Genomic DNA, 140,623 nt, shown 5'->3' on the forward strand with positions numbered 1-140,623 from the left:
ACTGCTATTATTATTATTAGTAGTAGTACTAGTAGTAGTAGCAGCAGCCGCAGCAGCAGTAAGTAGAAGTAGTAGTATTAGTAGTAGTAGAATGTGTATTGTAAAGTTTGAGAGTAATTTTCTTTTGTTTTTTGATTACTTCTCACGTACTATCGATGACACAAACCGCAAATACTTTTGCTACGTTTTTGTGACATTTTCTAAAATTGAGAAGAGCTAAGAATTGGAATGACTTGTTTAAATACAAGTCATTCCAATTTTCAGCTCTTCTCAATTTTATTCATTTCTGTAAATTGCATTTTGCTTCCTTTCCGAACGACTTTATTAGAATTGTTAATTGTAAATATTCAGTTGTGCTGGAAACATTTATCTTGTAAAGTTCTAGTAAAGAATTTTAATGAGCTTAATAAAATAATTATTATTATTATAAAAAAAATATTGTTATTAGTGTTATTGTTATTATTGTTATTATTAACTACATCCCAGAATATGTAGCATCGGCTAAGCTGCTAATTACTTAGGCTGTTTGCAGTGAGATTTGTCCAGCTTCTGTTTTGTGATTCCTTTGCCATACCTAAAATTAAAGTAGCAGTGTTAGTTTATGTAAGGAACAACATATTTATTCAGCTCTTTGCGAGAATGAAATGTTGGAATATTATTGTCCTTTCTCGAATTATTTATTTATTCATTTATTTATTTAATTTATTTATTTATTTATTCGGTCTATTTGCACATGCCTACATTGATAACAGTTGTAAGTTATGACTGAAGGTAGCTGTGCTCTTTATAAATATTGTCCAGCCGGGACTCGGGACCTGACCGGGGACTCGGGACCTGACTCGGGACCGGGACTCGGGACCTGAATCGGGGCCTAAACCGCTCAATACTAGCGTATTAACTATGAAGCCACCGCGCTTCCCACATGTTCTATCATATCTTGCAGTAACTAAGCAGTTATAGCTTGAAATACCTGAATTTCTCTCAAGGGCTGGTAGCCTTTGCCTGATGCACCTGCATCACCAATCAAAGCGCTTGCAAAAGCCAGGATAATCTCAAAGATGGAAAATATAAGAACCAAGGACGATATGCCTAACATGGTCTTCTCTCGTTCTGTGTACTTGATTTTGGTCAGTTTTGCAGTACTACTCATGTATTTGCTCCTCACGAGACTGGTCACAGCAGAAGAATAGATGCACACTGTTATTACTGATATTACGGCACACGCCATGCTGACAGACCTCAAAGCCATTATCTATAACCAATGGGAAAGAGAGGGTAGTTTTAGAGTGCTAAAAGTTTTGTTGTAACTGTTGCATGTAAGTTTTTTTACCACCATCACTGATAGTCAAATAGCGATGGTTGTTTCTGTTAACCACTACCACTGCCACCACCACCGCCACCGCCACCGCCACCGCCACCGCCACTGCCACTTCAACTTCCACTGCCACTTCCAGTGCCACTGCCATTGCCACTGCCACCACCACCGCAACTGCCACTGCCACTGTCACTGCCACTGCCACTGCCACTGCCACTGCCACTGCCACTGCCACTGCCACTGCCACTGCCACTGCCACTGCCACTGCCACTGCCACTGCCACTGCCACTGCCACTGCCACTGCCACTGCCACTGCCCCTGCCCCTGCCCCTGCCCCTGCCCCTGCCCCTGCCACTGCCACTGCCACTGCCACTGCCACTGCCACTGCCACTGCCACTGCCACTGCCACTGCCACTGCCACTGCCACTGCCACTGCCACTGCCACTGCCTCTGCCACTCCACTGCCACTGCCACTGCCACTGCCACTGCCACTGCCACTGCCACTGCCACTGCCACTGCCACTGCCACTCCACTGCCACTGCCACTGCCACTACAGCCACCACCATTACCTACCGCCACCACCATTACCACTGCAATGTTAGATGCACTGCCACTGCTGCTTCCTCAGCTACTACTGCAACTTAGCCGATGTCTTTCTTTACTCAGAATAAAGCTCACATAGCTTTGACTAAATTCATCAGTTTTGGAACTGCCTTATTATAGGAAATTAACGATCCACATTATTCACGCGATTTAAAAACAATCGCGTAGGTTTAATGCATCGATCTTAATTTACATCGATGTTAATTTTAAAAAGCACCTTTATTACACAGACACGAGTGTTTTACCACTTGTAAAATTCATACGAAACCACATTCGGGAATCGGGTGGGGTATTTTCCGTATCCTCACTGGTGAAGATATCGGTTACTCCTCTCTGATATCATGTTTGACCCTTAAACTGTACTTAAATTTGTTGCTGAATGATCGAAAGTCTTCAGCAATCTTTGGCAATCTTCGATAACCTTCGAAAATTCTCGGAAATTGTCCAGAAACGTTCGCGTGCACTTGAGACAATTTTAGGAAAATTCGTCGGAAATCTTCGGCAAATGGTCAAAAACGTCGTTATCAGTATGTCTATTAATAAACAAAATAATACATGGTTGCTTGTAAATATGGAATATATCTTCGAGTGTTCAGTTTAATATCTCACGAGTTCGCTGCGCTCACTCGTGAGATATAAAGTTCCATATCTACGCTCGCCCATGTATTAAAAAAAAACATCTATTGAACAAACATCTATTGATTCTATTATCATTTAATTCTATTATCATCTATTGAACAAAACATCTATTGATTCTATTATCATTGGCGACACTGTCATTAAACCGTTAGAAAGCGTCCGGAACCTTGGGGCCTGGTTCGATGCTCATATGCGAATGGATGTTCACATTGGCAAGATTTGTAGCAAGGCTTTTCGCGGACTATACAACATAAGACAGATCAGAAAATTCCTTACCGCGCAATCCACAAAGACACTGATCAACGCCTTTGTATCTTCGCACCTTGATTACTGCAATGCACTTCTATTTGGTCTACCTAAATACCAGATTGATCGTTTACAGAAAGTTCAGAATGCCGCGGCTAGAGTGATTTTTCGGATTGCGAAATTTGATCATATCACACCCGCTCTTATCGACTTACATTGGCTCCCAGTATCGTTTAGAGTTCAGTTTAAATTGCTTCTTCTTGTTTACAAGGCACTACACAACCAAAGTCCTTCCTACATTAATGATCTTTTATCCCTGAAACCAGCTACTAATTACGCTCTTCGTTCGTCTGCAAAATCTCTTCTGGTTGTTCCAAAAGTCAACTGCTCTACACTTGGGGATCGGGCCTTTGCTCATGCTGCACCTGTTTTATGGAACTCGCTGCCATAAACTATAAGAACAAGTAGCAGCCTCGCCATTTTCAAAAAGCAACTGAAAACATTTCTTTTTAAGAAAGCTTTTGACTTGTGGAAATAGTTTTAAAGTTTAGCATAGTTGTTGTAATAGTTTTAAAGTTTAGTGATTTCCATTTATTCATTTATTTTAACTTAATGTAAAGCGCTTTTGAGTATGTTTGTATAGTTCTAGCGCTATACAAGTCTATTATTATTATTATTATTATTATTATTATTATTATTTGTTCCACCTTTGGTTCAGTAACAAAACATCTGCTCAAAGCTCCACTTTCATTGCCTCGGAGTCAACATCTAGTAGTTCGTCTTCAAGATTGAACTCAAAATGTCTTTCGACTGGTTTTCGTATTGATCCGTTTCCCCGAGGGGATAGCTAACTTCCTCAGTCCTTCTTCTTAAATTTTCCAAGGTCATTTCGTCTTCCCATTTCATGGTCACCTTAATGGGGATTTCCAATGAGCTGACAATGACTGGAAATACTTTTTGCCCTTTAGATATGTATGTTGAGACGTTTGTGTTACAGCAAATTTGCGTAAAATAAACTTAGGCGCGTTAATTTTGTGTAACGTAAATTTTCTTCCGCGTTGTCAAAGTGCATCATTAATTTCCTATAATAAGGTATAATAAGCACTTAATGACTGGCCTCGAGGGGAACAGTGAGTTTTGTTTCCCGAGACCCTCAATGTTCCCCGAGGTGGAGCCGAAACGAACAGTGAGGTCGAGGGGACCCAAAACTCACTGTTTCCCGCAGGACCAGTCATTGAGTGTTTTGTTATACCTTCCAACTCAAAAATAGGAAAAAAGTGCGAAGAAATCGTTTGCTTGACGCCGGCTGGCTCACAAATTTGCCGCGGTTTCAAGGAGCGCGTCCTGATCACGTGCGAGTCAAAAGTTCAAGTTGTTGTTTCCCTAGGGAGTTAGTAAATTTTGTTCGCCCAAGGGAGTTAGTGAGTTTTGACCCACGACACGTGACATGTTCTCCTCCAATCGGAAAACGTGTCTCAGTTCGGAGGTAGAACAACGTAATTTATGACAATCATAGAGGAATCTCAAAGTCTAAACAAGTCTAAAAACAATGAAACAGCCTTCCATTACTGTGTAGGTCTTACCAAAGTTAGGGAGTGTCTAGCCGAGGTGGACAATGCCAGCCCCATGATACCAATAGACAACACCTTGGTAAAAACAGAAAGCAGTTCGCCGTCAATATAAAATGGAAACTTAAAGATAAATCGTGCTTTTTAATATTTCCGTAGAACAGATGGATGTTCGAACTTACTTCTATAGCATTCTCAACTGGTAAGTTATTTTTTTTTTCCTCTCTACTAAAATAGCTGACCTCACAGGCCTTGGTTGATTCTAAATCATTAGCTATTTAACCGTTAGATTACGAGCCCGAGTTTCCTATGAGTCGTTAGTCAAAGAAGCGTAGCAGAATGTCGAAGAGTGAAAAGCAGGCAGAGTGAGATCACTTGCATTGTGAGCACTCTTAATTTTATAAAAAATCCGATCCTATCACTACCTGTGCGATCATTTCAAGCGCTAGACAAATTCTTGTTCTTCCCCGCACTTTTGAGAGTATTTTGTCTCCTCTTCTCTACATTTCTTTCTTTCGCTTTTTCGATCCTCTTGTTGTCCTCGCCCGGAATCGCTCGCGAGATCCCTAGTCTGATTTTCTTTGACCCGAGCCAGCCAACCGGCATTGCTCTTGTCAGCAAACTTTAGTAATTTTTTGGCGATGGCGCGAACATATTTCAGCTCATAGTCGACCTTTTCCCTGGCTTTCTCTTCCTCCCTTACAGCCAGGAGACTGCCAAGCTCGTTCAGAGTCCCTTTACCCTTGTTATGCGTGATTACAAAGATACGCGTATTTATATTGTAACCTTCGAGCTTCAGCTTTCCGGCTTCAGCCGCTTTTTCCAATTTCTGAGTTTCTGGTTGTTTGAAAGACCAAGCCTGGTGTAAAGCTTTCTATCGTCTGATCAAGATGGAATTTGAGCGCTTCGAAAACGTCCCCTAGCACTGCATAGTCTGGCTCGTGGAAGGTTCTGGGCTCGATGACATGGCTATACGACAACGAAACCCGGAAATGAAATCTGAAGCACAGCCGTAGTGGTCTTACACTTGATAGAAAAAATCGAGCAATTCACTTCTTTATATACTCTACTGAAGTCGCAGTGAGGAATATCACTGATAGTAATCGTAGTGCTGACGAAAATGTGTAAGCATGAAAACTTGCATGCTGTCGCGAACGCTTCCAAAGGAAAATATTATCGAAAAATCGAAAATTTATCGAACGTTGTAAAAACAATTCACTGTCACCTACATATAAACCCAAGCTGCAACTGGTTCTTCATCGGTTGTTTTCAAGTTTTAATCTACTTTAAAACCATTGTAAAGGAGAAGAAGAGACAATATTCTACCATGGATCATGTTACATCTTCGCAGTGTACTTACAAGAACAGCTATCCAACATGGTATGAAGAGGAAGCTTGATAGAACACATCGTACTTGAAATCCGTCGACCAACCCGAGCGTTAAAAAGATAAATGACATCAAAATCTGAACTATCCAGATCTCCATTTCAAGACGTCTATTTTGCGCAATTTTAAGCTAGCTTTGGGAAAAGGTATAAGCACTTGAATTTTCAAAAGCTAGTGAACTGTCCACTGATGAATGCAGAATTCAGCATAATAGGTGAACGGCCCTTCGGGTAGAGTGTCAAGAATACGTAATTTTATGTCCATATTTAAGACCGCTACGTTTGTTCATGTAAATGCACGGGCGAAACTGAAAGATAATTAACTTTGCGGTCAGCTCTTCAGATGTGGATTCGCCTTGCTTTAGGACGCTTTTCAGTTTCCTTTCTCTATGACCTCGTCTGTTAAGGCTACTCTGTCAATAGGGAGCTTGAGCAAACCACGACGGCGACGCGAACAAGAACGTCAGCGAAAGGAAAAAGTTTCATGAGTAAAGCTATGGCTTTGCACGTGCATTATAAATCTTGTATATTTCTTTACTGTCCTTTACAAAACGGCAATAACCAACTTCTGCGTGTTTCGGAGAATCTGAATCGCGACGACTGATGTTGCGTATTTTCTATTGGAATTGAACGCTGTCACCAGATATTCAGCCTGAACAAGTTTTTAGACCGATTGGCGTGCTGAACAGATCAAGAAAATTGCAACATTCGCAAGTAATTACAAATCCTTTATTTACTACGGGTTTTCCCCGGCGATAAACGCCGTCGTCATTGCGCAAGCACCCCTAGCCGACTAGCTATCAATACGCCTGTTTTGTTTGTTCCAAGTGATACCACAATCCGCGGTTTACCCAGCTTAATGAGACATTGAGGAGCCCCGCTCCTTTGACTTAGGATTCCCCAATGAATACAGTGGTCTACAATTAGAAACTTCAACACTAATTGTGGAGTACCACCAACGCGCTATGCGCTATCGTTCCTAATTGTATTCATCATCTTGAACTGAATGGATGATGTCTTTTGATGAACCATGATTCCCTGCAAGCTCATCTTGTAGAGGGTCGGAATTGGCCAATAAACTGTTGTCACTCTTCTACCACATTTATATTTCCACCGTTTTACAGAAATCGGTCAGATTTTTCAGAATGACTCAGAAACCCAGGAGAGCGGTCTGTAGGGAGTTAATGTCCAACACAATTCCTGCGGAGCATGGCCCCTGACCCATCTAGAAGTTTGCACCTTCGGCGCTCATTGTTTCGGAAATCGGTCAACGTTTATCCTAGATCCGCGCCTGAAACGTGTTTCCTTTCAGCACAACATTTCGTAATCTACTTAAAGAGGTCTCATTTTACGTAGAGGGGGTCCCATCCTCTAATAATTGGTAAACACGGAAGCCCCAACAGTACCGGAAAAGGCCCTTCAGGTGAGTTTCTACATGATCACGCCTTAAGTGTAAGACGGACGACACTTGGGGCCACGCCAGTTAGGCATTTTTCCGCCATTCATTTTCTTCAATTTTCTCGCGTTTATCAAAGGACAAAGCCACGTGATTGAATGTTTCATGGGTATAATACTCATGGAGCGTGCACAACAAAGAAAATTTAAACGACAAGTGGGATATTTCATGGTATAAAACGAGAAAGTGCTGCAGAAATATTTTCATCGTGCCATGGAAAAAGACAGTGGCGAAGGCAATCAAAGCTTTGCACGATCGGAAGACCGTGAATGTTGAGTCTTATAGCAGTTTGGCAAAGGATGATTGTATTAACCTTCAACTTCCTGGTTGCTATTTAGTACAAGATAAACAGGGAAACAGATTTTACGGAACTTCTTGCAAGGTTTTTTTTTTTTGTTTTTTTTTTTTCGAGGCGATGGGGATAGGGAGGGGGGAGGGAGGGGGAAGAGTTGCAAGTCACACACTCCTTATCAAAGTGCATGATGTGAAGAGGCAAAAGAATGCCTGCACAAGTAACAATTACCCCGCGGGGGGGATTCCCGTGTATATTAAACTGATATGGGGATGAGCCGCTGTGAAGGGTATGTTTAACAGGCAGTTTAGTCTGGGATTGATAGGGTATAGAATTCAGACAGCTTTGATACAGAATAAGGTATAATTTACCTGAAAAGTGGCCGGTGTAGAAGTAATTTAGTCTAGAGCAGGGTTGCTGACCCTGGGTTCTATAGTAGAAATTGAAATTTGAAAGTGACTTTTTGAGTTTAGTTGGCGTATGTTAGACTACGATAGTGATAAAGTTTGGACAAAAGCATATCACCAATAGTCGAGGCGATCTGCTTCTGGTTTGGAAAATAGTTAGTCTGTGATAGGTAGGCGTTTTTGGTGCCTAGTCCAGAATAGGGTTGCAAAATCAAGCTGCTACGGTCTATAAGAATGTGGTATCAGGGTTTCAGTGTCTTAGCGGTATACTCCTTCCCATCTCCTCCATAATTTACAGTGTACTGCCCCCTTAACAATTACAAACCAAAGGAACACAAAACAATAACAATAACAGTATTTCGGATTCGAGTCTTTGTTTCTCAAATTTTAATAACTTTAATTTATCTAATCCTACCTATATTAACAAAGTAAAACTCCGAACAAACGGAAATCGTTTTGTAAAACAGCAACAACAACAAAAATTGAGTACCAAATGAGACCAGTTTGAAATAGGCTATTCCACTGAACTGCGAAAGTAACAGCCCCTCCCCCCCCCCCCCCCCCCCACAGAATCAAAAGTAACTGCACGCTTCCTATTTAAGGCGGGGGTACACATGAATTTAAGTGAAATTTTAGGAACTTTAAAGAAGGATTAAAAGGATAAAAAGGGATTTTAAACACCACCAGACAGTTGATTGCCCCCAACAGGGCACCCCGGGTTGGTGGGCAACTGTTTGGTGTACGTTTACCAATTTCTAACTTCAAATTCTAATTTTAAAACGACATCAAATCTTCAAAATTTCCTATTTCCATAAATTTTACTAATCCTTTGAGAAAAACTATTTATCCCCAAATATACCCAAAAATCACCAAAAAATTTACAAAACAGCCCAAAACGTAGCTATGTGAAATGAGCAGAGAGATTTTTCGCTGCTTGAAACGGGAACGAGATATTTGCATTCAACCCATAATACCCAGCCAAAATATGGCCTTCATGTTTACCCCCGCCTTAACCCGGTCATTAACACTTCCCACTCACCCCGAAAGTAACGACTAACCTGAAAGTAGCGACCCTTCGAAAATGAAATTGTCTCTGTTTTCGATCTACTTACAATGCGATTAAAGTATTTCAGAAACGTAACTGGAATGCTGTCTCCTCTTTCCTATTTACAGAGAAAATCAACCATTGGCTAGTGCATGCCATCAATCGAACCTTTCAATTTGTGTCAACATTACCTTTAGATGACCAGACTGTGTCAAAATCTTCGGATTCTGGTATCCTGGCAACGCCGTGAAGAAATCAGATAAAAAGTCTTTTAACATGACGTCATTAGAATTCGAAAATGTTACAGCTTCCGGCTTAGCAAAATCTAGCAAAATCTTCGGGCTAACCGCCAAGTCTTTATTAATCACCGTTACATGTGAATTTGGTCATCGTCATAAAACTATAAGTGCTCCGCTCGCTTGAACGGCCAATTCTACAGTTCTCCAGGCCGCTAACAGCATTATTTTTTCATCGCACCATGCGTTCTCCTGAAATTTTGCGACAACGCGTGGGCGATGTTATTTCGCATTTCTTTGTCAAGGTTTCACTTTCCTGACCCCTTGAAGATCAGAAGGGGCTTTATTCGTGGTTCTACATGTGCGAATACTGTCACCTGCTCTATAGATCCTAAAAGATATTATTCTAAAACAGGCGCATATAAAAGAAGGCTTAAATGATGACAAAGACATTTTGAGTCATGAAATGATCTCATCTATAGGGAAAATTGGAGGATTTCACAGATACACCTAACAGGCCCCGGGCGTTAGAAAATAAAAGTTGAAAGAATGTTGGATGAGGTCAATTGCTTAATGGATGGACTCAACGGGATGGACTAGAGAGATAAAAATTTTCACATGCCTTATCAGTCAGTTCTGTTAATTCTTCTGTCGAGACACAGTTACGATATGTATAAATAGACTCAAAACCTGTCAGAAAGAAAACCGCAATTTTACACCCTGAAAATTTTTGACTGTGTATGAATCGTTGGGATTATTTAATGCACATTTTAGATATCGTTCTACCATTTCCTACGCAAAATCTGGTGTGAAATTATCCTTGGAGCTGCTTACAACTTTGTCGCATGTTCCAGGCCTACGACTCAATTGTTGCGGTTTGTTTCTCTTTGCGGGCAACTTCCACTTTCCTTGTTCGGAAAAAAAAATGCCATGGACGACGAAAGTCTTAATTTGGATCTCCCAGAGGTAAAAAAAGCAGTTTACTTTAAGCACACAATTAATGATAGATTCTGCTATGTTTTAAAAGCAAGTAATTACAAGATCTTCGAGAAGTATTTTCGCCCGACCCCCAAACCATCCCCTGCCACCTCCCCTCCCACGACTAAAATAATTGCGTGTTTCACAGGCATAGCGAGACACAATTTGATACCGTTTCCGGCCACTTAAGACCGACCTTCCCTGTTATAGGAAAATAGTTTTACGAAGACTAGATGCGCCCAAAAACATCCCGGACAAAACGTGCGCTACAGGTTGACACTAACTTCGCAATTGTAATAAGATGTTTCAGCAATCACGAACAAGATTGGAGAATGATTATTACATAGGACAAAGTTCTGGACTTTACGATGAGCTTCGTTTCTATGAAAACCCGGCAGTCGAATTGGATTTCAGCAGCCTTGATATAGCTGCCTTTACGAAAAGCAGCAGCGTTTACAAAAATCAATCCCCTAAAACGCAGGCAAAGGACGATAGAAAAAGTGGTCCTGAACCCACGTTCTACATAAAAGAGACAGACCCATGCGGGAAGTTGTACCGCTCGACATCGCGACGAATGAAACGTCTCGTGGCACTGAATTCAATGCTATTCGTTCTGACCCTAAGTTGTCTTGGGTTGACAAGTTTTCTTTATTACAAAAAGCTTATTAAGAACGACGGAGGGACCTGCAAAGGATGCCACAAGGATTCACCCGTTTCAGGTAAGTGTTTTTGTATAAGTACTTGAGCAATTTATGCTGTTTATGCGAAGCTAGAGACTTCGTGGTGTTTAGTGCCATCGGACAATGGATTGGGAAGTCCTGACTTTCTGAGCCTCGCGGTGTGATCTTCCCCTTTGACAAATTTCTGGATCAGTTGTTAATCTGCGATGACTAGTACCCCCGGCGAGGTTGAGTCAATTTATGCACACAACATCCTGAACGTGGCTTACACAGAAACCTGAGTTTTCTCGTAAAAAGGGAGAACCAAAACATAGATTCGGTATTTTAGCTGATACAATATTCAATTAGGACTTTGTTTATTAACATTTCGACTAGTACTTAGGTGCTAAACCTTCACTCTTCAAAATACAGTGTAATCTCGATTTTTTCTAGTCACTTTAGGAAACAGAAAACTGGTTCGAAAAAATGGTGGGTAAATTTCTCCTAACTTTTTTTTACTAAGAGAGGCAAAGATTGCTTCGAATAATCTCGAGTTTCAAGAATTCTAGGGTTCCAAAATTCGGGATTTCTCTGTAACACAGCGTGCTAAGGTAAGAGACTGATGGAATTTCAATCAAAACCCGAGAAATCCTACTCACGCATTTTTTGTTATTGTTTACATACGGGGAATCTTGAGTCAGTACTTCACAAGCTGCGTGCATTTTTTGGCATAAATTCAGATGTAGTTAGAGTTTAGTTATCGGCGATCTTTGGATCTATGCCATGTTTAATAGTTTCTTGTCTGACCATGGAGTTGTGAGATTTTTCACGTTAAGAATCTCCGGAAAATAGCCGTTGAATATCAAAAAATAATTTCTCAGATTTCGTTCAGATCTTGGTTGTGTCTCGGACCACCAAAAGATTGGCAGACCATTTCTGAAACGTTAAAACTAGATTAAAATCTAAAAATAATGTGATCATCCGAATACCACAGATGGTAGTTGTGTAATGTGATTACAAAAAGAAATCATCAAAAGTAGCCAAATCCCGTAATCAGGCGAAAAGATTTCCGTTCCACACCGAAGTTTCTGCATTTACTAGTGTTTAGAAGGTGAAGGCGGAAGTTGACTTAAACACTGACTTGTGTGTATCATACGTCTAATCAAGATAAGTGATTTGTGTAGGTAAATAAACTGACATGATGACGGCTGTTGATCCGTGCGGCATTTGCCTAGCCTGGCATAAGTTCAGGTTTCTCGTGTTTCTTTTCCTCCGTGCGAAAGAAGTTTGCCGTGACTCTCGTTGGTTAAGCGCGATATGGCAGCTGACAATTCACACTAGCTTACATACAAACTATTCTCCAATTAAGCTAATTGGACCTCTCGATCATGAACACTACTTCATTACTCACAACTGAATTGTCCAGGTCTCTTTAAGAGTAATAAGGCAAGAAGAAAATAAAACCGTTGGTTCGGTAACTGCTTTGAATGATTTTGGCCCCATACATAAGGGATTACGACACATTTCCTGTCCCAGGTCTTCAGTTGAAAGTCTACGATGATGTACATGAGAGTCTTAATTGAGGCGATTTCCTCATTTGTAGGGCTTGTTCGTTTGTATGCAAGTTTACTTGATGTATCCTGTTGTAGCCACTAATGGTTATCAAAAATTTTATAATGATGAATGCAAGTGATAAAGGGCCTGTATATGAGATTACTTGTATCGATAGCTTGTCTCAACTTTACAGAGTTTTGAAAGTTCAACACAATAATGGTAGGAAGGTTATACAGTATACCAACGTAATTAGCCATCTTTCATCGAGCTTTTTGTCTTCAAAAAGGGATAGAGAGAGGGAAAGAGAAGTGGCCGCGATCGTCTGTCGACAAGATTAAGTGCGATTTTCCGCTTCAGTCACGGAGGTAGAATAGCGTGCTTTGGTCCTAGAAAGCTAAGGGTATGAATTTGAAGTTAAAGAACATGGTTACCAAAATTTAGAGTAAATACAAGTGTCCCCGTCAGCCTTTGGGAACCATTCATTCAAATGCCCAGGATGCTACTAGTAATAGAGACTCTCTGTTTCTGAGCCATTCCTGAAAGAAGTTCTTTCCTTGAAGCACAGAGGAAATTGAAATATGAGACGCAAGGGATTATAATCTGAAGTTTTTAAAGACATACGCCACTACGCCAATGTGTTCTTTTTAAGTTGTTTTTATTATCCCGCTTAGGATTTCCAACAGTGATGCCCAGAGTCCAGAAAACAAATCTCTCAGAAAATGTGCAAAACCTCAAGAACAACGTTTCATCCCTGGAGGAGATCAGTGTTATTTTAAGCACGGTATGTAAATAGCGCGAGTAAGAAACGCTTACCGGAAACGCAAACGCTTAGTGGAAACTTCAATTGTGTTTTGTTGTGTTTTTTCGCTACGAACTACCGGTTCTATACAACGGATAAAGTGTTTCAATCTATGGGGGAAGGGGGAGAGGGCGGGGAAGGAGAAGGGGGAGGGGAAGGGGCAGGAGAGGGAGAGGGGAAAGGGGAGGGGAAGGGGAGGGGAAGGGAGGGAAGGGGAGTATTTTAGCTCCTAGTGCTCGCGGTAAATAACTGACGCTGTTGACCTGCCAAGAGAGTTCGACGTCTTGTGGCCTTGCTCGCATTTATTAAATATCTGGTGCTGTCAACGCCACAGTTTCTTGCGTATTCGAAATTTTTTCAGCGTCATCTGGTCTTGATTCAAATTATTTGCGTTTTTTATGTATCTTATTTTCAGGAAGGAAAATCTCTGCAAGAGTCTATCAAGAAAATTTCGGAAAATCTGACAAAACTGAGGGAGGAAATCAACAGGACGCAACAACACTTGCTTAAAAGTGTGAGTTTCGTGGGACCTATAAAGCAATTTTTTTTAGTTCTTAATATAAATTACGATTCGATGAGTGGTATTTGGAATGTGCTCTAAGGAGAAAACAGTTGACTGATTGCTTGTGGTTCAAAATTAATATAAACCCTTGGCCACACTTAATTTTTCAAGTTCGTCGTTTGTAATCCGTGTTAATTTTCTCCATCCTTAACCATCCTTATTCCTTTATGGTTTATTATTATCTCTTTGGTGTTTTTCTATCTTAGTAAACTACTGTTTTCAGGTTTCTTTTAATATAAAGGCAATTTTTACGTGGCCAAAATAACTCAAATACCGTGAATGAGCTCCTTTAAGCTGACTTTTTATGGCTTTTCCGCAGTATGTAAGTGACGGCTTTAGTAACCCACTGACTGCTAATCCCAGCCAAAACTGGGGGTTGGGGGGGGGGGGGGGAATTCTTGTTCCATCTGTGACGTCATTACTTATAACTTCTAAAGATGTTTCCGTGACCATTTGATCAAGCAGGAAAAGTTTTAGGGCACAATACCTAGACGAACGAGTTCCGGGGGAGACTCCCATATAAAAAGAGCGGGGGTGCTCGTCGGAAATTTTGAAAAGAACCCCTAAGAGGAACCGAGATCCTGTTTTCTGGGCGTGGCTTGAATTTTTTCCCCCTATTGTAAAGAGGTACCACTTCTAAACAACACATTATCTCCTGTCATATCTTTTCGTCTCAATACCCTAAAAGGCACCAAAAAACCTCCCGCTGTGGACCTTTTGAGGCTAAACACTCTAATAGATACCAAAACCGCTTTTTTAACTCCTACAAGGTATGACGAACACCCCTGTTCTTTTTATAAAGAAGTTCCTCCCTAGGGGAACGACTATTAGGGGATGAATTGCGCTTGAGAAGCGGGTGAAAAATTAATTAATTTTCACTCTTGTAAATGATCTTTTCCACCACTGACTCAACAGACTAAAATTGTTCACTTCCCAAAGCGAATAAAAGGCCAGCTAATAACAGAAAATGTAAATATGAAAGATAGAATGAAGTAACCAAGCGTTTGGCAACAATCTCTCGATCAGATAATGAACAGAAATTTACATCTCTAGAACACAGAAAGTCTTTTTTTGTTGTTGTCAAAATCCAGAACTTGAAAGGTGAACATGTTTATGACCAGATATTTTAATGGAAACTTGAAATGATTTTTGTTTATTATAGTTTTGTTCCCTTTTCTCATTTTTTTTTTTTTTTTTTTTTCTGCAGAAGCAAGCTATAGCTAACCTAAACTCAACGTCTGTGAGGGAGGAGGTTTTCTTAGATTTGTGGCGCAAATTGATATCCACCGATAAAGACCTCCGGGACGTAAAAGATCAGGTACATAATCTTACAAGGCCCTATGAAAGGGGCTCAGAAGAGAGAGAGAGAGAGAGAGAGAGAGAGAGAGAGAGAGAGAGAGAGAGAGAGAGAGAGAGAGAGAGAGAGAGAGAGAGAGAGAACAGGGTGTAAATCAATCAAAATCGAAGCCTAATTAAAAATTTGGTTTCTATATTATGTTCTCCAATATTTGGAGAGACACCGCCATTTTTTGTTGTGTGAAAGACCCTGAAGCTGAAAGGGTCAATAAAAGCCAAGCGTTTCGAAGTCTTGTTTCCGTATCGTTTAATCACACCTTGTGTCTTTGCAACCCATCGTTTAATAAAAAAAATCCAAATAAACAAACAAACATGTGTATTTTTTTTCCCTCACAGGTGATAAATATGAGTAAAATCGTTCCTCCAAGAGGACCTCCTGGCTATAATGGCACCCAGGGCCCTGTCGGTAGTCCTGGACCTTCGGGACCTCGAGGATCACCAGGGCCTGGAGCCAATCTTTCTCTTTGTCGTTACCAGAAGATTGAAAGCGCTCCAGTAACACCTGATTTTTACGCGAGAACTGAAGTATCTGTGACAGAGCAAAAGGTAGGTTAAGCCCTGCCTCCGTATTTAGAATAGGGGGAAACGATTTAACAAGGAACAAAACTTAGAATTTCATAGTTCTAGGACAACTCTTCTAGACTTGGCCAGCACCCATGCAAATTTATTAGAACAGAAGCAAGTATTTGCATAAGAAAAGAGTTCAACTCCCACAGGATTTTTTTGGTACACCAACATGGCCACCTTTTCATTGTTTTTGGGACACTATTATCAGGGGCGGATCCAGGATTTTTCAAGGGAGGTGGCTAGTACTTTGGGGTTCCAGAATAGGGCATGTTCGCAAAATGTTGCAATCTGAGAATTGAAACCTAATTTAAAACTGTTTTACCAGAAATCGCTAACAATGACAGCAACTAGAAATTATAGTGAGGTACCTGCCCAGAGTTCTTGCTTTTATTTCTGCCCAAACTGATTCACAATCCTTCACTTTTTTATTTTTTTGCATCACCGAGCGGGGGTTGGCTAGCCACCCAATCTACCTTCCCGCAAAAAAATGAAAATCCTCCCCTGATGATGGCTGCCGTACGTCGTCATGTGAACACACTCTTTAAGCGTATTAAATATTGATGTATTTAAGAGTCCCTGTCCATAAAAATGGGAGATAATTGGGCAAGGGTCGAAAATTCGATTTCGCTCATATTTTCATGGTAGATAGGCTAGGGCATAACAAAAACTACTGGATAGTTTTTTTTGGCAAAATATCCTTTTATTTCAAAGAAATATGCAAATTACCAACTTCCGTTAAAATCGTTATTTGACGCACCATTTTCTTAAACAAGTTTGAGAGCCTCGCATGCAAAACCACATCATTCTTCCATCTTTAAAACACTCAAATATTTTTGTGCAATGTTTAAATGTGTACTGGGTTGGTTTTAGGGAATGTTGCGTTGTCTTTTTGGGTGCAAAATAATTAAATTTCGAAGACATGTATTTCATTCACTTAAAAGTACTTCGTGAATATAATTGATTTTCGCCATCTGCGAAACCTTCAAATGGATTAAGCTTCTGGTGGCTGAATCGCATCTAAGGATGATCCACAGATTCCTGTAAAAATTTCTTTGGGCAAATGATTGTGAGCGACGCGAGAGCTTTTCAAAGTACGTCAAAAATGCAAATATTTGACCATCCGTCGTCAAATTTCAATTTACGGGTTAGACGTATATTTTAGCATGCGCCACATGATAAGTTGAAATAGACACAGAGCTGATAATTTCGAAATGTTCTAACCTCATTTGCTGTAAAAGGCAGGTCCAAAGCCGATTTGACGTGTTTCTCTCACCATTCGTCGCACATAAAGCAGAAGTTTGCTTTTGTTTACACATGCCTACATAACGTCCGATGTACATCGCCAACTGTCAACTTATTTAATGGTCGAATACCATGAATCCGTGACCCTCTTTCGACACATATGATCACCACTGCATCTAAGTCAAAAACGGCTAAGTCATGTGTAGATAGTTGCTTGCTTTGCACTACACCAAACTATTACGTTTGATCATCATGGTTTGATGGCTTGAATCCTTGCTTGCAGCGGTTCCTTGTTCGTCACGCAATACTGTCATCCCATTTTAGGGGGTAGGGGCAGGACAGTTTCTATCCAAATACATAAGGCTCCGTAAGGCTGGGAACTACTGGGAGCACACAATCATGTTGAGTAGGAAAAGATTAAATTAAGAAATGAGAAGAATGAATAGTTTACCATTGCCCCTGTTGTTATCTTTTACTCGACCACCGCTACCTACATGCCCTGCGTAATACTGTAACGCTAAAATCATACCTAGGTCTTTTCGCGCTGTGCAATTATTTTTGGTTTACATGTAATACAGTGGGCTACCCCCGGGAAAATGGGTGGTGACTGCTTACTATGGGGCTAGCCGCTTAAATAGAGGTGTACCTTGAATATTTAATTTTTCACTATCGGGTTAGAAATTTCTTGGTGAACGTGGAGTCATTTGACGTGTTTTGAACGCTAAGAAATAAAGTTCTGTCATCTTGAATGGTTTTCAAAAGTTTATCATTTCGAAAGTGAAATGCCCGGCGATAACTCTTCGGTTTTTGGCTGTGGTACGTGCCGGAGGACGAAAGGAATCGGCATCTGGAAACTGCCCTCTGCATGAAATGCCGAATACAAGAAGTGGCGCAAAGAGTGGCTGAGTGCGATCACGAAAACAAGAGTTATTGACAAAGATTTCCAAAAACAGATCGACAGTGACAAGGTGTTTACCCGTGAGAAACATTTCAAACCTGAGGATGTAGAATTATGTAAGTACTGCTGTTGTTATGTCCGTTTTTTTTTACGTCAACATAAGTTAACTATCCGTCAGCTGTCTCTCGTTTGTTTGAACTTTATAACCTTACTCTGATTATGATTTTAAAATATCTTTTTTTTACTTTTATTTCAGTTCATTCGGAAAGGATGGTGAAAAAGAAACCGTACCAAAGATTAGAGTCTTGCCAAAGAGAAAGAAACAATGATTAACTTATACATAGGTCAAACTTATGTTATTTTACGGACAGCTTCATTTATCCTGAGAGTGCCCTATACAAAATGGATCAAAATGTACAGGATATGCCGTGACAGCATTGCGTGACGAACAAATAACGGCTGTAAGATTGTGCTGCGCCGACATGCTAATATCAGCAATGGTCAGTAATCGATCAAACGTATTATTTTGGCGCAGTGCAAAGCAAGCAACTATCTACAAATGACTCAGCCATTTTTGACTTAGATGCAGTGATGTTCATATGCGCAGAAAGATGGTCACAGATTCATGGTATTCGACGAATAATAGGTTGACAGTTGGCGATGTACATCGGACGTTAACCTTGTGTAAACAAAAGCAAACTTCTGCTTTATGTGCGACGAGTGGTGAGAGATCGACTAGTAACACGTCAAATCGGCTTTGGACCTGCCTTTTGCAACAAATAAGGTTAGAACATTTCGAAATTATCAGCTCTGTGTTTATTTCAACTTATCATGTGGCGCATGCTAAAATATACGTCTAACCCGTAAATTGAAATTTGACGACGGATGGTCAAATATTTGCATTTTTGACGTACTTTGAAAAGCTCTCGCGTCGCTCACAATCATTTGCCCAAAGAGATTTTTACAGGAATCTGTAGATCATCCTTCTGCGATTCAACCACCAGAAGCTTAATCCATTTGAAGGTTTCGCAGATGGCGAAAATCAATTATATTCACGAAGTACTTTTAAGTGAATGAAATACATGTCTTCGAAATTTAATTATTTTGCACCCAAAAAGACAACGCAACATTCCCTAAAACCAACCCAGTACACATTTAAACATTGCACAAAAATATTTGAGTGTTTTAAAGACGGAAGAATGATGTGGTTTTGCATGCGAGGCTCTCAAACTTGCTTAATAAAATGGTGCGTCAAATGACGATTTTAACGGAAGTTGGTAATTTGCATATTTCTTTGAAATAAAAGGATATTTTGCCAAAAAAAAACTATCCAGTAGTTTTTGTTATGCCCTAGCCTACCTACCACAAGAAAATGAGCGAAATCGAATTTTCGACCCTTGCAGGCAGGCACTCTTAAGAGAAACAATATTTTGATGACTGTTTTTTTTTTTTGTTTTTTTTTTCTGTCAGGGCAAGCAAATCATGGCTGTTCACTGCGATACCAATGACGCCAAAGTAACTCGACTGTTACACTCCGACTCAAATCAAAGACATACATACACGTGCAAGTGTGAACGTACCCTGCACACTAAGGCCAGCAAAATGTATTGTTATCTTCATTACTGGGAATGCCCTCTAAGCACTTAAAAGAATCAACAACATCCACAAAGCATAAAAACGTTAGCGTCACTGGCGCCAGTGGAAATTGAGGTTATGGGTGTGCTTTGTTGTGGAGGGAGGGGAGAGTGAGCGGAGATGGAAATGTATTTCAATGCAAATTCTCCATTGAATGATATTAACAAAGATCATAATCTCTTGAACTAACTAATAAGCGTAGGAGAACAGGATAACTCTCCCCTGAAAACTGGAAAATTGAAATTGCTTCTTTTATGGCCAGTGGAGCGCATAAGCATAATGTAGGTCTAAAACAATACTGTGACGAACCTGTTCAACATGGTTGGACGCAATGATTTACGAATGCATATCATGTTGTTTTCTGTTAAATTAAAAGTCAAATATCTCAAATTGTTTGATCGTTGGCAGTTTATCCTTCTCTATTGCCGTTTTCCGGACAATAATATAAATTAATCTTACTAATGTTGAGTCTTAATTATCATTAAGTAACATTATCCATCAAATATTTTCTCCCCACCCGATTGATCTAAACGCGTCACGTTTGAATATGCCCCAGCGAAAACTTGGGAATCCCCAATTTTCAAAAGCTCCCGCGCGTTACGAAAAATATTTGAAGGATCATAAACACAGTAGCATTCATTTGACTTTAAAACAATGTTCCCCGAGCCTCGCTCTCAGACATCTGTTCGCCTTTTCAGAACAGATTGGTGTCCGTGGAATTATCCGAGCATATTAATTTCTACACCAAATGGTGGCTATTGTATATTTAAATTAATTTATCTAATAAGTGTAAGGAAATCGTTAATAAGCTGTCGTGAAACAGCCCCAGAATCATAGACTTCAGTTTGACGACAATTTCGACAAGTTTAAAGCTTGTAGGATATGCAAGAATTTTAGATTACTTTAACAACATGCCGGCATGCCGTTAGAAAGAATCTAAAGAGAGTTTTGACGACACTCAAGATTTTAGAGTGTGAGACTGAATCACAACGTATCTCCAAACCATCTGCATTTTTTTTTTATTGTTAAAAATACCGAATTATCGTGTTTTGGACCAAGCAATTGACATTCCACAGCTACTAAGTTACTTTAGGGGTGGCGAATGGTCCTACAAAAACCACGAGTCTCGCACATAAAAAAAAAATAAATAGAATTGTTAAATTGTTGCCAACCAGCACTGATTTTGTTGGTTCAAGAAGTACGACTAGATAATATGTGCATTGCATTCATATTTATAAGAGTGACAGCTGTACAAAGCAAAGATGCGACGAAGGTTTGAAATAACCTGCAACATAAATTACAAATTATTACATAGCTAGCTCCCTGCGCAGGCAAAATGGTGCAGCCTTTGCCTGCAGCCTTTGCCTGCTAGTTTATAGAAGAGAATAAATATTCCACTGGCCAAGCTTGTTTGGTCAAGATGGCAGGATATGTCGTTCTTTTTTGCGTGTTTGTGGAAGGACCTCCACTACGTCTTGATCTATAGCCATGCAAATAAAACTTGACCATTATCCTGCCATATTCAACTCACGCTTGGTTTACTTAGTAATAACCCATATTTATTATTCCTTTATAATACATGTAAAAAGTTTTTAATGCCTAGTTATAATGTAGGTCAATATGGGGGAATATATAGAGTAACCTTTTTGACGATATTAAGGCAACATTTCCTCATGATCGGGTGTTTGGTATATGCGCGTCAGTATATAAACGTGGGCATTAGACAGATTATTCGTCAAGACCAAGAGATTATTGATAATCTCTTGTCAAGAGTAATTTTCTGTTCAGTGACAGTGGCCCGGGTGGGGGTGGTGGAGAGGGGGGTTCCCATATGAAAAGGACTGGGTTGCCCGTCGGAAATTTTGAAGAGAACCCCTAAGAAGTACCAAGATTCTGTTTTGTGGGCGTGGCTTGAAATTCTTTTCACCACTAAGAGGTGCGAATTCTAAATGAACATAGTATTCTCTAACATATTCTTTTGGCTAAATATCGTAAAAGGAAGCTCAAAAGCTTCTGCTGTGGATCTTTTGAGGCTGAGCACACAAAAAGGTACCGAAACCGCTTTTTTAACCTCTAAAATGTACGACGTGTACCCCCGTCGTTTTTCTATGGGAGTTCCCCAACCCCCGGGTTCTCAGGGTACCAGAACAGATTTTACATTAAACGTATAAAACAGCAGACCTAGAATTCCTCTGGATAGATTAAACATCCCTATACTACCTAAATCTACAAACTGTAAAATATGCAAAAGGTATTGTTATAAAAATATAGTTATGGAATTCCTATAAGCATAGTGTTTGCTGTGATATGAGTGAATATTATTATTATTATTATTAATTATTATTATTATTATTATTAATTATTATTATTATTATTATTAATTATTATTATTATTATTATTAATAAATTTTACAAATACTTTGTTTTTTATTTTTGTTTGCACGTGTATTCGTTCCTCTTTGCTCCCTCTATCCATCCCGAGGTTATTCAGCATCATCCAATCCCGGGGTGAGGGGGGGGGGGGTGAGTACTCCCTTATATGGGCTATATAGGTATGTGCGCCCATAGGGTATGGTTTTTCAGCCGTTTTGGTCAAAAATTGAGTATCAAACTTTAGGTCAGGTCACAAATAGGTAAGCAAAATTGCAGATTTTGGTCATAAACAGAGAAGACCTCGGGAGAGTTTTAGTTTTCCCCAAACTTCGTGAAAAATCCTAGAGCTTTTGTTTTGTGTTGATCAGTTATGATCCTGCCCACCGGTCATTTTGGACTTGTGTTTAAGGAAAACTCAGTCAGGGAAATCACGTGATTATCGTGACTCCATCGTTTTCGAAAAGCTCCGTTTTCAAAATGTTTTCGTGCACACTAAAACGCAAAGCCGGCCTTTTCAAATTTCTCCCGTTTTAAGAACGGTTCGAGAAGTTCCGGTTTCGTGACGGATTAGTGTGGACGGTAGGCCTAACCGTAGAAATAAAGCTGCGTTTTCAAATTTCTCCGCCGTAGTGCGGACAGGGCCTAAAAAACAGAAAAACAAAACAAAAAAAACAACAAAAACAAAAACACTAAAAAAGGGCAAGAGCAATGGAGGATTTCTTGATATGCATGTATATATCGAGTCCCGAACATATCTACCACTGTGATAAATTTGTCAACAACGTAATTGGCCTATATATCCTACTGTGCAACTAAAGTTCACGGCCCATCTGGTCCGGGTTCACGAGCCAGTTTAACCATCAGTTTTACCCTGAGTTTACAGGCTTTCTCTCCACACCAGCCTTCATTAAGTAGAATGAAAATTTCTGGAGCCAGAGATTTTTTTTCTTGAAATGTTTTAGCGAAATAATTAAGGTGTACCATTTAGTACTCCCCCCCCCCCCCCCAACCTCTGTCTCCATCTTGGCGGCACCCTCGTTAGAGATTTATGCAAATTTGGCAACATTCCATTCAGGGTGGTAGTTGTGACCATGCAGTTGTCACATTCATCTTGAACACGGGAAATTCGTAACACTGCAAACATATCCACCGATGAGAATGCGAACCCTGGTTCTGGAAAACAGTTATCTGGGGAAGAGAAAGTAGAGCCAGTGCAAGTTGAAGAGCGCGAAAAAAGGGGTCGAAAAGGAGATTTCATTCTCTCTTCTCTCGGCTACTGCGTCGGATTTGGAAACATCTGGAGGTTCCCTTACCTGGCTTACAAAAACGGCGGAGGTAAGTTAAAGTCAGAGAAATGGTGTTCAATGTTTACACATTATAGCGAGATTTGAGCTTCAGAATTTGTTCTTCAGTTTGCACTAGTTCGCTACAGTGTGTCGATATGGGATAGACGGCAAAATTTCACGACTGCGTGACGCTCCGTTTGATTGAATGTTTTGATTTGGAAATGGGCCTGGGAAAAGTGTTAATGGCAAATAACGGGGATTTACTGTGTTTAAAACCAATACATATATTATGATTAATATCAGAAATAATTTCTGGCAGATTAAAAACCATATATGTGAAGCTGCACTGAAGCTGGAATTGTGCAAGCTCCAGGTGCGCGCATGTTATTATTGGGACCAGGCGTAATCAGTCGAATAGACCCTTTTACAGTTGTCTGCTCAGTTACCTGGCCTTTGGATGGCAGCGAGGCTGGAGTTGACCTTGTTTTGATACAGACCTCATTGCTTTTGTTGTGTAAAACAAGTTGTTCTGATGCTAACTAAGTGTATTTACATGACAAAAGTAGTGGGGTCTGTATCAAAACAAGGTCAACTCCGGCCTCGCTGCCATCCAAAGGCCAGATCACTGAGCAGACAACTGTAAAATGGTTTATACTAAGGTACAAAGATCGGGATTTGTTTAAGACGTTTAACTGTCTTGTTCGCTCGTTCATTCGCTCCATTGAAACACACTTAATTGTGCAACGTTTATTTTAGTTAACAGAGTTACTGAAAAAAGAAAAAGAAAAATATTAGTACCAAAAATTTCGGCTTATCCCCCACGTAACGCTTTTGGGAGAAGCGTTGCGTGACGACCCTTGGAGACTAGAGCTTATCCTCCCTCAGGACCCGGGCGGGGGGGGGGGGAAGGTCACTGCCATATATGAGCTATATAGGTATGTGCCGCTGTGAAGGGTATGGTTTTCAAGCAGTTTACTCTAGCATAGGGTATATAAATCAGAGCGTTTGGGTCTAGAATAGAGTATCATTTTCCCCAAAACTGACTAGTTGGTTGAAGATTTTATCTAGACAAAGGAAACCAGGAATTGCCACTCAGAAATATACAAAAATCAAATCGGCAAGTTTAAATTTACGCCAATCAGCCGTAATAGATGGGAGGATTTGGGGAGTTGGTTCTAGTATAGGGTAGCAAAATTCAGCTGAACTAGCTCTGGTGTAGGCTAAGGGTTCCAGGGTCCCAGCAGCACATCCCCAGCCCAGAAATTCCCAAAGTACCCCCCCCCCCCGGGCCTCAGGACTGCTGTTCATAGCTTCGCTCCTAGGGGAGAAAATCCCTTCTGGCAGAGTCGAAAGTATTATCGCGACTACATTTATACCAATAAATAAGGGGAGAGGTAAGGAGAGACGGAAGAAGAAGAATCAAACTTCATACCCAAAAAAGCGAGGAAATATTTTCGTATAAGCGAAACTAGACAAGGAAAAAAAAAACAAATCTGGAGGCTTGTCACGCAACGCCCCTTTTGGCTTTGCAGGGAACATTGCGTGACGATTTTAAAAGATAGCTTGTTCAAAAGGAAAAATGGAAAAGCGAACGGAATTAAGTAATTTTTTTACGTCTTGTTGTTTTTCCTCAACAGCTTTGTTTCTTATCCCATATCTTTTGATGTTGTTCTTGAATGGTGTGCCACTTTTCTTCCTGGAGCTGGCGATTGGTCAGTGGTTTAGCTCTGGAGTGACTGGCGTGTGGAAATCAATTTGCCCACTAATGAAATGTATCTATGCTCCTACGGTAAGAGTACAGGATCCCCACTTGTTCGCACGGCAGTAGCCCAGAGCGCGGGCAAATTACAAGCCCGGGGGATTAGAGAAGTGGGTAGGGGGGGGGAACGGTCATTGTTTGGGGTTGATGCCCGGAGTGCGGAAAAACAGAAGCCGAGGGAGATGAAGCGATGGGGCGGAGGAAGGGACTAGCCATTTGTAGGTGATAGTCGGAACAAAGATAAGGAATTGAAAGCATTTGTAACCAGGTCCTTTTTTTCTCCTAATCTATGCTTTCTCTCCCTCGCGCTCATAACTGTAAAAAAGAAAGACAATAAAATTAACAAAAACAATGTAAAACACAAACAACAATGGGCAAGCATCTCTCGGTCGTCGATTAGGCTGAGGGCGGGAGAGGACTGACACTCCAAATTATAATGCCTTCTGCGTAAAAAAAAAAAAAAAAAAAAAAAGTAAGAGGAAATATTACCATCAATGCTATTCTCGCATATTTCCAGGTGTCGGTTACGCCATATGTGTGATGTCTTATACCTCTGCTGTATTTACATTTTACTACTTGTTTGAATCATTTCGATCTGAAGTACCTTGGAAAACCTGCGACCACCCGTGGAACTCGATGTTTTGCCAGTAAGTGTGAAGTGTTTTGGGGAATTTTTCAGTTTCTTTTCACTGAACAAAACAAATAATAATTATAAAACTACAATAACAGGGTATCAGGCTTGAGTTTAGAAGGTCTTTCGCCGACTGGATGTGACTGTCAGAAAAAGAAAATATCGAAAGGCCTTACTTCGATTCTTTCGTTCGTTCTATTTATGTATTAGAGGTTTCAATATTGGATGTTTGCAACAATTACTTCTTTCTTATTTATTTTAGCACTTAAATTGAAAGCCTCCTACGCGGGCTTTATATTTGGATTCGTCACGCATTCCTTCATCACGTAGAGGTCACAGATGGAATGCGTGACGAGTTCGATGAGTGCGTTTGGGAATCGTGTATTTCACTTGCTTGCTTCTCGCGTTGGTTGTCTGCTCAGCTGAGCGAGTTCCAAACAAGGAGTGAGCCTGCTAGCAGACTAAGAATGCTAAACGGAAGGCTCTTGACAATATGTTATCATTATTTTTGTTTTTTCTACAGGGCAGAACGGAAAGGAAACGATGTATTTAACTGCTCGTCTTTCAGTTTGCCTGAAAATTGCGCAGCAAAATACACCTCCCATAGCGCTGAGGTTTTGGACGTGAGTAAATATCCTAATCAGTGACTCCAGTCGTTACTGTTACATGCGTATAAAAGGACAGTTCTGATGCCTGTTTAGTGCGGTTTAATTTATATTCTGAATACGCTTTTTTTCCCTTAGAAACAGTGCAACGTCAACGTGAAAATTAATGCAGCGCCGTGTGTTTTATAGGACCCAACGAAATATAACCCGTAGATTTCCGTGTGCGTTTTACAATGCTTTTGCTTTGGAATGGTGAATAATAGAAACTGCTTTTTCTTAACGTGAGAGAGTGCGCTCCCTTGCACATTTTTCCAATTAATTTTAGAAACAACGACGGCCACGACAACGAAAACTTCAACAAAAGAAAGTTTCATGAGCAAAAAAATGGCTTAGCACGTGCATTATAAATCGTACGTGTTTATTTCTTTACCGTCCTCTACAAAACTGCGGCAATAACCAACTTCTGCGTGTTTCGGAGAACCTGAATCGCGACGACCAATGTTACGCATTTTCTTTTGGAATTGAACGCTGTCACTAGATATTCAGCCTGAACAAGTTTTTAGACCGATTGGCGTACTGAACAGATCCAGAATATTGCAACATTCGAAAGTAATTATAAATCCTTTTTCAAGTCACTATGGGTTCTCCCCGCGCCGTCGTCGTCATTGCATAAGCACCTCTAGCCGACTAGCCATCAATACGCCTGTACTGTTTCCTAATAAGTGATACCAAAATCCGCAGTTTACCCTGCTAAACCTGCCTGCTAAATGAGACATCGAGGAGACCCGCTCCTTTGACTTAGGACTCCCCGAATACAGTGGTCTACAATTAGAAACTTCGACTTCGAAACTTTTTTTTTTTTTTTCCGAGGGCCAATTTTCTCTAAGAGATGCGCTACCGTATCTAGTTGTATTTATCATCTCGAACTGTATGGATAATTCTTTTTGATCAACCATGATTCCCTGCAAGCTTGTCTTATAGAAGGAATTAACCATTAAACTGTTGTCGCTCTTCGACCACACTTACTAAAACGTGTTTCCTTTCAACACAACATTTCATAATCTACTTAAAGAGGTCTAATTTTACACAGAGGGGGTCCCATCCTCTAAAAATTGGTTAACACGGAAGCCCCAACAGTACCGGAAAAGGCCCTTCAGGTGAATTTCTATGATCACGCTTTTAGTGTAAGACGGACGACACTTGGAGCCACGCCAGTTAGTCATTTTTTCCACCATTCATTTTCGACGACGACGGTAACGAGAACGTCACTAAACAAAAGGTTTAATGACCCATACAATAGCTGTGCACGTGCATTATAAATCTTTGTACATTTCTTTGCCGTCCTCTGCAAAACAACAACGTGAAATGACCAAGTTCTGCGTCGTCTACTGAACGTGGGCGACGACGGCTAAGTTTTCGTATTTCCATTTGAAATTGAGCGATGTCATTGCATATTTAGCCTGAGCACGTTTTTAGAGTCATTGGCGCACCGAACAGATTTACAAAATCGCGAATTTTGCTGGTGAAATATTAATTCGTTTTTTACTAGGCATCGTCCTCGACGTCGTCGTTGCTTAAGCTCCCTTTTGTTACGTGATCGACTGTTGCATGGGTATAATGCTCATGCAGCGTGCAAACCAAGAAAATACAAATGACAAGTGGGATATTTCATGGTATATAATTAACAGTTAGACCCGTAGTCCTTGAGGGAAAAGGGTCTAATTGTTTCAGTATCACCTAAGTAATCGGACAGAAAAGGCAATAATAAAGTTAGGAAATGCAAGTTGAAGAAATATTTATTTGGGAATAAAACGAAAGAAAGCGTCACGCTCGATTAATTTTGCGCCAATTTCGCTACTCGAGGACTATTACTAATAGTCCTCTAGTAGCGTAGCCAATCAAAATGCAGGATTTGCATTAGTCCACTAGTTGAGTGATACTAATGTATAATATTTTATACCATAGCATGGAAAATGCAATAATGGCCAACCCAATCATTGCTTTGCACGATGGGAAGACAGTGTTGGGTGTTACAGTAGTTTTACAAAAGATGATTGTATTAGCCTTCAACTTCCTGGTTGCTATTTAGAACAAGATAAACAGGGAAACAGATTTCACGGAGCTGTCTGCAAGGTTTTTTTCTTCTTTTCAAGATGAAGGGGGTGGAGGGAGGAGTTTCACGTCACGTACTCCTTATCAAAGTGCATGATGTGAAGAGCTAAAAGAATGCCTGCACGAGAGGCTATTTCATTTTTCTCTGTTACCGGAAACAATTACCCCTGGGGGCGAGATTCCCATGTATAACTGATGTGGGTATGAGCCGCTGTGAAGAGTATGTTTAACGGGCAGTTTAGTCTGGTATTGATAGAGTATAGGTGAAAAGTATGTTTAACGGGCAGCTTAGTCTGGTATTGATAGAGTATAGAATTCAGACAGTTTTCATACAGAATAGGGTATAAATTACCTGAAAAGTGGCCAGTGTAGAAACAATTTCGTCTAGGGCAAGGTTCCTGACCCCGGGTTCTAGAGTAGAAATTCGAAATCGAAAGTGACTTTTTGAGATATTGATTTAGTTCGCGTATGCTGGACTAAGAGAGTGATATCTATCTATCTATAAGATTTTGAAATTAAAATAGCTAGTCTGGGATAGGGGAGGGGCTTTTGGTGCCTAGTCCAGACTAGGGTTGCAAAATCAAGCTGCTCATGTCTATAAGAATATGGTATTAGGGTTTCAGTGTCTTCAGCATACTCCTTCCTGCCTACCCCATGATTTAGAGTGTACTGCCCCTAACACAATAACAGACCAAACAAATTAACACAAAACAATAACAATACAATTCGAGTCTTTGTTTCTTGAAATATTTTTAATTTATCTAAATAATTTATCTAATCCTACTTGAAACTGGCCTAACAGCGCCAGCTATACGCTTTTACTCCGAACAAACGGAAATGCGCTTTGTAAGAAAAAATAGAGCACCAAACGAGACCAGTCAGAACTTGGAATTGCGAAAGTAACGCCCCCCCCCCCCCCCCCCCCAGAATCGAAAGCAACGGTTCGCTTCCTATTTAACCCCTTCAGTAACACTCCCCGCTCATCCCGAAAGAAACGACTCACCTGAAAGTAGCGACCCTTCGAAAATAAAATTGTCTCTGTTTTCGATCGACTAAAAACTTACAACTTTCCTTTTTACAGAGAAAATCAACCATTGGCTAGTGCATGCCATCGATCGAACCTTTCAATTTGTGTCAACATTGGCTGAGATCCCACTAGCACATTTGACAACGCTGTTACAACGGTGTCACACTGTTTCAAGTGTGACCGACTATTTTTTTAGTGTCAGTGTCAGTGTCTGTTGCTCAGGTTACGCGGCTTAATCAAAGGATTTTAACAACGCTGTTTACAACTCTAAAAGTACGATCTATCTGGTGTCTATCTAAATCCACTTGAGATAGACCAACCACGGTTTTTTAAACGGGAAGTCCATTTCGCGATAAGAATTTACGCGCTAAAGTAACGTCATTGGAACGCGAAAATGTTGCGGCTTCCGGCCTCTTTATAGCAAAATCTTCGGGCTAACTGCCCAGTCTCTATTAATCACCGTTACACGTGAATTTGGTCATCGTCATGAAACGTTTTGTGCTCCGCTAACTTGAACAGCCAATTGTACAGTTCTCCAGGCCGTTAACAGCATCATTTTTTCATCGCACCATACGTTTCCCCGAAATTGTTGCGACACGCGTGGGCGATACTGTTTCACAATTCTTTGTTAAGGTTCCGCTTTCCTGACCCCTTGAAGATCAGAAGATGCTTTATTCGTGGTTCTACATCTGCGAATACTGTCAGTTACTCTATAGATCCTAAAAGATATTATTCTAAAACAGGCGCATATAAAAGAAGGCTTCAATGATGACAAAGACATTTTGAGTCATGAAATGATCTCATCTATAGGGAAAATTGGAGGATTTTACAGATACACATAAGAGGCCCCGGGCGTTGTAAAATAAAACTTGAAAGAATGTTGGATGAGGTCAATGGACGGACTCAACGAGATGGACTAGAGAGATATTAATTTCCACATGCCTTATCAGTCAGTTCTGTTAATTCTTCTGTCGAGACACAGTTACTGATCATTGTTACTGATATGTATAAATAGACTCAAAACCTGTCAGAAAGAAAACCGCAATTTTACACCCTGAAAGTTTGGGATTATTTAATGCACATTTGAGATATCGGTCTATTATTTCTTACGCCAAAATCTGAAATGAAATTATTCTTGGAGCAGCTTACAAATTCGTCCCATGTTCTAGGCTTACGACTCAATTGCTGCGGTTTGTTTCTCTTTGCCGGGCAACTTTCACTTTCCTTGTTCGGAAAAACATACCATGGACGACGAAAGTCTTGTTTGGATCTCCCAGGGGTAAAAAAGCAGTTTACTTTAAGCACACAATTAATGATAGATTCTGCCATGTTTTAAAAGCAAGTAATTTCAAGATCTTCGAGAAGTATTTCCGCCCAACCCTCAAACCATCCCCTGCCACCTCCCCTCCCACGACTAAAATAATTGCGTGTTTCACCGGCATAGCGAGACACAATTTGATATCGTTTCCGGTCACTTAAAGCCGACCTTACGCTGTTACAGGGAAATAGTTTTACGAAGACTAGACGCGCCCAAAAACATCCTCGACCAAACGTGCGCTACCGGTCGACACTGACTTCGCAATTGCAATAAGATGTTGCAGCAACCAAGATCAAGAGTAGAGAATGATTATTTCATAGGACAAAGTTCTGGAATTTACGATGAGCTTCGTTTCTACGAAAACCCGTCAGTCGAATTGGATTTCAGCAGTCTTGATGTGGCTGCGTTTACGAAAAACAGCAGTGTGTACAGAAATCAATCCCCTAAAACGCAAGCAAAGGAAACAAGGAAAAGTCGTCCTGAACCCATGTCGTACATGGAGGAGACAGACCCATGCGGGAAGTTGTACCACTCGACATCGCGACGAATGAAACGTCTCGTGGCACTGAATTCAATTCTGTCTGTTCTGACCCTAATTTGTCTTGGGTTCACAAGTTTTCTTTGTTACAAACTGCTTATTGAGAACGACGGAGGGACCTGCGAAGGATGCCACAATGATACACCAGTGTCAGGTAAGTGTTTTTTGTACAAAGTACTTATGCTATTTATGCTGTTTATGCGAAGCTAGAGACTTCGTGATGTTTAGCGCCAAAGGACAAATTTCTGGATCAGTTGTTAATCTGCGATGACTAGCACCCCCGGTCAGGATGAGTCAATTTATGTTGGGAAAACTAACCTGCTTTAGGGTTCGAAAAAGAACACAACATCCTCACCGCGGCTTACACGGAAACCTGCGTTTTGTAGTAAAAATGGGGAACCAAATCATAGATTTAGTATTTTAACTGATTTGATATTCAGTCATGCTTCTGTTTATTAATATTTCGACTATTACTTAAGGTACTAAGCATTTACTCTTTAAAATACAGTGTAATCTCGATTTTTCTAGTCACTTTAAGAAACAGAAAACTGGCGCGAAAGATGGCGGGTAAATTTTTCCTAACTTTTTTACTAAGAGAGGCAAAGATTGCTTCGAATAATCGCGAGTTTCAAGAACTTTAGGGCTCCAGAAATCGGGATATCTCTGTAACACAGCATGTGAAGGTAAGAAGCTACTGGAATTTCAATCAAAACCCCGCGAAATCCTAATCACGCATTTTTGTTATTGTTTACATAGGGGGAATCTTAGTGTCAGTACTTCACAAGTTGTGTGCATTTTTTTGGCATAAATTCAGATGTAGTTAGAGTTTAGTTATCGACGATATTCGGATCTCTTGCACGTTTAATAGTTCCCTATGTGACATGGAGTTCTGAATTAAATTTTTTATGTCCGGAAAACAGCCGTTGAATATCAAAAAATAATTTCTCAGATTTCGCTTGATCAGATCTTCGTTGCGTCTCGGACCACCAAAAGACTGGCAGACCATTTCTGAAACGTTAAACTAGATTTAAAATCTAAAAATAATGTGATCATCCGAATACCACGGCTGGTAGTTGCGTTTTATGATTACAAAAAGAAATCACCAAAAGTAGCCAAATCCCGTAATCATGCGAAAAGATTTCCGTTCCATACCAAAGATTCTTCATTTACCCATGTTTAGAAGGTGAAGGCGGAAGTCGACTGTGATTCGTGCAAGTAAATAAACTGATATGTTGACGGCTGTTGATCCGTGCGGGCATTTGTCTAGCCTGGCATAAGTCCAGGTAGCTCGTGTTTCTTTTGCTTCGTGTGAAAGACGTTTGCTTTGGACTCTCATGGGCAAACCGCGAGATGGCAGCTGACACTTCGCACTAACTTACACGCAAACCAGTCTTAACTGGAGTTCTTGATGATGAACACTGCTTCGATACTCACAGCTGAATTGTCCAGGTCTCTTTTATACTAATGAAGCAAAAAGAAAAGAAAACCGTTGATTCTGTAAATGCTTCGAAGGATTGTGGCCTCATACGTAAGGGTTTACGACACATTTCCTGTCTCAGGTCTTCAGTTGAAAGTCTGCGATGATGTACACGAGAGTTACTCATTTGTAGGGCTTATTCGCTTGTATGCAAGTTTACTTAATGTATCCTGTTTTAACCACTAATATTTATCAAAAATTTTACAGTGATAAATGCAAGCGACAAAGGGGCATGCATATGAGATTACTGGTATCGATAGCTTGTCTCAAATTTTTGAAGAGTTTTGAACGTTCAACACAATAATGGTAGGAAGATTATACAGTATTCCACAGAAAATAGACTTCTAGAGCCTTTTGGTCTGACTTGTCAAAGATCTTTAAAGAGAACTAGCTGAAACAACATAATTTACTCTATCTCCTTTCATTGGGCTTTTTGTCTTCAAAACGGGAAAGAGAGAGGGAAACAGAAGTGGCCACAATCGTCTGTCGACAAGATTAAGTGCGATTTTCCGCTTCAGTCACGGAGGTAGAATAGCGTGCTTTGGTCCTAGAAAGCTAAGGGTACGAATTTGAAGTTGAAGAACATGGTTACCAAAATTTAGAATAAGTACAAGTGTTCCCGGCTGCCTTTGGGAATCATTCATTCGAATGACCAAGATTCAACCAATAATAGAGGTTCTCTGTTTCTGAGCCATTCCTGAAAGAGGCTCTTTCCCTGGAATAGAGGAAATGGAAATATGAGACGCAAGGGATTAAAATCTTAAGTTTTTAAAGACACACGCCACTACGTCACTGCGTTTGATGCGTTCTTTTTAAGTTGTGTTTATTATCCTACTTAGGATTTCCAACAGTGATGCCCAGAGTCGCGTGGAAAAATCTCTCAGAAAATGTACAAACCCTCAAGGACAACGTTTCATCCCTGGAGGAGATCAGTGTTATTTTAAGCACGGTATGTAAATAGCGTGAGTAAGATCGTGCAAAGGCTTAGCGGAAACTTCAATTGTGTTTTGTTTAGTTTTTTCGTTACGTACTACCGGTTCTAGATAAGGGGAAAAGTGTTCCAGTCTATGGGGGGAGGGGGAGTGGGAGCGGGAGGAGGAGGGGAAGGGGAGGAGAAGGGGGAGGGGGAGGGGAGTGGGAGGGGAAGGCGGAGGGAAGGGAAAGGGGAGGGGAAGGGGGAGTTATTTAGCTCCTAGTAGTAGTCTTATGAAACGCCTTTATAAAGCCTTTTCTCGCGGTAAATAACTGACTTATGTCGACCTGGCAAGATAGCTCGACGTCTTGCGGCCTTGCTCGCATTTATTAAATTTCTGGGGCTGTCAGGGTCACAGTCTCTTACGTATTCGAAATTGTTTCCGTGCCATCTGGTTTTGATCCAAATTATTTACCTTTTTTATGCATCTTATTTTCAGAAAGGAAAATCGCTGCAAGAATCTATCAAGAAAATTTCGGAAGATCTGACAAAACTGAGCGACGAAATCAACAGGACGCAACAACACTTGCTTAAAAATGTGAGTTTTGTGGGACCTATAAAGCAATTTTTTTTTTTTTTTTCAGTTCTTGATGTAAAATACGATTCGACGACTGGTATTTGGAATGTGCTCTAAGGAGAAAACAGTTGACTTACCGCTTGGGGTTCAAAATCAATAAAACCCTTGGCCACACTTAAAGGAGCTACGTCACGTTTTGCGCATCTTGAAAAGTTTAGCCTAAATTTTTCAAATTGGTCGTTTTTAATCCGTGTTCATCAATTTTCAATCTTGTGAATAATCTTTTCCATCATTGACTCGTCAGGCTAAAAATGTTCGCTTCCCAAAGCGACTAAAAGGCCAGCTAATGACGGAAAATGTAATTGTGAAAGATAGACTACAGTAGCCGAGCGTTTGGCAACAATCTCTCGATCAGATAATGAAAAGAAATTTACATCTCTAGAACACAAAAAGTGCATGTTTTTTTTTTTTTATCAAAATGCAGAACTTGAAAGTTTAACATGTTTATGACCACATATTTGAATGGAAAATTGAAATGATTTTTGTTAATTATAGTTTTGTTTCTTACTCACTTACTTACTTACTTACTTTCTTTCTTTCTTTCTTTCTTTCTTTCTTTCTTTCTTTCTTTCTTTTCTTTTCTTTTTTTTTTTTTTTTTGCAGAAGCAAGCCATAACTACCCTAAATTCAACGTCTTTGAAGAAGGACGTTTTCTTAGAGTTATGGCGCAAATTAAATTCCACTGAAAATGACCTACGGGACGTAAAAGATCAGGTACATAATCTTACGAAGCCTTATGGAACGGGCTCAGAAAGAGAGCTGAGCACTGGGTGTAAAATTTCATTGTTCCCCGAATGTTGTGTGATGGCCCTTTTCTCCCATCAACGTCACCTTCTTGAAAACATATTTAATGATTGATTTCTTTACAAAATCGAGAAAAGTCGAATAGATCACTGTATGTTTTGTCTAAACGACTAATATAGCGCACCTGGTCCAAAAAACATAAATAAAACAACAATTACAACAGCAACAAAAAATATATAATTTCCGATACGCTCTATTAGATTTCTAAAATAGAAAACGCACGCAGATTTGCAAAGACTGTCCTGAACTCGGTAGAGAATCGAATCAGCCATGACTGATTATGAATCAATAAAAATCGAAGACTAATTAAAATATATGTATGTATTTTGAAAGGTACCGCCATATTATGGTTCTTTGAACGACTCTTACGAGGCAAGGGTCAATAAAAGCCATGTATTTCGAAAATATTGTTTCCGTCTCGTTTAATCCAAAAAAAAAAAACTTCAAATAAACAAACAAACAAACGTGTGTATGTTTTTCCTCACAGGTGATAAATATGAGTAAAACGGTCCCTCCGAGGGGACCTCCTGGCTATAATGGCACCCAGGGCCCTGTCGGTAGTCCTGGACCTTCGGGACCTCGAGGATCACCGGGGCCTGGAGCCAATCTTTCTCTTTGTCACTACAAGATAGAAGAAAACGCTACTAAAGTAGATCCAGCATACGCTAAAATATCTGTGACCGAGCAAAAGGTAGGCGAAGCTCTGCCTGAAATGATTTCACAAGGAACAAAACTTAGAATTTCATGATTCTAGGACAACCCTCCTAGACTTGGCCAGTAGCCATGCAAAGTTATTGGAATTAATAAGAGAAAATGTTTACCTAAGAAAAGAGTTCAACTCCCAAAGGATTGGTTTGGTACACCAACACGGCCGCCGTTTCATTGTCTTAGGACATTATTATCAGGGGCAGATCCAGGATTTGTCAAGGGGGTGGCTAGTACTTTGGGGTTCCAGAATAGGGCATGTTCACAAAATGTTGCAATTCGAGAATTGAAACCTAATTTAAAACTGTTGTTCCAGATATCACTAGCAATGACAGCAACTAGAAATTATAGCGAGGTACCTGCCCATAGTTTTTGCCTTTTTTTCGGCCACAATATTCACACTCCTTTCCTTTTTTAATTTTTGGCTTAACCAAAAGGGGTGGCGGGGGACTAGCCATCCAATCCACCCTCCCCCCCCCACCCCCCAAATCCGCCCTTGATTATGGCTGCAGTGCGTCGTCATGTGAAAACACTCTTTAAGCGTGATAAAAATATTGATATATTTAAGAGAAGCAGTATTTTGATTAGTGCATTTTTTTTTCTTTCAGGGCAAGCAAATCATGGCTGTTCATTGCGATACCAATGACGCTAAAGTAAGTCAACTGTCACGCTCCAAGGACTCAGATCAAAGACAGAAGTACACGTGCGAGTGTAAAGGCACCGTGAGCACTGGGGCAGGCCAAATGTATTGTTATCTTCATTACTGGGAATGCCCTCTAAGCACATAAAAAAAACAAAACAACAAAAAACCAAAACAACGAAGGGTAAAAAGGTGAGCGGTGATAGTGGTGGTAGAGGACGTGTGGTTCGCGGGGGAGGAAAGGGTCAGCGGAGATAGAAATGTTTTTCAATGCAAATGTTCCATTAAATGATATTAACCAAGATGATAATCTATTGTACTAACTAATAATTGAAATTTATTATGATGAATTTCATAACTAAGAACAGAAGCACATGGCTCTGGCTAAGAATGATCAAATGCGCTTTGAAAACTGCTTTTCTATTATAGTAAAAATACTAAAGTAATTAAGTCAGATATAGGAACTGACAAGACAACATTCCTTCTGCCTATATCTTAAATCAACGTTATTAATTTTGGGAGAACAAGATAACTCTCCCCTGAAAACTGGAAATCTGAAAGTGCTTGTTTTATGGCCAGTGCAGCGTATAAGCGTTATGTAGAACTTCGTCTAAAACAATACTGTGACAAACCTGCTTAACATGGTTGGACGCAATGATTTACGAATGCATATCATGTTGTTCAGTTTCTCCTAAATTAAAAGGCAAATATCTCAAATTTGTTTATCGTTGGCGATTTATCTTCCCCTATGCTGTTTTTCAGACAATAATAAAATCTTACTATTGTTGAGTCTTTCTGACAAGAAGACGTGCATAATTATCATTAAGTAACATTATCCATCAAATATATTTTCTCCTCTATCTGATTGGTCTAAACACGTCACGTTTAAATATGCCCCAGCGAAAACTTGGGAATCCCCAATTTTCAAAAGCTCCCACGCGCGTTACGAAAAATATTTGAAGGATCATAAACACAATAGCAGTCATTTGACTTTTAGCAAAGTTCCTCGAGCCTCGCTCTCGGAAATCTGTTCGCCTTTTTAAAAACAGATTTGTGTCCGCGGAATATCCGAGCATATTACTTTCTACGCCAAATGGTGGCTATTGTTTATTTAAATTAATTTATCTAATAAGTGTAAGGAAATCGTTAATAAGCTTTCGTGAAACAGCCCGAGAGTCATAGACTTCAGTTTGACGACAATTTCGACAAGTTTAAAGCTTGTAGGATATGCAAGAATTTAGATTACTTAAACAACATGCCGGCATGTAGTTAGAAAGAGTCTAAAGAGAGGTTTGACGACACTCAAGATTTTAGAGTGTGAGACTGAATCAAAACGCAACTCCAAACCGTCTGCATTTTTTCATTCTTAAAAATGCAGAATTATCGTGCTTTCGGCCAAGCAATGGACATTCCACAACTAGGTTACTCTAGGGGTGGCGAATAGTCATACAAAAACCATGGGTCTCGGACATAAAAAAAAATACAAATTGTTTAATTGTTGCCAACCAGCACTGATTTTATCAGTTCGAGAAGTACGACTAGAAAATGCATGCATTGTATTCATATTTATAAAAGTGACAGCTGTACAAAGCAAAGATGCGACGAAGGTTTGAAATAACCTGCAACATAACTTACAAATTATTACATGGCTAGTTCCTGCGTGCAGGCAAAATGGGGTTATCTCAGCAACCATTGCCTGCTAGTGTACAGAAAAGGATAAGTATTCTACTGGCCAAGCTTGTTTGGTCAAGATGGCAGGACATATAGTTCTTTTTTGCGTGTTTATGGAAGGACCTCCACTACGTCTTGATCTATAACGATGCAAATAAAACTTGACCATTATCCTGCCATATTCACCTCACACTTGGTTTACTTATTAATAACCCATATTTATTATTCCTTTATAATATATGTAAAAAGTTGTTAATGGCTGATTATGGCATAGGTCGACATAGGGGAGTGTATAAAAGCCTGATGTAACCCACATAACGTCTTGCAAAAATTATATTAGCATCGAACACATGGAACTGTTGTTTTTGTTGTTCTCGGCTAGTTTTGCCGTTTGGAGAAAGGAAGAATTTTATACGATTTAGTTAAAAACATAAAATTGTATTGTATTTACAAATTTTCAACACTCAAAATGATATTCTTTTCAATTTCTTGAAATATTCTTAAAATTTTGCAAATAAAACAGGAGACCTACACTGCCATAAATCTACAAACTGTAAATATGTGTGAATAAATTTCTCGTTTGCAATTTTACAAATACTTAGTTTCATCTTTGTCTATACTCGGATTCCACCCTGCCTTCCTTGCTCCCTCCATGTATTCCGAGGTTATTCAGCATCATTCAACCCCTGGGGGCGGGGTACCCCCTTATGTGGGCTATATAGGTATGTGCAGCCCCAAAGGGCATGGCTTTTCAAGCGTTTTGGTCAGAAATAGGGTATAGAATTTTTGGTCAGGTCAAAAATACGGTGGTCAAAATCGCAGATTTCGGTCATAAATAGGGTAAGGGTTTTCGCAAGCGGGTCGCACACCCCGACCCAATTTTTTTACCCCTCGGGCATCCAATCATCCTTCCCCAGTTCTCTTCTTCCTCTCTTAGTCCCGACGAGAAGACCTCGGGAGAGTTTTAGTTTTCACCAAACTTCGTGAAAAATCTTCAGCGGCGTTGAAAACAAAAGAGGTCAGGGAAATCGTATGATTATTGTAACGTCATCTCGAAAAGCTCCGTTTTCCAAATGTTTTCCGTCCACACCACGACCACACAAAAACGCAAAGCCGGCGTTTTGAAATTCTTCCGGTCTTGAGAGCGTTTTCTAAAAGCTCCGTTTTCATGACGGATTAGTGTGGATGGTAGGCCTAACCGTAGAAACGAAGCTGCGTTTTCCCATTTTTCTGGCGTAGTGTGGACTGCCCCCCCCCCCCCACCCCCCTCAATAAAAAAAAGAAAAAAAGAGAGAAAGAAAGAAAGAAAGAAAACTAAAAAACGGCAAGAATAATGGACGTTTTCTTGATATGCATGTATATATCGAATCCCGAACCTATCTACAGCTGTTACAACATTTGTCAACAACGTAATGGGCCTATATATCCTACGGTGCAACTAACGTTCATTGCCTGGGCTAGTCCGGCTTCACGGGCCAGTTTAACCATTATTTTTACTCTGAGTTTACAGGTTTTCTTTCCACTCCAACTTTCATTAAGTAGGATGAAAATTTCTGGAGCCAGAGATTTTCTTCTTGAAATTTTTTAGTGAAATAAATAAGGCGCACCATTCAGTACTTTCCCCCACCCCTCCCACCCTCTGCCTCCATCTTGGCGGCACCCTGCGAAGAGATTTTGCTTGAAATGTTTATGCAAATTTGGCAACATTCTACGCACGGCGGTAGTTGTTACATTCATCGTGAACACGGGAAATTCGCAACACTGCAAACATGTCCACCGATGAGAATGGGAACCCTGGTTCTGGAAAACAGTCAACGTTATCTGGGGAAGAGAAAGCAGAGCCTGCGCAAGTTGAAGAGCGTGAAAAATGGGGTCGAAAAGCAGATTTCATTCTCTCTTCTCTCGGCTACTGCGTCGGATTTGGAAACATTTGGAGGTTCCCTTACCTGGCTTACAAAAACGGCGGAGGTAATATTTAATTAAGCCAGAGAAATGGTGTTCAATGGTTACACATTATAACGAGATTTGAGCTTCAGAATTTGTTCTTCAGTTTGCGCTAGTTCGCTACAGTGTGTCGATATGGGATTAACGGGAAAATTCGCCCCGTTTGATTGAATGTTTTGATTTGGAATTAAAGGACGCTGGAAAAGTGCTAATGGCGAATAACGGGGATTTACTGTGCTTACAACCAATACAGCAATTATGATTAATATCAGAAATAATTTCTGGCAGATTTAAACCATACATTTGTGTAAGCTCCACATGCGCGCATGTTATTTTTGGAACCACGCGCAATCGGTCGAATACTAAGGTACAAAGATCGGGATTTGTTTAAGACGTTTAACTGTCTTGTTCGCTCGTTTATTCGCTCCACTGAAACAAATTTAATTCTGCAATGTTTATTCTAGTTAACAGAGTTTCTGAAAAAAGAAAAAGAAAAACATTAATAGCAAAAACGTCGGCTTATCCCCCACACAACGCTTTTGGAAGAAACGTTGCGTGACGACCCTAGGGCTCTGCTCCCTCAGGACTGCTGCTCATAGCTTCGCTCCCAGGGGAGGGAATCCCTGCTGACAGAGTCGAAAGTACTATCGCGATTACATTTATACTAATGAATAAGGGGAGAGGGAAGGAGAGACGGGAGAAGAAGAATCAAAATTAATACTCGAAAAAGCGGGGAAATATTATCAAACAAGCGAACCTCGAAGAGGAAAAACAAATTTGGAGCAACGTCGAGGCTCGTCACGCAACGCCCATTTTGGCGTTGCTGGGAACGTTGCGTGACGATTTCAAAAGAAAGCTTCAAAGGAGATTACAGCTTGTTCAAAAGGAAAAATGCCCAAAGCAAATGCACTTAAGTAATGATTTTATGTCTTGTTATTTTTCCTCAACAGCGTCCTTCCTTATCCCATATTTTTTGATGTTGTTCTTGAATGGTGTGCCACTCTTCTTCCTGGAGCTTGCGATCGGTCAGTGGTATAGCTCCGGCGTGATTGGCGTGTGGAAATCAATTTGTCCGTTAATGAAAGGTACTATGCTCCTTAACGTCAAAGGTCAGAATACGGGACCCCCACTTGTTCTCAGACCAGTGCTAGTGGCCCAGAGCGCGGGCAAATTACATGCCCCGGGGGATCAGACAAGTTGGTGCAGAGAGGGGGGCTCGGGGGTGGGGACAGTCATTGTTTGGGGCTTATGCCCGGAGTGCGGAAAAACACAAGCCCAAGGGAGATTAAGCGATGGGGCGGAGGAAGGGAATGGCCGTTTGGAGGTGATAGTCGGAACAAAGATAAGGAATTGAAGGCATTTCTAACCAGATCCTTTTCTTCTCCCAGTCTATGCCTCCTCTCCCTCGCAATCATAACTGTAAAGAAATGCAATAAAATTAACAAAAACAGTGTAAAACACAAACAACAATGGGCAAGCGTCTCTCGCTCGTGGATTAGGCGAAGGGCGGAAGAGGACTGACTTTCTAGGTTATAATGCCTTCTACGTGAAAAAAGTAAGAAGAAATATTAATATTACCATCAATGCTATTGTAACATATTTCTAGGTGTCGGTTACGCCATATGTGTAATGTCCTATCTCTGCTGTATTTACGTCATCATGATCTTGTCCTGGACATTTTACTACTTGTTTGAATCATTTCGATCTGAAGTACCTTGGAAAACCTGTGACCACCCGTGGAATACGATGTTTTGCCAGTAAGTGTGCAGTGTTTTTGAGTATTTTTTTTCCGGTATGCGAAGAGGGAAGAAGGGAAGAGGGGGAGGGGGAGCACTCCCTCGTCCAATCTAAATGGGGGGAGAGGTGAGGGTGTTGTTGGACCAGGTGTATGATTTTTTTTTTTCAGTTTCTTTTTAATAAACAAACAAAAAAAAAATAGTTATAAAACTACAATAACAGGGTATCAGGCTTGAGTTTAGAATGTCCTTCGCCGACTGGAGTGACTGTCAGAAAAAGAAAATATCAAAAGGTCTTACTTCAATTCTTTTGTTAGTTCTACTTGTGTATTAGATGTTTCAATATTGAATGATTGCAACGATTATTTCTTTCCTAATTTACTTAAATACTTAAATTTACAGGTACGTACTGAAAGCTTCCTACGCGGGCTTTATATTTGGACTCGTCACGCATTCCTTCATCACGTAGAGGTCACAGATGGAATGCATGACCAGTACGATGAGTGCGTTTGGGAATCGTGTATTTCACTTGCTTGCTTCTCGCGTTGGTTGTCTGCTGAGCTGAGCGAGTTGCAAACAAGAAGTAAACCTGCTAGCAGGCTAAGAATGCTAAACGGAAGCTCTTGACGATATGATATATATTTTTTTCTACCGGGCAGAACGAAAAGGAAACGATGTGTTTAATCGCACATCTTTCGATTTATCCGAAAACTGCACAGCAAAGTACACCTCTCCTAGTGCTGAGTTTTGGACGTGAGTAAACATCATAATTAGTGGCTCCAGTCTTTATATTTCGTTACTGTTACATGCGTATAAAAGGTTAGTTCTGTAAGGTGGCCTGTAAGGGACATTTCGATATTTTTCATCGCCACATAAAAATTTTGCTTTGGCAACTTAATTAAATGAACATAGCTTTCTTTTTTTTTGTCTTTGATTTATTGTCGCTCGCAGCTCATAACTCTCCATCGCAACACATAACTCGCTATCGCGACTTACAACTGTCGATCGCGACTTACAACTGTCGATCTCGACTTATAACTCTCGATCACAACTTATAACTCTCGATCGCAACTTATAACTCTCGATCGTCACTTAAAACTTTCGATCGCGACTTATAACTCTCGATCGCGACTTATAACTCTCGATCACGAATTATAACTCTCGCTTTCGCGCCTGCACTAGGGGCTCTGGTGAGAGGTAATACAGAACGTGCTGCAAGTTTCAATATGGCGGACGAAGTGGAGGAGGTGTGCATTTACCCTATGATTTTAGTTTGTATTTGCTATATGATTGACTTCAAAAAGGAGTAAACGTGTGTTAAGTGCCTTTGTAGCATTTCAAAGACATTAGGTTTCATTGTAATTCTTGCTCTACTGCAACCACGACTCTCTTGATACTTGAACGGATATTTCTCCTGCGTAGTCCACGACTACTGAGGATCCTTTTGAGATGCCTTAAACTTAATCGAATGCCATGATATACCAGCAGAAATGAGAGCACTTCCCAGTAGCTAAAAAAAAATCCAAGACAGAAATAATCCTCTATCGAGGCCTCTCGATTTCCATTGCGCTATGTAAATTAGGAATGTAACTTGGAAGAGCTCCATTGGCATGAAATCGGAAAAGGGCGACAAGAAAAGTCATCGCGAAGTACAGTAGAATCCCGGTAACTCGAACTCGGATAACTCGAATTCCCCGCTAACTCGAACTAAATTTTGTTTCCCTTGGTAAAAATTTAACCCGATAACCCGAATTCTGGTTCATGTAACTCACCAGGGATGTCATCCCATTAGCTTTTCTTGTCCTGCAATCGTTAAAAACGCTCAAAACTAACACCACAGCAATTTGATTTTCATCAATGCAACCGACCGTTCACATATTTGACAGTCATTTCCCGATCTTATGAGTCATACTGGATGCAGTGCTTTAGCTGTCACTGTATACTGAAGTGCTGAAAAATCAGCAAACTATCAATTATTAACGCGGCAGGTTGGATATTCAACCGACCCCGATAACTCGAACCCCCGCAGAGCGGAGCCCCATACTCATATAGGAAAGAAAAGGAAACCCATGAGTTGATTTTCTCATGCTTATCATGGCTAACGGTATTGCTCGTGGGCGCGTATGTACGACGGCGACGGCGACGACGACGGAGTCGCGCAACATACAGAGATATGCGTCCTTGCGTTACCGTGTACTTCTCTGATGCTCAATGATGACAAGACTGAGTTCCTGATTATAGGTACTCGTCAGCAGCTCTCAAAAGTTTCAATCCAAAGCATCAAGATTGGGCAGACTGAAGTCTCTCCTGTAGCCTCTGCACGCAATTTAGGCACATGGTTCGATACGCATCTAGAAATGGGAACTCACATTACAAAGACTTGTAGCAGCGCTTTCTATTATTTATACAATATACGTCATATTAGGAAATATTTATCCAGAGAATCAACTGAGAAACTAGTTCATGCTTTTATTAGTAGTAGATTGGATTATTGTAATAGCCTTCTGTATGGAATCCCGGAATATCAGACTATGAAATTGCAACGTGTTATGAATGCGAGTGCAAGACTTATATATCGTGCGCACAAGTTCTGTCACATAACACCTCTACTCGCAGAATTACATTGGTTACCAGTGCGCGCCAGGATACATTATAAGATACTCTTGATAACTTTTAAAATTTTGCATGGCCTATCACCTAAGTACCTTTCAGATTTAATTAGTATTCAACAGCCTTCGTCCTACCATTTGAGGCGCAACGACAATGGTCGTTTGTTGGAAAGACCAAGTGTGAAAGCTAAGAAAACATTGGGAGACAGAGCTTTCCAGGTAGCTGCTCCTTTCCTATGGAATAAGCTGCCAAGGTCCGCGCGCGAAGCAACGAACTTAGAATCTTTTAAGACTTTAATTAAGACATTTTTATTTAAGGAATCATTTCAGTTATCTTAGCATATCTATATCTTTGTTTGTAATTATCTTTTACCCATTTAATGTAAATATTTTTTATGATTTTGATAGGAAGATTTGTAAAATTTTAGTTTTTAATTATTGTTGTGATGCGCTTTTGAATATTTTATAGAAAAGGCGCAATACAAATAATAAATGTTCTTGTTCTTGTTATTGTTATTGATATTGGACATCCATGTTATGATCAATTGACACCTGTCAAAACAGGGTATCCGCTGACCAGTATCATGTGACCATATCGCGGGCTCAAGTTGACCGCTGACCAAGTGCTGACCAAGTGCTGGTTTTCGATTGGATTAAGGGCTCATGTCAGGTTAACGTGTTGAAAACTGGGCAGGATTGTTCGGAAGGCGGTTAACGCTAACCCAGGATTAAAAGTTAACCGAATTATAACTTTTTCTTCTGTGCAAATGTTTTTTGCTGCTTTGTTTTGTGTATATGGTGATTATTAAAACTCAAAACAGAAGGCCAAACAATATACAGAAAACCTCACCGCAATGTTGAAAACTCAAATCAAAATTCCACCTTTTCCTGGGTTAGCTTACTCGGGCTCTAAACAACCCGGCCCAGGAGCTACGCTTATAGGCTAGCCTAAATCTTTATATTAAGTTGTGATCTAAAGTTTTAAGTCGCGCTGGAGAGCTATAAGTCGCAATCGACTATATCGATCGCGAGTTATAAGTTGCGATTCCGAGTTATAAGTCGCGATCGAGAGTTATAAGTTGCGATCGAGAGTTATAAGTTGCGATCGACAGTTACAAGTAGCGATCGACAGTTAAAGTTGCGATCGAGAGTTGTAAGTCGCGATCAAAAGTTATAAGTTGCGATCGACAGTTATAAGTTGCGATCGCGAGTTAAAAGTCGCCACGGAGAGTTACAAGTTACGATCGAGAGTTAGAAGTCGCGATCAAGAGTTATAAGTTGCGATCGAGAGTTATAAGTTGCGATCAAAAGTTATAACTTGCGATCGGCAGTAAAAAGTTGCGATCCAGAGTTATAAGTGGCGATCAAGAGTTATAGGTTGCGATCGCGACTTATAAGTTGCGATCGCGAGTTATAAGTCGCGATCGAAAGTTATAAGTTGCGATCCCGAATTATAAGTTACCATCGCGAGTTATAAGTTGCGATCGCGAGTTGTAAGTCGCGATCGAGAGTTGTAAGTTGCGATTGCGAGTTATAAGTTGCGATTGCGAGTTATAAGTTGCGATCGGCAGTAATAAGTTGCGATCCAGAGTTATAAGTGGCGATCAAGAGTTATAAGATGTGATCGCGACTTATAAGTTGCGATCGCGAGTTATAAGTCGCGACCGCGAGTTATAGGTCGCGATCGAAAGTTATACGTTGCGATCCCGAATTATAAGTTGCGATTGCGAGTTATAATTTGCGATCGCGAGTTATAAGTCGCGAACGAGACTTATAAGTTGCTATCGCGAGTTATAAGTTGCGATCGCGAGTTATAAGTTGCGATTGCGAGTTATAAGTGGCGATCGCAAGTTATAAGTGGCGCTTGCAAGTTATAAGTGACAATCGCGAGTTATAAGTTGCGATCCCGAGTTATAAATTGCGATCGCGAGGTATAAGTTTTTTTTTTTGTAATTTTTATTTTTTTTCAACATTTTGGGTTATAATACATACAATACAACACAAGACATAACACTAGTTACAATACTTACAATACGTCATAACTACAATAGATTACATACAACAAATTATAATTACTAATCGTAGCCTAATTATACCTAAAGAATATACAATGCGTTGTTTACAATAGTGCAGCTACCCAAATACAGAGAAAAAAAAAAAAAAAAAAAAAAAAAAGAAAGTAAGTTAGTGACATGCTGAGAAGGAGAAATTACAAATTAAGCTCAACTATTATTAAGAGATGGCATTAGTTTTTCCCACTTTTTGTAATGTTTATAAAGTTGGTTATTTTTGGTAGCTATTTTTTTTTCAATGTAATAAACGGTTTTTGTCTTTGCTAAAAATATTGTTAATGTTGGTTTAATTTTATTTAATTTACATTTATAAATAAAAAACTTTCCTAGCAGTATCAAGTGATTCAGGATAATAAAGTCTTCGTTGTTGTTGAACACTCCAAACAATATATTTTCAAATGTCAAAGTGTCCAAAGATACATTCTGGTTTGAAAGCCAAGAAGAAAAAGCCCGCCAGAAGTCTTTTGTTGTATCACAATAAAAGAGCAAATGTTCGAGGGACTCGACCTCTTTCAAACAAAAGGTGCACATTGGTGATTCAATCATTTTAAAACGGAATAACCTCTCATTTGTGAAAATTATATCGTTTAATAATTTATATTGGAACTCTCTAATTTTTGTTTCAAGTGTGACAGAGAATGGTAAAGAATAAATTTTTTTCCAGTCTTCTATAACCTCTGGATATTTGTCCTTCAACTTCCTTTTGGCGGTTGGAGGAGTTTGTTTCTTTGTTTTAAATCCTTTATACAAAAGTTTTGAAGAGGCTTTTAACAGATCCGATTTGGTTTCGTCGATATAAATATACACTGTATCCAAATGCTGTTGAGGATATAGTTGCTGATGTTGAATATGTGATTCTTTGATAATTAATCTCCATTCTTTTGGTATGGCATCTACAATTCCTATTAATTTGAAGTACTGGATTGGAGATAGATTCGCTTCCAACACTTTAGGGCTTTCAAGAAATTTACCCGTATCGGATAACAAGTCACCAATTTTAACAATTCCTTTAGTAAACAAATGTTTTTCAAAAAGAGATTTTCCGTGTATCACAATATTCCTATTATTCCAAATAATTTGGTCTACAACATCCTCATAGGTGGCTACCTTGAATTTCTTTAAATTACGAAATGCCTCTAGACACTCTTTGTAGAATATTGGAAGATGAACCGGTAGTTTACTAGTTTCAAAATCACAGAACAGGATGAGTTTTCCACCTATATTTCCAAAAAAGAAATCATCTAAAATAGTTTTCCAAGTGCTGTTGCTCTCTCCTAGATACTTTTTTAAGATCATCACTCTTTGAGCCGATATCATGGATTCAATATCAAGCATTTTTAGTCCTCCATTTTCAATATCATTGATAAGCGCGGTCCGTTTAATTTTATCGTTACCTTTCCAAATGAAACCGAAAATCAGTCTGTTTATCTCCTTGACAAGATCGTTTGATATTGAAATTGCAGTCGCTTTACTCAAAAATTTTGGAATAATGAAGGTCTTAACTATTTGAATCTTACCAATCAGGGTAAGACCCCTCCACTTCCACATACTCAGCGTTTTTTTAATAGATTTGAATATTGAGTCGAAGTTTGCTTTGTCTCGTGATGGTTTGTGATAGTCAAAAACGGTACCTAATATCTTGATTGATTTTCGCACTTTGTGAGTAAAGTCATTTTGTACTAGTTTATGTGGGCCGATACCAAAAACTTCTGTTTTATCGTCGTTAATTCGGAGACCAGAATGCAATGAAAAAACCTTTAAAGTTGTACAAAGTCGCGAATATGCATTTATGTCTTTTAGAAAACAAGTCATGTCATCTGCAAAAAGCGTGAGTTTGATCTCCACGTTTTTGACCATTATTCCTTGTATGGTTTTATCCTGCCTGATTTGACATGCGAGAACTTCCAAAGCTAAGATGAATAATAAAGGTGATAGAGGGTCACCTTGTCGTACACCACGATGGATACAGAAAAGATCTGTAGTAAAGCCGTTATTTAAGATACAACTGGATATGTTTGTATAAAATGTTTTTACCCATTGTAAAAAATACGGTCCAAAATTGAATTTTTCCAATACTTTAAATAGATATGTATGGTCCAGGGAATCAAATGCCTTTTCAAAGTCAATTGCCATTAGAATACCTGTTGTATTTGTGAGTTTTGCCAATTCAAGTAAATCATAGATTGTTCTAACTGCATCAAATGTAGACCTTCCTTTGATAAAACCATTTTGATTATGGTGAATAAGTTCTGGCAGGATTGGCTCCAGCCTTCTAGCAAACGCTTTGGATGCAATTTTAACATCTACGTTGATCAGTGAGATAGGTCGCCAGTTCTTTATAAATCGTCTATCTTTATCTTTTTTCTCCAATAGGGTAATCATTGCCTGCTTTTGCGAAGTTGATAGTTGCCCGTGTTGGTGAGAGAAGTTTAGAGACTTTTCGAGATACTTTGCAACCACGTGCCAGAACGCCAAGTAAAATTCCACAGTTAAACCGTCACTTCCAGGTGTTTTGTTTTTCGGAAATGTCTTCAATGCTTCGTACAGTTCGGATCTAGTAAGTTGTTTATCTAAAGTCATTTTCTCTTCATCAGACAATTTTTTAGTATCCACTTCATTAAGGAAACGATCAATTGAATTCTCACCTAAATTATACGAGTCTCTATCATAGAGTTTTTCATAGAAATCATGAATCTCTTTCATTATTTCTTTTGGGTCTGTTATATATGAATCATTATCCACGGATAATTTCCGTATACATGTCTTTTTCTTTTTAGCACTTTCTAAATTTAAAAAATACTTGCTATTCTTTTCGCCCTCTTCATACCAACTCACCCGAGATCTTATGATTGCTCCTTGTGTTATATAATCATAATGGCGTTCGTATTCTGATTTGAGAACTTCTAAATCGCAGAGATTTTCAGCACTTGGGTGTTCGTCACATTTTCGCTGACACTCTTTTAGTCTAATTTCCAAATTTACCAGCTCTGACCTTCTCTCTTTTGCTTTCTTCTTACTATAACCAATCGTTTCATAGCGTATTTTATATTTTAAATAATCCCAGGTAACCCGCGGGTCTTCGATTTCTCTACTTTCGTCTACCCATTCACCGATTTTGTTTCTAATTAGGTCTACATATTCTTTATCTTCTGACAAACTTGCATTGAATTTCCAAAAAGACGGTCCATAGGTTGAGTTCTCTATACCATTAATGTACAACGTAATGGCGGAATGGTCAGATCTAATAGCAGGGATAATATCGACCTTATCAACTTCTTCCTGTATATTATTTGATATCAACCAATAATCTAACCGCCGTTGAATCATTGGAGTTTTCTGTCTCCAGGAGAAACGTTTTAATTTTGGGTTTCTGATTCTCCAGATGTCTATTAGATCAAGAGAAAAACATAGATTTTCTATCTTTTTGGACGATTCTTTCAATTTTGGAGATCCTCCCGATCCATCCAAATCTGGGTCGCGGATAACATTAAAGTCACCACCTATTATTATTTTGCAATCAGTGTCAATTTCCAACTTGTCGAATTCGTTCTGTATTTCGTCGTAAAAGATGCATTGTTCGTTGGTCTTATTTGGCGCATAGATATTCAAAAATAAAAAAGATTGACCTTGAACAAGACCTTTTAGAATGATATACCGACCTAGATTATCTTGTTTACATACCTCAAATTTACAGTCAAGCCCTTCTTTGACTAGTGTTAAGACACCTCTGCTGTGTTCAGAACCATGACAAAAAAACAAGTCTCCTCTCCACTGAGATTTCCAGGTGTTTTCCACCTCGGATGTGCTGTAGGTCTCTTGTAGAAAAATTATATCAGCTTTATCCTTCATACACCAATGAAAAAGTGCTTTTCGTTTATCAAAAGATCTTATCCCCCGAACATTTAAGGATAGGATACCAAAATTTAAATTAAGTTTTGTAACTTTTTAAGGACATATTTAAGTGAAAAGGCGAGCAGTTGCAGAGAATGAGATAGTAATCTTTAGTAGATGAGCTAATGAAAAAATTTGCATGTCTCTTGAACAAGAAAAAGGTAAAACTAATTAATATTGAAAAGGAAAAAGAAACAATGCCGAAGCTAGACCTTGCTCTGCAGAAGTTAGACAACATGGAAAAGAAATTGGACATCCTTGAGGGTTTTGTGAAAGTGGTCGATGGAAAGGTTAACAAGTTACAGGATAAAGCTGAGCAGTTTGAAAGCTTCAGCAGGGACGCCACAACAAAACTGAAGGTGTTAGATGAAGGAATGTCGTTCGCAAATACAGAGATAGAAAATTTAAAGAAGAAAGTAAAGCTTCTGGAACAAACTATCCAAGAAAATACAGTAAACACCGAAAACAAATTCAAGGGAAAGATCGAGGCCTTAAGAAACGAGAAGTTGTACATGGAGGTGTATCAAAGACGGGAAAACCTTCGCTTCTACGGCATTGCTGAATCTTTCCACCTCTCAGAAGAAAATGTCAAAGAGGTGTTAATTGGCTTTATACAGAAGGAACTTAACATCAGCGAGGCGGATTCTTTTGAGTATCAACGAGTGCACCGCATTGGCAAGCGCGACCCATCGCAAGAAAAACCAAGACCAATAATCGCGAGGTATAAGTTGCGATCGCGAGTTATAAGTCGCGATCTAGAGTTATAAATCGCGATCGAGAGTTATAAGTTTCGATCGCGAGTTATAAGTTGCGATTGCGAGTTATAAGTCGCGATCGAGAGTTATAAGTTGCGATCGAGAGTTATAAGTTGCGATCGCAAATTATAAGTTGCGATCGGGAGTTATAAGTTGCGATCGCGAGTTTTAATTCGCGATCGAGAGTTATACGGGAGTCATAAGTTGCAATTGCAAGTTACAAGTGGCAGTCATGAGTTATAAGTCGCGATCGAAAGTTATAAGTTGCGATCGGGAGTTATAAGTTTCGATCACGAGTTATAAGTCGCGATTGCAAGTTATAAGTTGCGATCGCGAGTTATAAGTTACGATCGCGAGTTATAAGTTTCGATCGCGAGTTTTAAGTTGCGATCGCGAGTTATAAGTTGCGATCGCGAATTATAAGTCGCGATTGCAAGTTATAAGTTGCGATCGCGAGTTATAAGTTACGATCGCGAGTTATAAGTTTCGATCGCGAGTTTTAAGTGGCGATCGCGAGTTATAAGTTGAGATCGCGAGATATAAGTTGCGATCGCGAGTTATAAGTTTCGATCGCGAGTTTTAAGTTGCGATCGCGAGTTATAAGTTGGGATTGCAAGTTATAAGTTGTGATCGCGAGTTATAAGTCGCGATCGAGAGTTATAAGTCGCGATCGAGAGTTATAAGTCGCGATCGAGAGTTATAAGTTGCGATCGCGAGTGATAAGTTGCGATTGCGAGTTATAAGTCGCGATCGAGAGTTATAAGTTGCGATCGGCAGTTTTAAGTTGCGATCGACAGTTATAAGTTGCGATCGACAGTTATAAGTCGGGATCAAGAGTCATAAGTTGCGATGGAGAGTTATAAGTTGCGATGGAGAGTTATAAGTTTTGATCAAGAGTTGTAGGTTGCGATCGAGAGTTATAAGTTGCGATCAAGAGTTATAAGTTGCGATCGCGAGTTATAAGTCGCGATCGAAAGTTGTGAGTAGCGATCGCGAGTTATAAGTTGCGATCGGGAGTTATAAGTTGCGATCCCGAGTTATAAGTCGCGATCGCGAGTTATAAGTCGCGATCAAGAGTTTTTAGTTAATAGTTGCGATCGAAAGTTATAAGTAGCGATCGCGATTAATAAAATCGCGGTCGAGAGACAAAGAAAGACAAAAAATAAAGCTCTGCTCATTTATTAAGACACCGAAGCAAAATTTTTTATGTGACAATGAAAAATATCGAGGTGTCGCTTACAGGCCACGGTAGTTCTGATGCCCTTTTAGTGCGGTTTATATGCTGAAACCGTTTTTTGTTTTTTTCTCAGAAACAGTGCAACGTCAACGTGAAAATAAATGGAGCGCCGTGCGTTTTATAAGACCCAACGAAACGTAACTCGTAGATTTCCGTGTGCGTTTTACAAGGCTTTTATTTTGGCATGGTGAATAGTGGAAACTGCTTCCTCTTAGCCTGAGAGAGTGCGCTCTCTCGCACACTGATGACTTGAAAATTGTTTCGCAATTCAATTTTTAGAAACAACGTGTTGCAAATTACAGACGGTATTGGAGACTTTGGAGACATGAGATGGGAGCTGGTTGGAGCAACGGTACTATCTTGGGTTGTTGTATTTTTTTGTCTGTTCAAAGGAATAAAATCATCTGGAAAGGTAATAATAAGTGAATTCTCAGTAAGAATCAAGCGGCAGAGTGCGAAATGAAATGTTTTGAGCACTAGCAGTTGTCAGCCGAGCTGCTTAATAGCTCTGGGCAAACATCCAACAGTAAACGAGATAGAATAGATAGCTGCTAACTGAGAAATAACGCGCTCTAAATCGATAGCTGAGATCCGAGAGCTGTACAATTTATTCACGAATAGCTACGAAATTTAACTGATGTTTTCCGTGTCGTGCTCAAAGGAGCTCAGTCACGGCATCTAATTTTTAGTTATTGAATGAAATCTGAAAATGATAGTTTTCTTAGATGGAAAGAAACCAAACGGATAAAAGTAAGCAAAAAGGACCAAGGATGGGGAAAGATGGAGACGATTAACAGCGATTGCAAACGACGAACATGAAAAATGTAAGCTAAACTTTTCAAGATGCGTAAACCGTGACGTAGCTCCGTTAATGAGGTGATTTTGTTTGACACAATGTTTCCTGCAGGTTGTCTTCTTCACAGCGACATTTCCACTCATCGTTCTTTTCATACTTCTCATCCGGGGACTCACTTTAGAAGGTGCTGGAGACGGAATTCTGTTTTACTTAAAGCCGGATTTCTCAAGACTTGCTGATCCGCAGGTAGGTCAACCATACGATACACAGGCAAACCCCGCTATTTCAATTCAAGATTTTCTTTAACTTCATCCACTACTGTTGTTTTTCCTCGACGCAGATTAAACGGAACGCTGAGAACATGGTTTAAAAAAGTGTAACCGGAGGTAGCATTGCAAAAGTAGTTAGAATGTAGGTCTTGGAACTTGGAGGTCCCAGGTTTATGTTCTCCATCTTGCCACTAGCTGATTTTATTTGCGATAGTCTTAAAGTCTACCCGTATCCTTTCACTTTCCCTTTCCCCCACCCTCCCCCCAGATAAATCAGCCAATTGATTAGTCTGCTTTATATAATAATTAAGTAAATGCGCGCGCTCTCATTGGTCAATCAGCTACGGTTTATTGTGCCAGTAAACTCATGGAAATTTCGTGTGTCTTGTGAATTATTATATAAAAGCAATAGACCACAAGTTTTTCTGGTTTATAGGCTGATAAATCACTTGGGATGTTGGAAGAACACTCGAAGAATTCATAAATCACTCGCCTGCGGCTCGTGATTTACGAAATCTTCACGTGTTCTTCCAACATCCCGCGTGGTTTATCAGCCTATAAACCATAAAAACTTGTGGTCTATTGCTTAAATAAACTTCACGGTCTTGTGTTAATTGAAATATGTCTCACATACTCACAAGGCAGCAGGCGTTTTGCTTTAAACTTGAACGATTCTCGTTCTAATTATTGTTGCACAGTTTCTTTCATTTCTTGTCGCAGGTGTGGGTTTATGCTGCCACTCAAATCTACTGGTCTCTTGGAGTTGGGTTTGGAACTCTCATCACATTTGGAAGCTACAACTAGTTCGACAACAACTGCCACAGGTGCCTTGAACTTGAGCCTATTCAAGCCATGACAATTGTTCTTTATTACAAAAGACTAAAAAAACTGTTACTGAATCTGAGCGTCGTTTGAATGCTCATGCCTTCATAAAATGTAGTTTCTAACAGAAGTTCGCCAAATTATTTGCAATATACCCAGTGACCACCCATTAAAGTAAATGGATTGAGCCCTAGTTTAGTTCTGGCCTGGGTTGTTCGAAAGGCGGATAACCCTGTCGACCGGATAAACCGCTATCCAGTGGATAAGTGGTAACAAAACAAACCACGCTATCTGCTAGGTAGGATTTATTCGGTGGATATAGCGTTCTCCAACTTTCGAACAACCCGGGTCAGGTCCTCTCTCCGTCACGCAACACTAATGTAGCATTATCTACCAGAGAGAAGGCCAAGAACTGGACTATTTGAAATCAGGAGTGTCAGTTATTCTTTCGGATGAGGGTAGTTTCGTAAAGAAGTGTTATTGGTGACTGACCGGTTTTGACATCCCGAGCGGGAGCCATGTTGATGGTTTTATCCCTTTTAGCCTTATCCGTTGAAACTGAATGATCAGTTTAGCGAGATAACACGCTTCATGTCAGTTTTTGGCAGAGTGTAAGCTTTGTTTGTTTGTTCCTTGTAGGGACGCTCTGATAATCTCGTTTGCAAATTGTGGAACCAGCTTCTTTGCCGGCTTTGTAATTTTCAGTGTTCTTGGTCTCATGGCTTATGCTCTTCAATCAACAGTGGCCGAGGTTGCTACCTCAGGTGAAGTAATCACTTTTTACACTTTCTGTTCCATGTCTTTGGGTTGTGAATTATGAATATCACAAGAAATAAATCCGATTTTTGTTACCTTTGGGGATCCAATCACGGATTGCAGGAGATTTTAAGGTGGCTTTTGTAAACATTTTTCTGTACGGTCTAGCCAATGGTGACGAGTATGCTAACTGTGTCGGAAACGCTTAGAGGCAGTCGCGTTTTTAACCAATGAAGAAAATCTAGAGACGAAGGCAGAACAGCAACAGTTATTAGGGAACTTAAGTAACGACAACGGCGACGCCGAGGACGACGCCTAGTCAAAAATGAATTTATACATTTTACCAGCGAAATTCGCAATTGTCTAGATCTGTTCAGTACGCCAATGACTCTAAAAACGTGCTCAGGCTAAATATGCAATAACAGCGTTCAGGTCCAAGTGGAAATACGAAAAATTAGCCGTTGTCGCTCGCGTCCCTCAGGCGACGCAGAATTGGGTCATTTTACCTTCTTGTTTTGCAGAGGACGGCAAAGAAATGTACAAAGATTTATAACGCACGTGCACAGCTATTGTTCCACTCATTAAACCTTATCAGTTTGGTGACTTCTTCGTTGCCGTCGTCATCGTGGTTTGCTTAAGCTCCTTATTTTTTCTTGCGCAAACAAACGGTCGATCACGTGGCAGTCGACTTCCACACATGCGATTTGAAGCGGTATAGTGTCTGGTCTGACTAATAGACGTGGCCATTACAATACGATTCGAAACTAAGAAGGAGGCTTATATTAAATATACGTTGTACTCAGAGGGGTTTATAAAAGCCAAGGCCCCGTCCACATGTATTCGGGTATTTTTGAAACCGCAACTTTTTCTTTCCGGATACGGCTTCCGTCCACACCCATCCGGCGAATTCGGCAGCAAATCCGGATAGCTTTGAATCCGCTCTCCAGAATGGAAAAAAATAAATCCGCAACGAATCCGATAACGTGTGGAGGGTAAATCCGGATATTTTCGAATCCCGACGACGTTGCAAAATCGTTTCCAGTTTCTTACCGGACAATAAGCCAACATGACCACGACTGCACAACGTGTAGGCCTAGTTTCTCTATAGTGGATCTGGATACCATCGGACGCATGTGGACAGGCAAATTCGATTTGAATACGCTACGCGTGGACGGGGAAATTTTTGAATCCGGAAAGAAAAAGTTGCGGATTCAAAAATATCCGGATACGTGTAGACGGGGCCTAAGTCTATATATTTTTTTGATCTTTTCGTAGGTCCCGGACTGGCTTTTGTTGTTTACCCTGAAGCAATATCGCAGATGCCTTTGTCCGTGTTGTGGGCCATACTGTTTTTCTTCATATTAGTCACTCTAGGATTGGATAGCCAGGTATTGCGGTAATAATGTACCGTAAAAGCTATGTTGATCTTCCGGATGATTACATAATATTTCGCCGGTATTCTTCGTAACCCCCTTCCCTTGTTAATCTAATGTGACGAAGACTCGTCACGAGTCCTTTCCTGAGATAGAGGCAGCGTTCTCTGTTATTTTTATGAGATTACTACGCTGCACGGTTGGCTAAAAAAACTCCTACCACTCTTTCATCAAATCGGAAGTAAAATCAAAATAAGTTGTGACTCGTTTGCACACGTTTTCCAGTGTTTAGCGTCAGCTACGTGCATTAACTTGGGTTTTGATTGGTTCACCGGATTGTCTGTGTCCTTTGTGATTGGCTAGACTGATTACATTAGTTTTGGTTTTACGACACTCAGTTGAAAATTGCTCTGAATGTTGATTGTTTGCATTTCAGTTTGCCACTATTGAGGCAGTGATAACTGCCATCGTGGATGAGTATCTCTGGCTGAAGAAAGGTTACAGAAAGCAAATCTTTGTCCTGTTGCTCTGCGCCAGCATGTTCATTCTTGGTCTCCCGTGTGTTACACAGGTAATTAAGTTTGTCACTGAATTCCTGATTCTCTGCCATTAGAATACACGGCTAGTTAGGCGCGGTCGAGTACGTTTGACAGCGAAAACATTCAAAACTGAAGTTTCCCACAGATCTGAAACAAAAGTTTAATAAGCTCCTCCTTACTGTACTTTTGAAACGCCGTTTCGTTCTCTCTGCATCTTGCCAGCGTTACTAACGACGAGAGGCTTACTCCAGCCACAAGAATTGTGGATATCGTAAAGTTTCTCAGTGTCTGAAGACTGCATAGTGCCTCTCTCCGCCCAGAAGTAGAAATGGGTACCGTTGAGTTCTTTGGGCGACCTGCAAAATGTTGGGGTTAATCTGTGATGTGCTGGACTTCCATTCGGTGTAGTGTGTCTCTCTCATCCACCGACACTCAAAGGTGGCTCCTCGTGTGGTGAGAATCCGCTGAGCGAGGTGACTGCTACAGCGGAGTTCTAATTAACCCTACGGAGGAGAGAGGTGTTGTGCTACAGAAAACGAATTGAGCGTCGATATTCCTAGAATTAGACCCGATTTAACGAGCTCTCACGGAAGCAGTAACCTTGCGGTGGACTTATATGTACTTGTGTGCAACAGATGTACATCCCATAGTACACTTTCCACATAATAACATTCTGTGAACATTCCGTCACAGTTTTCATAGATGAACTGGTTGATGATAATCAATCAATGTTGACAGCAAGGAAATACGAATTTAAATTCATCAATAAAGCTTGAAATATAACTGGCCGTTAACTGTGTGGTAGAAGAACTCGGTTTCTATGAATTTTTTTGTGTTCATTTAGGGAGGAATGTACATTTTTAATCCGATGGATTACCAGACTGCAGGATTATCTCTGCTGTTTGTATCTCTGATGGAAATCATTATAATCAGTTGGAATTACGGTGAGACATTAATTTAATGCCAAGATATGAATATAATCTTTCTACACTTCTTACAGCTGATCGTAACTATAGTAACTTAATTTGTGAGGGACTGGGTGGAGGGAGAAGAGAGGCAATACATCATTTATTGATTGGGCCTTGAAAAGGGTGTGCTTCGTGGGCACGTCTGAAATAACATTGGATAGCCTTTGAAGTCACGTACTATTTTTGGTCTTTGACAGGCTTATTTATCAAATAAGAGATAAGTGTACCATCACAATTTAAAACAGAAAAAGCAAAGACGAAAATTGGACGTGCAGCGAACTGTTGATGACGAAAATCGAGGTTTTTGAAACTGTCATGAATCAGCGCCAGAGTTTTTGATGATATCACCTTCTCAAACTTAGGAGTGGACGTTCGGATCTATTCTAACTGAAATCAGATATACAAACCGTCTCTTTCCTTACACAGTACACATTTAGACGATAATATAAACTGTATCTTCCCTAAAGGGGTCGACAGATTTAGCGCTGACGTAGAGGCCATGACTGGACGAAAGCCGTTTCTGTGGTTCAGAATTTGTTGGAAATACATCACGCTTGTCTGCACAATTGTAAGTGGTTTGAAAAAGCCTTATAGGTACAGCGGGCATGTAAAACTGTGATATTACTGTCCAGGAAACGTTTTGCTGAAGATAAGATTTGAAGGAATATCAAAGTAGGAGAAAATCCGTTTGATTTAGAAAGAACTACAACTTCAGCACATCGATAGTAATCGACATATAGTTGAAGTGAACGTTTTCAATTAGAATTGAGAAGTAAATTATTATGTGTAACGCGTGTATCATTTCTGAAAAAGTAATTGTTTATCTGTATTTATAAGTGCATGTATGATTCACTTTAGGGAACTACGTCGCAATATGTTACGTTACGTTCAAATTTAAGGAAATCGTAAGATCATAGTATTCTTAAGTAGAAGAAATAAAGAAAGATAGAAAAGACTAAGACGGTTTGCGAAAGGCAAACATGAAAGGTATGGCAAGTATTTTTAAGAAGCGCTATCGCTTTATCTTGATAATTAATAGTAACAAGAGTCAATAAATCTTGGCAATGACCATTTCGAATGTGATTTTATATTCCTGTTTCCTCAGCTCTTCCAAAAGAAGTGGGCTACATTTTTGAACAGCTATTTAAGGTAGAGGCGACACAAAGAAATAAAGAATCCACATTAAAACAAAAAGAAGTACGATTTGGGTGATGCAGAAGACGCTAAATATATTAGCATAGCATCATCTGGATAAAAATAAGTTTCGGTCGATTCCTTTAATTTCTCTGTAAACGTTTCCTCAGGCTATTGTCTTGGCAAATATAATACAGTGGAACGGTGTGTCATATAACAAACGGCCGTATCTCGGATGAGCCGAACTGGTGGGCTGGATGATGGCCCTGGCATCCATGTTGCTCATTCCAGGATTTGCAATTCACCAATTGTGGAAGACACCGGGAACTCTCCGTGAAGTAAGTTTTTGTTTCTGTTCTGTTTATTTGTTTTCCATTTTCATGGAAGTTGTTTTTATATTATTTTGGAAGTATGGTGGCCTTATATGGCTAGGGCAGAAGAGTCCGGATCGAGCGGTTTCGAGTTGGAGGTCGTGGTGTTGTGTTCTGGGTAAGACACTAAAGACTTTACTCTCATGTCCCCCTTCGACCAGGAATAGGAGCATGTAAATATATTGCTAGGGCATCCTCACAAAGAATTGGGGAATAACATGCGATGGATAAGTATCCCGTCCTAAATCACTTCATAAAGAAATTGGCTTCCTTAATCTATTGGACTAGAATTAACTTTGCTTCGTCGACATCATTTCTGTATATACTTGTCCTTGTGGTTGTGATATTGAGGGGTTACGCATCCAGTAATGGGATAAGGATTGATGATGATGATGATGATGATGATAATGATGATAATGATGATGATGATGACAATAATTTTGATGTACTTATATAGTCTCTGTATGAGCATTTGTTGTGGTTGATGCAACTGTTGCATGTGTTGCTCACAGCTTTAATTACTGGTATTCCCCTTCGAGTGTTTTTCGTTGCGTGCGATATTTCTTTTCGCGAAAGCAACTCCTCCTAGTGCGCTTCAATCTTTTATTTTGTTTCTGCTGACAGCGATTTCTCACCCTGCTGAAACCAGACCAGAAAATGATGGATCAAATTTTACGAGACCAAGGGGTCCAACACAAAAGAGGACCTGAAGTCATTATGGTAAGTTTACTGAAATAAGATAAGATTGTTAATACGTGGAAAACAAAATAGTCACGTCGGTCGATGAAACCATTACAACGATCCTCTCGCAGTAAAGAAGGCTACAACTGAGTCATTCTCAACCGAGCAAGCTTGTATTGCAACTGGTATGGCCAACTCCCTTTATGACACGCACCAGCAGGGAATCATGGTAGGTTGCGTTCATCAAAACAAACATCCAGTTAAAGATGATGAATACGACTACTGTGATTCCTCGCAAGGGGACTTGGGCACCACTTATGGCTTAACAAGAATTGATCCAAAAGGAAAACGTTTCCGATCTCCATCATTCGGATCTCCAACGCGTCACATCATACAGATCTCCAAAGAAGCTACGTAGCAGAATGGATTTTCTTGGGACAAACCCCAAATCCCTCCTGGGTGGGGAGGAGGGGGGGGGGGGGCAAGAAGGAACTGAAGAGACGCGTCTGTGTACATGGGCTACGTACTTCATAAAATATAATTCTTATCTTTTTTTCTGAAAGCTGTGAGACAATGTTGGGGAATGCTGATCATATTGTGCCCAGCAGGATTTCCAGTGACGTATTTCAGGGAACTTCATTGGAACTCTCCTGGATTTAAAGATGATCCTAGCATTCGCGTTTATCTTCAAATGAGGGGAAAATTGGCATGAATGGTCTTTTCTCTCAGCCATAACTTGATGTACAAATATAAATTGTTCAACAAGTGACTATAAACTTTCCTTGTTACAAATTAGTTTTTGATGAGCTTAGTTTATTCATTCCAATGTTGCGTAGACTTACAACGACCACAAAAAATATTTTGTCTAATGATCTGACTTCTTAGGATCTTGATGCTCCTTTAACTGAGCTTCTAAGAACTTATCAGAGTCTGGCAAATCTTGTCCTTACTGATATTTTTATTACTTGGCTTTTCCTAGGTACATAAAGCAATAACCTCACAAAAATATAGTAATCGTAACAAAATTCTGAATAGTCCCCTTGGTAACTTGTTCTATATGATTTTCAGACTTGAAAATATTCCGGTACTAGAATATACATATTTGCTGTCGAACGTTGCGAGACAGCACACTATTCTTCTCTGTAGGGCGAAAAATCCAAAATTTTCTCGGATGTAAGCCTGCGCAGTAGAGTATTATCCGGGACAATTGAAACGACAATCACGCGCACGTCACATGGCTGTCATATCATCCGGGATCCACGTGTGAGATCACTTTGCACGTGAGAAATCCTCGCACGCTGTCAGACGCTTTCGACTTTCGAATCTTTCGCACGCTGTCAGTTGTTTGACCAGACGCTTTCGACTTTCGAATCTTTCGTACGCTGTCAGTTGTTTGACGTTGCCATCATACAAGTAGGTAAGTATTTTCTGAATGTTTTCATTTGCTATTAAAATATCTTCATTTTCTTGTCCAGTTATTCATCAAGGTCGCGAACGGAAAGAGATCAATTTGTGTTTGGCTGTTTTTCTTTTATAGATCCACGCTTGAGAATTGAGGAGCACGATGTCAGACGCTTTCGACTTTCGAATCTTTCGTACGCTGTCAGTTGTTTGACGTTGCCATCATACAACAAATGAATCATTGTTCAAGGTAGACATATTTTTATAGTTACTGTTATTGTTACCCACTGAATATTGGTTGATTATATTTCATACAGATATAGGAAGAAATTTTAATCCTGCTTACTACTGATTTACTAAGTATCTTTACCAAAACCCTTTTGCAAAGAATTTATTGTTCAAGTTAGGCATATTTTTATAGTTACTGTTATTGTTCACATTGAAAAGGAATTACTCCAGTCAAGAGCATTTTGTATCAAGCTTATGGGATGTAACATTATTTTCTAACTCGTTGTTCAAGTTACAGTTCCAAATGAAAACAGTTTGAATGTGTAAATGAGAAACAAATTTTAATACATACTTCAAGTTAGAAACTTTGGTATCTTGTCAAGATACACATTGTATAAGGATGAATTTTCCAATAAATATTAATGAGTATAGTTGTCATTTATAATTCCCAACATCTATCAAATTAATGACTTATCAAATCAACAATAACAAATAATTTCCTCTCACCTTTTAGAACAGCACCTCTATTTTGCTACTACCAACATTTTCAACCACTTTCCCCACCCCACAAACAACAAAGCATTTTCAGCAATTTCCCAATATGGGTCAAACAACTCCGTAAGCCTAACGATTGGGCCATTTTGCTAAAACACCACTTGCTGTAGTAATTATTACAAATCATCCAGCGAGGGCCTACTCTGGACAGCCCTACCCTCCAAAGATAAAAAAAATTTCCAGACCTGTCGACTGTTCAATTCAGTTCCCACCGTTTTATCGACCTTCGACAGCACTCACTTTCATAATGAAATTCCTAGTTTACTTTTCTTCAGATGTGTATTAAAGAACTTGGTGATCTACTTGTCGTCTGGTTCTGACCATATTGTTCCCTCCATTCAATTTCAATTTTATAAGAAAATGCATGCGCCGTTTCGCCGGCCCAAAAACAAGGTGGCCGTGATAACGAGGTGACCGTGAGGCGGGTTTCCACCGTAGCGTACATTTCTATACGAACCACTTACATGTAACCACAGGCTTATTTACTAAACAACGATTAATCAACCTTTTCTATAACTCTCGTAAATATGAGCATACATATAATAGAACTTTTCGGGTCAAAACAGTCAGAACTATAAATATTCCTTCGTTACACAGAAACAGATCCAACCTGGTAGCATTCGAAACTTGTTACAATTGGCCGCTTAGGCTTCAACACGAGGTACAAGTCAAACAACAAAATTGTGTCACAAGCATAACAATAGTTCTAACCGTAACTTCTAAGGAAGTTGCTCCTCTGTTCCAAACTGCACCGAACTTGCTGAAAGATACAGTTTCCATTCCTACGAGGTGGAAGCAGCTCTTCTCGAAATGGGTTGTGTGATGAATATTCGACTGATTGAAGTTGTACGGATGGCAAAGTCGATCAAGTAAAGGAGCCCCTGCAGTTTCAGGGTAGTTGTCAGGGCATTTTTCTGCGGATCTAAACGTATGCGCATTCCGTTATTGTCTAAACTACTCCAGGCCGTTCGTCTCGAATACGTCACCGTTTATTAGTACGTCTTACGACCGTCTTGAAAATCGTGGGTCTCTCCTCATGTCTTCTTAGCATTCCCTCAACAATCTGTTTGTAAATGTGTGGCTCCATTTTATCATACATCTCATGACTTTTGAAATCATCCAGCGACAGCCAACTAGCTTTGTCGATTATGGTTTCAACGAGCTCGTCTAGTTTGTGGGTCTGTGCAAGTGTCAAATGAACCAGGAACTCATTTCCGCTCGAACGAGATACCTCTTCGACCAAGAAATCTTCGCACCTCTGCTTAATGGCGTCCATCTGATACTCATCAGCGAGTTCGACCAAGAAGTAGCAATTTTCATTCGTTACAGATTTCCATCCCGTTTCTGATACAGTTGGATAAATAATCAGTAGAAGCTCTTTGATCTCACTTGCCTTTTTGCCTGGAAGAGGAATTTCATACATGTTCTTTTCTTTAAACATTGACGTAAACATCGTCTCAAACACTGGCGACCATATCGAAAGAGTCGATCGATGGACGTGAAACTTCTGATCTTCTACAACAAGAACGACATCGCTAAACTTCCATGGCTTGGAGAAATCTGGTGGACCAACTGAACTGTTCTTTGATGTAGCCATTGCACAGCAATTATATCACAAAGCGAATCACTCCGGAATCAGAAGCGTCGGGAGACTCGCTCAGGAGAAAATGGCGACACAAAGATTGCCTTTCGAGCGTGACTTAACGATAGCTTAAATTGTCATGACAATGGGCGTCAAAGCGAGCCACGCAAACACGTACATTCACGCTTGAGAGACCGAGAACTACAATCCCAGACAAAAGACTTGGGACACGAAGCAAGTTCTCCCCTCCCCCCACTTTCAATGTTGATAATCAGGTGATTTTTCCCTTTTTTGTTGGAGAAAACGCGATATTTTCCAACATTGATTAGGGGGGAAGGGGGATACGTGATACAGTTCAAGTGTCCCAACTACTTTTGGCTGGGATTGTAGGTGGCTTGTGATTTCCTGTCTTTATTGTTTTTCAAGGGTTTTCAGTGGAATGGCCGCCATAATTTCCTCCTGCCAGTTTTTGACTCCGAAAAAACTTGCCACCATGAGCCAATACCTACTTCTACAGCGACCATCTCAAATGAAGTACAAGAAAGTACAACACGTCAACGGCTTCAAGATCCAACTGACCCTAATTATTCTTCTTACGGAATATAAGAAATCGTTGAAAATTGATTTTGCTGATAGAGACTTAGGGTTGGTGATTATAGATAATTCACTAGCACAGTAAAAAACATTAGGCCTTACTTACAAAACTATATTATAATACTTTGTATAGTTTAGTGACTCTTTTGCCTGTTTTATTGATAACTTTCAACTTAATTACAATACCATTTACGCCTCCGTTTATATGTAAAATATAGTTCGTAAAATTGATAATGCAGGCTATTATATAACGTAATATAAGGTTTCATAGTTGAAAGAAACTTGGATTTAACTATCCTCAATCAATCAAATTCCGCTGAACGTGAAACAGCGTAAATTTATTCTGGGGTTTCTGCTATTAATCCGATATCAAGTTAAGAGCAGTCCAGGCTTAATCCGTAAATAATTCTTCTAAATGTTCTCGTGAATTAACAGCGTCATGAGAAACACATAATAAATTAGAACACTGCAGGAAATGTTGGACGGCCCCTAATTGCGTTGCGCGCGTAATGCACCTGTCAGTGGTTTCCCCTAGGGGGGGGGGGTATACCCACAGGGTTTGACATAAAATTGGCTCCCCTGGGTCATGAATTTGACAAGTCTGGGTTGGCCCAGGGTCGGAAAGATTGTCAACGTTAGGTCGACGGGGACAGTAGAAGTACCATACACGACGTAAAACCTACCTTCAAACCTGGTATTTTGGTGCGTTCGTATAGATCGGTGGGCGTTCACAGGATCTTGAAAAGGTGAGTGATGAGTTTATATTTACCATATTTCTCCGATCTTTTATGTTATAACAACGTTTCTTCTTTGCACTATCAGTCGATAGATCGCTTTTTCGCCTGCTGGCGTCAAGTAAAGTGATTTGGATGTGATTTGAACCGTGTAATGAGGAACCAACAGTTGCCAATGCTCCTTACATCTCATGGGTTGAGTGTGAGCAGTGTTTTGAATGGTACCATACCCAGTGCGTCAATTCACCCACAACTGAATTCTGGCGGTGCCCCCTCTGTATCATGGAAGATGCCATTTGAAAGTAAAACCATTTCATTTACCTTCATCATTTAACAGGTTTCCACTAATGTTAAAGTCTCTCACGTTTGACGATCTTAACATGATTTTTTTAAAATAAGTTCTTTGGATATTCTACGGAATTTCCCTAGGGTGGGGGAGTTGATATGAAAATTTTTGCCCCAGGATGAAAAAGTTGACCAAAAATTGAAGGAGAAATGTTAATCCCCCCTCCCCCCCCCCCCCCCCCATTCTGGTGGAAACCATTGACAGGTGCATAACTGCTCCAAGCGTTAACTCGGCTCTCGTAAAACTAAAATAAGCCGGACGCCATCCACCAGTTAGGCGAATATCTTTTATCAATGATGTCAAACCTCATCGACGGACTCTCCGTATATATATTATGGCTCAATCGAAGCTAAAACTATGTAAAGAAACGTACAAATGAAATCGTAAATATTAATTTCTATGCTAATTAAGGTCAGATATCCGAACTCCTTAACGATTATGATATCCTTTATTTAAACAATTATGGCAAACATGTGTTTGAATGTTTTTAGCACTCGTCACCTTCTATTTCGGACTCTTATCTACCATCGCCTTTTCCAAAATAAAGTAAATTTACGGTTTTTAAATTTTGGGTTTCCGTTTAATAGGGCTAAAGACAATAGAAAAACTCCCATCGGGACGACCAAAAGGTGGCCGTGGCCGCTAAATAGAGGTGGTCGGTTACTGACAATCATTTACGGACTTTGATAACTGACCGCTTCATGCACTGTGGTCACGTGGCAAGAAAATCGGCATTTTGTACCTTTGTCCGTGTTTTATACCCAGTCCGCAGTCTTCAGTCCGCAGTCTGCAGTCCGCGGTCCGCATGTCAGCAGTCCGCAGTCCGCAGTCCGCAGTCCGCAGTCCGCAGTCCGCAGTCCGCAGTCCGCAGTCCACAGTCCACAGTCCACAGTCCACAGTCCGCAGTCCACAGTCCACAGTCCACAGTCCACAGTCCACAGTCCACAGTCCACAGTCCACAGTCCGCAGTCCGCAGTCCACACTCTGTGTTTTACACTGACCGGAAAGTCACGCAAGCCGTATAGGTATCCCACATCAGTTCACGCTTCCGCTTTTCATAATGTAATGTTTATTTTAAAAGTAAACTCATTGCAAGCAATTTAGTCCAGCCACATTTCTACAGGACGTAGAATGACATGTAGAAAAGCTACAAGACATGACGTCATACTGCGTCGCTGTGGTAACAACGATGCCAATTAAACACAAAAACAAGATAGATAGATAGATAAGATAGATAGATAGATAGATAGATAGGATAGATAGATAGATAGGATAGATAGATAGGATGGATGGATAGTTAGATAGATAGATAGATAGATTGATTGATTGATTGATTGATTGATTGATTGATTGATTGATAGATTGATTGATAGATAGATTGATAGATTGATTTTATTAGCAAACTCATTGCAGCCGCCGGAGCGGCTGAATTACGAATTACTTTACAATGAAAAAATTATATTATAAAGGGAAAAATCTTACAAACTATTTATAATTAAAACTACGGCTCATAATAAAAGTGTTCCTAAACCTATGTGTCTTACAAATCGGTAGCTCAAAGTATCCCCGGGTTCGTGTGCAGTAAGTGGACTCGTTACGTGGTGGCAGCAGATCATATAGCTTATGGCATGGGCCTCCCATAATTTGAGCAAATAAAATTTCGCTCAGTGCCTGTCTTCTCTCATACAGTGAACAGATGCCTGCAGCTACTACAGCCTCAGCATGAGATAGGTCAGGATATATTATCCGCAGTGCGAACTTTTAGAGTCTTTCTATGTTATTAGATAGGTACTGCGGCAACGCATGATGGAAAACTGAGCACGCATACTCTAGGACAGGACGGATGCATGTTGTATAGAACAGTAACATATCCTTCGGGTTGACCTTCGCGCGTTTTAGCTGCTTTAGGAAATACAGGCGTGTTGCGGTCTTTTTGCAAATATAATTAACATGTACATTCCACTTGAGGTCGTCTGAAACTAAAACTCCTAATAGCTTTGCGGACGAGACAACTTCGATTTGCTTATCATTAATAGTGATAGGGTCTACAGTACTAGGTAAACTAGAAAAGGATATTCTCAGCTCCTTACACTTAGACTCGTTTAGCTGAAAACCATCAGCTTCAGACTGTCGAACAAGTTCATCAACCCATGATTGCATGCAACTGGTTTCGTTCTAGGATACTGACTCGGCGAGAGTGGTATCATCAACATATTTACAGAGAGTTGTATCAGCTACAGAGAGATGGTTTATCATGATAAGAAATAACCATGGGCCCAGTTTGGTCCCCTGTGGGACCCCCGCAGGAACAGCCTCCCATTCCGAGACACAATCGCAGCTGAGCTTCACCCTTTGCTTACGATCCATAAGAAAGTCTATAATCCAACACATAAGCGGTCTTGGGATGTCATACGAGGAAAGCTTTCGCGCCAGAACATGATGGTCGATCAGATCGAATGCTTTGCGAAAGTCAAAGAGCATAACTCTCATAGTCGATCCATTTCCATCCGTTGATTTCGCCCAGGAATGTATCATACTTATTAACGCATGCGTGGTGCTGGATTTTGGGTATTGTTCCAAACTGTTGTGGATCGATCTTTTGGAGGACAGCAGGCTTGACGTAAGATTCAGCGACGTACTCCTCCGCTATCTTTGACAGAATTGTTGTCAGGGAGATGGGTCAAAGATGTTTATTTATGTCCTGCACAGGTTTTTGCTTGGGCACCGGCAAAACATCTGCCTCTTTCCACGATGGAGGGAGGCGACCTTCACGATATGATGAGTTAAGAATGTCTGCAATAGGCCCTGCCAAAACGTCTGCATTTTCTTTCAACACCCACCCTGGGATTCCGTCAGGACCTTGCGCTTTAGTTCTGTTTAGTTTTATCAATTTCTTAAAACTGATTCCTTTGATACAACAAAGGCTGGTTTCTGGCTTGCGCTATTAGCAGGATCTATGACGTAGTCAGCCGGGATAGGTGTGAAACTACGCATGGGCGAGAGAAAGGCCTTGTTGATGTTGGCAAGATTGACGTTATCCGTAGGCCCATATAAATGTTGTAGAGATGTAGTGATATAGGATCTTTCCGTAAAAGCCGGAGAACTGTCGCTAAGTTTCTTAACTTCTGTCCACCAGGCAGACGGCTCAACCTTCGCTTGGAAGTATTTAGCCCGACACGCGTTCCTCTCACGATTCACACGATTCCTAAATTCACGAAAATGCTGGTTGTCCCCACGGGAAAGGGCGCGTAGACGCGCTTGAATCAGTTCTTTGAGAGTGGAGGTAATCCAAGGAGGCTCGGTAGAGTGCACCCTCCGGGATTGAATGGGGAGGATGCAATCAAGACCTGTCGTCATAATCTCTTCTAGGAGCGAGACTTTTTTCACGCACGTCTCCAAGGCGCTAGTCATGGCGCACACATCCACCGCCTCTAAATAAGAGCTCATTGCTTGGCGTTTACTAGGGCGCAAATCCCTCGCTTTGATATTGAACATAGCTTGCTTCATATGAGCTCTTTCCTTCGGCTAAAGTTCAATTGTAGCGTGGTCCGATAGGCCGAAAGGGGGGCGGTCCATGGGAGCCTGGTAGTATTCTGAGATATTGGTGAGGATTAAATCAAGTGTTCTTCTACCGCGAGTTGGGAAGGTGGACCATTTGCTTTAGTTGGAAATTGTTCCGGAGGGGTGTAATGTCCAATCTGTTAAAATCCCCAAGAACCAGAATACCGCAATTAGCAAAGCGTAATTCAATAATTGATAGACACTTGTAAGCCCGATAGAGCTTAGATAAGGAAGTACCACTCGTTCAATTCCGGCATGGTAAATGGAAAAAAATGTCGAAAAATCCGAGGATGACAGCAGAAGTTGAAACAAACACAAGAAATTGAGGATTGCCTTTTTTTTCAATTTCAAATTCATGCATGCATGCTCGTATTGAAAATGCCTTTTCGCGTGATGCCTTCTTGCGTGATGCCTTTTCGTATGATGCCATTAGGCGTGATGTCTTGTTGACAATTGTTCTAAGCAGTCTTTCTATCTTGTACGTCTGTACAAACGTCAGATCAGTAAGGAAGGTATTTCCCGACTTAGAAGATACCAACTTGACCAAAACATCTTCGCACCTCTTGAAAATCTCTTCCATCTGATACTCATCAGCGAGCTTGACTAGGAAGTAGCAATTTTGATTCGTTACGGTGTTCCACGCTTCCCCGGATGTATTAAAATAGATAATCAATAGAAGCTCCTTGATCTCACTTGCCTTTTTGCCTGGAAGAGGAATTTCACACGACTTCTTTTCTTTAAATTCTGATGTAAACATTTTCTCAAAGACAGGCGACCACATTGCAAGGGTATAACGATGGACATGAAACTTCTGATCTTCGACGACCAGAACAACATCGCTACACTTCCATGGCTCTGAAAAATCTGGTGGAGCAGCTGAATTCTGACTTGAGGTAGCCATTGTACAGTAGTTGTAAACTAGAGCGAATCGAATCGCAATCCTGTGGAATCGAGTTTTCGTGGCACTAAGTGAGCAGAAAATGGCGAGTCATAAATAGCTTTTGCCTGTTTCACGTGGTCAGTCGCGCGTCATTGAACATTAAAATGATTCAAAGAAACACCTTCATGCTTGAGAGATAGAAAGTAGTGGCCTCTGTTTTCCTGTTTTTATGATCATTTTTCAGTAGAATAATTGCCACCATGCATAACTTTCACTTGCCATTTGCTGAGCCAAAATAGCAATGCATTTAGACATTGCATTCAAACAGCATTGTATCGATTGTCAAAAAAATTGTGGCGTCATCAAGACACATTTTCTTCATGCATGTTTCAAAATAATTTCCGGTGTCTGCGTAACCCTGCCTCGGGTGTTCAACAGGAATGGCTACTAACACAGCAGTATCTACTAGCCCACCTGATGGCACCGCCCTAACCAATGTTAATGCCTTAGCTGTAACTTCAGTTCAACGTAACTAAGGAAATCTCTGGCGTATTGAGCGCGCGTTAGATATGTGATGGTAGATATCCCACGAAGCGCGTAGCGCCGAGTTGGCTATAGCCATTTCATATCCAACAAGTGCTAGTAGAATAATTGTTTTATTGAAAACGCCCCCCAAATTTAGAGAACTAAACTAAAATAAAAATAAAAACTCCCCAAAAAATCACGCATACACTTAACTTATTTGTAGAGTATGGTATAGTTCACGTTACTGAAACTGTGTGTAACTTGATCATGTTCACATATTGATCATATAGTGGGAAGCAATCGAAAAGTTTCAAAACCAGGTAGAGAGAAATGAAATAGTAAAGGCAACATATGGAGTTGTCGATTGCTTCCCCGTGAAGATAACAACAGCCAGAAAGGCACTTTGCTCTATACTATCAAAATTTTGCTATCTTGGAAATCGAAACTCTGCGAGAAAAGAAGAATTAATTAATATGTGAAATAATCGCAGCCCTTACCTTCAATGCCGGCCATCTTGGGGTGTTAGCACATGCGCAGTTTTTCCAAATGACATTTATGGCGGGAAAATACCATTCCCTTCATGCACCGTGGCCAATTGGCAGGAAAATCGGCATTTTGTACCTTTGTCCGTGTTTTAAAGTCAGTCCGAAGTCGGTAGGCCGCATTTAGTCCGCAGTCTGCATTTTATCTGAGTCCGTGTCATATACCCAGTTCGTAGTCCGCAGTCCGCAGTCCGTAGTCCGCAGTCCGTAGTCCGTAGTCCGTAGACCGCAGTCCGCAGTCCGTAGTCCGTAATCCGTAGTCCGTAGTTCACGGTTTGCAGTCCGCAGTCTATATTTTATACTGACTGTAAAGTCACTCAAGCCGTATAGGTATCCCACATTACTTTGTGCTTCCGCTTTTCATAGAATGTAACTGTATAATAATGTTTATTTTAAAAGTAAAATTCATTGCAATCAATGTAGCCGAACCACGTTTCCACAGGACGTAGAATAGTCATATAAAATAGCTACAACACATGACGTCATACTGCGTTGCTGCGGTAGCGTCGATGCCAATTAAACCCAAAAGCAAGCGCGACATATAGCTTAGATAAAGAAGTACTATTCTTTCATTTCTGCGGGGATAGTGACTGGAAAAATCTCGAAAAATCCGAGGATGCCAGCAGATGTTGAAACAAACACAGGAAATTGAAGATTGGCTATTATTATTTTTTTTGTTTGTTTGTTTGTTTGTTTGTTTGTGTTTTTTTTTTTTTTAATTTCATATTCATAGATGTATGCTCGTATTGACTTCACGCTAGTCAGATTTAAAATACACACGGGTAAGGGCTAAGAGTTAATCTTACGATGCAATTGAGCTGTAAAATTGTAAACGGATAATTATATATTTACCACCTCTTATGCCTGATGAGGATAAAAACTTTGCTGGCTCTTTAATTTTGGATTTTAGAGAATTACGACGTCACATGAAAACGATCTATTGCCAGGATCACGCGAGGAACGGAAGTGAATTTCGAAGAAAAGCCCCGGAAGTTAAAAACGTACTTTTCTTGGAAAAAGCGAATTAGCTTCTAGGAAAAGCTTTCTGGGGTACTATTGTTGGTAATCAGTTGGAAAATTACTCCACTGAATACTTTTAAAACATTATTTTAGTAGAAATTACACTGAGATTTATCGAGCCTACGTCAGTCATTTATTGTCGGTACCAATCAATCTAGCTGGATCAATAAACTGTGCTATTTTTTAGTAAGAGGTCAACAAAACTGGTTCACTACTAAAAGAACTGCCATTCATTTAAAACTACATCGCGTCTTAAGGCATTATAACATCCATTAAATTATATCATAATTTAAAGTGCAGCCAGTAAAAATAATAATTCTTGATTTCAACCACCCAAGATATAACTATTACCTAATATATACTGACAATATTTCAATCTCTCATTTTCTGCAGAATGTGATATTACAAAAAAATGTATATATTTTTCAAGCTAAGCTACAATTGTCCCAAGAACCTTGCGAAATGTCGACAAAGCTGCTTGCGAAATTAAGACAGGAGACACAAGTACCTCCCTAACAGGACCAAACAATTTTCCTTAATATGTTAGATACCGCAATTGCATTCATGGTGCTAAACAGCAGTTGACACCATCGAATAAGTACTGTAACACGGGTTTATAGAGCAATGTTATCGTCGTATACGATGCCAAAAGTTCTTGTCTATGGCAAAGTGTCTAGTATTCTTTTCAATTCCGTTAGATGAATCGAAACCTCACTTAACCCAGGGCAGAAAGACTTCGAGCTCGAGGGGCATTTGTGCTCAGAATTGTCTTCATTTAAGGCATGCAAATATTGATCGGTGGTTGGTCTAGGTGCCAAACGGTCATACATATGCATCGATTGAATACATGAGACTTTTCCTTTCCTAATAGCATGATTATATAGACATATGCTCAAATCATGCAACTTCTGTGAACAATTAGATTTAACTTCCCTGCACTGTTTCTCAAGTCGTTCGATAATTCCTTCAGTAATCTGTGTATAATTATCTGGGTCAATCTCTCCGTGCTTGGTATGCTGCTTTAATTCTTTCAAACGCAAACGACGAGCTTCATACACACATGATTCTATCACTGTCTGTAGCTCGTAGTTTTGCCCAACGATCAGCACGGCTAATACATCTTTTTCTTTCCTTGTTTTCACCGCAGAAACCAGGAAATCTTCGCACTTTCTAGTAAGGGAGGCTATCTGATATTCGCGAGCAAGATCCAGCAGGAAATAACAGTTATTCCTTGATATGACTTTCTCCTCCAATGATGGGTACATTATTTGAAGCAGCTCTTTAATTTCACTCGCTTTCTTCCCTGGAAGGGGAATTTCATCCGAGTTCTTCTCCTTAAAGTCAGACGTAAACATCCGCTCAAACACTGGCGACCAGATGGCAAGCGTGCTTCGATGAACATGAAATTTTTGTTCTTCAACCAAAAGTACCACATCGCTTAGCTTCCACGGCTCTGTGAAGTCGGGTGGACCAGGTGAAGCAGTTCCTGGTTTATCCATTGCACAGCAGCTCAACAGAGGTGGTAGAGTTTCAATTGCGTTGCTAGAACTCAAGATATCCCTTGTTTACGTCACGCCATATAATGTAACTGTTAAAGACATAGACATATTTTGAAAGTTGAGGTCATTACTTATAATTATTCAAATTGAAAACATTTATTCAGCCAATCCAGGTTTATACTGGAAGAAAGAGTGACGGTAGTTACAACATATGAACGCTGTGTTGCCGTGGCAACTCCGATGCCAATGAAAAATCGTTCAATCGATCCGAGATGATGTGGAAAAATCTCGAAACAAAAGAAAAAAACCACGAGGGTGCCACCACTGAAGTTGAAACAGACATAGGAAATTGAAGATTTCAAATTTCATGCATTAAGACTTATGTTCTCTGCCAGTGTTGACGGTTTGGCTTGTATTGACTCTTACGCATCAGACTTACGCGCGGGTAAGGGCTAAAAGTTAATCTTACGATGCAGCGTATCAAAAAAACAATTTTTCCATTTCTTTTTCACGTACTCTGATTCCGCTGCGAACACTAAAGCGGAAAAATTCAGAAAATTGCAAAATATGGGATAACCGAGAAAACTCGCATTTTCCGGGGAGGAAATGAGATCGGAGAAAATTACCGGAAGTAAAAACACGAGTTTCTAGGAAAGCTAATTGACGCTATTCCTAGCTTCCAGGAAAAGCTTCGAGGAGTTCATGATTGAATGTGAGAACAACATAACTACGAGCAGACTATAAACTAGTAACTCTAGATCTCTCGGTGATGACTTCTATTTAGTTAGTTATTGTGTGTATCCTCGGATCTGCCAGATACTGGTTTTAACGGCAGCAAACGGAGAGTATTCTCATTTCCTCAAATCAAACGGATCAGATCTTGTACTGCATGCACTGTTAAAAGTATGAGTAAAATGAGTTTCAAGAGTACCTACCCTTTTCAAACTGCTTATGCACGCTTCATCGTCAGTGTCACCTCAAATAGTTATAAGTCTTACAAGTCTGCGGCATGCCTTAGCTGAAACCCTTTAGTACCTATAACAGAACTGCTAAGCTGCTAAAATCCTTCCCAATACTTTCTACAATTCCCCCTCCACTCAGATTCTAGCTGTTCATAAATCTGTTGCTCAGCATTATGAATTTTGTGATATATCTTATGACTTTCGAGATCTCTAACCCGCAGCTTACCAGCTTTGTTGATTATTTAACGATTGTGCAAAGACGTTTGTCAAACTTGTAGGTCTGTGTAAATGAAACGTTGAGCGTAACGTTGGAAGTTTCAATCGGCTAGCTCCAAGTTTCCTCAAGTCTTTCTGTAATTCCCTCAACAATCTCTTTGATACTCATCAACGAGTTTAACAGGAAGAAGCAATTTTCCTTCCTTAGGGCTTTTCACGCTTTCGCAGATTTAACTTGTTGGATAATTAATCAGTAGAAGCTGTCTGATCTCAGTTGCCTTTTGCCCGGAAGAGGAATTTCAACCAAGTTCTTTTCTTTAAAACTCTGATGTAAACATCATCTAAAACACTGGCGATAACATCAAAACGGAGTCAATCGATGGACATGAAACTTCTGAACTTCTACCACAAGAACGACATCGCTAAACTCCCACGGCTCTGAGAAATCTGGTGGACCAACTGAACTTTTACTAGAGCAGGCCTATCGTACAGCAATTATTTTTAGTAAAACAGCTCGAACTCTGTGACCAGAGAATACCATGGTAACTTTGTTACTATGTTGACGCCGATGCGATGTTTATGACGGTTAATTTGTTGGTGTTGGCTGGTTGATCAATCATTAGTGAAACCGGCGGACTGATATGTGCAAAACGAATATTTAAGTAAACGGTCGTACATGTAGATAAATATCTTAATCTTGTATTGTACAAGTCAACTATTAATTTTTAAAAGTATTCTAAGGAGCTGTGGTCGCCTGTGTTCACCCAAAACCTACACTTTATATACCGTACGGATTACTAATGATATATTGGAGCAGGAAAAATACCAGGCCTAGTAAGGGTTGGTGGCCATCTAATACGGCTGTGAATTCTGCTTCTCCTCGTGCTTTTTTATCATTCCGTCAACAATCTGTTTATAAATGTCTGGCTCTAAATAACAATACATATGATGGCTTTTGAAATCATCCAGCCGTAGCTCATGAAAAGCTTTGTTGACTATGGTTTGAATGAGCTTCTGTAGTTTGTGAGTCTGTGCAAATCTCACCTCATCAAGGAAGGTATTTCCGGACGTACTTGTTACCTTTTCGATCAAAAAATCTTCTCATCTCTGGTTAATGGAGTCCATCTGATACTCGTCGGCGAGTTCGAACAGGAAATAGTAATTTTCTTTCGTCACAGATTTCCATCCTTTGTCTGATACAGTTGAATAAACAATCAGTAGAAGCTCCTTGATCGCACTTGCCTTTTGCCTGGAAGATGAATTGGATACAAATTCTTTTCTTTAAACGTAAACATCTTCTTGAACACATGCGACCACATGGCAAGAACAAAGCGATGGACGTGAAACATCTGACCTTCTACATTAAGAGCGACATCACTGTACATCCACGGCTTTGAGAAATCTGGTGGGGTAGCTGAAGTGGACATGTTACTTGAGGTAGCCATTGCAAATATTTGTGAAAATCACGGCGAATCTTGTGTAATTGAATTGCTTCGTGGCACTCCTTGATCGAGACTGAAGAGAAAATAGCAACTCATGGAATGCCATCCTCACGTGACTTGATGATACGGCCGTGAGCCAATCAGGCATTCAGTAGATAGGAAACAGGCGGGAGAAACTGCAACTCGATCCTAGACTCTCTCTTCTTTTCCTCCCTTGTCCTAAGAAACAAGGGAGGAAAAGAACAGGGAGCCTGGGGTCGAGACTGGTGAAGCTGTCCCAGAGTATCATGTATGTTAACCCGAGAGGAATTAGTCGGGCCTCTTATTTTATTGAAAGACCCTATTGAATATTCTCGAAAAAGAGATTTAATTAGAATGCAAGAAACCATTTCACTTTTACATTATGTAGTGTTTACTAAGAGTATATTTTAATAGTAAGAGTCACTACAATCAAATTTTATACATTTGTACAGCCGAATCACGTTTCTACAGGACATTGCAAGACATGGAGCTACAACACGTGACGTCAACAGTGCGTTGCTGTGGTAACGCCGATGTCAATCAAAAGAAACCTTTTCTGAAATTTGATATCTATTGGTAAAGTAGCTAGCCCAACAGCGGTTGGATAGAATGGGATAGAGAGCTATTGGTCATGAAAATTCCCTCTGAAAGTTTATACACCTGAAAATTTCCATGTAAGTTTACATGTAAATATTCTTTCCATTTTCTGATAACATCACACATTATATAAAAATAACTAAATCAGTTTGTTCTTGAAAAGCACCCCACGTGACCGTTTCAACCAATGTCTCTCTCCTTAATGATACGGATAGGCAAAGGAGAGAGAGCCTGAGATCGAGCTTGGTACAGTATGATGCTTATTATCAAATTTTCGCTTTGTCTTACTTTGTCGTAGACTGCTGACCCTGTAGCTTTATGTTTAGTTTTCACCTCCTTTGTTTCTTCTGGCACAACATGATTCAAATGTAGCTAGCTCTTTACCGTGCAAGACTGTTGTCTGTTTTGCGTGTTGTATGTATCTATGCCACTGCTATGATGTGTCGTGCTGTTCCAGATTACACAAGGGATGGGGTTAAAAGTTAAGTTGTTTATCATTTAAACAGAGAAATCGGTTCGTTAACGGTTTGTACAATATTAGTGGGTCTCAGAGGGATAAACCGGTAGCCGTAAAACGGGCCAAAAATGTAGCCGGTGAGCGTAAAAATTGGAACATTTTAAAGGACCACACGCAACCAGTGTGCTTTGCGCGCCTTTGTGATTGTTATTATCCGGGAATTCGCGGACATTTCTCACATGTCGACTTGTCATACACACGTGCGTGAAGTGAGAGAAATCTAGAAGATGGACGAAAGCGAAGGAACTTCCGTTAATGTGACTAATGATAGCGAGGATAGTAACATTGGTGAAGGATTGATAAACTGTGACGGGTCTCCAGTAGGTCGTATTGCGGTTTCGCATCGAAGCACCGAGCTACCGGGAACTTCTCGAGAAGGTTCACGAGTGGTGAGTTCCATCGATTTTGGCAATATTTCTAAATGGGTATGTAACACTCATAATTTTTCTAATGATTTTGAACAGACTTGCCAGTGCAAAAACACTTGTAGCAGGAAAAGTGGGAAATTCCGTGGATGTGTTTGTCGTGATGCTGGTTTGAGGTGCGCGGCGACATGTGTATGTGGCAGTTCTGCAAAGCCGTGCAGAAACAATAAAGAATCTGTGCCTGCTGCGAATTCAGTGTAAAATGGGGTTGACTAGCCTACACGACTTCTACGGTTCGTGACATTTGTACATTTGCCGCTCTCTGTTCGGTCACTCGACCTTTCTTGTCGCTTCACTCGTGTTCATGAAGGGCATTTCATGTTGTGTAACAAGGAGGAATTTTAAGTGAATTTGAGCCGTTAGATCATGCTATTTGCAAATTTTTTTTAGGTCATAGGTCTGCATGTTATCTGCGTGTCGACTCGTTGAGTTTGACACCTCTGTAATTTGCCATGTGTTTTTGCATTTTTTAGGCTCATTTCTATTGCAAGATATGCTTTTATGAGTCTCCATGAATTTGCTTTTGAGGGACGAAATATGAAATTTACCGTGACATGTTGCTTACTTGCATTCTATATTGTGACGCCGGGCCCGGCTGTGATTAGAACTGTTTGCAAGCACAGTAGGTAGATCCTTATCACGGATATCATATTTGTTCTCGTACGATTTCCTTCGGAGACGCCGTAGCTTTACTTTGAGAAAGCTATACGTTTGTCTAGTGACATTCTTATGTTTCTTGCAGCTATCTGCTCGAGCTTATGTTTCTCTTGCTCGATGTATAGGCTTATTCCTCCTTTGGTTGTTCTGGCACCACATGATTCAAATGTAGCTGTTTACGCGCAAGTCCTGTTGACTGTTTTGCGTGTTTTATATGCCATTGTTCGGCTTAGTTCAGGCAAGACCATGGTTTCGATCCTCCATGTGGATCTCATCAGTTGCCGGTATTTCTAAAATACTCTGTACATCTGAAGTTGCTAGCGCAACTCGTACCTCTGTGAGAATGCAAGACATTCTGCGGCTTGGCACAAACTTCTCGTGGTGTGTACCCTTGTGACGGATAGAACATGTCTGGTTTCTATTGGCTATGACAGCTAGCCAATGGCGTAATGTACTTTTCGATCCTTACTTTTTTGAAGCTTGACCTCGTTATTGTGTGTTTCTTTGACGGCATTTTTTCTAGATTTCTAGGCACTCGATGGTTGATCTGCAATTTGGAGCTATTTTGATTTAACGCACATGTTCTTTTGCAAACCCCCTCTTTAAAATAGGGTTGATGCTATACATTGAGTGCGTATTTTTTGCTTTAAGCTCCTTGACGTTAGTTGAGTGCTGCTATGTCTTGCACGATGTAGAACGGGGCACGTCCATAATAATCATATCAGTGTAAAATGGGGTTGACTAGCCTACACGACTTCTACGGTTCGTGACATTTGTACATTTGCCGCTCTCTGTGTAAAATGGGGTTGACTAGCCTACACGACTTCTACGGTTCGTGACATTTGTACATTTGCCGCTCTCTGTTCGGTCACTCGACCTTTCTTGTCGCTTCACTCGTGTTCATGAAGGGCACTTCATGTTGTGTAACAAGGAGGAATTTTAAGTGAATTTGAGCCGTTAGATCATGCTATGGCAAATTTTTTTTAGGTCATAGGTCTGCATGTTATCTGCGTGTCGACTCGTTGAGTTTGACACCTCTGTAATTTGCCATGTGTTTTTGCATTTTTTAGGCTCATTTCTATTGCAAGATATGCTTTTATGAGTCTCCATGAATTTGCTTTTGAGGGACGAAATATGAAATTTACCGTGACATGTTGCTTACTTGCATTCTATATTACACAACTAATATTCTATATATTACACAACATGAAATGCCCTTCATGAACACGAGTGAAGCGACAAGAAAGGTCGAGTGACCGAACAGAGAGCGGCAAATGTACAAATGTCACGAACCGTAGAAGTCGTGTAGGCTAGTCAACCCCATTTTACACTGATATGATTATTATGGACGTGCCCCGTTCTACATCGTGCAAGACATAGCAGCACTCAACTAACGTCAAGGAGCTTAAAGCAAAAAATACGCACTCAATGTATAGCATCAACCCTATTTTAAAGAGGGGGTTTGCAAAAGAACATGTGCGTTAAATCAAAATAGCTCCAAATTGCAGATCAACCATCGAGTGCCTAGAAATCTAGAAAAAATGCCGTCAAAGAAACACACAATAACGAGGTCAAGCTTCAAAAAAGTAAGGATCGAAAAGTACATTACGCCATTGGCTAGCTGTCATAGCCAATAGAAACCAGACATGTTCTATCCGTCACAAGGGTACACACCACGAGAAGTTTGTGCCAAGCCGCAGAATGTCTTGCATTCTCACAGAGGTACGAGTTGCGCTAGCAACTTCAGATGTACAGAGTATTTTAGAAATACCGGCAACTGATGAGATCCACATGGAGGATCGAAACCATGGTCTTGCCTGAACTAAGCCGAACAATGGCATATAAAACACGCAAAACAGTCAACAGGACTTGCGCGTAAACAGCTACATTTGAATCATGTGGTGCCAGAACAACCAAAGGAGGAATAAGCCTATACATCGAGCAAGAGAAACATAAGCTCGAGCAGATAGCTGCAAGAAACATAAGAATGTCACTAGACAAACGTATAGCTTTCTCAAAGTAAAGCTACGGCGTCTCCGAAGGAAATCGTACGAGAACAAATATGATATCCGTGATAAGGATCTACCTACTGTGCTTGCAAACAGTTCTAATCACAGCCGGGTCCGGCGTCACAATATAGAATGCAAGTAAGCAACATGTCACGGTAAATTTCATATTTCGTCCCTCAAAAGCAAATTCATGGAGACTCATAAAAGCATATCTTGCAATAGAAATGAGCCTAAAAAATGCAAAAACACATGGCAAATTACAGAGGTGTCAAACTCAACGAGTCGACACGCAGATAACATGCAGACCTATGACCTAAAAAAAATTTGCCATAGCATGATCTAACGGCTCAAATTCACTTAAAATTCCTCCTTGTTACACAACATGAAATGCCCTTCATGAACACGAGTGAAGCGACAAGAAAGGTCGAGTGACCGAACAGAGAGCGGCAAATGTACAAATGTCACGAACCGTAGAAGTCGTGTAGGCTAGTCAACCCCATTTTACACAACTACCAAATATACGCAGAATACAAACTATAAATTCTAAAAGAACATCAAGGAGGCATCTACAGCAGCCTGTCTCTGCGGATTGCAATGATACAGTCCGATGATCGAACACAATCGGGAAATACGTCTTATCTGTATTACAGAAAATGGCGCCGGTACAGTGCTCGCCCGCAATGCATTTTGGTTGAGTGTGGTCCTTTAAGCGTTAGCCGTACAAAAAATGCTAACCATAAAATGCAAATGATGCAAGGGACAGCAAACGAAAATGCTAGCTGCTGGTATACGTAGGATCTGTAAAAAAAAATAGAAATATAACAATGAAGAAAGGCTGATTACTACGTAGACAATAACATGATAGACTCCAAACTGAAAGCCAAGAATCGCAACCCTGGACGTTAAGTTTCGACCCGGGTTAGGTCACGGCAGCACGGTGTAGCAGCAGAAAGCAGAGCAATCGGCTTGTGGACCAATTTTCTGCTAATAAATGCACATGGTAATCATGATTATAACTTCTGATGAAACTTAAATCCAAATTAAATTTATGCTGATTGGCCAATGTCACATGCAAAACGCGTGACCGTGAACAACAGGCAAACTCCAGAATATCATGTCGCTGTGGACAGACACAAGTTCATTGTCCCGCAGAAAATACCGATATTGAAAATACTGGCCATATATTTTCTACGAGACAGTTTTTGTCTGTCTGCAATCTCTTTATCGCGACAGTGACACGATATTCTGAAGTTTCAATAATGTTCACGATCACGCGTCTAATCCTTGTATTCGAAAGGGTTACAGAACAAGATAAGCAGTAATTACACGCCTCATTTCAGATTTATAATGTTCAATCCAGTATTCCACCAAGAGTCACGTCATGATAATACGACTAGATAAATTATTGGGCATTCGGGCCGTACACTCAAATGAACCAGTCCGCTCAGCAAAATCACGTGATGGCAAGACAAAGACACTCAGGTGTCGGTTTTACTGGCTGTTACAATTCTGATAATTCTCAATTTACGATCTCGTCGAAAAGCTCTCGTCATGAATATTGAATGGGTGATGTTGAATGTTTTTGGTGAAATAGGCCCTTTGCAGCTAGCCATCACGTGACCTATTTTTCATAAAATTATGGGTTCTAACTTAACGAATGTCAGACATGGAAAAAGGATGCTGAAAATATCAAAATGGCCAAGTTTGAGGCCCCCATCAATGAGATTTTATGACGGTCTGAATTTTTGAAAGAATAAGATTTGTATGCAAAAAATTGTTGGAGAGCAAGACCTTGCTCTCCAGCAACTTTTTCCATACAAATCCTCTAAATTTTCCGAAAATTCAAACTGTCGTATAAACTTGCTAAAGTTGGCCATTTTGGCATTTTCGATGCGTTCTTTCCTTTTCTGGCATTCTTTAAGTTATAGTCCAAAATATAACAATTTTCTAGGAAAGATTTAGTCACGTGACCCCAGTCGCAAAGGGCCTATTAATGAAGATGTTAGCTTTAATCCTCAATGGAACACAAAATACAAACACTGCAAAGGTTTGAGTGTAAACAATAAAAGATACTTAATATGTGCTAAAGTTTAAATCTGAGATACTTGATTTTCTTGAACTAAAAGCGACATTGGCAAACTTGTTTTTTAGAAGTGAAAACTGAGCTGATTTTTTCTAAATAGATCCATCAGTTCTATGCCTTTGGTAAGAGCTCAGTGAGGTCGAAGCCGGGACGATTTTGTTCATGGCTTAGATACTTGTTTCAATGGAGCGTTCGCAGCGTTTATGACGAACAAGACGTCCTGCAAAGAGAACCGTAAATGCATTCATTACACGATTAGTTTTACTACTCGAGTGTTTTTTTGTAAACTTCCTTCCGCGAGAACTAGCGAAGCATGTGACATTCGTTTCTTTTCCACTATCTATCCTAATGGAACTCACTCTTTTGCGTGTAAATCCAATGTTTTGAAGACCGTTGCAATAACCGCGTACGACGATCAAACTTGCTTTACGTACGTTGGATCAATGCGGAAGTGAAAGAAGCCAAACCACGTTTTGCGTAGTGTAAGGTGATGTATCAACCTTTAGTTGGACAGAATTATTTTCGCATTCGATAGCTTGCTTATTAAGATGAGACAGTGTAAGGACTCTGTAAGGTAACCAGGAAGGTATTAAACCAGCTCGAGGTAAGGTAGAGTCCGCCATCTAATCGGATTTCAGGTGTCGATCGTTTTCACTGTCACGCAATAAAAACATAGATGGAAAACCACTCAGAAAATGATGTCAAGAAATTGTGATGTTATAGGAAATAAAAAAAGAAGACATTTCTCCAAGTTTTAGGTCTGTGCGTTTTTCCAAACTTAAGATATTCGTCGAAACTTTTCACAGAAATTCACAGAGCCCAGTATGAAAACGCCACGTTGGTGTACATGCGTGGTACACCAACATGGCGGCCCGAAAACAGTGTAAACCGGGCTTACTTTGGCTATCTAGGTGACTGGTTATCTGTAGGAAACAAGCAAGAATTTACGTAAGAAATTGTCCTAACTTCTAAAAAGGCTAAAACTCATGATACATGTTTATATTTTTCCACAAACTCTGTGTCACGCACCCCCATAACTCTGAAATTCAAACTGCGCTAGTATCCGAACGAAGCACACTATTGAGCTGTAAAATTCTGAACAGATATATAATTACCACCTCTTATGCCTGATGAGGATGAAAACTTTGGTGGCTTATTAGTTTTGGATTTTAGAAAATGATGACGTCACGTTAAAATGATCTACGCGAGGAACGGAAGTGATTTCGAAAAAAGGAACCGGAAGTTAAAACATACTTTTCTAGGAAAAGGCGAATTAGCTTTTAGGTAAAGCTTTTCTAGGAAAAGCTTTCTGGGGTACTGTTGTTGGTAATCAGTTGGAAAATTACTTCCCTGAATACTTTTAAAGCCTTACTTTAGTAGAAATTACTGTGAGATTAACCTAGCCTACGTCAGTCATCATTTATTGTTGGTACCAATCAGTCTAGCTGGATCAAGAAACTGTGCTATTTGTTAGTAAGAGATCAACAAAACTGGTTCACCACTAAAAGAACTGACAGTGATTTAAAACTACATCGTCTCTGAAGGCATTATAATATCCATTAAATTATGTAATAATTTAGAGTGCAGCCAGTAAAATTCATAATACTTGTTTTCAACCATACAAAATAAAACTGTTACCTAATATATACTGACAATATTTCAATCACTCATTTTCTGCAGAATGTAACATTAGAAAAAAATATATGTCAAGCTAGGCTAGAATTGTCACAAGAACCTTGCGAAAGAATATTAAGTAGCAATGAAAATCTTGTACTACACAAAAACAACAAGAGCAACAACAACAACAACAAAATAAATACTGCAGCTAATAATAGAAGTTGTTCAAAACAGACAAAACTTATTTTTGATGCTATTAATTACAAAATTTTAGCTCAAATTTGTGCAAAACATCCAATTGTCCCTGAAGCTCCCAGACTTTTTCATAACTATGTTAAATTTTATATTGTTTTAATTTGCATCTTATGTTAGTGTGCGATAACTGTAAACTAGCTGATTAGCTGTCGCAGCCCCTTTCGGCGTTCTGCGTCAACTACCCTACACAGCGAAGCGTATTACACAACAAATTTTCATTGTCATTTGTCATTGAGTCCATCAGTTACAACCTAACACTTTCAAACACATGGCATTTTGATAGTCACTGAAATTTTGATAACATTATAATATTTTGATATTTAAAGCAGTACAGAATATCAAAATATCATTGCCTTTCACCACTATCAAAATATCACAATATTTTCAGTTATTGTCAAAAATCATTTTATGAATATATGAGAAAAATGTTATGTGAAAAGGAATACGAATAATTGATTTTTTTTATATTCTGCAATACCGCACTTCATTCAGCTGGCACTAAGTTTGAAATTGCGGAATATCAAAATATTATAAAATAATTTATTTGATATTATGACATTACCATGATATTTTAACATCATGTATCATGATATATCACAGTGATATTCTGATATCGTTTTGATATTGGAATATTTTGATACGGAATCTTCATATTTTGAAATCATTCCGGCACTAAAGGTTTGGGATTTCAGAATCTCGAAGTATTGTAAAATATTTCATATTTTGACGTTACCATGATATTTTAACATCATGCACTATGATATGTCACGATGATATTCTGATATTATCTTGACATTGGGATATTTTGATACGGTATCTTCATATTTTGAAATCATTTCCGGTACCGAAAATCGGTGCACCTTGAAATCTGTGCTCTGAAACTCTAAATCTCCCTTCAAGCCTTCTTATCATTCCCTCAACAATCTGTTTGTAAATGTCTCGCTCCATTTTATCATACAACTCATGACTTTTAAAATCATCTAGCTGGAGTTCAGTAGCTTTGGTGATTATGGTTTTGACCAGCTTCTCTAGTTTGTGGGTCTGTGCAAGTGGCAAATGAGCCAGGAACTTATTTCCGCTCGTATTATATACCTCTTTGACTAAGAAGTCTTCGCACATCTGCTTAATGGCGTCCATTTGATACTCATCAGCGAGCTCGACAAGGAAGTAGCAATTTTCATTCGTTACAGATTTCCATCCCGTGTGCGATACAGTTGGATAAATAATCAGTAGAAGCTCTTTGATATCACTTGCCTTTTTACCTGGAAGAGGAATTTCATTCATATTCCTTTCTTTAAACTCTGATGTAAACATCGTCTCAAACACAGGCGACCACATCGAAAGAGTCGATCGATGGACATGAAACTTCTGGTCTTCTACAACAAGAACGACATCGCTAAACTTCCATGGCTTGGAGAAATCTGGTGGACCAAATGAACTGTTATTTGATGCAGCCATTGCACAGCAATTATCTCACAGAGCGAATCACTCCGGAATCGTTGTTCAAGGAAAAATGGCGACACAAAGATTGCCTTTCGAATAAGACTTATTGCCATGACAATGGTCATTAAATTAAGTCAGGCAAACACATTCACGCTTGAGAGGCGGAGGAATGGGTAGCTTGTGTTATTATCATTATAATTTTGAGGGCTTTTATCAGAATAATGCACGCCATAATTTTCCTGCCCGTTTCTGACTTCGAAAAAACCTTGCCGCCATGAGCGACCATCTCAAATAAAGTACAAAGAGGTACAACACGTCCACGGCTGCGAGAAATGCGACAGATCCCCCAACCCTAAATAAACTTTCTTAAGGAATCGTTGAAAAGTGATTTTCCCGATGGAGACTGAGGGTTGGTGGTTATAGATAATTCACTGGCACAGTAAAAAACATCAGGCTTAACTTACAAACCTATATTGTAATATATTAAAGCTTGGTGACTCTTTTGCCTGTTTTATCAATTAAATCGTCCCTAAAGGCATTACAATACCATTTATGTCTCCATTTATATGTAAATACAACATTACAGACACACCACGTTATTTAATTAGATTTTATTAGCTCAAACCGTTAAGTAAAACTCGAGTTGTGTACTTCATTCTACAAGTGCTCACTAGCATATACAGAAGTAAACGGTTAAGGTATAAAAACGTGATCTGCAACAGCATGAATTTAAGCGTATTATGTAATCCAACGTAGTTAAGTTGCATATAGTGAAATCACCAGGGGGAAAATATTTAGTAAATAGATAAAAAGAGAAATTGTTAAAAAAAAAAACCTGACAAAAATCAATTTTACATATACTCAAATGATTCTTAAAAAGTGCATGTTTTATCCGCCTTAGTGCTGTTTATGTCATTCCCAAACTTGATGAGCTAATACAGTTATTAACAAATGCCTTCCACTTATCTCAAGAAATAGGGAAACAAAAAAAAGCAAAATCTGTGCTCAAAGTTTCCCTGAACATCTGATCGTCGTCCTAAAATGGAATCTTGTTCCAAGATTAGATACCAAAGCATGAGTAAGTGGAAGTGAAATCAGAGAAACAACCCGAAGTAAAATTACGTTTTTCTAGGAAAGCGAATATTGTCACTATTCATAAAGCATAATATCTCGGAGTTCGTGAACAACTCCTTAGAATGCTTTTAAAAATTAATAGCTGACGTGCACGATACAAGATTAAGGCATTTACCTACGACAGTTATCTAATACTTGATTTGCACATATCAGTCCGCCGGACTCAAAACTGATAGTGTTCAACAAAGTTTATCTGTTCTCCTACAACAAGAACGACATCGCTAAACATCCACGGTTCTGAGAAATCTGGTGGGGTAGCTGAAGTGGACATGTTACTTGAGGTAGCCATTGCAAATATTTGTGAAAATTACAGGACTCTTGCGTAATTGTCTGAATTGTTTCGTGGCACTCCTTGATCGACACTGAAGAGAAAACAGCAACTCATGGAATGCCATCCTCACGTGACTTGATGATACGACCGTGAGCCAATCAGGTATTCAGCAGATAGGAGACAGGCGGGAGAACTGCAACTCGATCCTAGACTCTCTCTTCTTTTCCTTCCTTGTCCTAAGAAACAAGGGAGGAAAGGAACAGGGAGCCTGGAGTCGAGACTGGAGAAGCTGTCCCAGACTATCATGTATGTTAACCGGAGAGGAGTTTGTTGGGCCTCTTATTTTACTGAAAGACCATATTGAATATTCCCGAAAAAGAGATTTAATTAGAATGCCAGAAACCATTTCACTTTTATATAATGTAGTATTTATTAAGAATATTTTAATAGTAAGACATTACAATCAAATTTTATGCATTTATATAGCCGAATCAAGTTTCTGCAGGACATTGCAAGACATAGAATTACAACACGTGATGTCAACAGAGCATTGCTGTTGTAACGCCGATGCCAATCAAAAACAAACTTTTCTGAAGTTTGATATCAATTGGTAAAGTAGCTAGCCCAACAGCGGTTGGATAAAATCGAATAGGGAACTACGGGTCATGAAAATTCCCTCTGAAAGTATATAAACCTGAAAATTTACATGGAAGCGTATTTGTAAATGTTTTTTTTTTCCATTTTCTGATAACATTGCACATTATATAAAAATAACTAAATCAGTTTGTTCTTGAAGAGTACCCCGCGTGACCAACTGTTTCAACCAGGGTCTCGCTCCTTGATGATAAGATAGGCAAAGGAGAGAGAGCCTGAGATTGAGCTTGGTACAGTATGTAGTTTCTTATCAAATTTATCTTTGTCCGGCTTCGTCGGAGACTGCTGTAGCTTTACTTCCAGAAAGCGACACGTTTGCAGAGATATTTTTATGCATCAATTTGACCAAGCTTTTTGTCTCTCGAGCAAATGTTTAGGTTTTTACCTCCTTTGTTCGTTCTGGCACCACATCATTCTAACGCAGGCTAAGCCAGCAACTTTAAACCCAGAGGGGGCTCCGTCAAGGCCAGACTGGGCACATGGCCTATCTGCTAGTGGCTTGCTGACGGCCAGCTTTGAAAAGCAGGGGGGGAGGGGAGGGTGTCTTGTACTGACACCCTCAACTAGCTAGACCTTGACTTTTCAGTGTTAACTAAGCTTGATATTGACTGCGTTTCTGGATATTTTACTCAGTTGTTTGACCTTGTTTGAGGCTTCTGTGTTGACATGGCACCCTGCTGGAGTGGTCCATGCCACGTGCAAGCGTGAGGGGCCAATCTCCTAGCTAGGGGGGTGGTCAGAGGACTTCTGGCCGCTGGGACTGTCTTTGAGTTAATGCGGGCATGTTTTTGCGAATTCGGTTAGATCAGTGTATGTATGCCACTGCCATGATGCGTCGTTTTGTTCCAGATTACACAGTTAGGGTTGGGGTTAAAAGTTAAACTGTTTAACATTTTCACGGAGAAACCGGTTTATCAACGCAAATGGTAATCGAAAATGCCGGATGATGAGTTCGTTCGGATTGGCCATTTTTACCAGTAACTCAATAGCTGTGTTTCACAAGACGTGACTAAAATTCAAATTGTAAAACTATTGATCTTCCTGAGACATTTACTTTAATGATGTATGACAGCAGCTGAATACTAATATTCGTACAAATTTTCGCTCCGAATGAGTTCTTGGTTTTGTGATACACTACGCTTGAATTTCTAAGCTTTTGCGTGACGCGGCATTTACATGACGGCCTAGAGAGCTGTCATGATGGTTAAAAAAGAGACTTATTTCGGGGAATTTGGCTATCTGAACAGTTCATGTCTTAGAAAAAGTATTATTTTAATGTTTTAGAGCTACTCGAGGGATAAATTCACGCTTTTGTAACAAACCTCAGTGACAGATGTTTCTGTTGGTTTTCGGCCGCCATGTTAGTGTCCATACGGATGGGCACCAGCATGGCGTCTCCATACAAATCTCTATAAATTTGGGTAAAAAATTTCTCCGCATCCATCTCGTATAAGAAAAATTGCTGTCACCAGAATCTTGGCGAGAGTCTTTGCACATTTACCTTCTTTAATTTCCTAGATTCTGGACTTAATCTATTGAACGGTTTTGATTTTTATTGTGATCTATTTTGAATGGCGGGACACTGAAAATTAGCAATAGCCCCTAATTTACCGAGAGAGACTAGAATGAGTTCGATCGACCTAATCATAATTCCAAGATGGCGGTGAAGAATTGTGAATGCTAAGCAAATTTCTTCAATTTTATGACGTTCCGTTTATTTTGAAAATCTTCAGGCAGGTCGAGCCAAAATAAAAATAGTCTTACAATTTACATTCTGACCGAGATTTCCGGAATTGTCTATGAATGGTAAACAACCTTAATCTCAAGGCGCAATGTATCGTCAAATTTGTTTGCCTTTTCTTTTTTGCGTACTCGGATGCTGCAGCGGGGCCTAAACGGAAAAAAATGGCACGGTTAGGGACGATCAAGAAAATTCGGATATTCTCGGCAGAATAGGCAACGACAGGAACAAAGATTACAATAAGCGGAAGTAAAAATGTGAATTTCCAGGAAAGCGAGTCGATACTACCCCTGCCTTCCAGGAAAAGCTTTAGGTGATTCAAGTTAAAATTTATGGAGAATAGCATAACTACATGACTTACTTAGCAATTGCGCACATCCTCAGATCAGCCAAATCAAACGAATCTCATACGTATGCAAAAATGTTAATAATCGAGCTGCAAGAGTACTCTATTAAAAATGCGTACACTCTTCATCGCCTGCGTCATCTCAAATGATTATACGTCTGTACTTGCAGTTATTTGGCGTCAGAACCCTTATCTGTAGCTCAAATTCGTCTCAAGCCTTTCAATAATTCCCTCCACAATCAGTTTGTAAATATGCGGATCCATTTTATCATACATCTCGTGACTCTTAAAATCTCGCAGCTGCAGCTGACGAGCTCTGTTGACGATTGTTCCAAGCAGTTTTTCTAACTTGTACGTCTGTGCAAACGTCAGATCATCAAGGAAGGTATTATCTGGCTTAGAAGATACCAACTCGACCAAAACATCTTCGCACCTCTTAAAAATCTCTTCCATCTGATACTCATCGGCGAGCTTGACTAGGAAGTAGCAATTTTGATTCGTTACGGTGTTCCACGCTTTCCCAGATATATTAAGATAGATAATTAATAGAAGATCCTTGATCTCACTTGCCTTTTTGCCTGGAAGAGGAATTTCATACAAGTTCTTGTCTTTAACCTCTGACGTAAACATTTTCTCAAACACGGGCGACCACATTGCAAGGGTATAACGATGGACATGAAGCTTGTGGTCTTCGACGACCAGAACGACATCGCTACACTTCCATGGCTTTGAGAAATCTGGTGGAGCGGCTGAATCAGGCTCGCCTGAGGTAGCCATTGCACAAAATAAGAGCAGAGCGAAACGCATTCCTGGAGGTATGATTCGTTGTGGCACTAGTTGAGCAGAAAATGGCGACTCATACGTACACATGCAGATTGCCCCTTTCACGTGACTTGATTATAAGCATGATTGTCGCGGGACAATGAGCATGAAAATTATTCAAACAAATTAGAGGCCCTCACCCTTGAGAGACGGAGAGTCGGAAACACGGGTGCCTTGAGTTTTTTAGATGTTTATATTATTATTTTGAAGGTTTTCAGGGCAATAATATCCGCCATGCATAATTTCCACTTGCCATTTGCTTAGTCAAAATAGCGCAGTCTTCAAACACTGCATTTAAACATTGATTGTCAAAAACTTCCTGAGTCATCAAGACACATTTTCTTCATGCATGTTTCAAAATAATTTCTGATGCCTAGCCTGCGTAATCCTGCCTCGGGTGTTCAACAGAAATGGTTACTAACACAGCAGTGTGTACTAGTCCACCGAATAGCACCCTAACCAATGTCAATGTCTCAGTTGTAACCTAAGTTCAAACGTAACTAAGGAAACCTCTAGCGTATTTCAATAGTAGAAATTGCAGTAAAATCATTGAAATTATGTGTAACTTGAAGAAAAAAAATCTCAGTAACAGTTTTCTCTAACTCTGGAGTGGATAAAGAGGAATGGGAGGGGGGATCAGGGGGTCAGGGATTCGGTCAAAACCTCTATATTAAAAAATACTTTTAAACAATGCGACATTATAACGCGGTATAACACGCGGGCTTAGCCTCAGAATGACGGAAATCCCATTTCGAGGACCTCAATTTTACAACATTTCGAGAGAGGATATACCCCCGGCCTTCGGCTGTTCGTATCTCGAAGCACCTTGTCTAGAATCCAGTATCCGCACCAGCTAACTAGATAGATTTTGCGCATAATAGTCAAGATTGAATTCAGTGTATAATCAAGACTCCGAAGTAAAGTTGGATTCCACTCAGTTCTGAGCTGAAAAGCGAAACGGTTTCACAACAGCTGGTGTACCTCCGTGGCACACTATTGAGCCGTAAAATTGTAAACAGATATAAATTTATCGCCCCTCATGCCTGATGAGGATAATAACTTTGGTGGCTCTAATTACGTCTCGTGAAAACGATCTATGAAAGCAAATTAGCTTTCCGGAGTACCATTGCCTGGAGTCAGGGCCACTTTGTTCGAAAATCGGTTAACGCTAGCCCAGGATTAAAATTTAACCGAAGTATAAAATTTTCTTGTGTAAAAATGTTTTTCGCTGGTTATGTTTTGCTTAGTTTGAGATTATTCAAACTCAAAACAAAAGGGCAAAAATTATTTACAGAAAACATTATCGCAAAGTTACAAAACTCAAATCAGGGGGACTGGGCAATCATGGCGTGAAGACGTACTTTTCATGTGCTAGCGTAGAACGCCATAAACAGACGCCCTCCATGCAGTAAGAACCGATCCAAGTAAATCATTTCGAATTGTAAGCGCTTGTTCTTTGACTAATTCGAGTCAAATGCCCGACACCAGGAAGCACAAACGTGGAGAACGCAGCTCAACCGAAAAAAGCCCGAACACTTCGAAGAAACCAAACATGGCGGACGAAAACTTCGAACAAGCCTGCAAGGGAACCGCTGTAACCCTTGACGCAGATGAAGACGAGCCGAGCCTTCTGGAGATAAAGAAAATTCTTATCGGCATTCAAGCAACAATTTTTTCCATCAGTCAGGAAAATAAAGCGTTAAAGAAGGAAATCGAAGAGCTGAAAGCAAGTGCTAATTTCAACGAGAGGGAGCCTAAAGACTTAAAAGACTCGATCCAGAAGGCAAAGGACGAAAACAAAGCTTTAAAAGATTCCCTAGCTTCCACAGATAAGCAGCTAAAGAACGCTAGACAGGAGTTAGTAAAACAGAACGAGGAATCTGAAAGACTCAGCGAAGAACTTGACAATCTAGAGCAGTATACTCGCAAAAATTCATTAGAATTTCATGTTATACCACAAGACGCTTACTCCAACACAGAAGAGGTGGTAATCAAAGTAGCAAACGCTCTCAACATCTCCGTAAAACCTAAAGATATTGAGATATCTCACAAGCTCAACTACGGCAAGGTAATAATCGCAAAGTTCTGCAGTCACAAGGTCAAATCAGCGATTTACAGCGAGCGCACAAAGCTAAAACAAGTTAAAGTCTCCGACCTCTTTCCTAGTTATCCCTCCTCTGGGCAACAGCGAATTTTCATTAACGAGAACTTAACCGCATTTCGGCGTAGAGTGGTGGAAGAGGCAAACAAGCGACGGAGAGAGGGAACACTAATAAGCGTCTGGACTTTAGATGGTAAAATATTTGTCAAGACCTCTCCAAGTGGATCACCAACCCGGATTTTTTGCAATATGTAGCAGATCAAGAACCCGTATCTTTTGAAACATTAAGGTAAAGTCAGGAAAGGGCGTCTAAACATTAATGATTAATCGACTCCCCCCACAAACTGTTCATTTTATGTTTTTGTTGCGTGTTTACTGTCATTCTCTTTTATACCATGTAAACATTATTTTAAGTTCGGTTATCTTCACTGTTGTCGTTCTGAGTCAAATATTTTTCAACCGATTTGTCGTCTACATAGGTGCACAATGTATTTTTTCTTTTCTTCCGTCCTCGCACAATACCTCACTTGTTATGCTCTAAACTCCAGACCAAAAGCAATACTTTTCTTAAAAACAGAGCGAAGCTAAACAGCCTATATGCTAATCTGATATTTATGCAAAATAGCCAAATGAAAATTTTTCGATTCCTTGTAAAACAATGAATCTGAAAATAGCGTCACTTAATGTCAGGGGAATAGGGAACAATACTAAGAGAAGAGAGGTGTTTAATTGGCTCAGATCAAAAAACTTTTCAATATATATGCTGCAAGAGGCCCACTGTACTGAAAACACAAGGGACATATGGACTAGCGAATGGGGTTACAAAACGCTCTTCAGTTGCTGCTCCAGCAACAAAGCGGGAGTCGGTATTCTTTTTAATAACAACTTCAACTGAAGATTCTAAAGGCTTTTGTAGATCCGAATGGCCGTTTCGTAATATGTGATATCGAGACAAACAGTAAACTTCTAACTCTGGCTAATGTATATGCACCTAACGAGGACGACCCAGATTTCTTTCAGGCTGTTTTTAGTCACTTATCCAGCTTTCACTGTGAAGAAATTATAATCGGAGGTGATTTCAATTTAGTTCTTGACTTAGTTAAAGACAAGAAAGGTGGCCTTCCTAGAACACATAAGAACGCCTTGAAAGTACTTCAAGATTTCTGTGAAAGCCTTGATTTGTCCGACATATGGAGAATTCTCAATCCGGAAGCCAAGAAGTACACCTGGCGCCAACGGCTATCCGACATACGCTGTAGATTGGACTTTTTTCTAGTAAGCCAAACTTCCATTTGCAATATCACTCAGGCAGACATTATCCCAGGGTTCAAAACTGATCATTCCATGATTACTCTAAGTTTATCTTTACACTCAAACCCCAGAGGAAATGGCTTTTGGAAGCTGAATACTTCTTTACTATCAGAAACTTGCTACCTAGATAAAATCAAGGCGGCAATAGAAAATACTGTAAGCGAATATGAAAATGATGAGACGGTCAAACCTATCTTACTTTGGGAAATGGTAAAACTGAAAGTGAGAGAGAAATCAATTTCTTACGCGGCATCAAAAAAACCAGAAAGAACGAAAAGAGAAGAGGATCTAGTAAAGTCAATCGCGATTTTAGAAAAACAACTTGACAACGGAAACAGTAGTGAACCTCCAAGCCAGAATGTTATAGAAAAACTTAACATCCTAAAGAGGGACCTCGAAAAAATAATAGAATATCGGACAAAAGGTGCAATCCTTCGTTCAAAGTCTCAATGGTATAATGAAGGGGAAAAGAATACCAAGTAATTTCTGAACCTTGAAAGTCGACATTTTAAACAAGGAACAATAAGTCAATTGAAAATTAACGACACTGAATTTGTCACTTCCGACGTAGCAATTTTATCGGAATGTGAATCTTTCTACAAGAGTCTTTATACTTCCAAGGAAGATGACGGCCCCCAGTCACTTTTCTTTCAACAAGTTAATGAAACTGTGTTAGGGCTCGAGGAACAAGAGAGCTGCGAGGGTCCTTTGTCTGAAAAGGAATGTGCTGAAGCTGTAAAAAGTATGGATTCGGCAAGACACCTGGTTCAGACGGTCTCCCAGCCGAATTTTATAAAGTTTTCTGGAAAGATATCTCCTCCCTCTTGATCTCCGCGCTTAATTGCGCTTTAGAATCTGGCTGCCTCTCTATAACACAAAGACGTGGTATCATTAAACTAATTCCCAAAAAAGACGCGGAACTCTATTTCGTTAAAAATTGGCGTCCAATAACTCTCCTGAATACTGACTATAAGATTGCTGCAAAAGCTATTGCAAATCGTATTAAATCAGTTCTCCCAAGACTTATTAACAAGGATCAGACAGGGTTTATGAAAGGTAGATTTATTGGAGAAAGCATCCGGCTCATAGACAGTATCATTCACTATGCCGCAGAAAATAATATGCCAGGCTTATTACTTTTTATCGATTTCGAAAAAGCTTTTGACTCACTAGAGTGGTCTTTCATCTACGAAAGCATGCGCTACTTTGGTTTGGTCCATCGATCATTAAGTGGATAAAGGCTCTTTACTGTAAAACGGAAAGCTGTGTTCTGAATAACGGCTGGTCCAGTAGTTTCTTTCAGATCCAAAGAGGTGTTAGACAAGGTTGTCCCCTGTCTCCTTATTTATTTATCCTTTCAGCGGAAGTATTGGCCAAGCAATCAGAAACAATGTGAACATAAAAGGTATATGTGTTAACAACAATGAAATTAAAATTAGCCAATATGCCGACGATACTACACTGATTTTAGACGGGTCAGAACAAGCTCTTCTCTCTGCCCTTAACATGTTAGATGAACTTAGTAAAGCCTCCGGTCTGAAACTCAATGAGAAGAAAACGGAAGCCCTTTGGATCGGTTCTAGTATTGGAAATGACAAACTTTCTCTGCCAGGAAAGGAATTAAAGTGGCCGGAATCCAAAGTTAAAACATTAGGACTGTGGCTATCAGTCGAGCCTGAAATAGCTGCTCTGCTAAACTATGATGAAAAGGTGGAAAAGATAAGGAAAATCCTTAGCTGTTGGAAGTACCGTAGACTGACCTTGCTGGGAAGAATTACTGTTTTGAAATCGTTAGCCGCGTCGCAGTTAGTTTATTTGTTATCTCCTTTGCCATCGAATTACAATGCGTTAATTCAGATCAACAAGCTGTTTTATCAGTTTCTTTGGAACGGAAAGGGAGACAAAATCAAACGCAAAATTATGATAAATGATTATTGTGATGGAGGCCTAAAGATGATTGATCTTATTTCTTTTAACAAAGCTCTAAAAACAACATGGATCAAGAAATACCTAGATACCACCAATAACGCAAAATTGAAAAACTTTTTTGATTTGGCTCTAAAACACTATGGTCGTGAAAATATTTTTGCTGGCAATCTCAATGTTAAAGACACAACAACGTCTATTAAAGCTACGGATGCATTTCTCAAAGAAATTTTGGAGGTCTGGGCGGAGGTCAACTTCGAACAACAAATAAAATCCCAGGTGCAGTTTCAAGAACAAAGCCTATTGCACAACTCTTTAATTAGAATAGCAAACAAACCAATATTCTTTAAGGACTGGTGTGCAAAAGGAATTACAAAAGTGAAACATTTACAAAAACCAGGGAGCAGCAACTTTCTCTGTTTGAATGATTTTCAATTAAAATACAGCTTAAGTGTCTCTCCTCTTAAATATTACGGGATAATATCGGCTGTAAAGTCCCTCCGTAAAGAAGTGGATGATCATGATAATAGTCAGGAGTACAGGCCTTTTTGCACTAAGCGTTTAGAGACTAAAAAAGTAAGCTTACTCGTATACAAAATTCTGACAAGAATCAAAGGCGAAGTTCCAAAAAACAGCCAAATGAAATGGCTTCTAGATTGTAACTACTCAAGAAATGAAAATCTCGACTGGAGCTCAGCATACCTTTTGACATCACGATGCACCAGGAGTACCAAACTGATCGAATTCCAGTTTAAATTTTTACACAGACGCCTAGCAACTAATGACTTTCTATATAAAATTGGGCTTAAGGCAAATGATAATTGCACCTTCTGTCAAGAAGGCCCAGAGTCACTAATGCATCTCTTCTGGACATGTCACGAGACATCTAACTTTTGGAAAAGAGTATCAGAATGGCTGCAAAGTATAAAACTAATGCCCAAAACCTCCACCCTATTAAACATTACAGCTTTTGGTCTGAAACCGGAAACGTCAAAATTTGCACTTCAAATTAACTATTGCCTTCTTTTAGCTCGACGTCATATCTGGCTAGCCAAATCTAAAGAAATGTCCCCTAACTTTGACCATTATCTACGCTTTCTGAAATCAAGGCTCGAGTTGGAGACAAAAAGCGGCGATATGGAAAAATGGGAACCTCTTGCAGAATATATACCTACTGATAGATAGCATCACTTCCTCTGAAGCGTTTGCAGCTATCAACTTTGCCAACCATCTCGTACATACGCTGTCACCTACGAGCTTTTCACAGCAATCTGCTCTTTATCTTCGCTCTCACATACCAGTAATGCTATACGTAATCAACCTAACAATACACTTGAAACACGTTTCGTTTTCTTCCCTTTTGTACCATCTTCATTGCTTTTTTTTTCTTTTTATTGTAATGTGTTAGATTTATTTTTGTGGATTAAAAGGTGCTGTAAACACTATTAGTGTGAACATTGTAAGTATAGTATTGTAAGAATAATAAGTTTCTTCTAGTAAAATAGTTAATGTCAGCTCTGTAAGTAGTTATTCCCAAGTAGTATCTAGTACTGTAATCATTTATTCTGTGTTCTGTAAGATAATAACATAAAAAAAAAATTAAAAAAAAAAAATTTAATCGGGCTTTGAACAACCCGCCCAGTTGGATAATTACTCCACTGAACACTTTTAAAGTATCATTTTAATAAACATTACACTAAGATTTTATTACTGTACCCTTCGACATTGTCATGATCAGACTAGCTAGATTGATAAGGTAAAGTCTGCATGCGAGCCAAGTGGCCCATCAGGCCGGAGCTTATCCCGGTTTCTGTAGCATGAAGCGACTAGGAGTATTTCTACTCCCCCCTGGATGGGATGCTAGTCCATCGCAGGGTTACCCCCAGCATTAAGTTCGCCGGCGCCCATTTATACACCTGGGTGGAGAGAGGCATTGTGAGAGTGAAGTGTCTTGCCCAAGAACACAACACAATGTCTCCGGCCAGGGCTCGAACCCGGACCGCTCGATCCGGAGACGAGCGCACTAAGCATGAGGCCACCGCGCCTCCCCAAAGATTGATAAACTGTGCTATTTATTAGTGAGAAGTCCACAGGACTAGATCACTAGCAAAAGAACTGCAAGTGACTTAAAACTACATCCTCCACTACACCGTCTCTAAAGGCGTCACAATATCCATTAAATTATAAAACACATGTGACTTCAAGTGCAGCCGGTAAAATTAATTATACTTGATTAAAACAAGATACCACCAAATATAACTGTTACCTAATATATACTGACAATATTTCAATCCTTTTTTTTCTCCAGACTGTAATATTAGGGGGAAAAAATTATTTCATACCAGGCTATAACTTTTTTAAAGGGAAATTGTGTACTACTATAATATTTGAATAATGTAGCAGATACCGCAATTGCATATGCATGGTGCTAAACAGCTTACACCATCGAATAAGCACTGTAACATGTTTATCGAGCAAATATTATCGCCGTCTACGATGCCTGAGTTCCTGTCTATGGCAAAGTTTGTAACCTTCCTTTTAATTCCGTTAAATGCTTCGAAACTTCACTTAACCCAGGACAGAGAGGCGCGGAGGTCGAGTTGCATTTGTGGTCAAAATTGTCTCCATTTAAGGCTTGCAAATAGTGATCGATAGATGGAGTAAGTGGGTAATACGGAATAGTTAAGTATCTTTTCTTTGTAGCATGATTGTACAGACATCTGCTTAAATCAAGCAACTTCTGAGAACAACTAGCTTTAACTTCACTGCACTGTTTCTCGAGTCGTTCAATAATTCCTTCAGCAATCTGCAGATAATTATCAGGGTCAATCTCTCCGCGCTTCGTGTGCTGCTTCAGTTCTTTCAAACTTAAACGACGAGCTTCATATACACATGAGTTTATCAGTGTTTGTAGCTGGTAGTTTTGCCCAACGATCAGCACGGCTAATACGTCGTTTTCCTTCCGTCTTTTCACCGCGGAAACCAGGAAATTTTCGCACTTCCGAGTAATGGAGGCTATCTGATATTCGCGAGCAAGATCCAAGAGGAAGTAGCAGTTGCCGTTTGTGATAACTTTCTCCTCCAACGATGGGTACATCATTTGAAGCAGCTCTTTAATTTCACTCGCTTTCTTCCCTGGAAGTGGAATTTCATCCGAGTTCTTTTCTTTAAACTCAGACGTGAACATCCGCTCAAACACAGGCGACCAAAAGGCAAGCGAGCCTCGATGAACATGAAATTTTTGTTCTTCAGCTACAAGAACCACATCGCTTAACTTCCACGGCTCTGAGAAGTCGGGTAAATCAGGTGAAGTATTGCTTGGTTGGTCCATGGCACAGTAAGTAGCTCAACAGAAGTGATGGATTACAACTGGGCTGCGCAATCTGCGGAAACTCGCAAAATGGCGGGTTTAATTCTTCCCTGTGGCGTGACTTGAAAGAAAGTCACGCAAGCCGAATAGGTATCCCACACCACTTCTCGCTTCCGCTTGTCATGTCATGTAATTAATGTTTACCAATAATTATTTTAAAAGTGAAAGTCATTGCAATTAAATTTTATACATCTATGTAGCCGAACGAAGTTTCTACGGGACGTAGAGTGATATCTAACACCTGACGTCACGCTGCGTTGCTGTGGCAACGTCGATGCCAATTAAACACAAAAGCTAGCCGCCTTGGATAGGGAAGTATTACTAGTTCAATTCCGGGATGGTGAAGGAAAAAGTTTCGAAAAATCCGATCAGGGTGCCAGCAGAAGTTGAAACAAACACAGGAAATTGAGGATTGGCTCCATTTTTTTAGTTTTTAGTTTTTATTTTTTTTTCCAATGTCAAATTGACTTCACGCCAGTCAGATTTACACACGGATCAGCGCTAAAAGTTAATCTTATGATGCAATGTATCGTCAAATTTGATTGGCATTTCCTTTTGACGTACGCTAATGCTCAGACTGCGAAGGCTAAAGCGGAAAAATTGCACAACATAGGACGACCGAGAAAATTTGCATTTAATTTTCTGGGAACAGAATTGAGATCTGGGAAAATAACCGGAAGTAAAAATAGGAGTTTCTTGGAAAGCGAATTGAGGCCATTCCAAGCTTCCAGAAAAAGCTTTGGGTAGTTCATGTGACATGACTACATTCATACTTTAAACTGGCAACTCGCACTGGCATATGATTTTTATTTATTTCGTTGCAGTTTTCCACGTTTCCCAAGATTTTGTTGGTTAAATAATCAGTTGAAGATCCTTGATCTCGCTGATCTTTTCTTTAAACTCTGATGCAAACGTCGTCTCAAACACAGGCGACCACATCGAAATAGTCGATCGATGGACGTGAAACATCTGATCATCTACTACAGTTAAGAACGACATATAGCTAAAGTTAATCTGGTGCACCAGTTGAACTTCAACGAAAGGAGGCCACTGTACAACAATTATTTCCAAGTGAAACAGAGCGAATCCCGTGATAGAGAAAATTTATGACAAGGGTAATGCTATAGTAATTTTGTTACTATGCCGGTTAAAGGCGATGCTAATCAAAACTTGTAATAAAATTTTGCCAGTCACATTCGTCACATTACGGATTCTTACGTCCACGCGATGTATGAGACGGTTTTTTTCTTTATGCGGCGACGAGGATTTCACTGATTGGCATATTCTGCCTTTGTCGTTGGAAATTGGCCCAGTTTTCCTCTCCTCTCCTCAACTTTTCTTTCTTTCTTCTTTTTAAACAACTGCCATAGCACAACAGGCACAACAAATATGCTAGTAGATCTTTCTTTCAATTTCATAAAAACGTTAACAACAATTATCCCATATTTCCCTTGAAAATAGGAAGAAAGTGAAAGGCAAGCACACCACTACAGACAAACCACATTATTTCATTACTTCAAACCAGTAACTCAAGCTGTGTTCTTCATTCTACAAGTGCTCACTAGCATACAAGAGGAAACGGTCAAGGTGTAAAAACGTGATCTGCAACAGCATGTATTTAAACGTATTTTACGTAATTCTACTTAAATTAAATGTCGTGAAACTGATCTGGGGAAAAAACACTAAAAGGCAAAAAAAAAAAAAAAAAAATTGCTAAAAAAAACTGTCAAATATCTAATGTAGGTCTCTTCAAATGATCCTTTAAAAAGTGCTTTAAATAATTAATTAATTCTTCCTCTATTCTCAGAAACAAGGAAAAGATGCGTGAATTAAAAAGCTTGACAGTCCTTGTTTGATCAGAAAAAAAAAAAAAAAAAAAATTAAAAGTACGAAAAATTGTGCTAAAATTTTCCCAGAACATCTGATCGTTCACCTAAAATGGAATCCCGTGCTAAGATGTTTAAGCCACTACAGCTCGCTAGGTCTAAAGAGTAAGAGGAAGTGTAATCGGAGAAATAACCGGAAGTAAACATGCGTTTTTCTTGGAAAACCGAATAATTTTACTGTCACTAGCTAGTATTAACAAAACGAGCTACAAGACTACCCTGTTCAAAATGCATACACTTCAGTGCTTGTGTCACCTCAAATAGTTAACGTTGGAACGCTCATCTGTAAAAGGACTGCTGATAGCCGCTGCCCGGATTCCTCTCAAGCCTTTCTATCATTCCCTCCACAATCTGCTTGTAAATGCGTGGATCCATTATATCATACATCTCGTGACTTTTGAAATCACACAGTCGCAGCTGACGAGCTCTATTGACGATTGTTCCAAGTAGTTTCTCTAACTTGTAGGTTTGCGCAAACGTGAGATCGGCAAGAAAGGTATTTCCCGGCTTTTTAGAAACCAAATTAACCAGAACATCTTCGCACCTCTTACGAATGTCTTCCATCTGATACTCATCTGCGAGCTTTAACAAGAAGTAGCAATTTTCATTCGTCACAGTTTTCCAAGCTTTCCCAGATTTTGTTGGATAGATTATCAGCAGAAGCTCCTTGATCTCACTTGCCTTTTTGCCTGGAAGAGGAATTTCACAAGAGTTCTTTTCTTTAAACTCTGAAGTGAACATTTTCTCAAATACAGGCGACCACATTGCGAGGGTATATCGATGGACATGAAACTTTTGACGTTCTACAACAAGAACGACACCACTGCACTTCCACGGCACCGAGAAATCTGGCGGACCTGGGGGACCAGCTGTACTGTTTCTTGAGGCAGACATTGTACTGTATTCGTTTAATAGAATGCTGGTGGTGCTAGTTGGGCAGATAATGGCGACTCCTAGATTGCGTCTGTCAAATGACTTGATGGGTAAATTTAGATATTTTGTCATCTGTCGAGCGTGGTCGCAAAGCTACAGCCTGCAAGGGTTTAATATCTGACACTGTTGAGCGCAGTCACATGAATTGCATAGCTACGACGATCGCATTTGCACCTACAAAATGCGGAAAATGTACCACATAATGTTGGCCAGTGTTGGCTTGGAAAATACGCAGAAATCTAGTACGGAAATGGCCAAGTAAATTATTTATGAAACAGGTAAAATAAAAACTGAAACTACAGAAGTGATGTCATTGATGAAATTGCCATTAACATGTCAAAACGCCATTTTTTCCATCTTTATCGCTTTTTTGCTTTGAATGTTTTGGGAGTCAAAGAATAGTATTCATTCACTTCAAATAAAAAGTTAAAAATCCAAAGGAAAACTCCATCCGATATGTGTTTTATTCGTTTCTCAGTACGGAGGGAACAACGATGCTACGGTTGTTGTACTCTCTAAGCTTCACTAGCGTATCTTTACACTGGGCTTTACATAATGTTATCAAAAGAGGTTTTTTTTTAAGATATATGAAATCAAGTTTGCATCACTATGAAGTTAAATGGAACTAATTTCTGCTACTTATATACGGTGTAGTGGACCTTACAAGAAAAGTCTTCTTTCACAGCCTTTAACTCTAGCATTTTAATTAACCTTAGTATTTTTTAGTTGGGTTTCGTGAATTAGTTTAAATTTTCTATTTTCAGTGTCCCCAGTTAGTCATTCTTGTACCGCTATTTCAGCTTGACACTCAAATTAAGGCTTGTTGATATATTTTACTACCAGATCATGAATAGTCTGATACTGAGTTCCAATTTCCTTGAAGCAGATGATGTTTTTTGTTTCGTCCTGTTTGTTTGGTTTGTTTTCGAGGAAGATTTCCTCTTTCAAATTTGTTGGGTTTTCAGCTTTTTTGGGAATTGCCCCCTATTTGGCCTTTCTCGGAGGTTTCTGAGACTCTGCCCCTAAAGGAAGTGGTGTCCATCCAACGCCCTACCATTTAGATAAAAACGGAAGTCAACCCAGAGAATTACCGGATGTAAAGTTACAATTTTCTAGGAAAGCGAGCCGTCAGAGACTATGCTTCCAGGAATGTAGAGAATAAGTTCAAGAAATAACTAAACAGTCTTTTAGTTGACATTGCAAAATTTGACTATTTTAGCCTGATTAACTCATTCAATTATGGGCATTTCATATCACCGAATGCACAAACCGTACAGGGCTGTTCTATCGTTACGCAAAAATCGAGTTTGCTTTCCTCAGTTAAAACAGATTAATACCATAAACATTGTTTAACGAGTTGCACCAGACAGTATCCATCAAGAATGAATTACCAGAATGCTCCGTGAGTCATTTTTCATTAGTTGCAATTTTTCCCTTTAAAGCGTCTGAAGTTTTATAGCAATAGTAGGGCTGGTGGCATCTCAAAGCACTCCGAAGTACTTCTAACCTTTCCTCGAGAATTTGTTTAATTATATTATATTAAATAGTGAAGTTAAAACTCGATTTCAATTTCTGTTTATATCAGTCCATGCGTCTCGCAGTCTTGATATTTACAATCAAAGCTGTCTCGCAGTCTCGATTTTTTACCAGGTTACTGACGAAAAACTCGAAGTACGGCGATGTATGAAGTCTGAACGTCTCGAGCTCGCCTTCAGAACATGTACTCTTGCAAGTCTCGGTCAATTGAAGACAACTAGGAAGAAGTCAAAATGTCTGAGGATGTCTCGGACTCACAACTTGAAGATAAACGCTTCACTCGCCTTCTCGCAAAGTCTCGCATTTACTGTACACATTCACCATCCTTGCCAGGCCCGTTGGTTCTTTTTAAATCTAGCATTTTCTTCTTCAAGGCGCTCTATTATTCCATCAGTAATCTGTTGATAATTCTCCAGGTCAATCTCGTGACGCTTGTTATGACCCTTCAATTCCTTCAGACTTAATTTACGAGCTTCAGATACACATGCCTTTAGCAGTGTTTCTAGATTGTACTTCTGCCCAACGAGCAATACGGTCAGCACATCCTTCTCCCTCTTTTCCTTGACCAAGGATACCAGGAAATCCTCGCACATATGAGTAATGGAGTCTATTTGATACTCGTGAGCAATATCCAACAGGAAGTTACAATTTTCCCTGGTCAAGACACTCCTATTCCATGAAGTATCGTACATGATTTGCAGCACCAGTTTAATTTCGTTTGCTTTCTTTCCTGGAAGCGGAATTTCAACACTGTTCTTCTCCTTGAAGTCGGAAGTGAACATGGTGTCAAATACGGGCGACCAAATTGCCGGCGTGCTTCGATGGACATGAAGTTTTGTCCTTCGACGACAAGGACAACATCGCTGAACTTCCATGGCTCAGAGAAATTTGGTGAACCAACTAAGCCTTTATCTGCAGTAGCCATTAAAGAGTGGTTAAGGAAAACGAGCGAATCCGATGGAGCTTAATTGCTGAGGTACACGATAACAAGATGGCTGCTCCCTGAGGGAGAGCAACCGCTCTCTTACCAATCTCGTTCCCAGAGTCTTCGTTCCCCTTGACCAGCGGTCGAAAAACGAGAGCTCTGGGAGCAACCATTTCAGGCATGCGCCGTAGATGCAGACTGCGCAGTGAAACCAGATGGGCAGAATCACCAGAATTCGGTTATTTCAAAATGGTTGCTCCCAGAGCTCTCGTTTTCCGACCGCTGGTCAAGGGGAACGAAGACTCTGGAAACGAGATGGCTCTCTTACGTGACTTGATAACCACTGCGCATGACGACGAGCACTGTGATGCGTTACGCGAACAAGGGTTGGCATCCGTAGAATTCCGAAAGTAACAGGCGAAAGTAACGACCGCTGGGGGGGGGGGGGGGGACTGTTACTGTCCAGGTTCAATGAGAAGGTAAAAACTTAGCGTTACTGTCGGGGTTCACAAAGAAGGTAAAAACTTGGCGTTACTTTCGGGGAGCCGTTATTTTGGGGGCGGGGCGGGGGGGGGGGTGTTGGAGGAGGCGTTACTTTCGGCGCAATTCCACGGCATTGCTTGTTTCAAATCGGTGATCAATGAAATCAATTAATAAGAAATCGATGGACAATTAATGGAAAATCAACTGCATAGTCCTAGAGCATAGTCATTAATTGTTTCCGATGATAAACGAGGAATCGATTTCTGTCATTGATTACTTGTCCACTACTCTGTGCTTATTTAGCTTTTATTTTGCTCTGTAAATATTACGAGTTTCTAGAATTTTTGTTTATCTTTTTTCCTTGATAAATCCATGTCCAAAACGTTTATCGACGATAAATGATGAGATGCAAACACAAGTTTTAAACAGGGAAAGTAACTAAAATTTAATGTCAGTCGAAAGACTCGGCTATTAAAATGCGCATAACCCTCCCTCTTGCTGAAGATAAATAGGACGTTCTCCAATTAAAATGGCGTCGGCCGACAGTAGATCACAAGCTAGGAAGAAATGGAGTTTTCAACGTGGTGAAAAGCACGGGGGAGCACGGAGCAACATGGATAAATATTTCATTAGCGATATTTTGGACTATGGCTGTGTTTCCTTGGAATAATCCTGATCAAAATCAATTATGCAAGATCACTCGAATTATAGAACAGTAAAGGAAGCAAGGATTCATAAGAACCTTTGATGATCCGTGGTCCGAGTGATTTTGGATCATTAATCCTCATCCGCAGATGATCCCAAACAAACGTACCTTTATAACTGAGCGACTGTTGGACATAGGGAAAGAGTAGAGGTGGGGGAGTGGGGGAAAGTGGGGTGCATCCTAGAAACTTACCTTGATTACGTCAAGATCTTGTTTTCTGATTAATAAAAACTTTATCGCTCAACAAAGAGATGGAAATTAAACTTCCTATAAACCAAAAAAACATCCATGAAGAGCCATGAAATAAAGTAGAGACATGTAACAATGCAACATAGTGTAGTTGGTGAAGAGTTCAAAGAACTGACTGGTCCTGGTCATGAAGTAAAAAAATAGTTTTCAATTATTATATGGCTAGCTCCGTGAGGGGACACGATGAATCAAATCCTGCGCTGTGATTGGCTACCCGAGCGGGCAAGATGGAGCTATCTTGCCCGCTCGGGACTACCCGTCGTGTCCCACAAGAAAAATTTTCCCGAAAGCCATGTAATAAATCCTTTGTTGACCAAGTTTGTTCGATCAAGACGGCTGGATATTGGCCTCGTTCTTTTTTTGCGAGTTTATGGACCTCGACTCCGTCTCGGTCCATAAACACGCAAAAAGAAGAACTTGGCCAATATCCAGCCATCTTGACGACCTCACACGTGTCAATAACCCATACATCTTGCTCAGTGTTGGCTCATCCTGGTATTTTTATTACGGTACTGTCGCTTCCTAATGGTTTTATTAATCGTCATCCTAATGGGAAATCGTCATGGAAATTAACGGGCCTACAGGAAACATGGTTTGGCGAACATGTTTTTCCTTGTGTATTAACCTCAAAAAAACATTTATAGCACATTTTACAAAGTGGGGGAATGGCTGTACTAGCAGGTAAAATCCATTTTAACTGGTTCGCATTACCGGAGAAACGGACTCGTTGAATTTATTAAAATAGATATTTATTGAAATCGCAAAAACAACAAAATAAAAAAACAATATGCTTTTGATGTAAATTCAGAACTGACAGCAGTTTTTTAATAATACACTATTTAAAGCTAAAAACCAACATTCTTACATTACATTACTGACATTTTTTTAATAATATTGGTTAACTACGTGATCACGTACATTAGAACTGATCTATATTACCATTAATTTTTTTACTTCTTCAGAGTGAAGTGTTTGCTGATATGATTACTCAGTGTGGTTACTAAGGCAATCTTCTTATGGCTGTTTTATTTATTACCCCAGGTAAGCCGCCTACACGCAAAAAAAATAAGGGGGTTGAAAATTTTAATTTCCAACTTGGCCTCAGTAATACTCTTTTATTACAATAGGTGAGGTCACCGATTACATAAACATGATTCATTATCTTCGTTTTAGTGACAAAAGAACTCTACTAAGGTAGTTCAAACCCAGTTCTACAATCGAAAAACAAAATATAACAATTCAAACAAATATTAGTGAGCACAATGTTACCTGTTAGACCGTGCATTTTGCATTCTATTCCATTATCATGTCACGATGGAAGAAACTGTTCCAGTTGTTGTTTAATTAAACTCAGATAAGCAGAAACTCCACTTAAACCTTGGCAAACGGTTCTGTGGACACCCTGACTCTGGCAGAAGTGTGCTTGGGTATCCCTCTGTAAAGCAGCGAGATAGCTTGCGGTGTCAGTACAGCCAATGTAAGAATAATTTTGTTTCCACGAAGCATGGCTTACAAGGTCTTTGGCGATCTTGCCTACCTCATTTAAACAATTTATTTTTACTAACTGGATAGACGATCTCATCCGGTCAATCTTTTGTTGCCTTTCTTGGGCCTGTGTTCGGGCTCCATCTAACTCTCTTTGCAATCTCTTTATAATCCCTTCCATGATTTCTTGAAGATTATCCGGCTGAATTTGATCGAACATCTCGTGTTTTTTCAACTCTTCCAGACTGAGGCAATGGGTTCGGGTAACACTCGCAAGTTTCAGCTTCTCTAGCTTGTAAGTCTGTGCAAATATCAAATCTGCGAGGACGCTTTCTTTCGCTTTTACTTTGACCTTGTTGGTCATGAAATCTTCGCACCTCGTAACAATGGCTTCCATTTGATATTCGTGAGCGAGCTTCACCAGGAAGTAACAGTTTTTCTGTGTTATTCCTCTTTCTGTCACTGAGGGATAAATCTGCCGAAGCATTTCTTCAATTTCGCTCGCTTTTTTGCCTGGAAGAGGAACTTCATTCTTGTCCTTCTCTTGAAATTCTGATGTAAACATCTTCTCAAACACGGGAGACCAAAATGCAAGTATTGCTCGATGAACATGAAATCTTTCTTCTTCCACAACAAGAACAAGATCGCTGAGTTTCCACGGCTGTGAGAAATCAGGCGATGCGACTTCACTTTTTGATGCCATCTGGAAAGACCGAGCTGCAGTGGGCAACAGAGAAAAGCGAAAAAGCGACAGAATAATAGAATGTGAAGTTGTGCTGATTCTCGGAAACCGCTTATAATTAAATCTTAAAACGTCACAGGAATGCAAAATGCATCAAATTAGAGGACTATAACAATACATTAGGATGCGAACAACGGGTCCTTTGTTTGACAACGGTCATTTGATGCCTACAGAATTCGGAGATGCGATCGTTCTTGGATTTCCGAGCTGAACTTGCTAATTAAAGGCGCCACTTTATAGCAGCATGTTTTATGCGTATGCGTAACAACATGTAATTAGTCTGGTGTTGCGTTACTCTTGACAGGAAGGTCCCAACAAGTCACGCGCGAGTGTCGGTAAAACCCGAGGGGTAATCCAAGCAATTCTCGATGGGTGTGTTTCCCGGTCTCCAAATTCTGACCCCACTGAGAAAGCCTGTACACCCACTCTTATTCTCTTGCTCCTGGTGATTACTGATTCTCGTCAAAATCACTTTTTAATATTTTAAAACGATAGTAATTAATTTCTAAGATTTCTGTTAACTATAGGGAAAACAAATTAACTGTTAGCCGTAAAATGCCAAAGTACTGTATTAACCTTTAGCTAGCTTTAAAAGCAAAGCACAAGAAACCATAATTCGCCTAAATGGCCTTAAACTGTCTCCATGGGCCTTCTCTAACATTAATTAAGATGATTACATTCATATAAGCTAAGTCGCCTATCTTCTGACTTGTGTGTTTATTTTCAGCAAAAGAATATGATTCTCTTATTTTCTATCAACAAATGGTGGTCACCCAGCCAGCTTAGCTCTATAGTTATTTTGGGAGACCAGCTGGCAGCTGCTGTGTGTATTTCTAATTTATCTATTAACTTTTATATTTTTGTAAATTACAGTCCAAATAAATATTTAAAAAATGAACTCTATAAGAAAGCACCTGAAGTATCAATGATGAGACGTTTTATATCAATTTTTTATAAAAAAAATATACAGCATTAAGTACCAATAAAAAATCAGGAGGGGAGTTCCCAGTCCAAGCCCTCGGAGATGTTAATACCTGCCCGTAAATTAGACCTTCTGAAAACTGCGGGGGAGAGTACAAGTTTTCTTTTTAACCTGCATAAGATTTATCCAAGGTGATTTTTCACTATGGTAGAAATTATTATATATTTTTTTTAATAGAAGTGACATTTACATCATAACATTAATTAAGAAAAACGCTCTGATTGAAAAAGATATAGTACATTTTGTCCATACAGTAGCCTCTAACTAATTATTCCTCTTGTAAACCCGTATCTTTATTAGCGCTCTACTGAAGCTTGCGTAAAAGGCGCCTAAGTAATGATAAAGAGCAAATTAGAAAAGTGCAACAGTAGTGCAACATCCACAAAAAAGAAATAAAAACAAAAACAAAAACCGAAACAGTAATACAAAATATTCAAGATCATTGCACACGATGTTTTTCTCATACTTAGCATATTTTGCATTCATTACTTACGTTTCAGGAGAGAAGAAGCTGTTCCATCTCATCTTTAATTGAAGTAAGATACCTGGCAACGTCGCTTAAACCGATGCAAATCCACTTTCCATTGCATTTGTCGCACTGGCAATAATGACCGTCACCATCCATTTGTAAAGCTATGATGTTGCTATTAACATCGGAAAAGTAATATCTAGATCTGGGGTGTTTAGAAGAAGCATGTCTAACGAGGTAGACCGCGAGATTATTTACACCACCTAAACAATTCCTTTTCACTCCCTGAATTGTCCTTTCCATCATCTCAACCTTTACTTGCCTTTCTTTAGCCAGATTTCGGGATTCAGTTAACTCTGTTTGCAGTCTCTTTATAATCCCTTCCAAGATTTCTTTTACGCTATTTTCCTGGATTTTATCGAACATCTCGTCCTGTTTTAACTCGTCCAGACTGAGGCAATGAGCTTGGTTCATACTCGCTAGTTTCAGCTTTTCTAGCTTGTAAGTCTGTGCAAATACCAAATCAGCAAGGACGCTTTCCTTCGCTCTGTCTTTGACCTTCTCGGCCATGAAATCTTCGCATCTCGTAACAATGGCTGCCAATTGATATTCGTGAGCGAGCTTAAACAGGAAATAACAGTTTTCCTCCGTTGTTTCGCTTTCTGTCGGAGAGGGATATATCAGCAAAAGCATTTCCTCAATTTCGCTCGCTTTCTTACCTGGAAGTGGAACTTCCTTCTTGCTCTGCTCTTGAAATTCTGATGTAAACATCTTTTCGAACACAGGCGACCACAATGCAAGGACTGCTCGGTGAACGTGGAATCTTTCTTCCTCCACAACAAGAACAAGATCGCTGAGTTTCCACGGCTGTCCGAATTTAGGCGATGCAACTTCACTTTTTGATTCCATCTGGGAAGATCGAGCTGAAGTAAGCAACTGAGAAAAACGGAAAAGCGACACAATACTGAAACCCACAACTGGTGGGAGTATAAAGTCTGGTGATAAACGAAACTTGAAACTTTACAAGAAACGAGGGATCTGGGGACGAGATGACACTCCGACTCTCCACCCCCGCCACAAAGGAAAGGTTGGACACTACAATTTTCACTGATTCAACGCTCACCAGTCTTCTCGAAATATCCACTGGGTGATCTCTAACTGAAATCACAGCATTTGCAGTTGTTAGGGAAGCTTAATACTGGCTTAAGGGGTAACGGGAATAGTAAAAAAAAAAAAAAAAAAACCGATATCAGCAAAAATCAAACGGAACGTTACTGAGCCAAAAACTATACTTAAAATTATATTTATCAATCAATAGCTTTATCACCCATTACCTTTACAACCCAGTAGGCCACCAAGTGATCGGGTAAGCAATCCTAGAAAAATCGGCTTGAGGTGTGCCGCCTGCTTCCCAAAAACCCTTGCCCAATTTGAGACCACAATCTGTGATTTTACCTTCTCTATTTGTGACCTGACTAAATATTTGATACCCTATTTAAGACCTAACCCTTTAATGAATATCCTGTTTCAGACTTGTATTTTAACTTGGTAGCTAGCTCAGACCGACGTTAAAGACATTTTGAGGGGCTTCTGTTGATGGTCTTATCGATAATGACGAAAAAAAGTAGCTTCTTGAAAAAAATAAAAAAATAAATAAAAAATAAATTAAAAAAACATACCCAATTGAAGACTAGGATGCAGAAACCAAAATGGCCAAAATCGATACCCTATTTCTGACCAATATGGCTAAAAAACAATACCCTTTAGGGCTGCACATACCTGCAGAGACCATTTAAGGGAGTACCCCCTCCCCCACTCCGCTTCTCCCACGGAATCAAAAACCGTTTCTTGGATAGTCACGCAACGCTACTTCCTACTCAGTGGCCATGGGAAGAGGCGTTGTATGAATGTCCATAGGCTCTCTCTACTGTTGGAAAAGTTTTGTATTAAACAAACACTCTGGTGGGGATACCCATATCACTGGTGATTTGGGTATCCCATACGTTTTAACATTTCTAGTCCTTTCCTCATTTGGATGCCTTTCCTCTTTGTAAATATGCTTTGCCTTTTTATCTTCGATCGATTTGGATACCCTGAATTAAAGAAACGATAACAAACAAACACTCTGGAAGGGGATACCCATGCAAAGGACTGAGTCTTGTCTACTTTACAGTACATTTTCTATAGATTGCCGTTCTCCGAAAGAAAAAAATCTGCTTTAATAACATAGAGAAGAACTGTTCGCTGGCAAAATCTAATGGCAGAGATGGTCAAGGAAAGAGAGACAAATAAACATATCATAAGCAAGTCTAACACAAAGTTTAGTTCAGACAGGCAAAATCGCACAGCTACAGAGGTCAGTTATAGCTTGAACGACCAGCTCCATATTGTGTGACGGCCGTATCTCAGTCAGTGTTCGCTCGCATATCGATTGAATTCAATCGCTCGCCGAACTATCCACGGTTTAGAATGTGCCTTTCTTGTTTATAGTAACATGCATTTCAAGGGTTATCGATAGGCCCCAAGCCCAAGTTAATACAAGGACCTTTGGCGCGTGAATCTGCTTTTGAATGCCGTTGGAACTGATAAAAAATGAGGACTCGGATCAGACAGTCTGCTATAAACTGCGACTATTTTTAGAGACGTTATGCGTTTATATCAAGATTAAGAAAGCTTTCAATTATTGAGACAGAGCTTCGTCAGAAGATAAAAGATTTTAGAGCAGAATTATAAATGATTTCACTTGCCCCAGTCTGTGGTATTTAACGCTTTCAGTCAGTTTGGGTATACCCACTGGGGGTACCCAAAACACTGGGGATTTGGGTACGGGGTACCCGAAACTCGGGGTAACCAAATCACTGTGACAATGACTCTTCCTCCTCTTGCCAGGAGGAAAAGGTGGGATACTAAAATTTTCACTGATTCAACGCTTGCCAGCCTGCTCGAAATATCCACTGGGTGATCTCTAGATGAAATCACAGCATTTGCAGTTGTTAGGGAAGTTTAATACCGGCCTACTATACGGGCTAACGGTCGGGGATAGTAGAATAAAAAGAACTACAGGCTAACGGGGATTTTAGAATAAAAACCAAAACCAAACGGAACGTTACTGAGTCAAAAACAACAAATGTTTATTTAACTATAAATTTATAGTTTTCAATGAATAGCTTTATCAACCATTAGCTTTTACTAACAATCAGGCCACCTTGGGTCACAGCCGTTACTTGGGTAGTCACGCAACGCTACTTTCCACTTCCCGTTGCGTGACTTTTCTATTTCTCGCTAATTACCAGAAAGTGACTCCAGTGCTTGCTTTACGGATTTAAGGTGCTTTGAAACCTCACCTAAACCTGGGCACATTGTGCCTGAAGAACACCTATGCTCTTGTGTGTCTTGTTCCAGAGTAAACAAATACCTGTCTAAGTCAGTGACACCAACAAAGTACCTTTTATGTTTTTCGTAAGCATGTTTTGTCAAACATTTGGCAATTTCAAGCAACTCTTTCAGGCACTTCTCTCTGATATCCTTTATCCCCTTTTGCATCGACTGTAGTTTTTTCAGCTCCCCCTCTAGTCGGCCGACGATTCCCTCCACAATCTTCTTGTAAATGCTTGGCTCAATTTGATCACACATCTCATGGCAGTTAAGTTCCTTTATACTAAGTTGACTGGCTTCTGTAATACTATTCAACACAAGCTTCTCCATCTTGTAGGTCTGTGCAAAGATCAATTCATTCAAGATGTCTTTCCCCTTTCCCGTCTTATCGACCAAGAAATCCTCGCACTGTTGCACAATGGCGTCAATTTGATATTCTTGGGCAAGCTTCGCCAAGAAGTAACAGTTGTCGTGAGTGACTCTAACCCACGGCTTTCCGGTCACGTTTGGATAAATCATCAGAAGCAGTTCTCTGATTTCATTCGCCTTTTTATCAGGTAGAGGTATTTCATCTTTGTTTTTTTCTTGAAACGCTGCTGTAAACATCTTTTCGAACACGGGCGACCAAAGTGCCAGAATGTTGCGATGAACGTAAAATCTCTGATCCTCTACAACAAGAACGATGTCGCTGAATTTCCACGGCTCTGAGAAATCTGGCGGATCAGCGAAAGAATTATCTGTAGTGGCCATACTGTCGTCCTGAACACCGATACAACGGACGAATACGAAAGTGAACAGAAATGGCGGTTTCAGTTTCCTCTGTCGACCGACACTCTCAGGTTCGCGTGACTTGTTGAGAGCTTCGTCAAGAGTCACGCAACACCACGATTACGGTAAATCTCATTATCTCAATTCATATTTTCATTCAATTCAACATCTTCATTTCAGTTGAAGAGTCTGATCAACATGCTAATTTGTTGGTACGTGTAGAAATGGGATCAAAGAGATACCTCACAGGGTGGTAGATGAAGCCAGATGGTTCGTACATGTACCATCCCCTCCCTGTTGAATACTTCTTATACCCTGGTACCCAGTGCCGACCGCGCTTTTGTTTTACACAGTAATGCACCTATTAATGTTAAGCCCGAAGGGGGAAGGGGCGGGGGGGGGGACCCCGGGCATATGTGGGGCATTTGACTTTTCAGAAGAATTTTTGGTCAAAATCCCCACCGTGGGGCCCCAAAATTTGGTCAGATCGGATCAAATATCCCCACCCGTTTTGTTCTACAGGCGCTCGTGATCTTTAAGAGAGGCATTCTCCTGGTCAATGGATAGAAAATATTTAATAGAATTCAACGCTTGATTCTCTGACGAAAAGCGAGTCGATATTATCAATAAAACACACAATCCCCACAAAGTGAGGTGTTCCATCAATTTATATTGAAAATGAGTAGTGAGAAGTAGTGTTTTTGTATAAATATAAAAGCAGGTGCTTACCTCTATTAAAAACAGCCGTCTTTCAGGGCTTTAGCCGCGCTACTCCAATTCCAAGATGGCCGGCGCACAGACGAGCACATGGGACGATGTTATTGGTCCCATTCCTCCACGCAAAAAAAGCAAACGTCCCCACCCTGAGACCCAGATTCTTCGTCAAATTCCCGCGGGAGGGGAAGGCAATAGAGGTCAAATGCCCCACGTATGCCCGGGGTCCCCATTCCCCCCCGCTCGGGCTTAACATTGATAGATGCATAATGGCGGAAATTTCAAATCGGAGTTTGAGTTCGTGGAGCTGAATTGCTAATTCCGAAAAAGAAGACAAGGTATATGCAATTTAATTTTGCAGAAACGTTGTCACTTTCGTCCACTTTAAAGACGACGAAGCAGAATAGGAGCGGAAAGTGTTTTTGTGCTTAAATTTATATATTTGAGCCTTCGAAGCGAGTCGCACACTCAAGACCTTGATCTTGCTGCATAAAAGGAATGATGCATAACCGGGACTAGACTTTCTGAAAAGTCCTTCGTCTTGTTTATTCAGTACCTGCCGGACGAAGACCTCTCGCGACTTCGTCGCTCGCTCGGCCGCTTCGCGGCCTAACATATTCGAGACCCTGTTAGGGGTAAATTCCGACAAGGGACATGGCCTTGAAACGGTGACATGAGAGCTATGAATTGGCGACGAACGACAGACTCCTCCAGCGAAATAGGGAAAGCGACACCAATGGCAAGATAGACCGACAACGAATTTCGGAACTGAGAATGCAGTGATTGTTTTAAACGTCTGATTCGAAGTGAAGATGCATTTCCAGAGTTTTAAATGTGTTTTCCTCTCTCACGCGCGATGTCGACGGGTCGTGAAACCCAGGCTTACTTATATATGCTAAAACGTCCACGTCGAATAAATCGAGTCCGTCATTGCTGAGTATTTTTTCTCACTCTCAGCTGAGTGAGCAGTGCCCTAAAACACCTAAAAACACGCTTTAGGAAAAAGGAAAGAGATCTTCAAAAGTCGGCTTCACATTTTTATTACTGGGTCACTAGTAAAAGAATATGCAGCTGTATTATCAACAGGAAAAGAGAGACAGGGGAAAGCTGCCAGGGTCTTCTCTTCTTCAGCAGAAGGGTTACGCCAAATTCAAAGGAAGATTATAGATTGGAGAGATTATCTGATTGAGGCCGTTGAGATTTTGAGTTAAAGAACGGTTGTTAAACATAAAAATGGTAAAAATAGTCATAGGTTCGATTGTACTTTAGGTCCAAATACTGACTGGAAAAAGGCTGAAACTAGCAATTCCAAGCGTCTAAATTTCAAAATTTCCCGGGGGGAGCATGTCCCCCCATCCCCTAGGAGGTTAGCAACTTCAGCGCTCGAAGACATGCCCAAGCCCTTAGAAAGCATGCCCCCAACATGCCCCCCATCATGCCCTCAACCCCTTACAAAATTTTGAAAAACAGTGAAGTAGCTAAGATGTCTTTTCCTTCATTTTGAGTCGAAATGTGATGCTTTAAAAGTAACCATAAAGTAATCATTAAACCCACTGACCGGAGAAATGGTGGCTGTGCATAAGAATTCCTACTGCTGAAAAGTGTTCGAGCAAGTGCAAAGCATACGCAAGGAGTCAAATTTTCCGACACAATTCCTCTGCGGATGAAATTCCGACAGGCGACATAGGAATCTTGCGAAATGCCGACATGGCTAGTGGCGAATTTCAGACGGGGGACATTGGTACCCCCCCCCCCCCCCCCTAAAAGGGCCTCATATTCTACCCTGAAATTCATGAGGTCGACTTGTGGCAAGTCTAAACCGGGGCAGAAATGCTTCAAACACACAGAATCACAACAAAACGATACAAAGCAATACCAAATACCGTCGATTCTACATACCCTATTAATGCATTCAAAGAGGAGGGATTCTCTCGAAAAACGAGTGCAAGGTTTCCTCTTCTAAAGATTTATAAACATGTCAGGCCTCCTCAGAGGGATATGTCAACTCAAAATGCCGCCAGCCAATGAAACAACAGAACCCCCGGTAAAGCGATAGTGTTACAGTCACGTTTTAGGCGCATACGTTTTAGGCCGGTGGTCAACAATAAATGGCAAAACGGAGAAAAGCGCTGTGAAACAAAACAAAAAGAAACTAAGGATTAGGCCATTTCCGATATATTAAAATTCTAACGAGGCTGCGAGGCTTGGGGGAATAAAACAAAAGAAATTAATTATTCATCCCTCGACCTCGTTCTGATTTCTTTTGTTTTATTCCCCCAATCCTCGGAGCCAAGTTAGAATTTTAATATTATCGAAAATGGTCTAATAGCCGAAGCGTGATTACAAAAAGGCACTCTTGACAGACATGAAATCTCAAATTGAAAGTATTTGACATAGGATCCCTGGATTAAGCCGTTTGCCGCTAAAAGGTCGCTGAGGCCCAGTTCAGACGCCGAACTTTTCATGAGCCGAACCTAATACGTTGAATTAAGTACATGAAAAGTTCGGCGTCTGAATCAGTTAAAAACGGCTATTTGAATTTGGAACGGCTCAGCCGTTCTTCCCGCCTAGCTCAGCCGGGAATTTCGGCTTTCGAACGGCTTTAATTCAGACGTCGAACTTTTCATGAGCCGAACCTAATGCATACACCTTGTCTGAAAACCGCTGATGTTTCGATGTGTTTTGGTTCGAACTAAATTAAGTTCGGTGAATTAAGTTCGACGTCTGAATCAACAGGAGTACTTTTGATAATTTGGGTCGGTCCAAATTTGAATTAAGTTCGGCTCATAAAAAGTTCGACGTCTGAACTGGGCCTGAGGAGTCCATGCCTATTGGGGATTATGACAACTTGACGGTTTATTAACTTTTATTAAAAAAAGCTCTTTTTCCCAATAACTCGCGCGCGGTTTAATATTTTATTTTCATTTCTTGGAAAATGTTACCTTGAATAATGAACTTTAATTTGGTTGGAAAAAAGAAAATTTGGAAAAAGTAGCCCCGCGAAGGTTTGGAGTAACCTTAATCAAGTGCCTCCCCACCCCCTCCACCAAAGGCCAGGTGTAAATTTGATACCGAGGAAAAGGTGGGGGGTAACCTTGCGATGGACTCACATGCCATCCCGAGGAGGAGAAAATAATCCTAGCATCATCCTATATGCTACTTAAACCTGATGTAAGCTAACGCCGACCTGAGGGGTCACTAAACTAGAGAATATCCATCAACCTGGTTCCCATGGGCCTAAGAACGAGGTTGCGTTTTCCCTGCACATTGTCTGGCCTTATATAATATCTATTTATCATTGTTCTATCAGCTGTGTGAGTGCTTGTGCATACATTTCGTCCTTAGGTTAGAAAGTGTACTTATTTCATTGTTGATGTTATGTCGGTTCAGACCGAAAACTAAAGGTTTCGAATCCTCGGTGTAGCAAACAATTTAACATGGGTTTTCCTGACATCGAGCAATACCAACAAAGGCATAATAGTGCCAAACTCCTGATAGTTTCCTTAACCTTCAGATGTTAAAAGAAAGAAAGAAAGAATGCTGGCAATGTTTCATCCTCTTTACTAAAACTGACCCTTTCTGAAAGAAAACGTCAAAAAATATAGTGTATCGTTGGCACTGAACTTGATAAAGAAAAAAAAAAAGAAAAAAGAAAAGAAAGAAAGAAAAAGAAAATAAGATAAGATGCCATGGATGAGTTGTTTCGTTGACCAAATAGGCGTTGCCTCTTAATTGACAGATTTATTTGCTGACAAGAATCGTGATTGACATAAATTATACACTGATTTAAAGGCGTCAGGTTATTGTGTTTCAAACCAGTTTTTCAGTAGAATCGAAGTGAGAAAGAAGTTATTTTAGTCTGTCTGTTAAACCCGCTTACTTGGAGAATCTGTTTGTTCAACCTGCTCACCTGGAGAATCTGTTAAAGACTCAGTGCTAACCTGTAAAGTGCGACTGTTGTAACTACCCGCCACAGAAGCCGAAGTTGAAATTCAAGTTTTCTGAATTTAGCTTCGAGATAAAGATTTATTTGTGTTGGTTCTGATTGCGAATTATAAATGTATTTCTTTTAGATCGAATAATTATTAAACCTTGGCTTGATATTATGTGGTTTGTGGTGGTCTTTTGAGCTAGCCAGTTCCATGTGCAACATTGCGTGCTAATCTTGTGCATCTAAGTATGTACAAGAGACCATGATCACGGTCTCTTGGTATACCGCAAAATCCCACGTTATATAACGTTATAGCCTCCCGGTTATACGCCCCCCCGGATATAAGCCCGTCTATTTTGCTAACAAAGATACTATTCCGGATATAAGCCCCCCCCCCGGATAAAAGCCCATGTAATGTATAACAGCGTTCCTTTAGCGTTTCTTTACAAACATCAAAATTTTTAATCGAAAGTTATAGGCTAATAGGGTAATAATAGGGTAACAGAGTAATAGCTCTAAATGAAATGGTATGTTAGCTTTAATTCGTTTCTCAGAAAAGTTTTATCTCGTCAATTCGAAACATTTTTTTTATTCCGTTTATATGCCCCGCCCCGGATATAGATATAAGCCCCGTACCCCCTCCGTTAATGTAATAAGCCCACTCAAAACACCTTATGAAGTTTTATAAGCCCAGGGCTTTAACGTGAGATTTTACGGTATACGAAGAAGTATAAGCTAGACCATGAAAAGAAAAAAAAAATGCTGGTACATAAGCGATCTTAGGGGTGGACAATTTGATTCTTTAGGAGGGTAGGAGTGATTTGGTATAGGCCTGAACATTTGTTAACCCTCTTATGCACCAGGAATTTTTTTTCTCGGGACGTGTGTTGCATGCATGATAGTTTTTTTTTTTTTTTTCGTGTAACATGATTTTAGTTTTTCGGTTTCGCATGCAGTGGTAGTGCAATGTAGCTGGTTTTCACATGACGTTACTAAAATTCAAACGACAAAACTATTGATCGTCCTGAGATTTTACTATAATGATGTATAAGGGCTGCTGAAAACTAATATTCATACAAATTTTCGCTCCGAATGGGTTCTTGGTTTTGTGATACACTACGCTTGAAATTTCTAAGCTTTTGCGTGACGCGGCATAATACATGACGGCCTAGAGAGCTGTCATGATGGTTCAGAAAAAGTGACTTATTTCGGGGAATTTAGCTATCTGATCAGTTCATGTCTTAGAAAAGGTATTATTTTAATGTTTTAGAGTCTCTCGAAGGATAAATTCACGCCTTTGTAGCAAAACTCAGTGACGGATGTTTCTGTTGGTTTCCGGCCGCCATGTTGGTGCCCATACGGATGGGCACCAGCATGGCGTCTCCATACAAATCTCTATAAATTTGGGTAAAAAATTTCTCCGCGTATCTTGCGTAAGAAAAATCACTGTGACCAGAATCTTGGCGAAAGTCTTTGCATATTTACCTTCTTTCATTTCCCAGATTCTGGACTTGATCTTTTGAACGGTTTTGATTTTTATTTTGATCTATTTTGAATGGCGTGACACTGAAAACATGCAATACATAGATCATTATAACGAATTACTTTGAGAGACTACTCAGATCTTCGTTACAACAGCTCCTTCATTGTAGAGCACTATATTGGCTCCAGCGGTGATCAGCACCTGAACCGTATAGATCAGCATATATTTGTATTTGCAGGGGAGGGGGTGGGGGGGGGGGTGCAAGATACATTTCGTCTTTTCAAAAATCACCCATCCCGCTCCCCCAAAAGTCAAATGGTTCCCCCCCCCCTTATAGATGAGAAGCGGGAAAAAAAAAAAAAAAAAAAAAAAACGTTATTAAAAAGAGTCGACCACTTTTAACATGTAATCCAAAATAAATGCAATTTCCCAAGGCCTTCCTCCGGAGCGCAAAAACTGCAGCATTTCAAATATCGCTAGAAAGGGAAAGAGAAAAACAAAAATATTGATTGCTATTTCATCATATCCTGTGTTTCTAAACCGCCGTAACAAATTCTTAATCGTAAAGTAAAACATACAATCAATGAAAGTACGGTACCGCCGGTGGGCGGTTAATTCCTTGATTGAAACCGTATTTTACAAGGGCTGTCAAATTGCGGTCTGCTGAGTTTTTGAAGTTGAAGAGCAAGACGAATCCTATCTTTCCTTTCTGCCTTGCATGTGTGTGGTAAACGGAAAAAATCCAGTCAGTATTAAACCACAGAAAATGAAGAACTGAAATGCCGAAGGATGTTCTTTAATCGGCTTTCCTTTGACCGCCTCTAATCTCTTAATTCTTAAGTTCACGATAGAAAGTTATTGTCTCCTAGCAGCATCCTATGATTCGTAAGCTGAGAGGTGATGAGAATAATAAAAACGATCAAGTATGTTCCCTATCCTCAGGGGATATTTAGCTGTTGCGTCACCAAATTCTTAATACAATGAAAGGGTCAAGTAATCTGGCCTCTAAAAGCGCAAGGTATAATTATACTCAGAAAATCATCGTGATGTCAAGGGATCTGGCAAAGTTAACATTTCTTTTTCTTTTTCAATCTGTCAATTATTATATTAACATGATCAATCTGATTATTTACAAAAATATAAATACATACACAATATCATTGCATTATTTTACACATTTCGTAATTAACTAAATATGCTAAACACCTGTCAATGGTTTCTTTCCAATTAACTTCTTTGAATAGCCTACACAAATATTACAACTTCCCGTTCTTAAATAATTCAAATATGTGTTGACAGATCAGTGGCATAGTTTACAATGCAATTCAAAGCGTCCCTGTTCGATTCGTCTGGTTCGAACTATTTTCGATAAAAAAAAAAAAAATCTAGATCATGAGTTTTATCACATCGATGAAAGAAAGTACTTCAGCTAAATCAGTTTATATAAGCGCAGTTGGAAGATTCGTTAATAAGCTTCAGAGATACATATTAAAGGTTTTCACTATATTACATCAAAACTGATATAACTACTTCTCCATTTAAAGTCCCAGTGAGAAAATGCTTTCTGCTTCCTTTTCGGTAGCGGAGTCGACTTGAAATCTCGCAAAACTATGCGATCCAAATCTGTTGCGCTGGTGCTCAACGTTGAAGCTTTTTGCCTCGGTGGGTTTGGCAGTTTGGCACCGGTTATTGCATCAAACGACTTGGATCGGGTCAAACTCCTACCCCTCGTCATGTAACTGGCCTCGTCGATTTTCGCTCCTTCGTGTTGGTTGATAACGTATGAGGTAACAGCTGTTAAGATTGCAATCATCCAGGAGTTTCTCTCTTCCTCCGAGAAGCAGCACAAAGAAAATGTCTTGCCATCTGCGTGGATTTTCAAGCAGAACTTTCTTCGCTTGTCACCAACTTCGTCGACTTGCATCGAAATGTCCTTAAACGGTATCACTCCGAGCGCCAAGCCACTGCAATGGCTTTTTTTCTTGTAGTAGAATAGCCCGGTGGTTTTGAGGATGAAAAATCGGGCTTTCCACAACTTCCAGACATTTCTACTCTGCTTGAAAAGATATCCCTCTTTCATCGTTGCTTCGCGAGTCGTTAAAATGGCCATGGCTGAATGATCAGCAATTGTTTTGAGACGTAACTTCAAGCCCAATATCTGAAATGACCTTCAAACAACTTCACCGACTGCTCTCTCAAAAAGATTATTTCATGTACTGACTTATATTAGGAAGGATGTTAAACGGTGCTGCACCTTCGATTGTCTCTTGACCGTGGTTTTGTTACAAACAAAGTGAGTCGATGAGACTAATAGCACCTATAAATGGTAATTTCAGTCTCGTTACGTCATAAACAAAAGATCATGATCAAGAGTCGTTAGTACGAGAGCTATAAAGGTCACACATCCGGTTCATGTGACACGTTTCGTAAGAGCTCCGCTTCGCTTCTATTATTGGTTTGCACAGATCTTATTTGGTGGACGAGAAGACATACGAATAGGACCATATTTGCAAAAGCATATTTACAATACAAATAAAATCGCAAATAATTTTGTACATCTGTTCAAATAATTTTCTATAAATATTGCGTAACGTCACTGTTACTTTTAACCCCTTGATGCGCTCACTGCAGTTGAAACCATTAGATGACTTTGTCAATTGCTATGAAAGATGATATGGTTAGTCAGCTCGCCAGCGCTTAGAAAGGGGGTTTAGAACCTCCGCCTGTTGTTCTTAGAGCTAACACACGCTATCTCGTGCAGAAACGCACGAAGGCTCGACAAAAATCGTCAATCTTGACCGCGGACGTGATCTATGTCTGAAAGCGTGCCTTCCTTGAGGAAACTCACCGTGAAATTTATTCTGCGTGACGGCATGCCTCAAGGTCACGCAACATGAACTTTTTTAATAACTAACGGAAAAAATCGTACATACAGAAATAAATTCAGGAAATTCGTACAAACGTAGAGTTTTCCTGTTTTTGTTAAAATTCTAATACTTAAAACCATCGTTTTGTCGGAGGTTTTCCGTTTCGGTTTAATGTTTCGCTTCGAATGAATGAAACATAAGTCGAAATTTTTGGATAAGATAAGGTAACAGTAATCAAAGATAAGAGATAGATAAAATAAGACAAGATAATTATGTGGCGGTAGAATTTATACAACGGAAACACATACATTTAGTCCACATTTGGCCTGGCCAACAGAAAATTCTGACACAAGAAATGCGACGGGCTTCAACTTGTTGAGACAAAAACAAAAGATCACAAGAAACACTAGCATGCCATGAATTACCAAATAAAGTCAAATAACCAAATAAAAGGATGATGCGAAAAAAAGCTATTTTGGAGATGAAGACAGATCGATACTGAGTCGAAAGCACATCGGGGAAGGGTGGACTTTGTAATAACATAAACGATTTCCCGAAAAAAAAAATAATAATAAAATAAAGTATAAATAAAACTACACGTGACGTCACGTCTGCAATTCTGTGTAAAAGCCGCTTCCTTTATCTTTGTAGGAACTGTAGGGCGTTGGGGCATGTGGCGCAATGGAAATGCGAAACCGTCCACAAGTGCCTGCGCATCAAACAAATATTTTTCAAGGCAGTCTTATCAGTTATCGACGATACTTGATTTTCTCATAAACATATTTTTCCTCTATGTCACAATAGAATTTATCAACGCGACAATTTGGGGTCAAGAGAACATTAACCGCACCACCCTCTCCTCCCTCCGAAAACGCCCTTAGTTATGCCACAAGCTCTCAGCTCAGACAGCGACATCCGAGCCATTATATCGCCCTCAAGGAAACACATATTGAAGGCTTCTTTTGGTCAATAGAGCGATGTCACATGACGTTACGACAACCATATTGGTGTTCCAAATCAATAAAACGCGGCCATGTTGTTGTCCCATGTTGGTGTCCCGTGGTGTTGGTGTCCTGTGCATGTGGGAGTTGAACTCATTTTCTTATACAAACTACGATGGCCCAGAAGGTTCACAGTTCAGTTGTGAATTTTCACAGTTCAGTTGTGATTTTTCACAGTTCAGTTGTGAATTTTCACAGTTCAGTTGTGAATTTTCACAGTTCAGTTGTGATTTTTGAAACAGTTCAGTTGTGATTTTTCACAGTTCAGTTGTGATTTTTGAAACAGTTCAGTTGTGATTTTTCACAGTTCAGTTGTGATTTTTTGAAACAGTTCAGTTGTGATTTTTGAAAAACGTTCAGTTGTGATTCTCCGTACAGTTCAATTCTGACCTTTTGGAACAAAAGCTCCGCCCTTGGCACTTCATTCATCATATCCGGGCTTCTACGTCTAGAAAAGGCGGGAGTTTTCGAACTTAGCATAACAGCCATCTTTGAGACGTGGTTATATTTAACGGTGCTCTAGAAGAAGTTATAAAATGCCGCTACCAGTTTATTCACCATGTATGAATGTGAATGGTGTTTTAGAGGATGACCAGTTGGAATTGATATCGAGCTATTTTAAACAGGGATACAGCAACTTGGAAATGCTGGAATTTTTAAAACTTCACGGAATAACGATAAGTATATCAACGCTGAAAAGACGACTTCGAACCTTAGGCTTGTCAAGACGTCCCGCGAATATGCCTCTTGATGAGCTAAAGGGGATCATAGAGAGAGAGCTCGGTGGCAGTGGCTGCTTCGTAGGCTACCGCAGGATATGGGCCAGACTGAGAAGGAAAGGATATATGGTAAAGAGAATAACAGTCATGAAACTTTTAAGAGAGCTGGATCCAGAGGGAGTCGAGAGCAGAAAAAGGAAGAGACTTCGCCGAAGAATATACCATGCAAAAGGGCCCAACTTTGTCTGGCACATCGATGGCTATGACAAACTGAAACCTTATGGATTCTGTGTGCATGGAGCCATCGATGGATTTTCAAGGAGGCTAATTTGGCTCGAGGTTGGTCCCACAAATAACAACCCTGAAGTTATCACTAAATTTTACCTTGATGCTGTAAAACAAATCGGTGGTTTACCGAGAAAAGTGAGATCAGACGACGGAACTGAGAACAGCATGGTTGCTGCAGTACATACATTTCTGAGGTCGAGCCACAGTGACGAGGATGCAGGTCTTGGGTGTTTTCTCACTGGCAGGTCCACAGCAAATCAGAGGATTGAAGCCTATTGGTCACATCTAGCTAAGGATGGTCCTGGTTGGTGGATTAATTTTTTTAAAGATCTGCGTGACTTGGGTCTATTTATTGACTCAGATCCAGTTCATGTTGACTGCATTCGATTTTGCTTCATGTCTATTCTAAGAAATGAGCTACATCAAGTTGCGGAATTGTGGAATCAACACAGAATATCGTCAAGCAAATTTGGAAACAGCAGTGGTCCTCGGGGACGACCTGATTGCATGTTTTTTCTACCTCACCTTTACAATACAGATGACTATACAACGGATGTAGACGAAGATGACCTTCAGGAGTTCTATGATCACTCCACAATGTGCCCGCCTGACTACAGTGAGGATTTCAAGGAATTTGCTCTGACTATTATGAATGAACATGACTTTCCAGAGCCACACGATGTTAGCTCTGCTCTTGATCTCTATATGAGACTCCTCAAAGAGGTGGAAAAGTTAACATAATTTTTCTCAAAGCATATCCTTCGAACGTGTTCTTCCACAGTTTTGTAACCAAAAGCACGAGCTATTGCCATATTTCAAATTGCACCTGTATGTATGAACATTGATTTTCATTACCCCACCCTCTCACTGACAATGTAGAGTCTTTAATGGGATATCTCAGAAGGGAAGACAAGGCAACATCAAAAATTGTCTTCCATCTTACGCTGCAGGGATGGTATTTGATACACTTTTTTAAACTGAGACCTAGATGTGTTTAGTGTCGTGGTTTTCACAAAAACAAGAAGAAAACCAATACTAGTAAAATAATCTTCTAGCAGTTTGCCTGGTCTTTAAGCAGCCAACCTGTAATAAGCACTGGGGGGAAATGAGGACACAAATTCTATATAATAATAACCATTTATTTAGCAAATGACAAGTGTGTTTTTGTCTACATGTAAGCCACTCTAAATGTTAAGAACCAGAAACGCTAAATACGTACATAACTGGGTTGGTGTGTGAACTGGAATTGACAAACGCTAGAACTCAAACACTTATTATGTCAACAACTTAAAGTAAACTTTGACAATTAATTAAACAAATTGTCTGGGATCTTAACAAAATGTTGAGTGCATGCTACTTTCCCTAGCCTGAAATCTCAGCATTTTAAAATTTTTCTTGCACAGTCACCTCCTCCCAAGACCTCTTATGGTCTACCCTGAAATCAGAACTTCATACCTAAAATACAACAGACTAACACAACATTCTGCCCAGCTTGAAAACACGGCTGACACAGACCTCTGGTTCTGAGGCTGCCTTAGTTAAAACTACAACAGTACATAGTTGAGAACACACAAAAATAATGGAGATTTTAGGTCATTTCAGACACCAATTTTGTGCATTCCAATTAAATAGCCTGTTATTTACAGGGCATGATTCAACCCTTCGACAGTTAGTTTGTGACAGAAAAACATCGATCAAAAACCTAGGCCAGTAGAGTTTCTTTCATATAATATCCATTTCCCAGTTGTCCCGATTAAGAATGTTCATGAAGTCTTCCCTTAATTCCACAAAGTTAGCATATGTGGATGGAATTTCCAAAAGGGGTCCACAGGTGTGGGCAATGGGTCTTACACTCAAGCCCTCGCACTTAATGAAAGTAACTTCTATCTTCTTGTCAATCATAATATCCATAGCTGTTGTAAATCGCAAAAATTGTAGGAGTTTTGGCATCTCCAGACCTCTTACAAATCGCTGCAAAAATTTAAATGCATCTCTCTCTCCTTCACTTTGTGGATTTGAGGTGAGACAAGATAGCACCTTTTTCGTTGTAGGTTTAAGACTATCATAGAAGCCCTCAACTGCTGAAATAGTTTGGAACTGGGGATACTGCTTCAAATGCTGTACAAAAGGTTGCAAAGATGAAATCATGAGATGTGGTTTCTGAACTAGTTCCTGCTTGGAAATTTCAAGAATGACTTGGCTAAGGTTTTCAATGGTAACCACCCTTCTACACTTGAACCTTTCAAGAAAATCAGTAAATTCATCTTCATCATCTGGAAGCTGATTCTTCCTCATAATATCTACAATGAACTCTTCCTCTACTGGGGATAGGTATTTTGTAAATGAATCAACAAACATGGAATCTGGAACTTGGTTGCCAAAGAGGCAGTAGCATAAAAAAGCTTTTGACAAAAAGGTGGGAAAATAGGAGACAGACACAAACCCTTTAACTAAAATTCTCCCCACAGCCTCCCACTCCTCAACAAAGTGGTCATGTCTAACAAAGGGAACCCTTTCTCTCTCTCCTATGGTCATGGAGATGGAAAATTCACTCCAGAATAAAGTGTACACTTCACAAATTACCCCAACACCCACACCTTGTTCAAACTCTCCCTTTTCATTAATCACTTTAAAATCAATATTACAGTTCATTACATTTGGGTCTTTAAAATGTTCAATCAATTCAGTTCTTATGCATGATCTGTGAACTGTGAGAACTCTCTCTGGAAGATCTCTTGATGAAGAGGGACATGGAGAATCCTGCTCTACAGAGCCTTCATCACGACTACAATTCTCTTCATTTGTAAGCCTTGGGTAACTGGTTTCATCAGCCACATTGCTATGCGATCCTTCTGCCTCGATTTCAGCCACACCATTTGAAAGAAGTGCTACCCGCCTAGATCTTATTTCATCCATAGTTAGTAAAACTGGGTTTTCTGGTGTTTCTGGGGTTTCTGTAGTACATGAATTCCCCCCATCAGCGATCCTAGAAAACTCATATTCTCTGTTCTGCTCACATCGAATGCATTCTTCACCTTCCAAATACGTACAGCTACATACTGAACAAACAACGCGCTTACCAGCACCTGATGCTACCTGCGAAGTATTCAGGTTGACTGACCGTTCAAAATTTTCCTCCTCTGCTTCAAGTTGTGGAAAGAATGTGTCTTGGTGCTGTGATCTTAGATAGAGGTAAGTTGTCGACGGATAGAGACCATTTTCCTTTAAATAACTTTCAATAGTTCCTTCACCAGGAAATCGAATAATGGCCGTTTGGGTTGTGTCGCAGATATCTAGGAGCATGTCGTCAACAGAGCCAGCGAAAGCACTTTTCCCGTCAGGGAAAAACAAAGTAGTGGCTTTTTGCTTAAGTTCTTCAACTGTGGGAGGTTCCGACGCAGTATAAGCAACGAACCGGTTTCCGCCACCGTTCTTCTGACGAACTGGAACAAAAACTTCTGACTTCTTGTCGTAATGAATCCAGCGAACTTGGATTCGATGTTCTTTATCGGTCTTTCTTTTCTTCCCTCTTGACTGACCTCTGATGCGGTCGAGCAATCCAGACAGTCGGCTTACTGTTCGTTGGTTTGGTTCACTGGTCGCTGCTTTAGAACTCGTAGAGGCAGATTCACCCTGACGTCTTATTTCCTCTCGGACAGTCTGCCTTATTATAGCATCCATCGTTTTAAAACGCCAAGCACTGCAAAACACAAACTAGAGGACAACTTTGCCGCCTTCCAAAATGGCGGGAGAAAAACACTCGCCTGTCTCAGTTCCCGTATGTTAAGTTCCAGTCTTTTTCGTCCAACCGAAAAATCACAACTGAACTGTGAAAAATCACAACTGAACTGTTTCAAAATCACAACTGAACTGTGAAAAATCACAACTGAACTGTTTCAAAAATCACAACTGAACTGTGAAAAATCACAACTGAACTGTGAAAAATCACAACTGAACTGTTTCAAAAATCACAACTGAACTGTGAAAAATCACAACTGAACTGTTTCAAAAATCACAACTGAACTGTGAAAAATCACAACTGAACTGTTTCAAAAATCACAACTGAACTGTGAAAAATCACAACTGAACTGTGAGCCTTCTGGGCCATCGTAACAAACACATCCTTTTGTTCCAATAAATTTGCACGTGTGCTGGCCACGTGAGTGAAAACGCTCTGTAGAAACTATCAACGAAAGTCTAAAATTGTGCTTTCTGCATTTCCCCCACAAAACACTGCCTCAAGGTGAAAGGCCATGTTAGTTTACACGTTCAAACGAGATAACGAGTTTCTCTCCAGATTCAGAAAAATACACTTGTACACATCGAATTGCGGCCTTTTTGGTTAAATCCAGCGGTCGACTGCAAAGGCAGATTCGTCTCGGCTTAAATGTTGAAGCACTGAGTGCAACTAACACATTACACAAATTCTCCTATCTTTGAGGGATAATTTTACAAGCACGTTCGTGAAACCGTTTTTCTTTTCTAATTACGCCGGTATATGCACGTCACGACCAAAAAAAATAGAATAAAATAAAACAACAAAATAAAACAGTAAAAATTCTAAAAAATATTATTGTATAGCAAGCTCCACAACCAGGTCTTCGTTGCGATTGGTTACTCAGGCGGGCAAGCTTAGGCTGAATTCTCAACATGGGATTAACCACTGTTTCCAGCAATAAAATTATGCTCATATATGCCATATTCAGTAATATGTTTTTCTTCACCAAGCGTAATGGGTCATGATAGCTGGGAATTTGCCTAGACCTGGTTCTTTTCTTCCCGTGTCAAAAATATCATCATAACTAATCGATAACTGGCAATACATCAACCTCGTTCGTACGGTCAAAGGAAGAGGTATCATGGAAACGAGGTTGTATATGTTCCAGAAACTGTCATCATTCATTTCTAAGGGCTAACATTTTTATTAGCTTGATACAGCTTGGCGCGCACGAAGAAACGAGCGGCGAAGCCTGGAGGAGCCTGGGGGACAGAAAACTGAACGGCACAGCCCTGCCCAATGATTTACAGGGTCCAATGCGATCCCATTTTGCTGGGAACATATCACCTTCAACAACCTGCAAGTCTGTCGCTCTCGTGTCTGGCCCAAGCTTGGAAGTAATCTTATGCTAGAGAAGATTCTGAAGTAGGGAAAACTCGCTCAAACCGAACTTTTTTCTCGAGCCCAGAACTTTTACGGTCAAACAGAGAGAGATCTGGGTACGATATAGAGAATCGGTGTGGCGCGCGGGAAATGTGACAAACTGGTTTGTCAAGCTGGTTTCAAATTGGTTTGTTTATTTTGATTAGACAGAACACCAGAGCATTTTTATCACCCCGCTGACGCACATTTCACACAATTTAAGACTTTCCACAACTATCCGGATATTTTGGGGATATTTAGAAATCTCCGAGATATTTAGGGAGCATTGAGATATTTAAAAATATTTTTGGGATATTTAGAAATATTCATAGCTTTTTTGGCTGGGCCTGTGTATTCTTCGTTATTTTCTCGAAACAATAGGTATTTCTGTAACAGAAACAAGTGGTTTCGCGTGGATTTGAAAAATATGCATGTATTTCATCACTAAAAGCACTAAAGCAGCAATTTTCCAAGATGAGCGATGCCGGTGACATCGCAGCGCCTGGATCTTCTTCCTCATATCCTTCTACTACAGGTACAAAATTTTTGGAAAATTGGAAAATTTTGGTCTAAAATCGGTTAATTTTAAAACGTTAACAAAAACAAGATATTTAAAAAGGGTTTTTTGAGATGTTTGGAGAAAAATATTCTGTGATATTTAGAAATCCGGAAAGATATTTACGCATTTCTACGTCACTTTATTTTGTGGGAAGGCCTATCACACATTATGTATGTCAAAAAAATTCTCGAATGGACATCAAAGGAGGGCAATTACAACCTAATTCATAATGTCATCCGGAGATAATTCTTCATTAAAAAAATTTCCTGGCGCGAGCTTTCGCTTTTTCAAACTCCCTCAAAACACTATTGAAAACAACATCCGGGGTTTCTGCAGCATCGATGCGAGAATGGAGCCCGCGCTTCTTATAATAGTCGACCAGCGGTGAAGTTTGCTGATGATAAGCTTGTAAGCGTTTCTTCAGGGTAACCTCGTTATCATCTGACCGACGAACCAGCGGCTCACCAGTAACCTGGGGACGAAGGCACACTTTAGTTCATTTCAACCCATAATGGCTTTTGTTAAATTTGCCAGGCATTGACTATACCAAAATGTTTAATTTGTATTTTAGTTGTTGGGATTGTGGGGTCCAAATCTCTGTGTATTAACTTCCATTGCTTCTAACAAACTACATGTAATGTGCATAACATAAGGCAGTACCTTAGTATTGATAGAAAAAGAAAAAAAATGGAAAAAAGATGCAGAATTGCTGTACAGTTCTATCAAATCTGAGCAGTGTATTACACAACTCAGATAGTTCAGAAGACCAAAAACAAAATCAAGCAATCAGGGTCCTTTGTTGTTAGTCCAATATTATCTAAGAATTGGACCCAGTAGATGTGTGTAAGTGCCACATGTATAGCATCAGCCTCCATTCAAATAAGTTTCCCAGTATTATTTGATCATTTAACAATTGATACCAATTACTAATAAAAGCTAAACTCACATCATCCTTCATTGACTCCTTGGGTGGGTTAAATTCAGTGTGATAAGTTCTTCCACTAGGCTTGTGAAGCAACCTGAAAGTGATGATAATATACATGTACTTTGTGAATGCAGCGTGGCTGATGGATCTGTTTACCAGTCGTGTAATCTAGAGGCAGAAAATTGAAGCCTCCCCAGCTCCCCCAGCCAGTTCCAGGCTCATGGTCAATGGGAAGGATTGAAAAAGCGGGCGGGCTGCAAGCGGGGTCTGGTTTGAAGCAAGTCATTAATCCTCTCCATTGACTGAGAGCCTGGAACAGGCTCTGCCTCCCCCCTTCCCCCTTTACCCATGATGCACCACCCCACAGCTTCATGAAGATCGATTTGTCCATTTGCCACCTTGGATATGAAAAGAAATCTGGAGCGAGTTTCATCTCACAGTTGTTTGTGGGATTGTCATTGGGGACAATATAGCTTGCAATCTTTTGTTTTGTCAACCCCAGTAACAATCTCACAAGTCACTGTGAGATGACACTTGCCCCAAGTTTCTATACTTGTTTCTAAAGCGGTGAATGGCGCATGAACTGCCATTCATTACTGACACCTTCATACCCTCACACCTTTGCATTTCATTGACCCTTTTGCTCAGAGAACCCATGCTACAGAGAAAGAAACATATCAGACAGTTTCAACATTTAATATTCATGAGTTGTTCACGCAGCCAAGCTACAAGTTCAGTATACATGTACCTTCCAGTAATCCGCCGCACCAGTAGTGAATCGTCAATAGCAAATTCAACCACAGCATCCAATCCAGTCTTCCTCTTTTCCATCAGTTCATCGAGCTGAAATCACAAACTTACTCACATCACAAATAAGTTCTTTGGACTGTGCCCTTTGCATGAACCGGCACAAAACCTGTTACAATGTACAGTTCACTTAGTTTCAGCAAAACCAGAGTTCATTACATGTACATGTAATATCTAACTCTGTAACACAGCAACCTCTATGATATGGACAGTCAAGTTTGCTCATCTCTTTGGTGTCCATGAAAGAGATTTCCCTGAATTGGATAAAGTTTTGTGATATCCACAAGTGCAAGTCTTATAAACCAAATCCAAAGCTGATGCTGACAACAGTCAGTATAGAAATCTTTGCCACTGCACAAAAGTGCAAGATGGACCAAATCATGTGCTTTACATGTAATTGGCCAGAATTAATATACCCAAGCACACGAGATGGGGCAGTCCCACCCAGTTGAGATTTCCCACTCTACAGTATCCCGCAAGACCACCCTGCCGTGTATGTCACATGATACAGTGTAAGTCTCTAACTGACCAAGCTTGCTTGGTCTACAAACATGCTATAAAAGATCTTGGCCAATATCTAGCCACCCAGCCACAAGATTGTAGATGACAGTTGAAAGGTATAGTGTTATAGATTAACAGAAGTGCATGCATTTACAGGCACACAAGGGTTTCATTAAGGGCTGGGCACTGTGCAAATTGACCGGATGGATGGTTTTGCCTGCCTGGTTTGACCATCTAGCAGAAGGGTTTTTGTTATAAAGAAGTTCAATTCAAATACTTTTGCACACCTGTTAAAACCAGTTGCCACCCTGCTGAAAATGTTAATGAAACTCCTGTGCACATCCACCAACCCTGGTACAATATGCACATCCAGTGTCTTTATACATACCTTTTCTGCTTGAACCACTGTTCTCGGAAATCCATCAAGAAGGAAACCATTTGCACATTCAGGTTTGTTGAGATTGTCGTCAATGAGTTCCACAACAAGAGTGTCACTCACAAGCTGAGAAATAAAAGCCAATATAAGAAATAGGACGGCTTAATGCTGCAGTAGGCTAATTTCCAAGCCCTGTCATAGTCTGCATACAAGCTACATGTAAGTAGCCTGTATGTAGCAGGCTGGAGCTTATCCTGGTTTCTGTACCATGAAGTGGCAAGGAATATTTCTACTGCCCCCTGGATGAGATGCTACACTGTAGTCCATCGTAGTCTCGTTACCCACCAGCATTAAATTTGATGGTACCCATTTGTACACCCAGGTGGAGAGGGTATCTTGCCCAAGAACACAACACGATGACCCTGGCCAGGGCTCGAACACGGACCAATTGATCCAGAGTCGAGCACAACAACCATGAGGCTACAATGCCTCCAGAATGCTGTCTTATGCAAATGAAGACAGGTTTACAAATAAGACGTGACTTACATACAAGTGACTTGTAACATATTTCTGAAGAGTGCAAACGCTTTTATGCAGGCAAGATTTTGGTGTGACTTAATTTTCTTTTTGTGAATAAAGTGGAGCAAAACCTCTGGGACCAGAGTAATTTGCTGGTTGACACAAAGACTAAATAAACAATAAATGAATCACACATGTTGCTTCTTCTTATTCACCATCAAAGCATAAATTAAATTCTTATGAGTTGGTCTTTCCGTATTTCGATATTGAAATATTTAGACCCTTAGAAACGCGGAAGGTGGCTTTAGAAAATGATTTTAATTTATCCAATAAACCCAAGAATCTGATTGCAGTCTGTACATGTACATTGACTCGCATCTCAAATTGTTTTAACCTAAGCAGTTTTGTTGCCAAAAAAGCGACGAAAATGCTCCGGCAAACTGTAAACAGCTACTTGTAATAACTGATCTCTTTTTTTTTACAAGGTTACACTTTTCAACTATGAAATGGTAAAAATATGGTAATAACACCAATTATTACTTGACACAGACATGTACTTTGTTTACATCGCTTGTGTATAAACTCGGCCGTCATTACATGTTGAAAAATATTCAATCTCGGCTTCCAGTGGTCATCAGAAAGAGTTTGACCTCTAATTTTAAAGCTCTCAAAATGCTCTGGTTTACCAAATATAAATCTGTTAACATTTTGAGGCAAAAATTTTAAGTTCTCAAAACATTCAGCCTACATGTACTTTCACCGGTTTGTATTATGTTCAAGTATTCTAACTTGTCCTTACCTGTCCTGCATCCATAACCTGCTTCACTTTCTTTCCCAATGCAGAACCAGATGCCACAACAGCTCTCAACATGTCACCTAACATGACAAACAAACCACTAAATCAAACTATTACAAGTTCATTCGTCAAAGCTTATTATTATACATTGAATTCACTATCTCTTTTCTGTGGAGTGCCATTAAAATTTCTTAAATGCAAATTTGAGAATTTCCTCCTTTCCTAGAATCATCTCGGCAATCTTGCTTGCTTCCCCAAATGTAAAACCTTAGAACTGGAAGTTTGTACAGTTTGACTCTGATACTAAAATACATATATATTTATAAACTCGTAGAAAAAGATTTAAAAATTACATGTTTCCCCCTGCTGATTTAGTTTTAACCCTACATGTACATTAGCCATGCAGTTTTTAGCAAAAGGTGGGAACCCCTTCATACCAAAACAACTCAACAACTTGCCAACTCAGGCAGCCAATCAGAGCACAGAGTTTGGTTCATCTTGCCAACCCAACGGAGTTAGCCATATAATAAAATGAATCATTATATAGACACACGTGTTTTACTGGAAAATACGGTACACCACTCGCAAAATTCATATGATGACACATCCGGGACTCGGGTGGCTTATTTTCCATATTCTCACCAGAGGCTGGAATAAAGTTAAGAGACTTTCCCAGGGGGTGGGGGAGAGTGAAGCCAATTACGCTCACTCTGTTATTTGAGAGTCGGCCTGTTATTCACAGCAATGTAAATACAAGTAAATAACTTACCCGTAGCTAAATGACAAACGCAATATTTCTCTGCTAATTTGGGTGCCTACATACACACACAAGGAATGAATAAAATTGAGCTTATTAGAGGTCAATATCCAACGAACTTCAACAAATGTGGATTTGTGATTAAATAGTATTCTTATCAAGCCTACTTATAAGCAACAAGTTAATCAAATATTCATTCAAATATCACAAAATTCTAATGCAAATAGCAATGAAAAAATCGCCTTCAACCTGTGTTCCTTTGCCGGCTCCTGGTGGGCCGAGTAAAATCCCATTGACTCCTGTCTTGCCTTGTTCGGATCCACCGAGTTTGTTTGCCTTCGAGACCATTTCTTCCAGATCGTTCGGGCTCTGTTGTCCTCTACCACCTTCAGCTTTAAAAAATGTTTTCGAATCTCCCGGTGGAGCCATCTGATGCTCAAGGGATGACTATGAAGAACGAACTAAGCCGAGTGAACTTTCATCGATCCAATGGCTTCCACGTTACGACATGCGCATTACGCAATGATGGAGAAGGAGGAATTGGATTATGGAAAACAAAGGTGTGGACTGTGGAATATCAGTTACACAACAACAGAGTGGCAATCAAAACGCCATCCTTAGAGACCCAGAGGCAGTTTATAGGGCTTCTTCATATGAGCCCGGTCAACCGGGTTGGCTCAGTTTCCGAGATCCCGCCTTACCACTCTTTTCTTCGTAAACATTTAGATTTGTTCATATGAGAAGCCGGAACCGAGATCTGGGACTTTGCGACGGAGATCTCGGTAACCGGGATGAAAATTTTCCCATATGAACACTCCTGCGCTGGCGATCGGGACGATAATTTTTTGACAAAATAGCTTCGCTATCGCAACATAGCGGCAAAAATGGCATTTTTGTCTTATATGTATTTACATTTCAGAGGTATACGGAATACCTTTAGTGGTAAAGTTACAAGAATCTACAAAGCTACAGTAGTCGCGAACGATACAAGTTTATGTTCCACCATTTTGGTTTTGTTTCTGAAATTTCATCCCGGTCTGCCGGGATGAAAAACATTCGTCCCGGTAACCGAACCAGCCCAGTTACCGGGCTCATATGAAGAGGCCCTTAAGTAAGGGCAAGGGAAAGTCGAAATGAGGTGAGAAAAATCGGCTAAGAAAAGTTGTAGAGAAAACTTTTATTTTCTATCTTTTGGTATCACTGGAAAAATGGTTTCCAGTTTCCAGCACTTTCCAAGACTTACATTTTGATGGGTCATTTTAACCACTCTTTATCAACTGATGCTACAATCATGGTATAAAAAAACCTGCCCAATCATTGGTGAACACATTTTTATCATTTTCGTGACACAATAGGTTACCATAGTAACAGTATGACCTGCAAAAAACACTCTTAAATATAGCTTTAAGGGCTTATAGTTCAAACAAGACATGGTGAATTTTTTTTTTCATATTATGAAATTTTGATAAGCAGGATAAGACGCAACTTTTGGCAAAGTTTAAAAAAAATTCTGCACATAGGGTTCAGAGGCACTATAAATTTTCAAAACTTTAAGGTGGCTCTGAACTCCATGTACAGATTTTTTTTAAAACTTTGTCAAACGTTGCGTCTTCTCCTGCTTATCAAAATTTGATAATATGAAAGAAAAAAATTCACCGTGCCGTTTTTGAATCATAAGCCCAAAAGCTATAATTAAGTTTTTAGCAGGTCATACTGTTGCTATGGTAACCTATTGTGTCCCAGAAATGATAACAACGTGTTCACCAATGATTGGGCAGTTTTTTAATACCATGATTGTGGCATCAATTCATAAAGGGTGGTTTTTATGACCCATCAAAATCTAAGTCTTAGAAAGTGCTGGAAACTGTTTTGAGCCACCTTAACAGCATGCGCTACTTTGTCATCCAATCAGAATTTTAAATCAAAACTTATCGTGAGTCGCCCGCAAAGATTTTCCCGGCCACATTTTGCCTCAGGTTTGTTCACGCATTTGCTTCGAGTCTAGAGCGGTTTCCAATCGAGTTGGTTCTTTGGTTTTGGTTTTACTAAGCTCAATTGAAAACCGCTCTAACAACAATCAAACTGCCAAAACCAAAAACATAAAGAAAAACCTTAACTAAAACGAAAGAAAACAAAGCACGAAAATTAATAACAACTGAGCCATCGGGCTATCATACACTTTTATTGGGTTACACGGCATGATAGCTATAGTGATACAAGTTTCATTACTGCTTATTTACAGACTAATGATACAGTCAATAGCATTAGAGGGGCTGCCGCTTTAATTGCCTGTTAATGGCTTGATTAGTTGTTAACTTGGTAGCGGCTATCATGTAACCTGACGGTTGTCATACGAAAGCACATGTGGCTAGCTACTTAGCGACATCAAGGCCCTTTTAAAACTTTACAGTGGCACCTTACTTACTTATTAATGGTTATATAAATATACATGAAATTGATAATATATTTGAGCCTAGATCTATCGATAGGCTTTCTGTATCGCAGGTAAACTTAACGTTGTTGTCAAACTGCGAGGATCTCTTTCTCTGTTCCACAAAAAAACTTAAGTTTTGTTAAGTTTTTAAAAATCTTCCCATTTTAGTTTTGTATTCACTTTGGAGTTTGGAGTTCATTCCAACCCTTTGTGCATATACCAACCATTAGATAGTATGAAAGGCTGTTAAATTTTCACTTGGGTCGAAAAGGCCCACGCACCAGTTTAAACAGAATCTGTAGCGTAAAGCTACTAGGGGAACTTAGGCTTTTTTTTAAGAAAAGTGCTTATCTAAATCAGTCGCCTAGATGGCCAAAGTAAGTTCCGGATGTTTACACTATTTTCCGACCGCCATGTTGGTGTATCACGGAGGCCGCGGTACGCCAACATGGCGGCTCCATACTGGGCTCTGTAAATTTGTGCAAAATATTTTGACGAATATCTCTTGTCATATTTGTTGCACAAAGCTGAAATTTTACCTGATTATAAAACTCGGCGTCCTGCCTTGCCTTAACATATTATTTTGATCACGTGACTTATCTCCCTTGCTACGTTTGGAATGATCACCCTTGATTTCGTTTTTAGAAGACACATAGTGAACTAACTATGAAAGATATAAGTGATCAAAAGTCGAATTTTGTTGAAAAATTTGGCCTTATAAATTTTTTCTACGATCGAAAAGAGTGACGGCCATTTCTAACGTGAGAGGATGGAAATAATTGACCTGCATCTAAAACGCGCTTTTTTCTTGGATGATATTACTAAAAACCGCCACCAATTCCTCAAATAATAGCGCATTAAAACATAACTGTGAGCTGAATTTGGATCCATTGTCATTCATGCCTTCACAAATATAACAATTTATTTTTACTAGTAAACGCCTTTGACGCAGGCCTTAAAGTACTTGAGCGGGAAGCAAGGTTCTTGTACACAAACTGAATGGCAGAGAAGAGGAGTAAAAGGAAAGGGACCGAGACGTGGCGAATAGCCGTTAGCTGGCGTATAGAGGAGAGAAGAGTTCTGATGCTCCCCTCAAGATCACACTTCAGACTTCTTCCACCTGTTCTGCAGATCAACATATAGAAGGGACAGAATGCTTGTTGCTCGTCTGAATCATATCAAGAATTTCTCTTTCCAACAATTTTTGTTTATCCTCTGCAAATCGTAAACCCATTACAGAGGTAATTCTCTGTTGTCCTTAGAATTAATATCGTACGTCAAGAAGATCACTACTTGTTTATCAATGATTGGGCATTTGTGCTATACCATTATTGTGGCACCATTTGATAAACGATAATAATATTCATCTTTCAAAGTATAGCGGTTGGTAAAGTGCTGGAAACTGTTGCCAGCCTCCTTAGGTTTGCGCTGCCAAACTTTGAAACTTCATCTGAAACGTATCAGGGAACACTTTCGTATGACATATCATTGTTCTTGGAATTTGATGTTGTCATGCAACCCAATGTTTTCGGATAACTTTAAAAGTCCTGGAGAGGATTCAGAGTGGTCATGTAGTGGTCATCCTTTTTATATAACAGGTTACCATAGCAACAATACAACTTGTCAAAAACCTTTAAATGAAGAGATTAATATCATTTGCTTTTGAAATGACTCCCCGTGTTAGCGTCAAATTTTACAAAGAAATGTATGCCAGGGGTAAGCGCTCATAAGGCTTCCGGTTTGATTTAAATGAAAATCGAAACAGGAAGCGTGAAGGATTCTGGTAATTGTAGTCACATGACACCGTCGTTCGCAAAAGTCACGTTTGCGGCTACAGCTTGAAGATTTTTTTCTACGTTAGTTAGTGACTTACCACTCGTCATGATCTACACAGCAATCACCAATCTCTTTACAGACCTCATCGCAGTAACATTCACCCACGCGGAAGGGTTTTTCCGACTAGGTGGAGCAGCACGAGTTTTCAAACTACACGATGCGAGAGGTCGATTACAAACTTTATCAACGCCATAACCTTGCACTAAGGTTTGGAACTCATCACAAAGCTCGGTCTGGTTTACCAAAAATGGCTGGCAAGGGGCCGAAGGAATAAAAACACAAAATAAATCAATTGTTGTCTAACAATCTATTATTATATGGTTTGTGAGCCGATATAACGGACGCTCTGATTGGCTGATTCTAAGGCCGATTACGGGCCTGCAAAAACAAAACAGAAAGCGATATAATAAACAACTTATTAGCCTCGACCGCTTGGTCTTTACACGAAAATCTCAAACCTCGGCCTTGCCGTATTGAGAGAATGATAGTGAGGCCAATTTTTCTGTCCTTGGATCCAAAAAAAGAAGAAAATAAACCTACTTACTCGTAACTATTTTTGAACGGGCAAATGAGGCTCACCAGCCGTGGGAAGCAGCCCATCTCAGAGATGGAAAGCTCCGAGCCAAAACCCAGGCGGTAGTACCTTTTAGCCTAACAAGGCAACTACCAGGGGGAGGGAAATCCCGATAACTCACCAATCCTCTCATTCTACACGTACACCGTACAAAAACCCTGATTACGGAAATCAGAGATTTGTTGAGAAAAAACTATACTGGATCAAGTACCACGACTTGCCGAAATTCCAGACGACAACTTTATAACGTGCGACGATGGCAGAGTGATGGACACGGATGAACTCTGCAAAGAGGCTCGTGGACTGAGAGGGTCACTAGCTAATCCCAAAATTATGTATAGGATCGGATGCTGGAATGGCAAAGCATGCAGCTTAAGTAACATATATATAGGATCAGTATCCTGGGAGTTGGTGAGTGCAGGTGGGTTGGGTTCGGCAGGCTCAGAACTCCCACCAGAGAGACCATCCTTTACTCAGGTAGGGAAGATTACCGTTCCCCAAAGTGGAGAAGCAATCATGATGACCAGGTATGCCAGCGAATGTCTGGAGAGTTAGACACCCGTCAGCGACCGGATCATT

The 140,623-nt window shown here is 40.0% G+C and overlaps 18 protein-coding genes and 3 pseudogenes across 21 annotated transcripts; 7 read left to right on the top strand and 14 right to left on the bottom strand.

The window, feature by feature from the left end:
• Positions 1 to 469: 469 nt before the first annotated feature.
• Positions 470 to 6,138, bottom strand: LOC145494439 (uncharacterized). Its single transcript, XM_081473913.1, has 3 exons — positions 5,732 to 6,138; positions 971 to 1,252; positions 470 to 574 (listed from the first exon to the last, which is right to left on the bottom strand). Exons 1-3 carry the CDS (start codon positions 5,855 to 5,857, stop codon positions 518 to 520), a joined length of 465 nt encoding a protein of 154 aa, XP_081330039.1. The 5' UTR covers positions 5,858 to 6,138; the 3' UTR covers positions 470 to 517.
• Positions 6,139 to 9,269: 3,131 nt separating this feature from the next.
• LOC145494889 (uncharacterized) lies at positions 9,270 to 21,755 on the top strand. 3 transcript variants are annotated; one of them, XR_014050341.1, is made up of 6 exons: positions 9,270 to 10,889; positions 13,055 to 13,164; positions 13,598 to 13,696; positions 14,952 to 15,062; positions 15,437 to 18,591; positions 19,278 to 19,356. XR_014050341.1 is itself a non-coding variant. In XM_081474444.1 (6 exons), exons 1-6 carry the CDS (start codon positions 10,472 to 10,474, stop codon positions 19,452 to 19,454), a joined length of 1,125 nt encoding a protein of 374 aa, XP_081330570.1. In that variant the 5' UTR covers positions 9,275 to 10,471; the 3' UTR covers positions 19,455 to 21,755. The 3 variants fall into 3 exon arrangements, 1 of the variants encoding a protein (XP_081330570.1); XR_014050342.1 differs by lacking the exon at positions 19,278 to 19,356 and having other exon boundaries at positions 15,437 to 17,923; positions 18,064 to 19,264; XM_081474444.1 differs by having other exon boundaries at positions 9,275 to 10,889; positions 15,437 to 15,646; positions 19,278 to 21,755.
• A 2,242-nt stretch (positions 21,756 to 23,997) lies between these two features.
• Positions 23,998 to 27,661, top strand: LOC145495783 (sodium- and chloride-dependent GABA transporter 2-like). Its single transcript, XM_081475372.1, has 2 exons — positions 23,998 to 25,507; positions 26,015 to 27,661. The coding sequence occupies exons 1-2, from the start codon at positions 25,401 to 25,403 to the stop codon at positions 26,136 to 26,138; spliced, it is 231 nt and encodes a 76-aa protein (XP_081331498.1). The 5' UTR covers positions 23,998 to 25,400; the 3' UTR covers positions 26,139 to 27,661.
• A 2,672-nt stretch (positions 27,662 to 30,333) lies between these two features.
• Positions 30,334 to 39,188, top strand: LOC145495020 (uncharacterized). The gene is made up of 6 exons (XM_081474597.1): positions 30,334 to 31,245; positions 33,408 to 33,517; positions 33,981 to 34,079; positions 34,722 to 34,832; positions 35,410 to 35,613; positions 36,236 to 39,188. The coding sequence occupies exons 1-6, from the start codon at positions 30,828 to 30,830 to the stop codon at positions 36,413 to 36,415; spliced, it is 1,122 nt and encodes a 373-aa protein (XP_081330723.1). The 5' UTR covers positions 30,334 to 30,827; the 3' UTR covers positions 36,416 to 39,188.
• A 461-nt stretch (positions 39,189 to 39,649) lies between these two features.
• Positions 39,650 to 73,071, top strand: LOC145496289 (sodium- and chloride-dependent GABA transporter 1-like; annotated as a pseudogene). The gene is made up of 15 exons (XR_014050536.1): positions 39,650 to 39,906; positions 40,833 to 40,967; positions 41,489 to 41,650; positions 42,278 to 42,371; positions 52,462 to 52,594; positions 53,090 to 53,224; positions 53,968 to 54,071; positions 54,709 to 54,833; positions 56,101 to 56,213; positions 56,635 to 56,769; positions 57,582 to 57,681; positions 58,173 to 58,273; positions 59,010 to 59,177; positions 59,835 to 59,930; positions 73,007 to 73,071. The product of XR_014050536.1 is annotated as a sodium- and chloride-dependent GABA transporter 1-like (transcript).
• Positions 50,388 to 52,277, top strand: LOC145495743 (uncharacterized). Its single transcript, XM_081475337.1, has 2 exons — positions 50,388 to 50,911; positions 52,256 to 52,277. The coding sequence occupies exons 1-2, from the start codon at positions 50,388 to 50,390 to the stop codon at positions 52,275 to 52,277; spliced, it is 546 nt and encodes a 181-aa protein (XP_081331463.1).
• Positions 61,881 to 64,290, bottom strand: LOC145496287 (BTB and MATH domain-containing protein 38-like). Its single transcript, XM_081475987.1, has one exon. The coding sequence runs from the start codon at positions 63,670 to 63,672 to the stop codon at positions 63,058 to 63,060; it is 615 nt and encodes a 204-aa protein (XP_081332113.1). The 5' UTR covers positions 63,673 to 64,290; the 3' UTR covers positions 61,881 to 63,057.
• On the bottom strand, positions 69,137 to 69,940 carry LOC145495744 (BTB and MATH domain-containing protein 36-like). Its single transcript, XM_081475338.1, has one exon. It carries the CDS (start codon positions 69,791 to 69,793, stop codon positions 69,137 to 69,139), a length of 657 nt encoding a protein of 218 aa, XP_081331464.1. The 5' UTR covers positions 69,794 to 69,940.
• Positions 73,072 to 75,127: 2,056 nt separating the features above from the next.
• Positions 75,128 to 76,488, bottom strand: LOC145495066 (BTB and MATH domain-containing protein 36-like; annotated as a pseudogene).
• A 728-nt stretch (positions 76,489 to 77,216) lies between these two features.
• LOC145495745 (uncharacterized) lies at positions 77,217 to 77,739 on the top strand. The gene is made up of 2 exons (XM_081475339.1): positions 77,217 to 77,502; positions 77,578 to 77,739. Exons 1-2 carry the CDS (start codon positions 77,341 to 77,343, stop codon positions 77,737 to 77,739), a joined length of 324 nt encoding a protein of 107 aa, XP_081331465.1. The 5' UTR covers positions 77,217 to 77,340.
• A 3,175-nt stretch (positions 77,740 to 80,914) lies between these two features.
• Positions 80,915 to 86,124, bottom strand: LOC145496286 (BTB and MATH domain-containing protein 36-like). The gene has a single exon (XM_081475986.1). The coding sequence runs from the start codon at positions 85,615 to 85,617 to the stop codon at positions 84,979 to 84,981; it is 639 nt and encodes a 212-aa protein (XP_081332112.1). The 5' UTR covers positions 85,618 to 86,124; the 3' UTR covers positions 80,915 to 84,978.
• A 3,020-nt stretch (positions 86,125 to 89,144) lies between these two features.
• On the bottom strand, positions 89,145 to 90,608 carry LOC145495962 (BTB and MATH domain-containing protein 36-like). Its single transcript, XM_081475555.1, has one exon. The coding sequence runs from the start codon at positions 90,553 to 90,555 to the stop codon at positions 89,938 to 89,940; it is 618 nt and encodes a 205-aa protein (XP_081331681.1). The 5' UTR covers positions 90,556 to 90,608; the 3' UTR covers positions 89,145 to 89,937.
• Positions 90,609 to 97,569: 6,961 nt separating this feature from the next.
• LOC145495069 (BTB and MATH domain-containing protein 36-like) lies at positions 97,570 to 99,309 on the bottom strand. Its single transcript, XM_081474644.1, has one exon. It carries the CDS (start codon positions 99,237 to 99,239, stop codon positions 98,421 to 98,423), a length of 819 nt encoding a protein of 272 aa, XP_081330770.1. The 5' UTR covers positions 99,240 to 99,309; the 3' UTR covers positions 97,570 to 98,420.
• A 406-nt stretch (positions 99,310 to 99,715) lies between these two features.
• On the bottom strand, positions 99,716 to 102,669 carry LOC145495084 (BTB and MATH domain-containing protein 36-like). The gene has a single exon (XM_081474655.1). It carries the CDS (start codon positions 102,167 to 102,169, stop codon positions 101,444 to 101,446), a length of 726 nt encoding a protein of 241 aa, XP_081330781.1. The 5' UTR covers positions 102,170 to 102,669; the 3' UTR covers positions 99,716 to 101,443.
• A 102-nt stretch (positions 102,670 to 102,771) lies between these two features.
• LOC145495075 (BTB and MATH domain-containing protein 36-like) lies at positions 102,772 to 104,960 on the bottom strand (annotated as a pseudogene).
• A 1,965-nt stretch (positions 104,961 to 106,925) lies between these two features.
• Positions 106,926 to 108,261, bottom strand: LOC145495659 (BTB and MATH domain-containing protein 38-like). The gene has a single exon (XM_081475282.1). The coding sequence runs from the start codon at positions 108,182 to 108,184 to the stop codon at positions 107,306 to 107,308; it is 879 nt and encodes a 292-aa protein (XP_081331408.1). The 5' UTR covers positions 108,185 to 108,261; the 3' UTR covers positions 106,926 to 107,305.
• A 103-nt stretch (positions 108,262 to 108,364) lies between these two features.
• On the bottom strand, positions 108,365 to 111,735 carry LOC145495071 (BTB and MATH domain-containing protein 38-like). The gene has a single exon (XM_081474646.1). It carries the CDS (start codon positions 110,581 to 110,583, stop codon positions 109,702 to 109,704), a length of 882 nt encoding a protein of 293 aa, XP_081330772.1. The 5' UTR covers positions 110,584 to 111,735; the 3' UTR covers positions 108,365 to 109,701.
• Positions 111,736 to 112,876: 1,141 nt separating this feature from the next.
• On the bottom strand, positions 112,877 to 114,153 carry LOC145495320 (BTB and MATH domain-containing protein 38-like). The gene has a single exon (XM_081474914.1). The coding sequence runs from the start codon at positions 113,797 to 113,799 to the stop codon at positions 112,957 to 112,959; it is 843 nt and encodes a 280-aa protein (XP_081331040.1). The 5' UTR covers positions 113,800 to 114,153; the 3' UTR covers positions 112,877 to 112,956.
• Positions 114,154 to 121,009: 6,856 nt separating this feature from the next.
• LOC145496288 (arf-GAP with coiled-coil, ANK repeat and PH domain-containing protein 2-like) lies at positions 121,010 to 123,918 on the bottom strand. Its single transcript, XM_081475989.1, has one exon. The coding sequence runs from the start codon at positions 122,053 to 122,055 to the stop codon at positions 121,447 to 121,449; it is 609 nt and encodes a 202-aa protein (XP_081332115.1). The 5' UTR covers positions 122,056 to 123,918; the 3' UTR covers positions 121,010 to 121,446.
• Positions 123,919 to 124,357: 439 nt separating this feature from the next.
• LOC145495038 (uncharacterized) lies at positions 124,358 to 126,886 on the top strand. Its single transcript, XM_081474616.1, has one exon. It carries the CDS (start codon positions 124,377 to 124,379, stop codon positions 125,559 to 125,561), a length of 1,185 nt encoding a protein of 394 aa, XP_081330742.1. The 5' UTR covers positions 124,358 to 124,376; the 3' UTR covers positions 125,562 to 126,886.
• A 3,480-nt stretch (positions 126,887 to 130,366) lies between these two features.
• On the bottom strand, positions 130,367 to 135,984 carry LOC145495037 (adenylate kinase 2, mitochondrial-like). The gene is made up of 7 exons (XM_081474614.1): positions 135,450 to 135,984; positions 135,213 to 135,258; positions 134,447 to 134,523; positions 133,141 to 133,254; positions 132,193 to 132,287; positions 131,466 to 131,538; positions 130,367 to 130,991 (listed from the first exon to the last, which is right to left on the bottom strand). Exons 1-7 carry the CDS (start codon positions 135,627 to 135,629, stop codon positions 130,773 to 130,775), a joined length of 804 nt encoding a protein of 267 aa, XP_081330740.1. The 5' UTR covers positions 135,630 to 135,984; the 3' UTR covers positions 130,367 to 130,772.
• Between the last annotated feature and the right edge of the window lie 4,639 nt (positions 135,985 to 140,623).

This window comes from Orbicella franksi, chromosome 8 (assembly GCF_964199315.1).
Source record: "Orbicella franksi chromosome 8, jaOrbFran1.1, whole genome shotgun sequence".
Taxonomy (NCBI): domain Eukaryota; kingdom Metazoa; phylum Cnidaria; class Anthozoa; order Scleractinia; family Merulinidae; genus Orbicella; species Orbicella franksi.

Bases quoted from the DNA above. Each gene is read 5' to 3' on its own strand.
- LOC145495783 (XM_081475372.1), top strand. From the start codon at position 25,401: ATGTCTTATACCTCTGCTGTATTTACATTTTACTACTTGTTTGAATCA. The intron at 25,508-26,014 runs GTAAGTGTGAAG...TTTTTTCTACAG, and splicing joins TGGAACTCGATGTTTTGCCA to GGCAGAACGGAAAGGAAACG.
- LOC145495744 (XM_081475338.1), bottom strand. From the start codon at position 69,793: ATGGCTACCTCAAGTCAGAATTCAGCTGCTCCACCAGATTTTTCAGAG.
- LOC145495745 (XM_081475339.1), top strand. From the start codon at position 77,341: ATGGACGAAAGCGAAGGAACTTCCGTTAATGTGACTAATGATAGCGAG. The intron at 77,503-77,577 runs GTGAGTTCCATC...GATTTTGAACAG, and splicing joins CTCGAGAAGGTTCACGAGTG to ACTTGCCAGTGCAAAAACAC.
- LOC145495069 (XM_081474644.1), bottom strand. From the start codon at position 99,239: ATGGACCAACCAAGCAATACTTCACCTGATTTACCCGACTTCTCAGAG.
- LOC145495037 (XM_081474614.1), bottom strand. From the start codon at position 135,629: ATGGCTCCACCGGGAGATTCGAAAACATTTTTTAAAGCTGAAGGTGGT. The intron at 134,524-135,212 runs GTAAGTTATTTA...TTGTCATGTTAG, and splicing joins CGTTTGTCATTTAGCTACGG to GTGACATGTTGAGAGCTGTT. The intron at 131,539-132,192 runs GTACATGTATAC...CATCACTTTCAG, and splicing joins GTGCGGCGGATTACTGGAAG to GTTGCTTCACAAGCCTAGTG.
- LOC145495320 (XM_081474914.1), bottom strand. From the start codon at position 113,799: ATGGCCACTACAGATAATTCTTTCGCTGATCCGCCAGATTTCTCAGAG.
- LOC145494439 (XM_081473913.1), bottom strand. From the start codon at position 5,857: ATGGAGATCTGGATAGTTCAGATTTTGATGTCATTTATCTTTTTAACG. The intron at 1,253-5,731 runs GTAAGTACACTG...CATTGGTTATAG, and splicing joins CATGTTGGATAGCTGTTCTT to ATAATGGCTTTGAGGTCTGT. The intron at 575-970 runs GTATTTCAAGCT...CTTTAATTTTAG, and splicing joins AGCCCTTGAGAGAAATTCAG to GTATGGCAAAGGAATCACAA.
- LOC145495962 (XM_081475555.1), bottom strand. From the start codon at position 90,555: ATGCGTTTCGCTCTGCTCTTATTTTGTGCAATGGCTACCTCAGGCGAG.
- LOC145496287 (XM_081475987.1), bottom strand. From the start codon at position 63,672: ATGGCTACATCAAAGAACAGTTCAGTTGGTCCACCAGATTTCTCCAAG.
- LOC145495020 (XM_081474597.1), top strand. From the start codon at position 30,828: ATGTTGCAGCAACCAAGATCAAGAGTAGAGAATGATTATTTCATAGGA. The intron at 34,080-34,721 runs GTGAGTTTTGTG...TTTTTTTTGCAG, and splicing joins AACAACACTTGCTTAAAAAT to AAGCAAGCCATAACTACCCT. The intron at 35,614-36,235 runs GTAGGCGAAGCT...TTTTTCTTTCAG, and splicing joins TATCTGTGACCGAGCAAAAG to GGCAAGCAAATCATGGCTGT.
- LOC145495659 (XM_081475282.1), bottom strand. From the start codon at position 108,184: ATGGCATCAAAAAGTGAAGTCGCATCGCCTGATTTCTCACAGCCGTGG.
- LOC145494889 (XM_081474444.1), top strand. From the start codon at position 10,472: ATGTTTCAGCAATCACGAACAAGATTGGAGAATGATTATTACATAGGA. The intron at 15,063-15,436 runs GTACATAATCTT...TTTCCCTCACAG, and splicing joins TCCGGGACGTAAAAGATCAG to GTGATAAATATGAGTAAAAT. The intron at 15,647-19,277 runs GTAGGTTAAGCC...TTTTTCTGTCAG, and splicing joins TATCTGTGACAGAGCAAAAG to GGCAAGCAAATCATGGCTGT.
- LOC145495743 (XM_081475337.1), top strand. From the start codon at position 50,388: ATGCCGAAGCTAGACCTTGCTCTGCAGAAGTTAGACAACATGGAAAAG. The intron at 50,912-52,255 runs GTATAAGTTGCG...TTTTTTTCTCAG, and splicing joins CCAAGACCAATAATCGCGAG to AAACAGTGCAACGTCAACGT.
- LOC145496288 (XM_081475989.1), bottom strand. From the start codon at position 122,055: ATGGCCATTTTAACGACTCGCGAAGCAACGATGAAAGAGGGATATCTT.
- LOC145496286 (XM_081475986.1), bottom strand. From the start codon at position 85,617: ATGGCTGCATCAAATAACAGTTCATTTGGTCCACCAGATTTCTCCAAG.
- LOC145495071 (XM_081474646.1), bottom strand. From the start codon at position 110,583: ATGGAATCAAAAAGTGAAGTTGCATCGCCTAAATTCGGACAGCCGTGG.
- LOC145495038 (XM_081474616.1), top strand. From the start codon at position 124,377: ATGAATGTGAATGGTGTTTTAGAGGATGACCAGTTGGAATTGATATCG.
- LOC145495084 (XM_081474655.1), bottom strand. From the start codon at position 102,169: ATGACAAAATATCTAAATTTACCCATCAAGTCATTTGACAGACGCAAT.